Source organism: Ahaetulla prasina, chromosome 6, assembly GCF_028640845.1.
Source record: "Ahaetulla prasina isolate Xishuangbanna chromosome 6, ASM2864084v1, whole genome shotgun sequence".
Taxonomy (NCBI): domain Eukaryota; kingdom Metazoa; phylum Chordata; class Lepidosauria; order Squamata; family Colubridae; genus Ahaetulla; species Ahaetulla prasina.
In genome coordinates, this window is record NC_080544.1 from 72,274,452 (window position 1) to 72,418,630 (window position 144,179).

General features: G+C 38.0%; 2 protein-coding genes across 18 annotated transcripts; both read right to left on the reverse strand.

The window, feature by feature from the left end:
* Positions 1–21,391: 21,391 nt before the first annotated feature.
* On the reverse strand, positions 21,392–54,893 carry LOC131200874 (retinol-binding protein 1-like). Its single transcript, XM_058188233.1, has 5 exons — positions 54,827–54,893; positions 53,937–54,082; positions 51,840–52,018; positions 29,098–29,199; positions 21,392–21,528 (listed from the first exon to the last, which is right to left on the reverse strand). Exons 1-5 carry the CDS (start codon positions 54,838–54,840, stop codon positions 21,475–21,477), a joined length of 495 nt encoding a protein of 164 aa, XP_058044216.1. The 5' UTR covers positions 54,841–54,893; the 3' UTR covers positions 21,392–21,474.
* On the reverse strand, positions 21,501–98,798 carry NMNAT3 (nicotinamide nucleotide adenylyltransferase 3). 17 transcript variants are annotated; one of them, XM_058188226.1, is made up of 7 exons: positions 98,272–98,498; positions 80,112–80,254; positions 66,385–66,568; positions 62,323–62,432; positions 56,894–56,993; positions 54,827–54,865; positions 29,151–29,199 (listed from the first exon to the last, which is right to left on the reverse strand). In XM_058188226.1, exons 2-6 carry the CDS (start codon positions 80,218–80,220, stop codon positions 54,850–54,852), a joined length of 519 nt encoding a protein of 172 aa, XP_058044209.1. In that variant the 5' UTR covers positions 80,221–80,254; positions 98,272–98,498; the 3' UTR covers positions 29,151–29,199; positions 54,827–54,849. The 17 variants fall into 17 exon arrangements, 16 of the variants coding, with proteins under 16 accessions (XP_058044213.1, XP_058044210.1, XP_058044209.1 ...); XM_058188225.1 differs by lacking the exon at positions 29,151–29,199 and adding an exon at positions 53,941–54,073; XR_009155719.1 differs by lacking the exons at positions 54,827–54,865; positions 56,894–56,993 and adding an exon at positions 21,501–21,528 and having other exon boundaries at positions 29,098–29,199; positions 98,272–98,495.
* Between the last annotated feature and the right edge of the window lie 45,381 nt (positions 98,799–144,179).

Genomic DNA, 144,179 nt, shown 5'->3' on the forward strand with positions numbered 1-144,179 from the left:
ATCTTCCTCAGATAAAGGTTAAATTATTCCACAATTGAACAGCAAGCGTGATAGTTGGAATTTGAATGGAAAGGTTCCATAGAAAGCTGTATGGGTTATTTCACCCTTCTGGTCCCTCTTTGACAAGCATAATTTAGCTAAAAGGATACGTACGCCATTAAGCGTTCTCATGCCTGACCATTGAGAATGCCATAATGTCAATTATTAATGTTTTCCATTTGTTTCAGGAACATTTGAAAGGAAGGATCTGTGAAACACTCAGAAAATTATTGACTCAAAAAAACTGATGGGGAAATATCATATAAAATGTACCATCTCTATTTTTCTGGATACATTTAATGCTAATTATGTACACTCTGTTAAAATATTGAGTGGTAATCAATTATCTAGAGAGGCAGTGAAGTGATGTGATTAAAGTACTCAAATCAAAGCAGGAACCTTGATTCTAGCAATCTACCACATCCACTGGATCATGTGGTTAGTCCATTGTCTTCAGTAAAGAGTCTCTCACCGTCAGAGGATTAATTTGGGATCATTACAACAATAATCTTTCATGTAACTCTGTACCATATGCTGACATTTTCCTAGATGTTTGAATCATAATAATAATAATAAACGAAGGGTGATGGATCAGCATATATATATTTTCATTCAGTCAAATCACATGGAATGTACAGACATAGTGCGAAGAGGTGTTGAAATCACAGTGACAGGGTTCCTCCCAAGTGACACCCATAAGTTGCACTGAATATTGCTTCTTGCCTGAAGATTCTGCTTTTGTATTACTTGCACCTATTTGTACAAATGTAGGAATGGTAAACAAATTCCAGGGTATATAGTAGTGGGATAACACCTGATTCTGCACCCTGCGCTGTGTGAGTTGGCTATATTTTGAGTGCATTTCAGTTTGGTATTAGTGTATAAACAAATGAAAGTGGAATGCAGCATCAAAGCAACTGACTTCTTTTTCAGTCTGCATTATGTATTTTTATTAATTACTATTAATGCTGACATATAGTCTAACACATTGAAATCCTTTTGCATTTGTTACAATTGTTTCTGATCTTCTAGAAACATTTGCAATAAGTATTTATGAAAATAAACTAATTTAATATAATTACAGTTCTTAATTATCATACAAAAATATGTTAGTCTCAGATTTTCAACACAATGTCCATATCTACAATGTATCTACAAACCCCTGCTTTGGTGTCCTTACCCACTTGACTTACAATAAATAGATTGCTTTATCTTTAAATGGCAAGTTGAAGAGTGGCCAAGTAAAGCATTTGCCTCCTTATATGTGTTTCCAATAATGAATGTACATGTAATGGATATTTAGTATCTGGCCATCTAGTGACAATTTTGCGACTGGGTAGTGCTTCCTCAAAATCACGATTTGTCTCCTTGTATAAAATTATTAAAAATCCTTTCAACATTAGACTATTGTCTCTCTCTCCTTTCCTCCTTCCTTTTCTGAAATAGAAATAAATAAATATATTTATTTTATTATTTATTTATTTATTTTATTTATTTTATTTTATTAAATTTTTATACCGCCCTTCTCCCGAAGGACTCAGGGCGGTGTACAGCCAAAGTAAAAACAAAGATATATACAGTTTAAAACAACAATTAAAAAGAGCAAATTTTAAAGGCCGATTATTAAAATTTAAATTAAAAAGTTAAAAAATATTAAAAACCCAATTAAAATACATCACTAATTATGCCAGTCCCGCTTTAATGAATAAATATGTTTTGAGCTCACGACGAAAGGTCCGAAGATCGGGCACTTGACGCAGACCGGGGGGAAGTTCATTCCAGAGCGTCACTGCCCCCACAGAGAAGGCCCTACTCCTGGGGGCCGCCAGCCGACACTGTTTGGCGGACGGCACCCTGAGGAGACCTCTCTGTGCGAGCGCACGGGTCGGTGGGAGGCAAAAGGTAACAGCAAGCGGTCTCGTAAGTACCGGGTCCTAAGCCATGGGCGCTTTAAAGATAGTTACCAAAATCTTGAAGCGCACCCGAAGACCACAGGAAGCCAGTGCAAGCTACAGACAGCGATGTCACGTGGGAGCCACGAGCAGCTCCCGTTACTACTCGCGCAGCCGCATTCTGGACTAACTGCAGCCTCCGGGTGCACCTCAAGGGCAGCCCCATGTAGAGAGCATTGCAATAATCCAGCCTAGGCGTAACCAGGCGTGGTGACCGTGCATAAGGCATCCCGATCAAGGAAGGGACGCAACTGGCGAACCAGGCGAACCTGGTAAAAGGCCCTCCTGGCGACGGCCGCCAGGTGTTCATCAAAAGACAGCCGTCCGTCCAGGAGGACACCCAAGTTGCGAACCGCCTCCTTTGGGGCCACTAACTCGCCCCCAACAGTCAGCTGCGGATGCAGCTGACTGTACCGGGATGCCGGCATCCACAGCCACTCCGTCTTGGAGGGATTGAGCTTGAGTCTGTTTCTCCCCATCCAGACCCGTACAGCTTCCAGGCACCGGGACAGCACTTCGACCGCTTCGTTGGGGTATATATGTTGGAATGAGAAAAAAGACATGTGAAATATTGTTCTGCTGATTAGGAAGGATGGTGTTACGGTCAAATGAGGTAAATCAGTTGGAAGCACTGAGTCAGTTTATGATGCAAGCTACCCAATAAAATATATGCAATTATGTATAATCCAACACAGCTTAGATAGGCTAGTTCTTTTATCTTCCACTCAATTAGCTCTGAAGAGATTTGTTCCAGGACCTACAGCTGTGATTTAAAGAGAGGAATAGTGTGTGGATAATTGATGCAGAAACCACAGTGCTATTGATTAGGAATCGTTCTTTGGTGATGGAATCTTGCCATTCAATAAAGAACCACTGGTAGTGGTTTTTATTTTCTTAACAACAGCACCTGCAAAAAGAATAGAATAGACTTTTTTATTGGCCAAGTGTGATTGGACACACAAAGAATTTGTCTTGGTGCATATGCTCTCAGTGTACATAAAAGAAAAGATACCTTCACCAAGGTACAACACTTACAACATAGGGTACAAATTTAACACTTAATGATACAACACTTAATGATAGTCATAGGCTACAATTAAGCAATCAGGAAACAATCAATATATAAATCATAAGGATACAAGCAACAAAGTTACAGTCATACAGTCATAAGTGGAAGGATATGGGTGATGGAAACAATCAGAAGATTAATAGTAGTGCAGATTTAGTAAATAGTTTGACAGCGTTGAGGGAATTATTTGTTTAGCAGAGTGATGGCCTTTGTAAAAAAACTGTTCTTGTGTCTAGTTGTTCTGGTGTGCAGTGCTCTGTAGCATTGTTTTGAGGGTAAAAATTGAAACCAGTTTATGTCCAGGATGTGAGGGGTCTGTAAATATTTTCACAGCCCTCTTTTTGATTCGTGCCTCAATGGAAGGCAGGTTGATAGCAATTGTTTTTTCTGCAGTTCTAATTATCCTCTGCAGTCTGTGTCTGTTTTCTTGGGTTGCAGTAGCTGTTAATGGTGTGCAAAGGCACATTTTGGTCTACATTACATATGGACTTTGTCTTCTCCTGCTCTTTTTCTTTTTAAAATATTTTTAACAAATATTCCTTGTCCCTTTGCTGGCTTTCCATTTTTATTTTCCCCACATCCTGCCACTGTCCGAAATGCTATAAGAAAGTATTCATTTCTTTGCTGCTTATAGACCATGTATCTTACATCTGATGCCTTTCATTAATGACTAGAGTTAAAATCTGACATGCCTAGATATCTAATTGGAGATGGCTAATACAAATATTTTATTTGTATTGTGGATCTCAATACAATGGAGGTTTTATTCTTCAATGGTTTTGTCAAGCCCAGCTCCGGCTCAACACATGATGCTACAGGGATCCGTATCATGGGAGCAGCCCCTAATCAAAGATCCAAAGGGATGACATATTGGGGACCTGTTCGAGGGGTGCAAGGATCTGCATTTGGGAAGCATGGGAAGGGAATCCGCACACTATCAGCCAGGATAGAGGGAGATGAGGGCTGGGCGTTAAGAAGAGCTGCTTTAGTTCTGGGATTTGGCAGATGACGTGGCAGCTGTGGCTGTCAGATGAGGAGGGAGAGAGCGGCCAGGCGTCCAATCAATGGAGCAGTTCAGCCATGGGGCAGGGAATGAGCAGCGTGGGATATTTAAAAAGGGGCTGAGAGGCAGAAGCTCTCAGCGCTGACTTTGTACAGAGAGACCTCAACTTTTACTGAAAACCGGTTTGTAGCAGACCCAATAAACAAAGTCACTATCGGGAAGAAAACCAAGTTGGCTTGTTTCTTCTCACAGCATCTGACACAACTGTGGCTGAGCTAGCCGAGAGGTTTATTATCCCGTGACAATAAATACCATTCTGACTGGTGGAGATATTTTGTGTTTGAAATTGGAAAATATGAAAAAAAATGAAAAAAGATAAAGATGAGTATGGAATTGAGACAATGCTGCAACAATTGGACAAATTATTGATTGGCCCAGATGAAAAATTGATAAAAATTTATAATTAGTTATTAGAATTTGATAGAGCTGAAGATAGAGTGAAGGGAGTTATTTATTTTATTTTATTTTTTGCATTTATATCCCGCCCTTCTCCGAAGACTCAGGGCGGCTTACACTATGTTAGCAATAGTCTTCATTCTATTTGTATATTTATATACAAAGTCAACTTATTGCCCTCAACAATCTGGGTCCTCATTTTACCTACCTTATAAAGGATGGAAGGCTGAGTCAACCTTGGGCCTGGTGGGACTAGAACCTGCAGTAATTGCAGGCAGCTGCTGTTAATAACAGACTGCATTAGCAGTCTGAGCCACAGAGGCCATGACAGTGTGGGCAAAAAATGTCGGGCATAGTATTGAATTGGAGGATTGGGAGAAAGTTTGGAATAGAAATTATAAGATAACTAAATCAGCAAAGTACAAAGAGAACCAATATAAAATGTTCTATCACTGGCACTTGGCACCCTCTTGACTAGCGAAGATATACCCAAATTTAAGCCTGAATTGTTGGAAATGTGGTCAAAAACAAGGTACCTTTTATCATACATGGTGGTTATGCTCTGAAAATTATTGGAAGAAAATACATAGGTGGTTACAGGAATTAAAAGACATGAGATGAACTATACTCTGGAACTATTTCTCCTAGGGATAGTTAAAAGGAAATACAACATAAAATAATATATATCATTTTACATATAACAACTGCTGCAAGGATAGCTTTCGCACAATGTTGCAGAAATACAAACATACCTTCCGAAGACTTAATACTTAAAAAAATATTTGATTCTGCTGTAATGGACAAATTAACAATTGAACTGAAAGGACAAATAGATTCAGAATACTATGCAACATTGGAGGAGTGGTACAACTGGATTGAGAACAGAAAAAAGGAAAAGAAATAGACAAAATAGAAATAGAATTAAAATGTATAGTAAAAATGTATAGAGTGTATTTGAATTGTAATGTTATGGTGCTTAAATGGTCACAGTTATGCATAAAATGTGAGTAAAATTAGTTTATTTGTAAAAAAAATCACAATATAAATAAAAAAAGAAATTGGAAAATATGTAATTTGCCCAGTATCCTAGGTATGTATGTATGTATGTATGTATGTATGTATGTATGTATGTATGTATGTATATATCTGGGAGCACGAAGCTGAAGCCTGAAGATGACGAATGAGACTTCGTCGAAACGTCACCAAGACACTTCCAATTTTACGTGGGAGAAAATCCGAATAACCAAAGACCTACATACAAACACCCGCAAAAACCTCAGAAAACAGATATATGTATGTATGTATGTATGTATGTATGTATGTATGTATGTATGTATGTATATATATATATATATTCCAGAAAAACAAAATCCCTGGATTTATAAAAATCAGTAGTGACCTCCGTTAAATATGAAATTAATCTCTCCCTTCCAAGAATTTGCTTCATGTAAGATGGAGTATATTAAAGATTTTTGGAGTTATTTTCAAGAAAAACCTGGATGCAATACTTCTCTTTTTGAAGCAACAAAAATACATTATTTTCCTGGATACATTGTCTAAGGGATTAAAATGAATCTTGCACTTCATTGGTATGAAGGTCAAACCTACAACTGAAGCTTAATCTTGAATATTATCACAACTACTGCAATCAGTGTTTATAATGTCAAAGGGCAAAATCTGTGGAAGATAGCAAAGGATTGCTTTGAGCAATTTTGTACCTCTTTGATGTTTGTAATCAGATTAAAAAGTGCTTAAATCATTTGTAGGCTTTAACTGTTAATTTTCTTTGAATTCTACTGTTTTTTCCTTGCCCAGAGAATAAAGGTTAAATAACTACGTGGCACTTCAGACATTTCTTCAGAGGTTTATATCATTTCTTTTTCAACGACTCAATGTGCTTGTATTGATCAACTCACTTGGTTCATGCTATTAAGTATAGCAGTCAGTTCCACACAGAGTGGTGTAAAGACATGCTTTGATATTTATTAGGCAATTTTGTCCATTGCTACAGAAATGAGCACAGGACTTTGAGATCCTTCCAGTCTCTTTCTTTGTACATTCTGCTTAATCAATTACTCCCTTCTTGTGGCATCCATTGGTGATAGGGGAAAGATAATAAAAGACAGGGGCAGTTGATGAAAACAGCAGGCTCCTGCAGATGCCATGACCCTTTGATTTGTAGGAACAATAAGTTGGCCTTATATCTATGCTGCCAAACTGTGGATTGTGTTGAGTTTTAAATGAGAACTGCTCTTCAGGAATTCACAGTTCTAATTCCTAATGCCAGCATCTTCACCTTTATCATCACCATAAGAAAGTCTATATCCCCCAGTACTAAACTGAATTCTGTATTAAAGTCGACCTAAAAAAAATCTGATACCATTGAGTTGACAGCAGAAATTGTATTTTGGCTATTAAAGATATACTTAGGTATTGTGATGACTCCCCCGGATGCATCCTCTGGATAGCTCTCCAGTTGTTATTTTATTTTGGATGAAGATGAACCAGTTCTGGACACATCAGGAGGGGAGTTGGTCAATGGCTCCAAGCAGTCATTGGAGAGTGATTTGGCTGAAACACAGGTGCAGCAGGACAGCTCTGAGGCTGTTCAGATGGGGAAGGATACAGCTGCAGCCGGTCAGCGATAAGGAAGAGGAACTGCCTTCTGCACAGATCTAAGAACATGTAGGGCAGAGCAAAGGCAGGAGAAGCTAAGATCAACCAGATTACTTGTGAGAAGGTAGCCTCGCTCCTCTTCATGGGCTGCACCAGAAGCTGGGCTATTTAGCACATCAGACAGATGGAGATGATGTGTTTGTTTCCTTGCTGCGTGTTCTTGCCTTGAAGTTCATATTGTGTCTCTTCAGCTGTTACCTTTGTCTTACCTTGCCTCGCTTTTGCATGTGGATTTGCCTTTGTCTTGGAACTAGTCTTTTCCTTTGCTACTTGGGCAGGACTTGCCTTTGCCTTGAGGACTAGTGCTGACTTCATTTGAGTAGCCTGTGGAACTCATTGAGGTTGAGCTGGTGCTGTCACAGGGAATTGCTGGGGAATACCAATTCAGGCTCAGAAGCCTTCATTAAGACTTGTTTGTGTGTGCGTGCTCGTGCGAGTGGGAGAGCACATGTCCACGCACAGAAAGAGAGACAGAGAATTCAGCAATCGTTCTTATCATTTAATATTTATGTGTTCTAAGTGGTAATTCGTGCATGCACTGAAGTATGTCAGCTCAGAGAAAATGCAAAAAAACGTGTATCTATAAACCTAAGCAAAATGCTCAAATATGACCTGATTTCTGCACTGCAACTCCTAACTCCCAATCACACAAAGAATATCCTAGTAATCAGAGATACTAGAAGAGAAGTATTATGATTGCCAGAGGACAATAAATAGTCCCCTGCCCAGATACTCCTAGGGACAATCCCTTGAACATCAGACAACTTCCTTAGAGGCAGCTACTGATTGAAATTGAGGATAATTCACACTACTGTGAAATGGAGGATAATTCACTGACTGCACAAGCCTCTTTGTGAAAGTATAGTATAGATTACTAAGTATAGAAGACTATAGGTTTTATTTTTGTTTGCTTTTTCATCTGAATCTTGAATATAGCTAATGCAGTGATGAAATCTAAAAATTTTCCCTACTGGTTCTAAGGGTATGGCTTTGTGGGCATGGCTTTGTGGTCATGTGACCGGGTGAGTGTGGCCAACTCAATGTCACTCAGTCAAAGGGTACCTCACCTGGCCCCTCCCCCTCTCAGCCATTTCTTGTCACACCCAGCATCAACATATCTATAGTTGTGTAAAAATGTTGTTCATCTTATTTAAACTTTATTATCTGCATACTATAGATGTACTTTCATGGACCACTGAAAGGAGGAAATGGCTCACATGCTTTGACCAAGAGTGTGATAGGCAACAGGCTTGTAAGGGGCTGCCAGAAAGAAGGGGGGGGGCAATGTATTTTCCAAAGCACCAGAAGGCAAAACAAGAAGCAATGGATGGAAACTGAAGAAACAGAGAAGCAACCTAAAACTAAGGAGAAACTTCCTGACAGTGAGAACAATTAACCAGTGGAACTGTTTCACTAGAAAGGGCTTTCTTTTGCTCCAGAAGAAAATCAGAATAAAGAACTGGAAAAGCCTTCACAGTAAGAGGCTTTTTTGTTCTGCTGTGGAAGAAAAATAGAAGACAGAGAAATCTTCCCTGGAAGAAGCAGTGTGCTTTTGCTCTGGAGGAAGCAAAAGGCAGTTTCTTTTGAGGCAGTTTCTCAATTCAGGCAAGGTGGTTTGCAGCTTTGCAACATTTTAAGGAGGTGATAATTGCTCTTGGTTGAATGCTCAGATATCTCATTAAAGCTAGCATTCCTTTCCCTGCTTGGGGAGGAAGGGGGGGGAGGGGAGGAAAAAAGCGGCAGAAAGTGTCCCCTTTATTATTCCAGCTGAGGGCAAATGAGACTCATTTGCTGTTCCTTAGCTCAGATGAGGCGGCAATCGCTCTACTGCACAAATCAGCTGAGCTAATAAACAAGAAAATATAGGTGTTGTGGCTCCAGCCCCCCCCCCCCGGGCCTGGCCCCCTGCCAGAAAGTGACTCAGAGAGTGAGGGGGAAGGGCTGTCAGAGCTCCCTTCTGCAGGGCCAGCCTCTCTGGCTCAGCTCCAGGAGCCAGAGGCAGGCCAGGTGGAAGAGGTGATGAGGCCTCTGTCTCCTGTATTTCCCCCGCCCAGGAAACACTTCCAGACCCAGCTGTGGACAATCAGCCCTGGTTAGATCCCAGGTTTCATAGACAAGAGAGGCGGGAACAACAGAAGCAGGGGTGGGACAGGCCTAGAAAGTGCTGAGTCACGGAGCCACACCTCACAGGGTATAAAAGCAGGAGGGGCTGCTACTACTTCATGATGAACAAATCAACTGACTGGATAACACTTGAGCTGAACTATCTGACTGAGCATTTGGCCTGAATTGCTGTTTGCTCATGACTTTCTGGTTGCTCCGGTGCCGGCATCAAGGAGATAAGAAAACCTTGGCAGACGAACGCTGGTTTGCTGGCAGAGCTGATAGCTGCCGTGGACTAAATTGCCAGCTAATTGAGTTGTTTCACGTGCCTCCCAGACTGACGTGGGGGGACAAAACAATAGAAGAGGTGAGAGGAAGGGGAGGGCAGGTGGGTGGAGCCAATCAAAATTTTCCTTACCGGTTCTCTGAACCAGTCAACATTTTCCCTGCCCAGATGGCAGAACCGGTCTGAACCAGTAGCATTTCATGCCTGAGCTAATGATGGTCTTTGTTACAAACCTTCTAGCAACTTTGCTGCCCTTCTCCTGGCTGCAAACTAGAACATAATCTTTAGTTTCTAGAATAAGGGTAACATCTGGGATAATTGACAATGACATTCAACATCTAGAAAGTCAGAAAACTTCAGTCCTAAATTCTATGTCCTGACTGGGACATTAGTTGACTTTCCTTAATCAGATCAGCATATTTATAGTATTTATTCCTTCTCTCTTCTTTGTTCCTCAAAATGTCAAGAATTTATATCTCCTACTCCATAAAATAACATAACTAATAGTTATATTGTTATCCTTAATCATACTAAAAGCCACAGGGCCACTGTGATCAAACATGAAGATGGTTGGAGCTAAATATACCTTTGGGTGTGGTATATTCCATAACATAAAGACTATTATCAAGAACTAGCATATAATCAGCAAACATGAAGCTCATATAAGGCTAGGTCATCAGTTAACTTCCCCCAAGTCCTCAGATCATAAGGAGGCAATTCTTAATATACTTAACAATGTACTTTTAATGTATAGCTCATGATAGATAATAAGTAGCAGTTTGAACTGATTGTGGAAACTTAGTGGCTACCAATGCAATGATCTCAAAATAGATATTACTCTGCAATTGTAAGTTTGTTCTGCTAGCAGTATGACTATTACATTTGTACCAGTGGCAGTTTCCAAATTTCTCCAAAACTAGATATTTATTTATTTTTTATTTACACTGCAGAAGTGCAACCAGATATTGATTAGTGTGTGAGTAACTATCTTTAATGCTCCCAATCCAAATAGGGCCATAACTGGGGAACCAAATTAAAATGGGCAGAGGCTCCCCTAAGTATTTATTTATTTATTTATTGTTTAAATTTCTATACCGCCCTTCTCCCAAAGGACTCAGGGCGGTTTACAGCCAGAATAAAACAATTGATACAAAAATTAAAACCAGTTTAAAAAGAGAAAATTCAAAGTTGGCTGGACACTATAAAACCAATAAAAAGCCCATTTAAAAATCATTAGGCCAGTCCTGCGCAATGAAACAGAAGTGTTTTCAGCTCGCATCGAAAGGTCCAGAGATCAGGGAGTTGGCAGATACCTGGTGGTAGCTCGTTCCAGAGGATTGGTGCCCCTCCCCCTGGGTGTCGCCAGCCAACATTGTCTGGCCAACGGCACCCTGAGGAGACACTCCCTATGGGAGCGCACTGGTCGATGGGAGGTTGCCGGTAGCAGCAAGTACAGTTTCTACCTGCTGATGAGCAGGAGCTGATGAGCAGGAGCTGAGAGTCCAAGAGGACTCAAAGTCATGGACCATCTATTCAGAAAGAGTGCAACCTCATTAAGAGTAATTACTGAGACTAGTGTTACCAGATACCGGGTAGTCCCAATTTACAGCAACTTTGTCTTGACGGGAATAATCTCAGGCCATCTATTCTTTAAAATCTTCCCAGCACCAGTTTCCATGTTTCAGCTTAGGATGGTACTGAGAATTCTAACAAGACTAAGAGTAACTAACATAGTTACTGCATCAAGGTCCTGATGAAGGTTCATAAACATCGTCATTTTAGTCACTGCAGGATAAAAGCCTCTTCCGCGATTCCAACCAAATGAAAATATACAATACCATCAAGAGAGTAAAAGAATTGAAATGGAAATGGGCTGGTCACATAGCAAGAACAACTGATGGCAGGTGGACCAATGCAGTCATAGGATAGATCCTTAATAAAAAACATCCATGAAAGAGACCTAAAACAAAACGAAGGTTATCTACCATAAGACCAATGCTGTTTTGATTCTGTGAGTGGTCTGAGTCCTGGATGGATTTCTCTAGGAGCTTGTGTAGCTGATTCTCCATGATCTTCTCAATGACATTTCCACAAAAGAAGGTTGGTGATAGTGTGAAAACAGGAAGAAGGAGTATTATGTTGTTCACTGCCTTGAGTTACTTATAAAGTAATAAAGGCAAGACCGGGCCGGTTTAGCTCAGGCTGGTAAGGCCTGTTATTAAGAACACAAAGCCTGCAATTACTGCAGGTTCGAGCCCGGCCCAAGGTTGACTCAGCCTTCCATCCTTTATAAGGTAGGTAAAATGAGGACCCAGATTGTTGGGGGGGCAATAAGTTGACTTTGTAAAAATATACAAATAGAATGAGACTATTGCCTTATACACTGTAAGCCGCCCTGAGTCTTCGGAGAAGGGCGGGGTATAAATGTAAACAAAATAATAATAATAAAAAAAATCTACTATATCTATATCTATATGAAATATATGACTGGATTGAAAGATATCTTCTCCAAGAGAAGGTGCACCACCACTGCTTTAAAAGATTATGTGTTATACAGGAATAAAGCTCCAAGAACACTGCACTTGCTTTCTCTTAAATCAGTTTACTGGCTTGTGCTTTACTAACGTAGAGGAGTAGCTGCCAGTCTCCAGAGCAATAGCTTAATCTTATGCAGTGAGCAGCAGAAGATACTAAGATTCAGCAACAATAAAACTGTATTGATCTCAAATTTTGTAAAAAAAAATAAATCAATCGAATATTAAGTCACCCATACCAAGATACATACTGCCCAGGGTTGAGATGGCTGAACTCAACCTGGGTTGTTGGGAATGACAGCTATATAGCACAGAAGATTGGAAGAAAGGCCTGGACAAGGGAATCTGTCTGCAGATTTTTTTTATCCTTTGCCACAGGGCTCATCTCACATTCCTTCCACATCCCCTCAGCCTTTTGCTGACCTGTTAAATTGCAGAATGAAATTGACTTACCTCCATGGCAGTTAATAACTCATTTTGTTTTGGTCTCTGATCTTTCTTGAATTGCTTCCTGGTTTCATGCATCAATGCACAACCTTAGCGTGTATCCATCTGGAGACCCTATTCTTCTAGACCCAGAATAGTGATAAAGATATTTCTTTCATTAATCTACTCTTACTAGTTTAGCAGGAGTTTAAAACTATTACTTATGTCAGCTTCCTTCTGTCACCTAAAGTTCAGGAAAAGGTAAAATGAAGCTGCTTTAGCAAAACTATAACTGATGGCATAGCACCATCCCTCAAAGCAGCATTAACCATCTACACAATACAGCTATATAAACCCTAGGGGGGAGAGAAATCTAGCTCACAGTGACATGTTCATTTCTTTGAATTCTCCAAGCTCAAAAAATTCCAAATTGACAGATGCTGTCCATCTCCAGCTGACATCCATACAAGAGCGAAAATGAATAACCACCAGCAAATAAATTCTTAAACACATTTGGATGACTTGCAAGTGCTTTGTCATACCCTTCTAATTTAAGAAAGGCAGAAGATTATGATAGGAAGAAGATAGAAAATTAACTTCCTCTCCCTCCAATCCCTGCTGGTCTTCTATCTATTTAAGGCTCTTGTTTTGTAGTCAAAGGTAGTAAATGAAAATTCAGTCACATTTATTCATTCACATCACAGGCAGCATTAACATTCTTTTCAAGCCTATATGTCAAAAGCTGTCTGAAAATAAGATACATCAGTCTGTTTTGATTTTACAGACAAAACAGGTTTTTTTTTCAATCAAATCAGCTTTAAAAAAGAAAGAAAGAAGTGTGAACATTTACAAAAGTTAAACATTAAGCAGTTTCTCTAGACAGCCTGTGATGCTAATATAGAGATGACAGCTTTGGGAGTAGAGAAGGGGTAAGAATAGATGATTGTTAATCATTGGAGAATTACGCTTTAAAGGGACACGTTGTATTGCCTCAGGGTGCAATGTGTCTATCTGGCTGACAGCATGAATGGACCTGACACTTCTCTATGAAATGTTTCTTCTTCTTTTGAACCTTAAGAACATGGGCAATATTGTTTTTCTCTTAAATCTCCCTCTTCCTCTTAGAAATGAATACAGAACAAAGCTTCAAAACACTCCTCTATATTAGATGTCTCCTTGTCTATTTAACAATAATTTCCCAAAGAGATTTCAAGATTTTGTTTTACTACTGTAACCTGAAAATTCAGTGCTTTCTCAGCATTGTTACCCTTAATATCAAATATAGTTACTATCACCTATAATTTTTATTTCCTCATTGTTCAATTGTTGTTATATTTTCTGAATGCCTGGAGAGATTGTTAAATGTGGGATCCAGCTGATCTGCAGACATGAAAGAGGATACTGGTTGTTTTTTTTAATGCAGTGGTGCCTAAACACTTTTGAGAGACCATGATGACACTTGTGTTCTTATGGATCAATATTATAATCAATTGTATGTCTCAGATCCATTCCCTTATACTTTCATTAACTCCTATACACTGAAGGCTATCTTTAAGGATTGTCTTCCCACCTGCTGAAGCTCACATCTCTACACAGTGCCCATAGCAATACTTGGAATCTCCTGATTGTACCATTCTATCTCATGCCTGGAGGCTGTGACAGTCTGGATGGGGGACAAAAGGCTTCAGATGAACTCTGGCAAGGTTGAGTAGCTCTGTGTGTAAGGGTTCCAAGAACTGATCCCTTTCAAAACAGAACTCCAATGCAGATTCTCAATGGAGACATCATCTTGGCATCAACTGGTGGAACACCAACTCTGAGCTTTCCACCTAGATAAAAGCAAAAGTTTCACTTTCTCACAAATCATATTATCCAATCCAGGCACTGGCTGGTTACTTGGCAAGTCCTCCCTCCACCTCCAGCCAGCCAGCAGTTGGAATGTTTTCCTTAACTCTACTAATGAACTTTGTGCAGCATAGCCCATTCTTCCTGTCTGGCTGCTGCTTCTGCTTACCAAAATGACTGAATGTTACAGACAGTCTAGCAAAAATTGATATCAACTAAAAGATACTGTATATACCTTCAAAGTCTTGGATAGGGCTGCAGTTCACTGACAGAACATTTGCTTTTAATGCAAAGTGCCAGCTTCAATTGCTCATATTTCTATACACGGTTAAGATGGTCCAATGGTTTGACTTGAGGTATGGCAAATACTTTTATTCTATGGACAGAAAACTTCAAGTCAAGGAGGTGACTTGATTGCTTTCAATGTCAAACATTCTACTATTGGATACTGACACAACAAAACAAGTATGGTATCATCGATGTAAAAATTTCTACTAACAAGGCCAGAGTGTTCAAAAAAATATAAAGTATTTTATTGCAAAGTTTCCGTACAAAAGAATTTTCTTTTGATTATGAGAGTTAAGTTTTTCTTTTTTAAAAAAAATAACAGGCAAGCACACACAAATGAAATTTAAATGTGATCAGAATGTATGGGCAACAAATTATATTCAAAATGAATAAAGTTTCTGCTCTCTTTTTCTGGCCAAAAGCCCTTGTTTTCCAGCACAATTGTCTTTTTTCTTGTCCATTTTTATTTGTTAGTACCTAATTTATATTTCCTGGTATTATATAGTCTTTCCATAATGTCTTTTTCCTCTAGTCAAAAATTCTTCTGTAATAAAACTCAACATATTCAATACCCTATTGGTATTTTGCATATTTCTTTCCTAACCTTGTGGCTTCTAGATGGGAGATAGTATGGCTACCATAATCTCCAATCAAGCAAGTATAAACTAGCTAAAGATACTGGGAATTTTAGATAAATTCACTTGAGAGCTGATGGGAAAAGCGGGTCTAAAGTTTAAACTCGTGGTTGATGCTTATATCAACACAGCTTACATAAGTCTTAACACCAAGTAATTCTAAATTATTCATGAATGCAGGTATTTCTATATCGGTAGTCCTCAACTTACCATCACAACTGAGTCCAAAATTTCTGTTGCTAAGTGAGACATTTGTTAATTTTGACCCATTTTATGACCTTTCTTGTCCCAGTTGTTAAGTGAATCACTGTGGTTGTTAAGTTAGTAACTGGTTGTTGAGTGAATCTGGCTTCCCCCTTGACTTTGCTTGTCACAAAAAAGGACCATGTGACCCCAGGAGACTCAACTGTCATAAGTATGAGTCAGTTGCCAAGTGTCTGAATCTTGATCATGTGACCATGGGAATGCTGCAATGGCCATAAGTGTGAAAAATGGTCATAAGTCACTTTTTTCAGTGCTGTTGTAACATTGAATGGTCAATAAATGAACTGTTGTATTGTAAATCGAGTACTACCTGTAAATTTTGCTTAATTTAAATATAGAAGCTAATTAGAACAGAAAATTCTTTAGGAAAAATGTTCAAGTACAATTAACTAATTGCTAATAATTATTTGGTTCTTTCAGCTTCCATAACAGTCCAAAGGTTCAGCTGTTGCTTTTTCTTCCCCCATTTAACAGGTTGAAAATTTAGGTTGAGAAATGTTCTTTATATCTTATCTATTGCTCACAAATTTCTATTGGATGAAAATAAATTTCATAAAGGGAACATGTGGAACATGTAGCCAATTCTTGGTAATTGCTGCATAACTTTATTTTTATAACATTAAAAAGCCAGATATTACGATCTTCTAAACAGTTTATGCTCAAATATTGGATTTTAATTTTTTGAATGTCATATGTTTAAAAGTAACTTATGAAACATAAAACTTCTCACACCTAAAGCAGTTCATATATGAAAAACCAGTGCTTTTCTTTTAAACAAGTTTTTCCTCCCTTTATTTACTATAATGGTAATCTTACTGTGTCAAATGTCCCCAAGGGAAAAATATTTGGATCTAATTATAGTGGTAACACAATTCCCAACAATTTGTTTTACTTGGCTAGTTGTTAATTTAACTACTTAAGACCTTTTCACAGAAACATAGGATTGACAATTAACAGCCCGATGGGTTCACCACTACACTACACTGGCTCTGCATAATAGATAAAAGAGCTCTAATTTCTTGCAGTGTCTTGAGACTTAAGTAGCAAGTCTATTGTTAAACCCAACACAGTTATACACAGTGGATAAATCCAAATGAAGCTAAGGGTCATTATTGATGAATATTCTTGAATGAACATCTTCATATTACTGAATATAGAAAATGAAGCTGTTGATTACTTGATGCAAATAAAGGCTGTAATCTATCACATGTTGAGAAATAAATTATGGAATATACAGTAAGATACAATAGATTAGTTTCTCTCATTTGTTTCTGATCAAATATAAGAACACACAAGGGATTTTATAGAGTAATGTGTACTGTAAACTAATGTTTGGTAAATTTGATGAGTCTCAGATAAGTATGAAAATCAATATATAATCATAGTTTTAGTCAGCAGTCTCATGCTTGTTAGAACAAAGTAGTGTTGTCCACTACCAGCTTAGTAGTTAGTTTGACTAGAGGTTGCACTGCTAAAAACAGTGCAAAAGAACACAAAATATATTGGTTGGGCTGCAGAATTAGGAGTTACAAGATTTTCCTAAATAGATAGCTTTGTATTGGGGACTGGCTAGTGAAGATGAAATGCTGTCTCACATGAATAGAGAATGAATAATCTTCACAAGATTATTTTTTTATTTTATTTATTTGTCACAACAGTATATATAAGCATAAGCATGAAATAACTATACGATATATAAGCATATATATAAGCATAAGTATCTGTACAGATATGTTTGGACTTAATCAGTTGTCAGTATGTTCCTAATGTTTCTGCTTTCAGAATTTGCAGTTTTCAGTTTTTGCTGTTATATTTTTTCATATTCCAAGTCTTCCATCTGCCTATTTTTTCTCTTTTCAAAATGCAATTCCTCTTATTGTCTCTCTAGACCTGACCTGCCTTTTCTTTGTGTTTGTTCTTTCATATGCTACCCACTTACAAGCAAGTATAAGGCTCATGATTAAATTTAGTAAATCTTAATAACATTTAAATCTATTCAGGCTGCTTATTGAGGCATCTTGTATTGTTTCTTTTAGAGGCTGAGATGATGTTGGTGATCCAAAAAAGCAAACAGCAATCACAGAGTTGGAATAAAAAACATTTCAGTGCAAACAGCCAATGTTCTCAGTGACTTACTTCTTGCTTGGATTACATCAAAAATAGCTTTTAGAAAAACAAATTTTGTGAACAGAATCCTTAAAGAAAAAAAATAATAATGAATACTTAGGTATTCCATTTCTGTTAGTATCAAGGGTCAGTTTCAATGTTAGCCATGATCTATAGCCAAAATTCCTTTGGGATCTGTGATAGTACTGCAGTTAGATTCAGCTGTTCCTTAGGAATAATCTCTTTGCAACTACTGCAAAGTAAATATCAATCAGCTTGGGTCTTCATGGTCCAAGTGAACTTCACTCCTGCCGATGTTTTAGCTAAAGGCTTCTAATTAGTGCTAAATTACAAACTGTATCCAGTACATTAACACAGTGTCAATTAATTAGCATAAGATTAACATACATTTACTTTTCAATGAAATATGATTGCGGAAGAGCAAACTGTTTAGCAAAATTGAAGGCACCTGTGCTTCTTCCTTTCCCTGCCATTGAAGCTTTCTCTCCAGCTTGAGCACAACAGAGGTGCCAATAAAGCTGCAACCTTCACACTAGTGTGGGAGGTGATGTGCATTTTGGCTTAGGACCGGGGTATCTACGAGACCGCCTTCTGCCACCGATAGCCTCCCAACGACCTGTGCGCTCCCACAGAGTGGGCCTGCTTAGGGTGCCGTCGACCAAACAATGTCGGTTGGCGGCCCCCAGAGGGAGAGCCTTCTCTGTGGCAGCACCGGCTCTTTGGAACGAGTTACCTTCGGGGTTACGCCAACTCTCCGACCTCCGAACCTTCAAGCGGGAATTAAAAACTTTATTATTTAATCGTGCGGGACTAGCCTAAATGTATTTTAAATGTATTTTAATTATAGCTTTTAAATTTTAAAGGGTTTTATGTTGGCTTTGACCGTTTTAGCAATCTGGCCAATTAATATATTTGTTTTAAATGTTTTTTAAATCTGTTATTTATATTATGTGTATTTTTGTATTTTTAATATGGCTGTACGCTGCCCTGAGTCCTTCGGGAGAAGGGCGGTATAGAAATTGGATAAATAAATAAATAAATAAATAAATAAATAAATAAATAAATAAATAAATTTTGGAACTCTAAAGACGCCAACAAACTACCCCAACACTAGCCTAGGGGTATCCAACTTGGCAATTTTAAGATGTGTGGACTTCAACTTCCTGAATTTCCTAAATAGCATTCTGGGAATTGAAATCCACAGATCTTCAAGTTGCCAATGTTGGGCATTCCTGCAGCAGCCAAAGAAAATAATGTGTTTTTCCTTCAGAAGAATTGAATGGTCCCAAAGAGATGAAAAGGAGTATAGCAGCTCAGTAAGGCAAAGCACAATAGAAAAAAGATGCAAGAGTTTTACACGCTGGCAGTTAACAACAACAACAAAAAATAAATAAATCTCAGAGAGGAGACTGGGTTTAAGAAAGAAATGTTGATGCATAATAGCAATAGTATAAAGCTAAGTACTGTATATAGGTAATTGTAATAGATAAAATATGTAATGGTGTAAACTTTTTCATGTAATAGTATATTGTAATTGTTATTGTAATAGTATCAGGGGTGTCAAACTCGTGGCCCATGGGCTGGATGCCTCACACACTGGCCACACCCACACCTGGTTTAGCGAAGAGGAAAAAAGTCATGATACATCACATGACAATGCCATGACGACGCGAGTTTGACACCCCTGGTATGAAGATAGAAATAGAATAGATGAAGCCCTCACACACATCACTTTGAAATTGAAAAATAAATCATGGGAGATTCTCCCATATAACAAGAACATTGGACCATAATTCTCAACATAAAGATTTTGGGCTAATCTTCTTGTTATATGGGAGAATCTCCCATTTTTAATTTTTTGTTTATCTTCTGTGGGGAGAGAATAAAATTTGATCAGTGAAGTTACAGAGGATTCTTATTTATTTAATATTTTATTATTTATTAAACAAATTTGTATGTTCTTTTGCTGCCTTTCCATCAAGTGTATTGAGAATGCCTGTTTTAGGAAAGAGGGACTGTAACACTTGGACAGGTAAAATGGAGAAGGGGGGATGAGGAGTTTTAGTACCACTAGCGGAGTAGAAATGATGGCATGAAAGTGTCATTTTCATGAATTTCCGTTTCCAAAGTTTTAAGTCTTTGTATCTTGATCAGTACTTAACAATAACTTGAACGATTTTAATCACTGATGCATCTTACAAGCATGATTAAAAGTGTTCAGAAAACTAATTATAAAATCATGCCATATGACATCATGCCATCTGTATGCTACACTTGGATTTTTAACACAAAAAGAACAATAGCTTGATAGATAGTGTTAGTCCATTACAAACGCTCAGGTTTATTTTTAAACAAACAAATACACATAAGTACTTAGAACAAAGGCATATTTGTATCACATAGAGATGGATATTATTCTAGGATTCAGTCAAAGTAGACTTTTTACATGTTCTTATTGGACAGATCAAAGATGAAAGAGAACAGGTAGTCCTCGACTTACAACAGTTCATTTAGTGACCATTCAAAGTTACAATGGCATTGAAAAATGTGACTTACGACAATTTTTCACACTTTTGACCTTTGCAGCATCAAAATTCAGATGCTTGGCAACTGGTTCATATTTAAGACAATTGCTGTGTCCCAAAACCATGTGATCAACTTTTGCGACCTTCTGATAAAGTCAATGGGTAAGCCAAATTCACTTAACAACTGCAGTGATTCACTTAACAACTGTGGCAAGAACGGGGCGTAACTCAACAGCAGGAATTTTAGGGTCAATTGTAACCATAAGTCGAGGACTATCTGTACTATCTAATTCAAGAATATTTCTGTACAATCCCAAATTGGCAAGAATGAAGATGATTAAATAAACTATATCAATTTGCTTTAAAGGGACTGGGGAATTAAAAAAAGATGCTGCATGAAAATGCCTTTAATGAGTATATTGAGATTGTCGTGTGCAGCACAGGTGTCAAACTTGCGGCATCACATTGTTGTCACGTGACATATTATGTTTTTTCCTTCATGGAGCTGGGATGGGCGTGGCTTGCATGTGACAAATCTGACCCATGGGCCGTCAGTTTGACACCCCTTGTGTACAGTATGTTGACTTTATTCTCAATGACTATGAGTGATAATTTTCTACAGGTAGTTGTCACTTAGTGACCTTTTTGAATAGTGATTATTCAGTTACAACAGTGCTGAAAAAATTGCTTTGTGATCAATGTCCACACAATGTCTCTGTCTCTATTCTCGGTCTCATGTTCACCAATCAGCATCTGTTGTCCTGTGTAAAATCATAAGCCAGGTGGCTTATTAGCACATATGAAACTGTGGCAAAGTATTTATAAAATTGTGTAATTGAGTGAATCTATCTAAGAGAGATTATTTATGGAGAAGAAATCTAACTCTTCCAGAAAAATGAATTGTTTAATCATGGCTGTATGCCCATGATTTCAAGCTAAATCAAATCTGAATTGGTTTCACAGTTGAATTCCTTGCGGACAGTTCTAGTATGTATTTAAATTTAGTATCTATCATATCAAATGTTATAATCGACAGAACATATATGTTCAAATGCAGTAGGTTTCATCAATGTTAATGTGATTTTATATAATACATCTAATTTGAGAAAATTAGATGTAAGTTCATGTTGGCCATGCCTTCTTTTCTAAGTGTTATTGGAAAATATTTGTGCACCACAGCATCTGTAGAGTTGGCAGCAGGCTCATTCATTTTGTCCAAGCTTCTTGATCCCTGTGGTTAGGCTTATCACTGTACCTTCTTAAATACTTGCTTACACTTGACACCACAAGCTCTCATTTCCTGAAAAAGGAAGGTCATTTTTAACTGCTATTTAGTCAGATCTATTATTTCTCATGCAAAACCTTTACTGTCTAAAAAAGAAGCATTTGCAATTAAACTCAAAGATTAAAACAGAGAGAATTTCAGCTTAATCTTAAAAATTCATTGTATGACATTTCTTGAGGGGTCCTTGTTTGCTCTTTGAGCTTGGTTGTTTTCTTGCAGATGTTTCATTACCTAATCTATGGTGCTAGTAGTGACTACTAGTTCTAGTAATAACTATTAGCATTTGCTTTCTTGCAGAAGTTTCTAGCACTGATGATTACTAGTACTTGCTTTCTTGGAGAAGTTTTATTGGGCAATACAACTTCTCCAAGAGAGCAACCAAGTTCAGAGACGCACCAAACAACCCTCATTTCACCCCTGAGCTACAAATATTCTCCTTTATTGTATGACATTTCTTGTTTCAATCCAACTCACCTTTCAGGATTGCTGTGAAGATATAATGATTTTGTAAAAAGAATGATATATACTGGCTTAAATTCTTTCTTTCCCAAACATAGACATTTGATATACAAGTTTTAAGTATTTCAACTAGACACCATCTATTAAATGCCCTTGTGTACAGCAATGGATTCAATTTTGCTGGATTATATACTATTACTGGAAAAGCATTTTGTAACATAGAATCCCTTTTGAAATATCAAAAGCTTTTTTTTTGGTTGAGATTTTAGAATTCCGTATTTACATTTAACATCAGCAGTCTATAGCTGCAATGAGGCTTAAACAAAAAAGTATCCAGGGACAAAGCATCAATAATACTTTATAAACTATAGTGAAGCAGACTTGTAGGTTAAGCACCTGTGTGCATTTGCAGCAGTGAGGAGGGCAGAATATTTGACCATTTCTTGTCTTGATACTTTAAGTTACCGTGTTTCCCCAAAAATAAGACCCTGTCTTATAATTTTTTGAACCCTGAAATAAGCACTTGGCCTTATTGCCATGTGCTCAAAAGCCCAATTGGGCTATTATCAGGGGATGTCTTATTTTGGGAGAAACAGGGTAGTTGACTGTACATCAAAATAATCCTTAACAAATAATTACAAGTATCCGATTGTATTGCCAGCGTGATTATGTATAGTACTGAGTGGATTGAAATAGCAGCATCCAGCTTCAGTTATAATGTCTTGAAAGTAAATTCACTGGTAGGAGGATGTCATTCAAGAAAGAGGATTTTAGAATCCAGTCTTTGCATAATGAATGGGTATCTTGTCACACCAAGGATGTGCCTTTAAGTTGTGATGGTTATTATATGTGGGGTTTGGACTATAGGATGAAAATAGTAGACATTACACACTGTTCAGTTAGGTAGTTCTTGCAGGAAAGAGTAACAAGATGTTGGATGTTCCATTTATGTTGTAAAGCACTTGGTTTAAACCAGGATGCCACAATTGATTTGTCAGTAATGATATTTTTCCTATACACAGCGCTGAATAAGGGAGAGTTGAATAGCTTCAGTGCATTAATGAGACAGTAGAAATGTTTCAGATTTATGAATTATTGGAATACTATAGACAAGGCAGATCTGGAAAAAGTGGACATGCTGCACTTGAACCAGGTATGTACAAGGCATTTTATGGGCACATAAAATGAAAAATGGGAAAGAACAGTTTTTAAATTGATTCCAAGAAACAGTTGGCAGGATGGAAAGAGTTAATTCTGGAAAAATTATTCCCAGAAGAAGAGAATGATTTGTTGTGGTAAATGTTCAGAGGAATCACTGCAGTCAAGGTCAAATTTGAGATGAAGTGTGTCACAGGAAATCTAAAAGGGAGAGTTGATGTAGGTCCTTATATGCCAATGCTAGGATTTTCCAAGCTAAAATGAAAGATTTGAAGTCCAAGAGCATAGATACAGATCTTTTAGAAATCTTGTGGAATGGAAATAACTTTGAAGAGAAAGAAGGTTTAACTTTGCTGAAAAGAAACCAGCATGGCTTTTGTAAAGCTAAAACTAGTCTCACTAAGCTACATTTTTCTGATGGTGTCAACAAGCCTGTAAATCCAATAGATGCTGTATGTTTAGATTTTCAAAAAACAGAGCCTTTGATAATTCTGTTATCAAAGGCTCTTGGAAAAAACCCAGGCATTGGATAAGAGCACAGGTGGCCTCATGGTTCAGAAAATATATTAAAGTAGAAATAAATAGATAGCTTTCCTTTTAAATTGTCTGTTTGGAATCACCCACTGTGACCTCCTGTACCTGCTAGGAATGGAAGTTTTCCATTTGTATCCCATTTTCCATGGAATGAATACTATGGAATAAATTAACCTTGTTTGTTTAAGATGATAAAATAAAAATAAGTTTGTGAAATAACTTCATCAGATTAAATAAATTGGCTTCAAAATGGCAAATGTAGTTCTGGGTAAACAAATGCACCTTAGCACAAATAATAATAATAATAACTAGGACAGATTTCTAGGCCCCTAGCTAGAACTTGAATGACCCAAGAACACCAGGCTAAAATGTGATTCTTTTTACTTACTTTTCAAACTATATTATTCAATGATGATGATGATCACTTCAGAAGATTCAGAATTTCCTCTTATACATTAATTTAATCTGAGTTGGTGCTGATGGATTCTGGGAATTACAGTAAACCTGATAAAAAGTTAGCTCAGGGTACAATTGCTATAAAGAAAGGCAAATTCCATGCTTAGCTTTATTAGGAAGGGAACTAAAAAGAGAACTGCAAATATAATAATCTCCTTGTATAAATTCATAATGAGATTGCCTTTGGACCAATGTATATAGTTCTGGTCACAAACCTTATAAATTTTGCATCAGAGACTAGAAAAGAGAGCAATCAAAATAATTAGGGGACTGGAGCAACTTCTTTTGATGAATGACTGTGGCAACAGAGTCTTTTTAGGTAGAAATGTGAGAAGTAATGGGACGAGGAGAAGCATCGTAAAATCACGCATTGCATCACTATGTTAATATACTGTAGATATATGTTTTTCTTCCCTCTCAGAAGATTAGAACTGAAATGTAGTACAAGGACATTCAAGATAAACAGAAGCAAATCTCATTTTTTCTCATAACACAAGAATTGGGGAATTCACTGTGCCAGCAGTTATAGCAATGGAAGCTCATTAGGATGTTTTAAAAAGGAGATCAGAGATATTTATGGAGAACTAGCATATCAGTGGCTTCTAATTTTGATGACTGTTTACTACCTCTTGAATCACGGTACTGTGCCTTAAATACTTGTTGCTAGAAGCAACAGTGGGAAGGATTATTGCTGTAGAGCCAAGGTTTCTGAACTTCTGAAATGCATCCGTGACCTAGAGAGCTAGATTGGATGGGCTTATACTCTAATTCAGCAGGATGCTTTTCATGTCATTTTCTCATGTCTTTGATTTAACACAAAATATCAGACTTGAATTTCTATAGGAGAGACTTTAGACAATGGTACCAATATATTTTAAGAGATAAATTACCTGGATGCTCTGAACATAATTTTCTCAGTCAAAATTGGAGCTTTTGATATAACTTCTCAGAAAATAAAAACATTTCTGGGGTGAAGGACTTAAAGGGAATATGTGATCTGAATGGAATTTGAGCAGGAAGGAGAGGAGCACTTTGGATTTAAAAATGGGTCCGATAGAATGGAATTAGTTCAACAAAATAAAAAAAAATAGAATGCCATGTACTGTTCTCTTTTGTATCAAATGAATTCAGCTACAAAATAAATACATTTGGAATGTAAGCAGTGGTGGGATTCAAGTAATTTAACAACCGGTTCTCTGCCCTAGTGATTTCTTCCAACAACCAGTTTGCCAAATTGCTCAGAAAGTTAACAACCGGTTCTCCTGAAGTGGTGCTAACTGGCTGAATCCCACCACTGGATGGATGTAAGACACTGTGACAGGAAGAGCATTACATAAAAGACCACCTATAGAAGAGAAAAAGTCATTTAATTAAAAGAAGTTATGAATAACCATACTTGACAAGAACAGAGAAATGAGATCTAGAATGCTACAGAAATTAACCTAAGAAAAATGTGTGCATTAATTGACTTGAAAATGCTGACTTGAAACTGAGCTGTCTGGAAATAATCACGAACAAATCTCTGAAGCTTATGGCAGATCATTTAATAGACATTGCAAAAGGATTAATTAACATTTGGAAAAGTGTCTGGCATTCAAGAGGACATAAAATATTATTAGTGAAGCTTCATGGAATAATTCTTGTGTCAACTAGTTGTTTTGCACATAAAAGATTTTTCAAAAATACAAAATTGTGTAGAGCAGACATTAAAATATATTAATAAAACAACATTCACATATTTGAAAGGTAGAAAGAAAGAAAAATAAACATTTCAGAATGTTTTAAGTTTAGAGAAGTGATAATGCAAGCCTTATAGGCATAATGAAAATACAACCCAAAGCAGTTTAAGATATAGGAGAGGTTACAGATAGGACAAGTCCCAGTTATATAGGGATTCTCAAATTTATTTGGTTATGGTAAAGCATGAAAAGCCGAAATTTGGCTATTTAAAGGATGATATTCTCTATTCTGAGCTACTAGAGATTTAAGAACTGTTGTCCTTTTCTCCATCCCAACACATCATAATGACATTCACACTGGAAAATGGAATGGCTGCCCCATGGAGGCATGGCTTGCTAACATTTTGGTGCCAGATTAACGTGTTACTTGTTATTTTTGGACTTGTTATTTTTTTTAAATATGAAGTCTCTTCATATTTGAGGTTTTAGCATCTTCCTCTCTGTTGGCTTAAAGATTCAGCTACCAATCCAATTTAGATACCTAAAGGTTCACCTGTATGCTTACACTTGTATTATCCTGGCCTAATAAGGAAATGCATTTTATAGGCACCGAGTTCTGAGAGTTAATTTTGTAAGCTTTTGTGGGGAAGAGAGCTTTCAACACTATAAAGAACTACTTGAGAAAGAAATGATAAAGTTTATTAGGTGCTAGTAGCTAGATTGTCAGAGATAATGGCTGAAAAGAAAATCATGCTTTCAAAAGTGAATTGCTCACTTTCATTTCCAAAGCTATAAATAATTTTAATCTTAAGGGAAAAAAAGGAACCTTAAAAAGAACAGCTGCTCTTCCTACATTATGCACACATTGTTTATGATGTGCTGTTTAGGGTATAAAAATAACCCCAATTCAAATTTTCTTGATACCGCAAGTGGTGTTAGGAATGTTCCTATTACATGCTTTGACTGATACAGAAAGATTGATACAGCAAGGAAAAAATGATAGTTTAATAGAATGCCTTTTTCTATTTAGAAAAATGCTGTTTATGAAAGAATATAGTAAATTTTCAGACATCCATCAGTGCTTAATTATTCTGGAGATCAGGAGTATGAAGTTCAAGCAAGATATTGATTACTGCATTTAGTAAATAAAGGAAAAGGATAGGAAAGAGAAAAGAAAAAGATATACATTTTAAATAATTTCATATCTGGATTACTGGGGTGAAAAACTAAAAATGGCTCCTCTAAAAGAGTTGATGGTTGTGAGCTACTCATGGAGAGGACTTGAAATCACACAAGTGCTCTCAAGATGGCACTTTCTCACTGGCTTAAAGAAAGTTCATATTTGTTTGAATGGGGCCAGTGTCTTTATAGACACTGGATTTACATACTTCCTTTTCTAATCATTTTTGGAAATTGCTTGTTAATAGCTTTTCAGCTATTATGAAAATGCAGATTGATAAATTTCGGACAGCACTGGGGAGTTTCCTTCAATAGCAAAAGAATTGCTTCAAAAAGCAAAAGAAGTTTTAAATTTAAGGGCTTTAGATAAATATTACTTTGATGGAAAAAAATAGAATAACACTAAAAGAAGGGTTTTCCTGGCAATTGTAATGTCACCAGTTAATTCTTTCAATTTAGAAGTGCCTTGGTAGGTGCTTCTGACACAAATGTAGTAATAGTAGGTTTTTAAATTTTGGAATAAACAGGAAAATGGTGATTGCAACATTGAATTTAGAAAGTTACAAACAGAATAGGGATTCAGATGGATTTGAAATAAGATTCAAATCCAAAATGTGATTTTGGATCTGTGGCAAAAATGCTATGGTTTGAATCTTTTTTATTTTTTATTTAAAGAACCATATTAGGGTGGAACTTTAAAGGTTAGACCCCTAGGTAAAGGAATCCCTGTGGATTTTACTTTGCTAATCATTGCCGACTATGTGGGATGGTACTCATCTCCATTTCAAAACCATTGAGCCAGTGATGTTCAAAGACATTTCCATGGTCATTTGGCCAGCATAATGTTATAGAGCAAAGTTACCTTCCCACCTTAATCTTTCTTATTTATCTACTTATGTGTTCATACCAATGGTGGATTTCTACCGGTTCACCCTGGTTCAGGCAAACTGGTAGTGGTGGCAGCAGGAGGCTCTACCCCCCCCCCCCGATATCATCATGGGTGCTCTGCGCATGTGCAGAAATGCTACGCGCATGTGAAGCGAGCACATGCTCGCGTACACTTCTGGTTACAAGCCGGTAGTGAAGGTAAGTAGAACCCACAAAAGTTCATACTTTTGAACTGCTAGGTTGGCAGGATCTGGGGCGAGGACGGGAGCTCACCCCATTGCATGCATTCAGGTCTTGAATCTGGGTGCCAGTCAACAAGCCCAGGGTCTTAACAACTGACCCTTTTAGAAACTAGAAAGAGAACCAGAAAAAACTAAAGATTACAATTAAAGAAGAATCCTTACATTTGACTTACTAATACGGAATGGAGCAAAATACTTTAATATTTGATGTACTGAAGGGTATTTTTGAACAATGAACCCAGAAATTAATTTTAAAAGACACTCAAAGAGATTCATTAGAGATAGACCAAGTTTGACAGATGTTATGGAACAAGTTTTACTGGATAAAACAAAAACTGATCTGAAAGTGGATATAAAAATGATAGGTTACAAGAATGATATGGAAAAAGTTGCTATATTATAATACAAAACAAAATCAGGATATTAATACTAATTAAAAGGGATATAGAAGTACCAGATCAAAAGAGTGACCTGAATAACTTTCCTATATTGGATTTACAAAAGAGATTTCTAAAAGGTTCAAAGACTTTTGAGAGAAGAGGAAAGAAAAAATGAAATCAAGTTCTAAGACATTATTTGAAGTTTTTATTTACATTGTTTTTAATTTCTTGATTGTTTTTTCAAATTGTTATTTCAACATTGTTAAAAATAAAAGGAAATAGTATAAAGGCTTATTTGATCAAGGTTAAATTCGATGTTAAATATATCAGGACTGACTAACAATGAGGCTTTAAGCATTTGTTTATAGATAAAAGATGACATATCAGAAGAAGATATTTGTCATTTGTTGTGTTTGAAGGGAATTGATAAATTACTAAAATTACTTATTTATGCTTGTTATGATGAAAAAGGAAGTAATTCCTTTAATTTTTTTCTTTACTATATTTTTATTTTCTTTCTTTTCTATTTTTTCTATTTTTTCTTTCTTAGTTTTTAGCTTTAATGGTAATGTTTAGTAACGTTATAAAAAACAATAATAACATCCTTACTAAGTGCATTTCATTTCCTTCAATCCATTGGTTCCAACCACGGTCCTCTTTTTCTCCTTTCTGCACACATAGAAGTTTATCTCCATCCCACGTCACACAAGTCTAATAAAAAAAAACATCCAATTCACCAACCAACAAAAATAAACAGTAATATATACTATTTTCACCCTTTCTTAAATACCTTTAAGAAATAAAATTCAATATTTAATTTTAGGAGTTAGAGTATCTTTAATAAAGATTATAATAAAAATGAAAAACATTTTCCCAACAGGATTATTATTCTAGGATATATAAACTCCTTTTAATCCCATAAAAAATAAAAATAAATAGTTTAAAAGTCTTTTAAATTCTATGCCAGAGGTTCAACTCAAACGTTTCTTAAGGCCAAAAAGGCAATATATGATAACTTTATTACAATTTTTTTGTATGAGGAAAAACATTAAAAAGTCAGGGTCTCTCTCTCTCTTTCCTTCTCCCTCCCTCCTCTCCTCTATCTCCATTTCCTCCCTCTCTCTCTCTAAGCAGGGGGCATAATAAATCTAATTTGTTCTGCATCTTTGTCTAATTAAAGTTAATTAAGGACCAATTAATAAGGAAAACCATTCAGTTTTGATCATTCAAATTAGATATTATTGAGTATAACTTTTAATACTTTTTTTATATACATGGAACACCTCCGTTACTTAAAAATGATTAAAAAAAATAAGACTTGGTAAATTGTTATTTTCTGGATAAAATCTTTAGCTTATTTGACAGAGTGAATGAGAAACAGGCAGGCAATGGGAGATGGTTTCTTGAGTATCTGAAATATAATTTAGTCTAAGTAGTTAAAAATCATTTAAATTAAATTAAAATTAAAATACTTGATAATATGTCATTTCAGCTCCATTAAAATTACAAATTGATAATAACTTTGGGGAATATTCAGAACCTGTACTTATGTGTTTTCAGGCTCATACAACTGCAGTAATCCAAGATTATTTCAAAATGTTGACAAGTATGTGGTGTTGTCATACTATACATTCCACCTTTTTATACTACATTTGTATTTCAAATTGTCACAACTACAGAAGTCACGGATTTTGCATAATAATTTCATGAAACATGTTCACATATGTGCACTACAAGTTATACAAATATCTCTGGCAAAAGACTTTCTTAAAAACAACAACACATTTTAGAAAATATTTCTCTGCATCCTCTAAAATAAATCTAAATTAAGGTTACACAATGCAGGTATCCTTGACCATGGAAACTAGATAAAAAAATGCTTGAGTGTCAAGAATTTGATATACATTATTCTGAAATTTTTGAAATAGTATCATGGAATATATGTGAAAAAACAAACGGCATGTTACATTCATAAACTAATTTTACATTTTAGTTTATGCTACTACAGGTAGTCTTTGACGTACGACCACAATTGAGTCGAAAATTTATGTTGCTGAGTGAGAAATTTGTTAAGTGAGTTTTGTCCATTTTACAACTTTTCTTGTCACATTTGTTAACCAAATCACCACAGTTATGAAATTAATCACAAGTTGTTAAGTAAATCTAATTTCCCTATTGACTTTGCTTGTCACAAGGTCGCAAAAAGGGACTCACATGACCTTGGGACACTGCAACCATCATAAATGTGATTCAGTTGTCAAGCATCCGAATATAAATCACGTGACCATGAGGATGCTGCAACCGTTCTAAGTGTGAAAAATGGTTTTTCACTTTTTTCAGTGCAGTTGTAATTTCTAATGGTCACTAGATGAACTATTGTAAGTCAAGGACTAACTGTATATGAAGAAGCTATTTCATTTTAGCATATACTGTATGTCCTAGATGAAGTGAACATGGCATGGGACATGAAAGGTGACTGCTTAGTTTAGAAAGTTTGAAGAGGTGACATTTGCACATTTACTAGTAATCTTCAGTGTTTTAAAACTCTGAAGTAGTATTCTCTATAGTAAACATAAAAGAGTCAGAACAATCAACAGCATATTTGTTTTCATCTAGATTACCTAAATTATTATTTCCATATCAGGTGATAATAGAATTTGCACATAAATGATCTTATAGTGAATTATTCTATCAGTCCATTTTAACTATTATTAGATAAAGTAATTATGATGAAAAAAGAGTTTTCCTTCAGTGGAGAGTTCCCTTATATGTTAGGATGGATTACTTTATGAAATTACCAAAATAATCCATATGATAATCTGAGGGCCATAAAAGTATATCTTGATGCATTTTTAAAAGAGGAATAAAAGGAACCCAATTTGCAATTTTGTTGCAGACCAATGCCAATTAAATACATCAATCTCTGTTTTCAAAGATTGTTTTTCACACATTCAATTGACAGTCATCAACTAGCAAATTATTTCATGAAAATGAGGAATATTTTAGCTAAGTATTTATATTTTAAAGACAGTAGTGGTGTTCTCTTTCCATGTTGATATCTTAACTACAAGCCAAATTAATCTTTTATAATGTTATTCTGGAGCTATTAAGAATTAAAGAGATGGAAAAGTGTTATATCTTCTTTTATTAGGCTGATGAGGAAATTAGTTTAAATGTATGATGTTTAAATTAAATTTGGTTTTAATCTTTTTGCAAAAGTGCATTTGAAAACAATGATCCCAAAAGTGGAAAAAATAATTTATTTTTATTTTCAAGTTGCTATATGTAAAATAAAAATAAAATAACATTACATCAACAGTCCCTAACTCCATTTGAGTTGATTAATTTAGTCTAGGTACTAGAATATTATCTGATCACTCCCCCCTTTTTTTGACTGATGCTATTTCTGAAAATGAGTTTAACTCCTTGTGTACATGTAATAATATATCTTTTAGAAAGTCACATAGCACAGATTTAGAACAGTAAATCCATGGTAGAAAGCCCTTTTATTTTACATAAAGGAAATTAGAGGGAGAGGGAGGGATATGTATGTATGTATGTATGTATGTATGTATGTATGTATGTATATACAGTGGTGGGATTCAGCCAGTTTGCACCACTTCGGGAGAACCGGTTGTTAACTTTCTGAGCAGTTTGGTAAATAGGTTGTTTATATATATAGAGAGAGAGAGTTTGGTAAATAGGTTGTTTATATATAGAAGTGGTGGGATTCAGCCAGTTTGCACCACTTCGGGAGAACCGGTTGTTAACTTTCTGAGCAGTTTGGTAAATAGGTTGTTTATATATATATAGAGAGAAATAGTTTGGTAAATAGGTTGTTTATATATATATATATATATATATATATATAGAGAGAGAGAGAGAGAGAGAGAGAGAGAGAGAGAAATTGATTTAAACAATGTCTGTTTAATGTATGGATTTCTGAGAAATGTGTATGCTAGACATTATCTACAAAGCTAACTGAAGCTATTTTCATTGAAATTAGTAGGGATTACAAAAATGAAATTTAGACAAAGTAAGACATAAGTTGTACCTGCCCAATGCTTCAAAACAAACACATACAGTAACAGCCCTTGTGTCAGTGGATCAGTCAAAAAGAAGACTTTCCACCAGCAGAGGGAACCCTCATCCAGTGTTTGCAAACTGAATAGAGCACCACCAGCTGACCTTAAAAACTACAATAATTTTGATGGTTCCGTTTCATTAGTTGTTCCTGTTTAACAATTTAATATGACTTTGGAAAAACAGAAATTCTAACCTATGATACATTTTATTTCTGTCAATACTATGTTGTTTTTATTCTGTTAATACCATGTTGTTTATGTTGTTTTTGGGTAGTCCCAATATAATATAACACCATTCTAAATACCGTGGGATCAATGCCACCAAGTTCCAACAGTGGACAATTTCTGTTCACTTCATTGAGGGTACAAAACTCCAGCCTAAGATATGCTTCCAAAATAAAAGAATATTATTTTAATTATTCAATAATTTTGTTTCAAACATAAAATCAGATGATGTCTTCAATTTGTAGTCTCTCTGTATAGGATCCCACATATTTCCCACATTTTTTTTTAAATCTGTGAAGAAAAGGTACACAATGTGTTTTGACAATTCATAAATAATTCATTTATAATATTCAACCCTCAGTCCTAAGCATTTTTGTTCAACCAGCAGTTGTTTGAAGGTGAGATTTTCCTACTAAAGATTCCATGCTGTCTTCTCCTTAAGCCTTAAATTGTCACTGCTGAATTATCTCCTTTAGAAAAGAGCTCTCATAGAATTGGCATAGGGTTAGGGTAAAAAAAAAAATTAAGCTGAATGGAGTTTGATTGCTTTTTTTATTCTGGCTTGTCACTTATTTCCAATGTTCCTATAAATCACAAAAATGTTAGCTTCTATTTTGTCCAAGTGACTAGTCAACCTAGATTCTTCTTGCATTGGCATATGTTCATAGAGAACAAAGGACAAACGATATTTTATACATACCCAACTATTACATACATACATACATACATACATACATATATATATAGTTATAAATGTCTGAGAGAGATGACTTTTCTCCATACAGTTTTTCATAGCAAACTTTTTTTGTTTACATACTTCCATATGTTCAGGGACTGTGTTTAGTATGATATTCTGGTAAATACAAATTTTCATTGCACGAGACTACATATACAAGAGTTCAGAAAAGTACACCTCGAGTAATCATTATCATTGATAACTTTACCATATGTAGATTAATAAAAATAGTTATGTGCTTGTGTTTGTAGTGCTTTGCTAATATCATAAATTCAGTGTATCGTGGTTACACTCCTAATCATACATTCTTTTTTGGTATCCATGGGGTTGTTTCACAATATAGTTTTAGAATTGAAATATAGACCAATTCTCCGCAAGTTTGTGGAGCAGTTTATGTCACATCCTCTGATTGTACCTTTGTATTACTTTCTGCACATTCTATGGTATTGTTATTTGCTTTTTCCCCATTTATAGTCCTGCCTTCATAGGAATGTGAGAAATCAAGTGTTCTCCTGGCCCTTAATTCTTTCCAAACCCATTCCTTAAAATGCATGTAAAGCAATCATAGCTGTGTCGGCCCATTTTAAAATAAATGTAATTCTATTACTGGCAAACAATAAGCTGAGCAAATGACACAACAGAAAGTAAAAGTGTTGTAGTTACAGTATCTAAACTCTTCCTTAGACATGAAAGCAGTAAACAGCGGTGGGTATCACATACTGTAATAACAGGTTTGTCCAGAATTGAAAATGTGAGCATGTGCACGACATCGAAAAAATGGCGATTATATAGGACATGATAGTGCCAGGGCCCGAACCGGTCCAAACCGGCAGCAGCCCACCTCTGGCATCTAAATTAAGAAAAGGGGAAATATTAGGAAATAAAAGCAAATATGCAAAAACCTCTGCTGTAGAACTCCAAAGGTTCAATCATTTTGGTTGAGCTTATTAATGGTGTTGTTCAGCTACAAAGTTTGTATTTTCAAGGTAATCTGGCTAAAACACTGAGCTTGTTGAACAAAAAGATTGGCAGTTTGGTGGTTCGAATCCCTAGTACAGGTCTCCTGCATGAGCAGAGGGTTGGACTAGATGACCTCCAAGGTACCTTCCAACTCTGTTACTATTAAGTAACTCCACTCACAGCTGTGTACAATGTAAATATAAAAAGTAAAATACATGCTTTGTACATTGTAATTTAAGTATGAAAAAGGAAGCCATTTGAAATCAAGCCATTTTCAATGTCCCAAATATATTGAAAAAGTAATGTAATATTTTGATTTAAGCATATTAAGTAATTCATAAACTTTGGCATTTATGATTAAGCACAGTTAAACAAAAGTTACTTCCTTTATTTTACAATGAACATTTCAAGAAACTATAATCAGAAACAAGTCTTTTGGGATATATTCTAAGAGAGTAAAACTAATACTTAAAGAACTTCATTATTTTTGGTTAACTAGAATTTTGTTGTTGCTTAGAAACTCCTAGCCAGAAGATGTACATTTTCTTTATTTAGCTTCATAACTTCTAGAATTAATGTTGCTTCCATTTCCAATTGGGCATGAAACATTCTAAATCTGCCTTGCTGTCTTTCATCTCTTAAAATAAACATTGCTTTTAAAAATTATGATTGTAAGTATTTCCCACAGCACCCAGCATTGAGAATAGAGAGTAAAAACTGTCTACGAGGGAAAAAATATAGGCAAGGATAGCTAAATACACAGCATGTTCATAGAATTCCCTAGAAAATGACACGTAGTTTACCCTGGAGATAGTACCTGCCTTGAAAACTGCCAAACTTGAATCATTTCTGAACCTGAAGTGTATAGGTTCTCCTTTTGTTAGAGCATGTTACTTTAGGGAAACATACTCCAGGAGTATGGGAAACATACTCCAGGAGTGAAATATATATACACTAGACTTACTGTAATCAGGATGCTCAATAGATTCTTTGATAGGAAACTGTTCTCAAAATTCTTCTGCTTACTTTATAATTTCTGATGATGCTACCAATTGGTATCACTTGACCCAGATATGTTCCAACTGCCAACATCTATTAGCATGGTTTATGCTGGCTTCGGAAATATATGGAAAGCCAAAGATTCTGTTACTCCTTTTGATATTATCATTTTTCTAGTCATTTAATAAATCATAAAACATACAAGCCAAGTGAAATTATTGAAAATCAACAGCAATAGTGGAATGTGTTACCCTGCATCTTTCACACATATCTGTTCACCAATCTCCCCCACAAGCTGGGAACTATGATATACTGAAATCATCTTTAGCTGTTGCCAGATGAAGTGATTATTGAGATCAGTACCCCTTTTTGCTTTAATATATAAAAAAGAAAGCTCGAAGGAACATAACGTGACAAGAAAGAAAACACACACGCACAGATTATATTGTCAAAAAATTATATTGCATACAATGCAGTCTAATTTTTAAACAGATCATTAAACCTGTCTTAACTGCACAAAATATTATTTAAGCCATTGTTTGAATAGAGTTAGCTCATAAATAGATAAAAATCTTGTGTAGATTTATTTCATCACTGAAATGTGACCTTCTTTGTTATCTCCAAACTTGAAGATCTGTTGTTCTTTTTATATGGTGATGAACATTTTTTGTAATAATGTGATTTTTAAAAAAATCTCTTGGTTTTACCTATTTGTTGTGCACTGCCTAGATTCTCCTTTGGTGAGCTAAATATATTTAATTAATAAATTAAATAAGTAAATAAATTTTGGTAAATAATTCAAAACATATTCTCCTCATAACTTGCCTATAGAAAAAGCAGCAATTCTATTGCTCTTACTGTAATTATTAATATACCTTAGTTATTCTCTTTCATGTAAAGTAGAATGAAAACTTGGGAAGCAAGTTGAGAAGCAAGATAAGAGGTAAAAAGGTCATAGTCATCATAACAATCAGGGACCAATTCTAGGTCTGTTATACCAGAGCAGAAACACATCTAGGTGAAAAGTAATTTTATTTTATTGTATGGATAAATTACAGATTCTTGCAAATTTGAAAGTAGAAACTTCCCACTGTCGCTTTTAACTGCTTAATCCATTAGGATAGGTCCTTCCTAATTTCTTTCTTGGACCATTAAACTACTTGGTCCTCCTGCCTTTTTTCTCCGATTGTCTTCTTGGCAGCACCTCTTTCTTTCATTTTTCAAGGTTTTCATTCCATTATAGCCACCTGAACCAAGCCATGTTGGAAACAATATGTAGCATCCAGTTTTTGTCTCAGGGCATGTACGGCACAACTTTGGGACTGAGGGGCATTAACTTCTGTTGTCATGATCACTTCCTGATTGCTTTTGAATTAACCACTGCCATTACTTTCTGCAGAGAAGATGGATCTACTTGACTAGTCCACCCTTAGGAGTCTAACAAATCTACTCAGATTCCAGAGAGCACTCAGAGAGCTTCTTGAAGCTATGTTGATAGGTCTCCTGAGGTCTTAGGGGCCTAGGCGGGGGCAATAGAGGGACAATGAGGGACTACATTTCATAGTTAGAGTATATATGAATGTTCTTGGTTGCTATTTTTATGCCATTTCTGCTCTTTTTAAATTTTGTTCATTTTTGCTGTTTTTACTCTGTTGGTCACCCAGAGTCATGTGTATGGGACATGAAGCAAATAAAACAATGTCTAAAGCGCTGCTGACATAAAAGGAAAAGCAAATTCAACTGGACACAGATGAGAGATCATATCATATCAATCATATTTGGGTCTTAAGTGTGATAATTAGAATGGTAAGAGGCTGGATAATTGGAAGTGTCATGGCAAGACTGGCTGGAAAAATAGCAGGCTCCAATCAGCTCCATGAAAATCCAGCTGACGAACTGGTTGTGGGTGGGTGGGTGGGGTCTTCAGACCGGAACCGTCCTGTAGAGATGGTGAGGCATTTTGGAAGACCAAGGGGAACAGGCAAGTTCCTTGGAAGATCGGAGGAAGCTCTTCAGATTGGCAGCAGGGGTTGGCGGCCATTGTAAAATGGCTGCTCTGAAGCTGGGGCAACCGAACTAAGTTTTTGTGCAGGAGTAAATGTTTGAACAGAGTGCTGGTACCGGGTGAGTGATTGGCCAACTCACAGTAAAAGAAAATTTTGAATTGGATTAAAAGGTGTCCTGGAGCTGAAATGAGTGGCTAATTGGCACTTGGGAAATTCTATGGAGGAAGAAGAGGAGCCTAAAATACTAAAGCCCAAGAAAGTTTTTGTATCTATAATTGGATTTGGAGAAACTAATAAAAGAACCCGAGGAAAAGTATTTTTTTTATGTAGATTTAAATATTTTTGACAGCTTTGACATTTAGTATTGAATGTCAATACACAATATTGAAAATTCAATACACAATATTGAAAATATTGTGGATTTAAGAGATATCTGCTGGCTGAAAGAGAGTACTGCAATATTTACTGGAAGAAAGAAGGAAAAGTACAGCTGTGACCTTGACCACTAAAAGATAATTTGGAAACTGAGAGAACTTTTAAGGAGTATCTGTCTTTCTACATTGCTTGGTCTTGAATCTCTATGGCTGTGAAAGATACAAATATTTAATTTGGAGTGGACTGGATAAATATTTAAATTGGACATTATTTCAAAACAAAAAGAGACTATATGGATTTTAAATTTTAAAAGTTTTGACACTTTCTTAAATTGGCAATATGGAGTCTTGATGTGTGAGGAATTAATTGAGATGTTTAAAAATATGTGTGAATGACTAAAGGGTAATAGAAATTTTGCTGGAACACATAGAACAAGAAATAGGGGAGAAAGTGGCAGACGAGAGCATAAATGAGGAGCAAGAAAATACTATTGAAGGAAAAGGAACACAAAAAGCAATTAGATGATTTCACTGGTATTTACTGTGACAAAAAAGAAGTGGATGGAGAGAAGATTCCCCCAAAAAAGAATCAATCAAAGGGTAAAGAGGGAAATAGTGGAAAGAGATTAGGAGAAAACATGGGGAAAACTATTCGAATAATATATCTAAAAGTGAGAAAAAGGAGTCAAAAGAAAATATATAATAAATATAAAAACAAAAAAAGAAAGAAAAAGAAGTTAAGAGATTGGGAAAAATGGAAGAAATGGAATTTTGGAGAGACCAAGTGAAAATGGTTAAAGAAGGGAAGATCAGTGGAAAGGAGGAAGGGAAATTAGGTAAATATTAGTAGATTTAAGGGAACTATATTAATATTATTAATTGTAGATGGTCAATTAAGTTAAAGAGTTGTAATGTAAGATTTGAATATGATGATGTATATTGTTTATAGTAAAACAGAATAGGACAGAAATGTGAAACGGTAATTTGGTTTAATTTTGAAGACAATTTTAATTAAGACACAAAGTTGAAATGTTAAAAAGTAGGATGTGGTTTTTAAGAAATATATTCTGTAATGGAGAAATAAGATAATTAATTGATGTTATTGTAAGAGATTAGGAATTAAGGGTGGATAGTGATACTTTTTATGTGTTATGTATTAAGAGAAAATAAAATAAGATGAAGTATTGAAAAAGAAATTATGGCTGAAATTGGAACTTGAAAAAAAAAAAAAGAACAATATGGTAGAAGTTAAAATAACAAGATTTGGTGAAAAATGATTAATTCATGATATAGAATTATATGAGAGATGAATATGGAAAAAACGAGAAGATTGGAATAGATTTAAAAGCTTAATATATATAAAATATATAAGATGTGATCCTGTCAATACTCTGTTCATAAAATATGTATGATGAATTTTTTAAAAAAATAAACTTGTTTTTTTAAAAAAAGAACGGTAAAAGGCCAATTTTTCTTACTTTTATCATTTTCTCAGATGGCCATCCAGCGGTTGTTAAACCCTATTAGGGAAAGATGGGCAAGAAAGCTATTGTGGAGAATGTAATAGACAACTTGGACATGAGCAAATCCTTGGACATGAGGGGATAACCGTAACTTTATCCTAAAATATTATATGAAATGTGTTTGATCCTAAAATGCAGAGAAAGTCCACAGAGTACTTTGGAACATAGTCTTTGACTGTGATGAACCAATAATGCAGTAGAAATACAATCCAAGTGTTAGAAATAGTAAGAAAATGGATTGGAAAGAATCAGGTAAAGCTTAATTCCAGGAAGATAGAATGGATGTGAATTTGTAAGCCATTTAATCCCAAAGAAATACCATCTTAGTTTTGGACAGGATTGTGCTCCTTCACATATAACTTGCTTGTAAATTGGCTGTCCTCTTGGACTCACAGTTGCTAATTGATGTGCAGATGGTGACTGTGCCAAGAAAGCCCTTTCACAGGTCCATCTTGTGCATCTTTATGATCTCTCCTAGAAGGCAAAGTTTCATTCATTCATTCATTCATTCATCCATCCATCCATCCATCCATCCATCCATCCATCCATCCATCCATCCATCCATCCATCACAATCATCTATACCTTGGCCATGTCCCTTTTGAACTATGCAATGCATTGTAATGAATTTTCCCTTGAAAAATAATTAAAAGCTATAGCTGTTTTTAAAGGCAGCAACTTGAGTAACTACTGATACATATTGATGTGACCACATAACACCACTTAGAAAGCTGCACTGGTTACTAGCTAGCCTCAGGTACAGTTCCAGCTGTTAGTTGCCACATTTAAAGTATTTTGTGGTCCAAGGCCTGGATATTTATTTATTTATTTATTTATTTATTTTTCAAATTTTTATACTGCCCTTCTCCGAAGTCTCAGGGCGGTGTACAGCATAGATAAAACACACATACAAAAAATTAAAACACAATATGTAATTAAAAATCTGATTCCATTTGCAGGAAACCCTTCTTTCAACAATTCTTCCCATTCAGAAATATCAAGGAGGGTAAGTTTTCTTCATATTCCCTTGTTCATCTGCAGTGAATGTATAATAGTATGTGGAATGACTTTGGAAGATAGGCAACAAGGCTGAGCCAAGGGACTGGTCAGATAAAAGGCAGGTTTAAACTGCAGCAGGAATGTGGGGGTGGGAGCAATTTCAGAAGAAACCCTCCCTGGTTTCTTGGGATGTAAAGAGAATGGGAGGTAGGTAAAAATACTTTCAGACTTGCAAGATTCTATTAATGTTGCCATACAATAAAGTAGAATAGCATCCCTCCAGATATTGGAATGTTTCTCTTGCTCCTGGCTTTAGTAATTATGTAAAAATATGACTGTTCCGAGGGCCTCAGTGGTTGGAATATTATAGCAATAAAATTTACTGTAGACTTATATACCGATTCACAGTGCTTTACAGCCTTATCTAAGCGGTTTTACAACCAGCATATTGCCCACAACCATTTGGGTCCCCATTTTACAGACCTTGGAAGGATGGAAGGCTGAGTCAAATTCAAGCCTTGACAGGATTGAATTCCTGACTTTGGACAGAGTTTGCCTGCAATGCTGCATTCTAATCACTGTGGCAATATGATTATTCCCTTTTGTGAGAAAGTAACCAATTGGGTTACTGTTTGTTTTTATTCCCAGTTTAGGTCTGTTAATAGATTGGATTGCTGTTATATTTAGATCATAATCTTATTATGTACGTTACAAAATTGTAAATAGTGTCTCTGAGAGTTGGCTTTCATTGGAAAGACTTAAGGCTTGTTTAAGGCTTGTGAAATAAATAAAAATAAATTTAATATGGATTAAACCTGATTATATGCATACTCCTAGAATACAATAGAGTACGATAAAAAGATACTGTCTTTCTTCTGTGCTTGGAACCCAAATGAATATAGGACATCAGAAATGGAAAACTTGAAGTTTGTATTTCCATTCAGTTTATAGATCATTGAGCAGAAAAAGCTGCAGGATCTCTCAAGAATACCAAAGTTCTATTTAAAGAACTATCTTTTCTCCCATTTCAGCTTCATGTTCTCCCAGGTGTAAGGGATATTTCAGAATCCTGAGGTAATTAAGGTAATGCTTTTAATGTGTTGTTGCTGTGAGAAGCAGGCTGAGAGCCAGTGATTTTCAGGCTAGACTGGGCAGTTATGCAAACATTCAATAGCCACTCAACTTCAAGGCCTTTAAACAGTACACAAAGAGTCTTTTAATCTGTGGGAAGAAAATACTATGGATTTCAATAAGCATTTACACTCTTACAGAGGCAGTGGGAAAATAACTGTTCTGTATAGCTTCAACTAGTTTGCAATAAAGATTCTTATCCAGCTAAGTTGAGTCTTGAAGACTTCTGCAGAATATTAGCTTAGGCAAAAGAATTTAGCCAGGCAATTTAGTAAATTGAATCAAGGTTGGAGAAATTTGACAAGTGATGCTACTGGGGTTCAGGATAAAAATGATGAAGTTATATTATTTACATTTTTTCCATGATGTAAATAGTAAAAGTTGTACTGGAGTGATTATTGCAAATAAAATAATGTTCAGTTTGCAGATGATTGGTGGAATAATGAAAAGCTTGAGCAATAGGATATGCCAAGAACAAATGAAAATGTTTGAAAGTCAGTTTTTTTAAATCCATGCAAAAGATGGATGAAATAAGTAACACATTGCAATCCAAGGACCCAGCAAGTGCATGGGGACCGATGGTATCTGGCAGCAACTGTAGCCTGCCAGTCCCTTAGTCAGCACCCTCTGGTGTTGCACAGAATGGAAGGTACAAAGCAGAAGGCAGGTGATCCCAAAGCACGGAATGAAAGGCAGGCAATCCCAACGTACCACGCATGCTGCAGGCAAGTTGAGGCGCAAAGATTAGTCTCCCATAGCCACCTGCCACTCTGGCCCACTGTGCTCTGGTTTCTCCCAGCCCGTGTGGTGCATCTTGATCATCTGCCCCCCCCCCCTTCTGCCTCTGTCTGCTGCCAGTGTTGCAATGCAAAGACAAATTTCCTGTGGCCACCTGCCACTTTTGTCCTCTACCACTTGGCCTTCCCGTAGTCCATATAGTGCTGTTGTGACTTGTCCTCCCTTCTCTCCTCAGCCGGGCCCCTCCCGTCCCCAACCGGGCCTGTTATCAGACTCCGAGTCTGATAATGAAGATGAATGGCCTGTCATGCCTCCAGCCCCAGCCCCACGCCCAGAGAGGATTCCAGGAGTGGGAGGACAAGCCCGATAAACCTCACTCATACAGTGTGTGTTCCTTTGGCTCAGCCGTCAGAGCAGGAAGGCAGCCAGGTGCTGGAATTACTCAGCCCTACTCCCTCTGACCCCTCCCTTTCCCAGAAGCTGCCAGCAGATCCAGTGCAATATTTTTATATTTTTATATTAGTGCAATATAAAAAATGCAAATAATTTTTCTGCGGACCACCAAAATTTTCTTGCAGACCACCAGTGGTCCATGGACCACCTGTTGGTGACCGCTGCCTTAGACTGTATCCGGACTTTTGTTTCTATATTTCCATTTGAAATAATATATTTTAAAAAAAAACTATAAAAGGAACAAGTTCTCTACTGAGTTCAGATGATCCAGAAATTGTAGAGGTTCTTTTCATCTGCTCCCACACTAACACTTGAAGCATTTTCTTCCTAGCTTTCTTCCAAACGTACACCCCTGGGAATGTAGAGTTTTAAAAAGACTTATGTTTAGAAGAATTGTGCCTATTCTTAAAGTGCGATTAGCACATTTCCTTGCGCTTTCCCCACTTCTTTACAAGAAACACATTTTTATTGAGTTTTATCTAAATGCCAAATCATTACAAGTTATAAGCATAGTACTAATGCATCTTTGTATATTATCTACAACCCACATTTGGTACTTGTAAAGAATACAGAGTCCAGTTGTTTCCAGCTATTGTGGAACATAATTCAATTTCATGCCAAGTCATCCTGATTCAACTGCAATGGATTGTATGTAATAAGGTCTATAATTTCTATCATGAGGATGCTAAGGATGTTAGCTAGACAAGTTAATGAGACCTGTAATCAGAAGAGGCACAGCTGGGTATGGTAAAGGTAAGGAAACACAGACTCATACACACTTACAGAGGTTAAAGCCTTAATTCTTTTTGTATTTCTGGTGATTTGCATTTACTGATTAATTACAGAGTTATTTAAAAAAATCTTTGAAATATGAAAGTCTGAATAATGGAACTTTAGAACTTCATACAGTAACTTGATGAAAAGCAGAAAGCTTCATACGTTTTTTAAATTTTTCCAGCAGATACAAAGATAATCCATAACAACCAGATTGCCACGTGATCTTAACACTGTGCTCTGCAGCTTTAAATAATTGACTATCCCATTTGAGTATACATATCAAGTAGAAGCTCTTCAGAGATGTTTCTTTGAGAACTTCTAAAAGTTTGGGAAGGACAAACATAATGATCCCTTCATTAGCAATATTTTAGTAAAACTTCTCTCAATACCTTTAAGCTGATAAATGAAATCTGTCTTTGTTGTTTTAATGTAGAGTTGGAACTCTCCAGATGTTGATTAAAATTCCAAGCAACTTAAACAGCATGATCAATAAAAAAGATGTTCTAGTAACATCTGCACAGCCAGTTTCACTTCCTTAATTCAGAGGAGCTTTTAGATTTTATCGTATTAATATAAACACATAACTGCAGCGTTCTATTAAATTTAATATAATTTATATCTGAGAATATATGACATATCCATTAAAATAACCAGGATTTTTTTGCAATTTGAAAAATATTTTTCTCTTTTAAAGATGTGTATTTGACTGCATATTTACCACTATTATGTGTTGGTACAGAAGAAATAAAATCCATGAGTCTTTCCCATTTCAAACTAGAGAGATGAACAAAGGACTTATGTTAGCAGTTCTTGTTGTCCAAAGAGAAAACAAATACATTTAATAGGCAATTACAAACAGAATGTAGTCACTAAGTGTTGCAGTTTCCAACTTGTGACATAAATTGGTGTATTTCTGTGTATATTTTACCCATAGACAGGACACCAATGAGCAGTACAACATAATTCAAATATCGAATATCATTTTAAGCAGAAAACATATTTTTGTACATTTTGCTTTTAATACCAATTATACCCTTTTATTTTATTTACTAAGAAAAGCAGTATAATTAATGAATCCTGCAAATCATCTATCTTCAGCCAATTGCCCTCTATATATACCAGACTATAATATCCAGAATTTCCAACAGGTAAATTCTGGAGATCACGGTCTCAGAATATCTTGAGGACAGCAATTTGAGAAAACTATTCTAAATCCTCTTTAAATGCTGTTTCTGTTAAAGATAATACAGCTTCATTAGGGTTCCTGCTATTAAGCAAACTGTCACTGGCTTACATATGCTTGAGACTATCAGCTCCAGGCAAATTAGAATTTACAATAAATGCAAATTACACTAGTTATGATATTGCTTTCACTGTAGATTTATTAAATGATGGCAATTAGTAAAAAACAAAACAAAGCTGTTAAGTCAGATTTTTGTATATCCTCCATGTATTGTGCCAGAGCCCAGAAGTTTAGGCATATTGACATAAGGTCAAGAAAATTGATCTTTGCAGCTTACAGAGGTAGTTGCCAAAGTAATTGTTTTATCAGTAAACAATGTATCTGCCCTTATGGTATATATGAAAAACCCTTTGGAACATTTATAAAGCATTCCATGCTTATATTGATATTCTATTTATTGACCAAGTATCTAAAATGATCTGCAGGACCACTAAAATATTTCACTTCTGACTAAAATGCAACTAAATGAAAAAAAAATCTTCATCAATAACCACTTGCCTTTAATAAGTTTCCCTTTGTACTGACTAAACATGCTTTGGTACTTTGCTTCCTTCCTTTCACTCTTATTTAGCAACTTTGCCCAAATTAGCATATAATAAAATGTTTTATTGGTCCAATATTTTTGCAGAAACATTTGTGGAGGCACATACTTGTGCTAGAATGTGTTCTACAATATGCCATCTATCAAAAGGTTCCTTGATAGATTAACTCTTGAACAACAGTTGCAGAGTCATGATAGTTCTTGGAATCATTTGCCACAGCACTTTTTCCCACACATATCAGACCTTCTAGAAACTATGTGCCTAAACAATCTTTGGAATCATGAGTTGGTTCAGCTCAATCACATTAAAACTTATTTGCCAATTAGAGGTGTTTGCCAGAGAAACTTCACAGCTGCTCTAGAGCCGCTATGAGTGTGAGATTTCCCACTATCATTGCAAAGAGAACTTTTTCTTCGGAGGAATGATAACAGGACTGAATCTCTAACTAGGATAGTTAAGTGTTAGAGTTGGCTTAGTGTAAAGAACCAGGAGACAGCTTGAAATAAACCATTATGCAAATAAAACATTCCTTAACACCTGGGAAGGGGGAGAGTATTAAAAGAAGAGCCAGCAGATGTTTCCTACCTGATGTGTTATAGAAGAAAGGACAGGAGAATCACAATCAGATTTGCAAGATTCTATTATTAGAGCTGATCTCATTAAAGTATCTTTAATGATCTTCCCACGGAATCATTTCTTAATCTGGTCTACTTTGAAGAGTTTATACTCAGTATTAGACAAACCAGGTTAAGTATGACTTAGCCAACAACCATGGTTAAAAGATAAGGGAGTAGCACAATATGAAAATGGAGGTAGAATATGTATGTTTCCAAGTATACTCCTATGAAGAGCTTACTGATACAGGATGTAGCAGCAGTTCCTGTCATGGTAGTGGTGGAAACCCAGAACTCTGTAATGGTTTTGGAATTGTACAGAAGAAATACAGTGTGGTACAAAATTGCTTGAAGGTGATGGTAGATCTTGGCATTGCTATCTGGCTGTCTGCAGGGCCCAAAGTTCAGAACAGAGAAAAGATGCCCAGCTATCACTACAGCTGTTCTTGAACTAAAGAAGACAGGATCAACTTTTCTGCTAAAGTCAAAGAAGATAAGCAAAGAAAACCTTCTAGTAAATCTCCTATCCCACCCTATCAGAAACAAATATTTGTATGAGCTGCACTGAGTACATTCCTCTCCCTACTATCAATCTTCAGTGTCTTCTAGAGTAATTCAACCATTTGTTGTACTAAAATAATATACAAGATTTCTAACACTTCAGCAAAGGCAAGATGATGCTAGGACAATCCTACACATTGTTAATCAAGAAGTGTCCCATAGGACTGCCTCCTAATTGGTTTTCCACAATGGATGCTTGCTCATCCAGTCCAAATAAGTATGAGCATTTCATCTGCAGCACTTTTGGAGTTCCACAGTTACTGGCAACAATGTTGTCCCAAAGAAAACCTTGATACAGCTGCATCATAAGAGCCCTATATTTGGTGTGGAAGAGATAGAGGAATTATTCTTCATTTCTAGAATAAAAATTAGATTCTCTGAGGCAGGTATAATATCAGCAAAAAAATATTTATTCTGAATATGTCACTGCTAACTGGGATGAATTTGAGTCTCCATTATTGAGTCTGCATCTTGTAACATTAAAAAGCAAAAATTCAAGAATGTCCTACTGAGATACCAATTTGAATGCCTATAAAAAGTTCCTTATTAAGTTACAAATTTTCTTTTCTGTAAATGAAAGTAAGAATAGCACAGAAGCTATTGTACTGGACCATGCAGCTGACTAGTCTAAAAAATTATTCAGCCTGACATCCTAAGAGTAGAAAATGAAACTTAAATCAAGTAGACCTATAATAATCAAATCTGATTGGAAACTTGAGGGAATTTGCTTCCCTAATTTGATAAGGGGAAAAAGAGGATTGATGCCTATGCAACAGGCCATCAAATTGTTAAATAAATTCAGTTTATTTGGAAAGTCAATTTAATACAGAGATTTGATCCAATAATAATTGAACTGGCTATATGAAACAAATATCTCTAATATAAAATTAAAAAGTCATTTCTGTTGAAGAGCTTAACATAAATATCTAGCCATCAATGACTGACTGCCTCTAAATATGAAAATTCGTTTCAGTGTTAATTTTTCTAGCAATTGATGGACAGTATTTGCTTCAATACAAGATTATCAGTGTTTTGATTCTTCTTTTGTCTTCAATTTTCACCCCAAAATCAACGGAAGTTCTTATAATCTAAAAAAACCAACAATCTTTGCACTTACCTGACTTATCTCCAATAATATAACTAGAAACTATTTCCAGTCTTTATGTTAACATAACCTAGTAAGTTTTATTTATTTATTAAATTTATCTGCTGCACATCTCATAACAAAATTAGTCTGGATGGCTTACAGCATTAAAACCTCAAAGTTCTAACAAATAAATATGTTTAAAACAATACAAATAACAATTCCAATCAAGATAAAATTATAGTTAAAAGAAGAGGAGGGAAAGAACAGGATCCACAGTTAATTCAACAGCCACTTCCAGTATGATGTTCCTATTAGGGTCCCAAACCAAGGGTGAAATTCAGCAGATTCTGGGGAATTGGTAGAAGAAATTTTGAGTAGTTCGGAGAACCGGCAAATACCACTTCTGGCTGGCCTCAGAGTGGGGTGGGAATGGAGATTTTGCAATATCCTTCCCCTGCCACGCCCACCAAGCCACACCCACAGAACCAAAAAATTGAATTCCACCACTGCACCAAACCATCTAGTGGAGCCATGTCCGCTCCTGCGGAAAAACAGAAGGAAGGGAGCCAATCTCACCTCAGGAAGTAAGATGTTCCAAAGGGTAGTAGCCATGGCAGAGAAGGTTTTTCATTTGGACTCTGAAGTCAGGTTCCTTGACCGAGAGAGCCCACAGCATGCCTCCTTTGCTGCCATGGGCGGAGCGGGTCAGTTGTTCATTTATTACATATATAACAATTAATTTGATGTTATATAGAATCACAGTGGCACAGTGGTTAGAATGCAGTACTGCAGGTTACTTCTGCTGACTGCCAGCTGCCTGCAATTTGGCAGTTCGAATCTCACAAGGTTCAAGGTTGACTTGGCTTTCCATCCTTCCGAGGTCGGTAAAATTGTTGGGGGCAATATGCTGACTCTCTAAACTGCTTAGAGAGGACTGTAAAGCACTGTGAAGCGGTATATAAGTCTAAGTGCTAGCGCTATATGAGTAAATGAGTCCTGTATTCAGTAATAGAGTAAATAAAACTCAATGAGTTGCAATTCTGAAATAATATGTCTTTCCTCTATAGGCAGTTAAAAACCAGGAAAAGGACTAGATATTACTTCTCGGCCTTTTAGCTAAGATTAAGTGTAATTTGTGTGCAGGACTAGATTATAATCTGAACTGCAACAAGATTGGAGGAACTGACATTGAAACAATTACTTTATATTTTCTTGTGTTATGGCACAATTTTTTCTACATCCCTCAATCAAGGCATATAGGCCCAAAGCAGATTTAAAGATTCTAGAAACTGACAGCACAGTCAATTTTTACCTCTAAAACTTTATAGAAAATACCAGTGATGTATTCACAAGAGGCAGATTCTAGGATGCAGTCATCACTCATGTTTACAGCAATATATTTGCTATATATTTAGCAAAAGTACAAAAAGTGAGAAAGTATATTGTTTCATTATATTTACTGATTTGCTTTATTATTTGATTTTGTGCTGTGTTCTATTCTGGAAAATGTTTACAATGTATATCTGAAAATGGAGTGAAAAGCAGCCAGATATTTTTGAATAAACACGGCAGATTTGGTTGTTCCAGTATTGCCCAATAGTTGCAAATTACATAAAAATAAAGGAAAATACAAAACATATATAATGCATTGTACACGTTACTGTCAGCAGCATATATGCTTATTGAATTTTCCAAACTTAGGACAAAAGGGCATTTTTTTAACCTTGTAGAATACAATTTTAAACTTGAATTTTTTTTTTTTGAGTCAGCAAGGAACCAATGGAGGAGCTAAGCTGCAGTCTCTGATAAGAATCGATACTCAGAAAGATAGGGGTACAGAAAGCTCATTTAATAGTGAAGAAAATAATTAAAAGACAAATGCATGATATAAAATTGTTATGCCAGGCTATGTAGTTCGTGGAAGAGTTTCAAATCAACCATTTCAGTAAATGGCATTTTACTTTGCTCTTTATTCTTTGCATAAATTGCTTTTCAGTATTCTAATAGTTCAGGCATTTTTAAAATGTAGAATGCTTACTGTGCAGCCTTGAGAAGGATAAAGTGCCAGATTATAGTGCTTAGTTGGTGTGAGCGCAGGCAGGGATCAATTTTTAAGCACACTGTCATTTAATTTATTTAGAATACTTAATGATTTACCCGGTGCGTATATTAGTAACAATAAACAAATTGCATTTTTGTTTATGCATATTTAAAATCCATCTCCTGCACATTATAGCCAGGAAGAAAACGTTTCTTACCAAGTTTTCAAGAATCTTATTGTCTTCCCATGGCTATGTATCATCTCTATCTATGTCAGGTACTTAAGGGCAGCAGTCAATGTTTCAGGGACAGGGGAGAGCCGTGATGAAGAGAATGGTAAAACAAAAAGCAAGGTCACCTTGTGCCTCTTGGCTGCTTTTTTACCTAAGGTTATTGTGGGGGGGGGGACGTTTTGCACAAGTTTTGTTTGGTGTAATTGGAAATCATTGCAACAATTTTTGGCAATCATGTTTTAGAAAAGAATATTGGACCACACACTCTTTCATTTCATTTGTAACGGTGCATTTCCTCTAGTGATTCCAAAGTAACTCATTTGTGACAAACCTGCCATAATAGAAAGATGTAAAAAGTACAAATGAAAATTAAGTGGCAACCAAGTATAACAGTTGAACCAAAGAAAAAAAGTGGATTAATCAGTTACAATTTGTCAGGCCGACCAGTATAATACAGTGGTTAATAATTGATTAGAATTATGGAAGCCTGTTTCAGAGTCTCCATCAACCATGGAAGTCCTCTGAATGTCTTCTGGACACTTGCTTTCTTTTAATCCAAATTACCTCATAGAATTCTTATTGTGGACAGGAAATTAAGATAGATAATTTGCTCTGGGATCTCAGAGAATAGGGGAGATGCTTGCAATTTATTAGTCCAATAAATCAGAAAATTTGGAAGATACATTTCTTAGAATGGTGGATCTTATTAGCGACAACTCCTTTTTTTATGGAAACAGCCATACAAATTATGGAGAGATTCTTCAGGAAGACATTGTATCTTCTCTTCTCTTCATACATTTAGATTGAATTTTTTTAAGTTAGTTAGAAAGACAATATTAGCATACTATCTATTTAAAACCAATAACCTGTCACTCATTTCATTTCCACATTACATTCTGTTTTGATAGCCCGGTGTATGGAAGGTGAAATTGCTTAGTGTCAAAACAAAATTCACATATATCTTTTCACCTTCTGTAATAATCTTATTTTCTTAACTATAGAATAAAACAGTGCTCACTCAGAATGTTTTCTTTTCCATTTATAAATCTTTTTCCCATCTAAATAACTTTTTGCAGTTGGAAATCCCTGATTCGTGGTTTTCTGAGACTCAGAGCAGCATATTTTTGACTTTGATTTAGCTTGTGCTGCTAATTAATATGATTTCTTACGAAAGTCATAATACTGCTTGTCTGTCAAAAGGAAGAAGATCTAAATGTTCACGTCTAGTAAGCATATTGTTTCTGATATAAGTATATTTTCAAGAAAAATTGCATTCATTCTTGGTTTATTTAGAGTGATTAGTGAAAGATAAAAGGAAAAGTAATAAATACCTGTTGCTGTCAACTCAATTTATGGCAAGTAGAAGTTAATCCCATTCAAATGAATAAATATACCGTAGGAGTGAAGGACTGTTTTGTATAATTACCAAAATATACTTAGAAACTATTTTTGTAAATTTATGAACATATTTGAGAAATCAAGTCTATTTTTTATAATGCAGTTCATTGTATATGGATATAATCTTCATGCCATCAAGATTTCCAGGCAGAAATATATTTATAGGATAGTCAGATACCAGATACCTAAGTATTGCTTTATATAAATTATCAAAATGTGCCTAAAAACCACTTTTGTAAATTTTATCAATTTAAATGAGAAATCAAGTTTTTTTTTACAATGCTGTTCAGTATTACATGGAAATATCCTTAATGCCATCAAGATTTCAACACAGAAATCTACGTATTTGTAGATTTCTAGCCTTAATGAAAAAGTATACTTTGTACTTATTTACCTGAAAATAAGGTGCACTGCATTTAATATGGCTTACTGTTAAATGTTATATATATAACAACGGTAAATTTCAGCTGTTTTGAAAATACATTTTGGATTGAATTTTTTGGCTAACATTTGCTGAACACTAAAGCAGGGTTATCAGAAAAGTCTTGCTACAAAACCAGTGACAATAGTGAAGCAGGATTTTTAAGCTCATAATTTAGTACCATAGGAGCAATATTCTAAATCTTACCATACATTTGCGACCATCCACCCCTGTTAAATCCTCTTCAAATTCTGTCCCTATTTCAAAATCCATGATGTAGTTTTTAAAACTGCTTAGGGTTTTAATGATCATATGGTTTCCATCCTGAATAATCTCTTTGTCAGGTTTGAGCCTACTGGCTATTTTTCTCACTGCAATATTTACATCTGGAAGAAAAAAAGAGAGGCTGGAATATTTTATAAAATTAATGATCCAAAATTTGGGGAAACACTGAAAACTGTGCTGCTGTTTAAATCTAAAATTCAATATAGGTTAATATTCATGCTTCCTTTTAAAATAAGATTACGCGATGTGGGCTAAAAAAAATCTAGTCAATTTCTAGATGAAGTTAATGAAAACTGGCTCTTCGCTGACTAAGATTTTTCTGTCCCCAATCTGGTTTCTTATTCTTGTGTGTAAATTTATGATTTAAATTAGTGGGGGGGATCTTCTTAGCTTTAAACCTGCCCTTCCAGTCCATTAAACTTTGTACTTTATGCCATATATAGAATAAATAAAATTCTAGAATAAAATTCTGATAGTTCATCTGGATAAATCTAAAATACTGCAATTTGTATTATTATCTACTTTATAGATTTTATTTCTTTCAAAATTGCTTCAGTTCCTATTTAGTCAGAAGAGCACTATTAATAAAGAAACTAGCTGCTAAGAATATTTTCATGCAAATTTCATATCTAGTGAAATCGTATAATTCATCCTGAGGCTCAAATAAATGGAATGAGTAAAAAAAAATCTTACCTAGAGCTTTCAAATACTCCTCAAAATTCTCATTACTGAGCATTTTCCAATAACCATTGAAATCTGCAGGCATACTGCTGTTTGTTTTCTAGTTAAAAGTCAAAGCTTTTTTTCTAGTATTTTAATTCTGCACCATCCAGCTCAGTCCCTTTCTTAGAAACAAATTTAAACTCTTAGTTTCCTTTATCTGTTCGTCTAGCAGTACAGCTAAGCTAGTTCCTTTAAGCTGATTAGCATTGAAGTGTTATTTTTAAGTTCTTCCACAAAGCTGAACATTTTTGCTTGCGGGGTAGTTAGATTTCAATGGAATATGTCACTCCCCTTCTGCAGGACAGCTGTAAGGTCACTGATGATTTGGATAGAGATTTTAACAATGGTAGATTTTTGCTTTCAAATGACTAAACAAAAAAGATGGCTGTTACTGATAATGAGTCTACCCACTGTTTGAAAAAGGCATTTTATTTTAATAAGGATGATGCAGTCTTTAAAAACTGGTTTTCAATTGAAAAAAGATGTTACACCACTAAACAGGAATTGTATATTCTTTTATGAATAACCAAATTTGTTGAATAAACCATGCTTAATGAAGTAATTCCTTAGTGATATAAGATGGCAGATATTAACTAGCTAGTTAATAGATGGCTGAAAATGTGCCAGGCATTACTCATTCAACCTTGTATTATTGGACTAACACCCAGCATCTCTAGCAGAAGTTAGCATTTTATTAATCAGAACACGTTTTCAGCTAAGAGAATGTGAAGTCTTTTCAGGCTGAGGAATAAGCAGTACTTCACAGAAACCCATTAACTCCTGTGCAAGTAAGCAAGTGAAGAAAAAATACATGTTGTACTGCATTATTCAACAATATGCTGTTGCTTGAAGGGAATCACATTAGACTGTAAAGTCTTCTCATCACTTAGAAATACAGCAGGGAAATTTTAACAATCCTATTGTAGAACAAATACTTTTCAATGTAATATGAATTCAAGATTAAATTAACTGAATTAGTTAATTTGGAATATTTGTTAAGCCTCTAAATAAAGAGATCTTTGAAAAATCTTATAATCTGAGTTCTACTGAATTATACCAAACTAAACCATGTGTTGTTAATTTCATGTATTCATTCCAAAGTCTTCAAGACTGAGCTCAGTTATTAAATAGTGTATTGAATTTCTGATTCCTTTTATTTAAATCTTGAATTATTATGTTTTAATACTCACATCCACACCATGAGTTGATATGACTTCTTAAATGAAATGCTTGTAAGACAACCTTGAGAGATAATAGTACAATCAAATTGTGTAACATGTTCAGAATAACATGTACCCATTAGCTTCAAAGATGTAGCGTCTGAATCCAGGCCTGAATAGCCAAAGTCCTGTATTGTAGCTATAGGGTACCTAAAAGTTGCCTGGAAAAGGCAATCTTCCTTTATCAGATGTTCATTCATTTTCTTACTTTTTCTGTTTACCCTCAAAAAAAAAAAAGAATATTATTTGAGAATGGCAAAGACTAGCTATTTAAGAAAGTGTACTGAAATTAGTTTCTGGGGGAAAGGAAAGTTTTATCAGAAACAACTAGATACAATTTTTTTTTTTTAAATTGTATAGAAACCAACATTTCTTTAAGCCTGAATTATATTCTGCCATCAGAAGACTGTGGAAGTATAGCGAAATAAGTATCTTTCAGAATTTTGACTGATATTGTCTCCTCCTAATAAGGGGGTTGAAAATGTTTCTGTAAATGGTTTCCTATTGCCAAGTAGCAGGTCAAATGAGAAAGAACAGGAAAAAAGCAATAAAAAGTATGTTTGCTGTTTGAAAAGAAATGCCAGTTCCTGCTTACTTAAGACAATGTTTGTCCTGCTACCAGTCAGAATCAAAGAGAGGACAAATTTCTCCATAGCTTGCTGATTCCACCATTGAAAGGGAATATGCCATTGACGAAATCCAATTTTTTTTACCACTGGTTCTGTGGGTGTGGCTTGGTGGGCGTGACAGGAGAAGAATACTGCAAAATCTCCATTCCCACCCCAATCGGGGGCCAGCCAGAGGTGGCATTTGCCAGTTCTCCAAACTACTCAAAATTTCCACTACCGGTTCTCCAGCACCTGTCAGAACTTGCTGGATTTCACCCCTGGAATGTGCTCTTCAGCTAATCAACTTCTTTGATTGGCTCTGAGGAGCCCCATTTTCACAGTTGAAGCATATACTCACGTTTCAGTCAACATTTTGCTTGATTAGCTTCCTGAAGGCCTATAAAATGAAGCAGCATGTTACATTTTTCTCTTAGACTGTATTAAAAAATAAGCATGAATGTCTTCTGACTTTTGTATTCATGGTTAAAATACTTACATATTTGAAAATGAACTAATTTTCTTTGAATTCATTTGAAGGACTAGTGAAATGCCCATAGATAATACAAAGTAATTAACCAAAAACTATGTAGCTTTTTTCTTTAATGTTTAGAAAATGTGAATGATGCAGTGGCATAAATGTAATCAGGTAAGCCTTACAAATCCAGTGTTGACAAGCAGAATTGTTTCTTCTACTGTAACATGACAGTGGCTGACAATTTAATACTAAAATAGATGCATTAAGAACATTATGGGACTTGGTATAATGAAAGGTTTAAAGAAATAATTCAAGACGTATAAAAAATTCACACTGAAATGTTAACTAAAAACATTGAAACAGAACAAAACAAAGTAAAAGTACTTTTCATACTAACAAATTCTTAAACAACTTTACCGCATTTCAATTAGGTCAAGGCTTCATTAAAAATATGATGTTTCCAATGTGTACACATGACTGACTCCAATACTTTCAAGTTTTAGTACCATGAAATCAGATGAAATTAAAATGGCTTTATTTATTGACTTTAATACAGGAACAGCATCTGTCATGAATCTTGATTTTTATGTAGAATGGGTAAATCCAGTTTTAAATGCAATCTCTAGAAATGTTCACATTGTTGTATGCAAATTTTGCATTTAGTGGATTTCTTCCAAATGATTATCTCCAACAGGTCTCTCACACACATACATGCACACACATACACACACACACTTCTGTCCACAGAAAATAAACCAATTATTGGGAGCCAAAACTGATGGCAGAAAAAGACCTAGTGGTCCATTGAATCTGCCCTTTGAATGTTTTGTTTGTTTGTTTGTCTGGGTTCACTTTCTTTTTAATATTTTAACTGTTTGTTTTTTATTCTATTTTTAAAATTTTTGTCAGATGATAAACATGTATTATCCCAAGCATGTTTAAACTTAGTAACTGATGACTCTCTGCTGGAAGAGAGTGGTTCCAAGCTTCCACTGCTCTTTCTGTGAAATAATACTTTCTAACATTAGTTCTGAACTTTTCTCCTGTGAGTTTGAGGTTTGATTTAAGTTTGATTTTCACTTACTACAGGTAGTCCTCAACTTACAACAGTTTGTTTAGTGACTGTTCGAAGTTATAATAGCACTGAAAAATGTGACTTAAGAGCATTTTTCACTCATGATCATTGCAGTATCCCCATGGTCATGTGATCAAAATTCAGATGCTTGGCAACTCAGTTGCTGTGTCCTGGGGTTAGATAATAAACTTTTGTAAACTTCTGACAAGCAATGTTTACGTGGAAGTCAAATTCATTTGATAACCATATTACTAACTTAACAACTGCAGTGATTCACTTAACAATTGTGGTAAGAAAGGTTGTAAAATGGGGCAAAACTCATTTAACAACTGTCTTGCTTATCAACAGAAATTTTGGTCACAATTTAAGTAGTAAGTTGAAGACTAGAAAACATAAGTTTCCTAGAAACTTATTCACCCCCTTAATATATTTAAAGGATTCAATCATATTCCTTCTTTCTCTTCTGTCTTCCAGGCTGTACATATTCTGTTCATCCAATCTCTCCTGATATGTTTTGTCCTTCAGACTTTGTAGCTTTTTTGTTGCTCATCTCTGGTCTCACTAAATCTTATCAAAAGATAAGTAAGCAGCATGAACACTTTAAAGGGCTACACCAAATTTTCTTTTATTTATTTCGTCCAGTCTTTTCCATATATATATTGTGTTGCTTAATGTAAGAAATAACAGAGTCTGGCAACAAGTATTTCACACTTTGTCCTTTGCGCAAGGCACACCTTATGCTCGTAGCACTGATTTCATTTAGAACCCACTCTTTTACTAAATGGATGTTATGTTGGTAGTTATTTAAAAACTCTAAGTTAGTGATGTCCTGGGAAGGATCATGGCCAGCACGACTAACACAGACCAATCCAAACCTTTTCACTATTTCTACAATATGTTCTGTTTTCCAGAGGTTAGGTGTTTGAAATGTCTTCAAAACATCAGCTCCGCAGAGAAGTTTTAGCTCTGGAACAACTGCAAGAACGATGAGAGTATATTGTGAGAAATATTATTTTTATTGTCTGTTTTCTTTGTTGACATGCAGGTTTTGCTTAAGAATAAATATTAAAACTCAGCCTACCATTCTTTCTACTCTCCAAAAAGCAGATGGCTACAAAGACTATCTTAATTTTGCCTATTTCAAGTTTCGAGTGAGAATTTTATACCTCCAAACGTCTTTTCCTCACATAAAATGTGCATTCTCAATGGATCTTCATATTATGGTCAAATAATATACATGAAGAACAATCTAATGACATTTCCCATTTTATTTATTGGACACCATTTTACATATATACAGAATTACTTAGTAGCTGAATAGCTATTTTAATTAGTAGAGGTAATTTAATTAGAGGGTATTCACTAATGAAGGAGGTGCCCTATCATTACATTGACACGCTCCCTTCTCCAAGTAGGCCTTAGATGCATATCAGTAGGTCATTTCACAAACAATCAAGGACATAAAGTTAGGAAAAGGTACTAAAGTGCATTGCTTTTCCTACATCCAATTTTCTACATATTCATCCCAAGTTAAGGTTTAGGAGCAGCAACCAAATCTTAGTTGTATTGCACCTTGTATTCTAAAGTTTGTATTTTTTTAAATAGTAGACAAAAAGCTTAAAGTACCCTTTTCATGAATTCTTTACAGTCAATACCATAACTTATTCTGCTCACTCTATCTTACATCTCAGGTACTTTAATTTAATGTTTATATGCTCTTCCTTTCACTTTCTAATATTTTCTCAACTTCCTTAACCCTAATTTAGTACTAATTAGAAAGGTGTTTTTTCTGAGGTTGCTTTCTGCCTCCCTTTTCTAATGGTTCTTTAGTACCCTGATGGCTCCCATATTTGAACTGAGCTATCCAAACGTCTACACAAGTTTCTATCCCTTCTCATAAAATGTTGGTGTCTTTATTCCTCACAGCTACATTAATGTGCTTTCCCTTTATCCTTCAGTTGGGAGGAAAATATGCTGATATAAAACATACTGCTCTCACAGAAGTACCTTGACCATGCCTTAGCAATATGGCAGTGCTGCTGCTTTCACAGTTTATTGTGTGTGGGGAGAAGATGGTTCAAGGCAGTAAGGAGGAGGGTTCAAGGTGGCTCCCTGCTGTTCCATCCCCACCTACCTGGAATTATTTATTTTTAGGAAAACCAACTGACCGACAGGCAAAGGCTGGCCTCTGGGCTCTTCCTTTCCCTTCTTTCTCTGTTCTTGTTGTATTGTAACAGCCAATCAGCTATTTATCTTTTATTTTATTTTTGACAGATCAGTTTTTCATTTCTGCCTGCCTGCCATTGGTATACTGGAATTCCCCTTTCTTTTATTGCCATTGGAATATTGATCTTTCAGTCTCCCAGAAACCTGAGAGCTTGTTATTTCTGTGATAAAAATAGTCTATTTTTTGAAAACTGCTGTACTAAAGAGCCCCACTAAACCACTGCTTTTTCATCCCAGCATTAGTGTTGAACTTTGGTGTCGCTAGCTTGCCTTGACTTCCCCGAGCCTGGCTTTCTTAAATTTGTTTTCCAAAACTGTCCTGATCTGTTTCCCAGTTGTTCAGAACTGTCTGAATACATATTTTCAGGGTCACTGATACCCAAAGAAATGATAAGCTATTCTTCTTTACCAACACTATCCAGACCTGTCTCTGGATGATACATAATATCTACAACATTAACAGTCAGATAATTCACCATGCACTCTACACACTTTTCACAAAACAATTTATCAGTGTTTTCTAATTATTAAATTGCCCAGGAGCAAAAATTATTCACTTTCTGTGAAATATCATCAGTATGGTGGTATTTGGGTTCATCATCATCCAAGGAAGGGATCATTCTTATGGAAAAATTCTTCTTTCAGAATGCAATTCTTTCCTGCAACCCTTTTCTTTAGCACCAGTGCACCTATCACCTGAGAATGGACTCACATCCTATACAATCTTGTCTACATACATTTGTTTTTTCCAGCTTAGCTACCAAGGTTTCATGGGGACTAACTTCTTACTTGACAGCCAAGAGCAAACAGCACTGAATACAAACCCAGCTTATACGTAATAAAGGCAGGTAGTATTATATTTCACACTTTTTGCTTAACACAGTTCAGTAAATTGTAAAACAGCCGCTTCAGTACTGGCTTTGTATTTTTCAACAAGTTAGCATATGCTTTGTTTTATTCTTTAGAAATTGTCATGTATGTTTGTTGTTTTGCTACTCTTTTATAATTTGGAATTTGCAGTCCTAGCTTCTTCACACAGATATTAATTCATTTTGATTTCCACTTCTGGAGGCAATGGCAATACTCACCCTCTTCCTGTTTGCCCTCCTTACTAAAGTAATGAAAAGTTCTGGTTTTCCTTTCCTTCTCCAATTTATTTTTGTTTTGTTATAAGAATATAAGCAGGGCCTTGCTGGATCAGACCCCTGGCTCATCTAATTCTACATTCAGATTTCAAAGTGGCCAAAGAAGTCCACTAGTTCCCCAGCAGATGGCATTCAGAGGCCATTAGACTGCAATCTAGGCTAATAGACATTGATCCCCTTGACTTTCATGAACTGATCTAACCCTTTTTTGAGGCCACCAAGCTTGTAGATAGCACTAGATATCTTGGTAGTGAATTTCAAAATTTAATTACATATTGTTTCACAAGAGTATTTCATTCTGTCTGTCCCAATTATTCCAGGATCCAATTTCATTGGTTTTATTTTGGAAAGAATAGCTTTTCCTTATTTACCTTATTTGCATTATGTATAATTTTGTAGGCCTTAATCAAGTTCCCTCTCATTTTCTCAAATGTTGCAATCTTTCCTCATAGGGAAGCTGTTTCTTCATCATCTTAGCTGCCCTCCTCTGAACTTTCTGTAGCTCTACTATACCATTTTTGAGGTGTAGCAACTAGAGCTGTACCCAGTATGCCAAATGTATATGCAATACTGGTTTATATAAGGGCATTATGATATTGACATCTTTCTTTTTTTTCCACAGTGGATGCCCAAAGCTGTTAAACTTAGAAAAATATTTGATGAGGGGCTATTAAAGTAGTTAACTTTTTATTTTACAGCTATATCTGCTATACCGTTTTATCTGAAGAATGGGATAAAGGTGCTTTATATAAAATGAATATTGAATTAAGCTCCTGTTTTCTGGAAAGTTATTGCTTGAAAATTTTTGTCTTGAAATAGGTCATTGGTTCACCTAAGCCATAATGCATCATGGCTGCTCTAGAAACCTTTTCCAATATTTGTTGGCTACAACCTTTTATATGGAAATGCCAGATTCTAATCCTTCTGAATTATAAACTTAATTGCATGCTGGATGTTTTTACATAACAATATGATTAGAATGACTCCTTGGAAATTGCATTCTATATTAGCCTAAGGTACCCCCAGCTATGGATTTTTAATTTCAATCACAATGAATTCATTGGAATTAAACATATTAGCTGGGTTTGGTTTATATTTTGAAAATGAACGGACTTCAAATGTACTAATATTATCTCTTTTTTAAAAAAGAAGGAAAAATCTAAAACCAGCAATGGGAGATGAGGAGGCATCAAAGGCATAAATCAGGATATGTACTGAAGTCTGTATGGCAGATTTTTCCTGAGTAAACAAAACAAAGAACTTTGAGAGGTGACATTAAATGAAGTAATGGAGAAAAGATGTATTTCCTGACAGTCACAGAATAAAACCTATGAGAAAAATAGGTACCATTTAAAAAAAAATATATCAAATATTGATATGTAGCCAAAACTGAACAGCTAAATGGCTTTTCAAAGAAGGCTGACAAAAGAATAAACTTCAATAGGAAGAAAAGTGAGCATATAATATCCTTTACTTTTGAGAGCTACTGTTAAATAACGATCTTGCACTTTCACAACAGATAATAGCTTTTGCTGAAGTCAAGTGCCTATAATAATACTCCAGCTCTTGAGCCTTTGTTTTTGTACACTTCTGACTGGCGTTATCAGAATCAATACTGATAGTGCAAACGTTATTATAGCACCCCCAAGACCTTTCCAGAAGGTTAGCCAGGTTAGACAATGGAGATATTACCAACAGCACAAAAGAAAGATAGATTTAACACCCAAAAAAATCTTATTAGAAGGTGGAGCTTTTAGACAACCAAGGAAACAATGTGTAAATTATTTGGCTGAATTGAAATTAAAATAGGTATTCCATCCTAAAGAAATAACTGTGCATATAATGCTAAATTAGTGACCCTAAACAGAAATGCAAAGAACTACAATAGTAAGTTGAAGAAAAAGAGACATAAAACAATAAGAATCCTTAAAAATGCCTGAGAAGGTTTTGTCTTTTTGAAGGCAAACTGCAAATAACTGAAATCTTCTCAAGCTATGTTAAACTAAGAATGTAGAAATATTTTCTCAATAGGCTTAGAAATTAACTTGATTGACTGTGTCATATCAAGAAAGGGAATTTTTACAACACCCCAAGTCCAACTTTTCCAGTTTGCAAAATGCATTGTTAGGTAGAGCTGTGCATAATCCAATCAGTGCTGAAAGATTCCACTGATATTTTTAAAACTGGTCGTGACATGTTTGATACCTATCAATTACTTTACCTGTACATACAATCTCCATCCTTTAAAGCAGACAGTCTAAATGTGAGCTACTGAATTGGTAAAAGCATAGACAAATCATTTAGACATTTTAAACAGTTGGGCTTCTCCTACATTTTGAGGTTCGGCTTTTTTATTGTCTTTTATTTAATACTATAGAACAGCATCATTCTCTATTACTGAATAGGTTTACTGAATAAGTTTCAGATACTGAAAGATGGATTGTTTTCCTTAGCCAGATGAATTCAGACCTTCAAAAATTTTTTCAGAAGGAATCAGGTTATTCTCAGAACCTTAATATAAGCTAAGAACACTATCTTTTTTCAAGAAAAATTAAAGAATACCTGAAGTTACACTTTATACTTTGTTCAAAAACTCTCAAAAGATCCATTCTCTGTCTTCGAAGACATTCTAGGACAGACATTGTGTGACTTGAACATTAGCTTTTATTTGTCACTATCTGGATTTTATTATTCTTCGACAGATCTCTTACATTGTATTTTCTGTCTCTAGTGCAAAATATAACTCGGTTATTACAATATTTGTTTAGCCTTCAAATTCTGATGCAGTTATAACTTCTAATTATCGTGCTTAATCTTCAAGGACTATTCAGATTCTTTATCTCCTTTCATTTGTTTTTTATTGTGAATCATGAAGTAGAAGAAAAAGGTGACTGTACATTCTATGACCTACAACAGAATTATATTAAACAAACCTGTAACTGATGATCTGATTGATGGGTCAGCTGCTTCTTGTTTGGGCCAAGTATTTTCTCTACACAGTTTTCTGATATTGTGTGATTTAAGTAGCTCTTTGTAATGATGCCTGCACAAAATAAAGGTGTCGGTATAAGGTAATTCTCTCAGGGATACATTTTGTGATTATTTTTTATTGCCACTTTCTAAAATTCAATCGGCTTGTTGCCAACTTCAGGTCAGAGTTTAATGACAGGGTTGGAGAATTCGCCAGATTAATTTTGCATATTGCAAGATGTGTGCGAACAGTACTTCACACTCTTGTTCAATTGGAATATATACTGACCATTTGTTATTTATACAATCTCTTAGGAATAGGTGATAGATGACATAAAATAGCATTTTGTTGGATCACTTCTTAACAAAATAAATGAAATAATTTTCATATATTACTTAAAAAGCTGCAATGAAATCACTTAAAACAATTAAATAATTGTTAACAAATGCTTATAATTTAAGCCAAGTGCCAAATATCTGTCAGCTCATGTTAAACTTTGTGGGGAATGCTGACACTGTACCCAAAAAGTGTGAGAGAGTTTCCCAAATTCTAAGAGTTGCCTTAAATTTATTTTATTTTATTTATTTATTTATCATATTTGTATACCGCCCTATCTCCCTAGGGACTCAGGGCGGTTCACAGGCGAATAAAAAGGTACATATAGATACAGAGTAAAATAACAGTTAAAAAGCTTATTCTACATGGCCCAATTTTTTAAAAAACAATATAAATAATAAAACCCATTAAAACCAATTTAAAATTTAAAATCTAATCCAGTCCTGCACAGATGAATAGATGTGTTTTAAGCTCGCGACAGAAGGTTCGGAGGTCCGGAAGTTGACGAAGTCCTGGGGGGAGTTCGTTCCAGAGGGTGGGAGCCCCCACAGAGAAGGCCCTTCCCCTGGATGTCGCCAGACGGCACTGGCTAGCTGACGGCACCCTGAGGAGTCCCTCTCTGTGAGAGCGCACGGGTCGGTGAGAGGTATTCGGTCGCAGCAGGCGGTCCCGTAAATAGCCCGGCCCTATGCCATGGAGCGCTTTAAAGGTGGTTACCAAGACCTTGAAGCGCACCCGGAAGGCCACAGGCAGCCAGTGCAGTCTGCGCAGGAGAGGTGTCACATGGGAGCCACGAGGGGCTCCCTCTATCACCCGCGCAGCCACATTCTGAACTAACTGAAGCCTCCGGATGCCCCTCAAGGGGAGCCCCATGTAGAGAGCATTGCAGTAATCCAGACGAGACGTCACGAGGGCGTGAGTGACCGTGCATAGGGCATCCCGGTCTAGAAAGGGGCGCAACTTCCCAAAATGCAATGACTAAAAAATGATATTTCTATTCCCATTTATTCTGGGAAGAATGAGGATCTGGAGAACAATAGGAAAACTATTTGTCCCTCTAATGCTTTCAATATTTTGTAACATTACTGTGTTTTAATTTATTTAATTTCTAACCCAATTTTCTACCCTAATGATTAATCACAATTTTTTTTTACAAAAAATAGAGTATTATAAGAAGCATGTTAAAATTAACAGTACCTTAGGTACTAAAATATGTTAATAATTAAAAACCTGCAAAAAGAGATGCTGCTGTTTCTTACTTTTTAAAAACATGTAGAGAATGGAAAACAAATATATGAGGGACTATATTGCAGTCTGGGAGCAAAAACTTCCATTGAAGACTTTCCAATTGATTTTCCTTAAAATGGAAATAACAAATTACTTGTTAATGGAAGTCCTTTGAGTGATTATCTGTGAATATACAAAGATGGATGATGCAGCTGAACAGAACCATTCATAATATTCTAGAGTTTACAAAATTCTTGGTAGGAGCCTCTGCTCTCCCATTCTTACCATAAATGACTAATTGCAACTGACATAAAACATCTTTAATTTCTTCTGAGCCTGGTTCAGAATAATCAAGGAGGAAGACTGAAGTCCCACAAACCCGAGTGAGGACAGATTCTCAAATAACCACTCTTGTTCCAATCATGGTCTTGGTGACTAGCTAGCTTATTACCTGGAAAGAGTGTCTAGTAGTCTTAAGGTGGCAAAGAAAGGCCTGGTTTTCCAAGATTGCATTTCATTGAGAATAGAATCCAGCCAATGATCAGTCCAATCCTCCTTCTTTGCCCTATTTTCCCCTCAACAACCATGCTGTGGGGTGAACTGGGATGAGTGTGTATGATTGGCCCAAGATCATCCAGTCAGTTTTTAATTCCATGAAGATAGGCTGCAGATGTTATTGTTATAGACACAGAATGAGTGCAACATTAAGGAATTTGAAATTTTATAATCCACAATACTAAACATTTGCTAGACAAGGTTTAGACTTAGAACATGAAAGTAAAATTTCATCAATATGTAAAAGATTGAATAGTAGGAATTTCAATCAGAAATATTAAATTCAATATTAAATTCCCTTTGAATATTACTCCCACAATTGATATAAGATGTTTTATCATGATATATTATTACTCTTTTGTTTTTGTTCCTCTGTTCACATTTAATACATATGGCAAAACATGTTTTGAATACTTTGTATAGCCCTATTACTTAGTATTAATCTAATTAATCTGATATCATGAATGGATGACAAATCTAGTTATCACCTGTTCAGAGAAAATACAATGCAACTTGAGATTTTAAGAATGTAAACCTTTCTCTCTGGAATAATGGCTAATTAATTTGGGAAAATATGCTTTGATATCTTGAATAACTTCATATTTAAAATGTAAATTTATGCACAATTTAATCTTATTTAAAAATCACTTTTGTTATTACATGGGACTGTGCTGCAAATTGAGTTCTATATGCATTATTTACTATATTCTCTTAGTGTATTTTGTAGTGTTTAATTTACTTTTTTGATATTGATTTTAAGTTTGTTAATCAGCGATTTTATTGTTCTGTTGAGATATTTTTTGGACAGAAATATGGTTATGAAATGACTAATATTACTCTAAGTTGTAAATGGTATACTAGAATACTTGTATTTAATCTTTACACACTGCCCAGAATCACTTGTGTTAGACTGGCAACCATATCAATCATACCAGCAAGTTAAATGGTACATTTGATGTGCTGGTTAAGTGCAATTTTCTAGATATCCAACCATACTATATTGCTTACATTGTTTTTTCCCTTGTCCTATGATATTTTCTACATTTCTTTAAATGTGCCAAAATTGCAGATATCTATTTATCTGAAAAATGAACCAAATGAGTCCCTGAAATAGAAGGTGCTGTAAGGCCCTTCAGTTCAGGAACTTAGTAATTGCTGTCTACACAAGAACTATATAGCATACTAAGGGCTAAACGAAAAGGATGTTAGATTTGCAAGTCCAGCAGTGGAGGAACTAATAGGAATGGAACAGATGGAAATCAAGCAGGTCAGAACTTTTCAAAGGCCTTGGCCATGTTTTAAGCAACTTTCCTTGTGCTGACAGCAGTATGACAGACGGCACTGGATTTTCTGCATGAAAATCAAGTCATTTTTTCCCAAGCAAACATATGTTATGGTATTAGGAAAAAAATAACAAGGACTGCAAGCCAAGTAAAGAGAAAAATCCTTTTTATCAGAGTATAAGTTATATATAATTGACATACATAGTTTCTTATAGAAATTTAAAATGAAAAATTCTGAGAATATACAGAATCTTGCATTTTCAGTAATCAAATGAATTCCAGAACAATGTTCTATTTTGGGACCTAGATATGATAGCAACACAGTACTATACCTAGGTTTTTTTTTATGTCAAGAGAAATGTCCTTATAATAGCCCTGAAAAGAATTAAGAATTTTAAAAAAAGGAAAAGTAAATGTCTGAGAGGAGGGGGAGGAGGGCAGGAATTGTTAAAAGTTATTAGTCTACCTTATTTTTATCTTCCATATATGAAAGGACTCTAATTACAACTGGTTTTTTCTAAGCAAAATAAAGTTTGCTATCTTCCTTGCTTGTGGATTAAATATTTTACTAAAATATTTGATTAAATTCTACTATCAGTGGCAGCAACTATCAATAATATTACCTTAGTACTATGAGAGTCTCAGTCCACTGACTTTGCTCACTCTCCCAAGGATCCACCCTGATCCAGTCAGATGTTTCAACTGCAAGCCGAACCATTGCGACTCGATGCTTTGCTGCTACCAATCCTTGCTTCCCATAGTTGTCACTAACTGGTGAAATTATACCTTCTATCACATGGTACTTTCCTAGATAGAGAAAAAAAATATATAAACAATCCAATGTTTATGCCTTTTCTTGCAATAGTGATAAATGATGAACTGAGAAATTCTTCACTGTGTGAACAATAAAAATTATTGTTCCCTTTTTCTTGCAATTAAATTACTGAAAGTTCTGTTACTGAAGCATTACTGGTAAGTTATTTATTTAAAATATTTATAGCCACACATCTTATACTGAATTCTGGGTAGCTCCCAAGCAACAGTTATAACAGCATCATTGTAGTATATATTGCAATATGTCATTGGTCCACAGACAGATGGACAGATAGATGTATGTATGTGTGTGTGTATATATTTATATATGACAGACAGATGTGTGTGTATGTGTGTATGTGTGTATGTGTATTATACATACATACATATACATATATATACATATATATATATATATATATATATATATATATGTATGTATGTATGTATGTATGTATGTATGTATGTATGTATGTATATGTATATATGTAGGTCTTTGGTTATTCGGGTTTTCTCCCGCGTAAAATTGGAAGTGTCTTGGCGACGTTCAACGAAGTCTCATTCGTTATCTTTAGGCTAGGTGTTTACAGCTTCGTGCTTCTGGGAGCAATGTGTGAACAATGTGTAAACTCGTGACGTCTCGCCTGGATTACTGCAATGCTCTCTACATGGGGCTCCCCTTGAAGGGCATCCGGAGGCTGCAGTTAGTCCAGAATGCGGCTGCGCGGGTGATAGATGGAGCCCCCCGTGGCTCCCGTATAACACCCATCCTGCGCAGGCTGCACTGGCTACCTGTGGCTTTCCGGGTGCGCTTCAAGGTTCTGGTGACCACCTTTAAAGCGCTCCATGGCATTGGGCCGGGTTACTTACGGGACCGCCTACTGCTACCGAATATCTCTCACCGACCCGTGCGCTCTCACAGAGAGGGTCTCCTCAGGGTGCCGTCAGCGTGGCAATGTCGTCTGGCGACACCCAGGGGAAGGGCCTTCTCTGTGGGGCCCCCACCCTCTGGAATGAACTACCCCCCGGACTTCGTCAGCTGGACCTCGGACCTTCCGCTGGGCTTAAAACATATTTATTTAACTGTGCAGGACTGAGCTAGATTTTAAATTATCGGTTTTAAATTGGGTTTTATTCTATATTTTTAATTCTAAATTAACGGGCTTTTTAGAATAAGTTTTTTAATTGTTTTTTATATTGTATTTATGTGTTTTTAAATGCCTGTACACCGCCCTGAGTCCTTCGGGAGATAGGGCGGTATATAAATTTGATTAAATAAATAAATAAATAAATAAATAAACACCTAGCCTGAAGATGACGAATGAGACTTCGTTGAAATGTCGCCAAGACACTTCCAATTTTACGCGGGAGAAAACCCGAATAACCAAAGACCTACATACAAACACCCGCAAAAACCTCAGAAAACACACACACACACACACACACACACACACACACATATATATATATATGTAGATCTTTGGTTATTCGGGTTTTTTCCTGTGTAAAATTGGAAGGGTCTTGGCGACGTTGATGAAGTCTCATTCGTCATCTTCAGCTTCAGCCGTGCTTCCCAGAAGCACGAAGCTGAAGCCTGAAGATGACGAATGAGACTTCAAACGCCGCCAAGACACTTCCAATTTTACGAGGAGAAAACCCGAATAACCAAAGATCTACATACAAACACCAAAAACCTCAGAAAACACACACACACACACACACACACACACATATATATATAGATCTTTGGTTATTGGGTTTTCCTGTAAAATTGGAAGTGTCTTGGCGACGTTTGATGAAGTCTCATTCGTCATCTTCAGGCTTCAGCCGTGCTTCCCAGAAGCACGAAGCTGAAGCCTGAAGATGACGAATGAGACTTCGTCGAAACGTCGCCAAGACACTTCCAATTTTACGCAGGAGAAAACCCGAATAACCAAAGATCTACATACAAACACCCGCGAAAACCTCAGAAAACAAATATATATATTAATATATATATTAGACAGATGTGTGTGTGTATGTGACAAATAGGAAAAATCTGGCACCTTAATAAACTTTAACCACAGTCCACCACAAAAACACTCTTATCCAACAAGTGTTTAGGGGAAAAGCCAGGTCTTAAGTGATCCTTGGAAAGCTAGTATGCTAGGGACCTGCCAAACTTCAGGAAGAAGGTGTTCCATTGGGCATGGGCTGCCATTGAAAAGGTATGATCCTCACATCCCCAAATAAGGCAATATTTAAGGGAAGGGACTAGGACCATGATGGTGAACCTATGGCACGCGTGCCGGAAGTGGCATGCAGAGCCATTTTTCCAGGCACGCAGAGCCGTCGCCCATTGCTCTTCCGGGTTTCAGTTCGCCGGCCAGCTACTTTTTATACACACGGGTGCATTGGAAACTGGAAGAGTAGCCACCCATTGCGCATGCACGCTCCAGGAAGCCGATCTACCTGTTTCCAGTGTGCGCATGCGCATTGGCCACTTGGTCTCCTGATTTCTGGTGTGCATATGTGCGTGAAGACCAGCAGTGGCAAGAGCAATGGGCCCGCATGCCAAAAGACACGGAGTGGGGAGGCCAGATCTGTCGGCCAGAACAGGCGGGTTGGGTTTTCCCTCCCTCCCCACCTGAGCAGGCTTCTTGCATGGCTCCAGGCGGTCTGGAGCATCTGGCCGGTTTGGGTGCCCAGAAGAGCTGGCCAGCCCCTGCGCAGCCTTCCCTGCCACTTCTGCGAAGCTCAATCGCTTCCTGGCCAGTGCGCTGTCCCTAGTGTTCTTCCTGGGCAGCCCCGCCGCCGAAGAGCAGCAGCAATTCCAGCTGCAGGGGGAAGAGCAACAGTGACTGGCCAGCTTGGGCACATGGGGCAGCATTTGCTGGGTGGGCAGCTGGCTGCCCCACCCGTTGCTCCTTCCCTTAGCCATGTTTGACTTCAACGAGTTTGAGCAGCAGCTAAATGAAAAGAAACAGGGTAAGCAAGCATGGTTGGGGGCAAGCAAGTTGGCCAGGTTCAACACCAGAGGGAGAAAAGAACTACGCAATGGCAGCAGCTGTCCCCCTCCCCTCCCCTGGCGAGGCAACATGGTTCTTGGCACGAGGCAGCCGGTTTGCTCAAGTACCCCAACTTGCTAAGCGAGGGAAAAGCAGCAATCTCAGCTTAAAAGGAAAAAAAACCCTCAGAACGCAAGGCCTTTGCTGCCCTGCCTGGACTCCTCCCTGCTGGAGCCTTGGCGGCTTCGTGACTCCCCTGCCAGTCCACCATCCGCAGGCTTCCCCAGGTAATTGCCAGCTGGGCTTTCTGTGGGCCACAGCCGGGCAGGGCCCAACACTGCTTTTCTTTTGCCTGGTGGTTCATGCCGAGAACCGCGTCGCCATGGCTGACTGCAAGTCTTTTGTCGAGCTTGGCACATGTAGCCGGGAATGGAAGGTAACCACGTACCAGCCATTCCCTGGCGAGACAAAGCAGCGGCTCTAGGCCCCGTCCCCTTGGCCTCCGAATGTGCAGCCTCTGCCATCCTGCTTGGGTTCCTCCCCACTGGGAGCCACCAGCCAAGCAGATGCGGCTGATGGGACTTTGGCGGACCAGCAGCCAGTAAGGAGGGGGGCTGGGCTGCCTGCGCAGGTGAACCCATGGCTGCCGTCAAAGCAGGGCTGAGAAACCTTCTTGGCACGCTCCGCCAACTGCGCGGGTCCCCTAGCTCTGACCCTTGCTGCCTCCTCCTGCTGCAGCCAGAGAGTCCAACTTGGCTTGGCTAGTGGCACAGCGGCAGGCATGGCGGGAGTCAGGTGGAAGTCTTGCACTGCCAGCGGGTGCACCCATTACCCACCCTGCACCATGCCTGCCACTGCACGGTAGGCTGAGTCAACGCCAAAGGGAAGATGCAGCTGGCGGGGCTTTGGCGGACTAAAGCCTCAAAGACAAAGTGGCAGGCATGGCAGGGTGCTGCTTCACCTGCGGTTGAGGCCGTTGCCCGACCTCTGGCATGCCCGCCACTGTGCTGCTGACTGAGCCAACACTGAAGAGCAAGTGCGGCTGGCAGGGCTTTGGGCTCAAAGGTGCGGTTGGCAGGGCTTTGGGCAGGGCTTTGGGCTTTGGCCCCACCATGCCTGCCACTTTGGTCTTTAGTCCCCTAAAGTCCCGCCAGCTGCACCTGCTCTTTGGCGTTGGCTCAACCGGCGGCGCAGCGGTGGGCATGGTGGAGGTCGGGTAACGGGCCAAACCGCAGGCAGAGCAGAACCCCCGCCTGATGCCCACCACGCTTGCTGCTGCGCCCCCCCCAAGTTGAGTCAGGCTCTCCAGCTGCCGCTGGGGGAGGCAGCGGTGGCCAGAGCCAGGGGACCCATGCGTCCAGTGGGGTGTGCCAAGAGGGTTTCTTGGCCCCGCTTTGACGGTTGCCACAGGGTCATCTGCGCAGGCAGCCCAGCCTCCCTGTCTCACCAGCTGCTGGTCTTCCAAAGCTCCTCCAGCTGCACCTGCTTGGCCAGTGGCTCCCAGACAGGAGGAGCTAAGGGAGGGCGGTGGAGGTTGCACGTTCGGAGGCCAAGGTGGTGGGGCCGAGAGCCACTGCTTTGTCTCACCAGGGAATGGGCTGGTACGCGGTTGCCTTCCATCCCAGTGACGCATGCCGAGCTCACCAAAAGACTTGCAGTCAGCCAGGTGAGCATGGCGATGTGGTTCTCGGCACGAGGCAGCTGGGTAGCTCAAGTGCCCCGGACCCACCAGGCGAGAGAAAAGCAGTGGCAGGCCCTGCTCATCTGTGGCCCACAGAAAGCCCAGTTGGCAAGTGGCTGGGGAAGCTTGCAGGCGGTAGACAGGCATGGGAGTCACAAAGCCACCAAACCAACTCAGACTGAGAGGCCACTGGTCTTTGGTCACCTGGCTCCTTTTGTAGTCCACACATGTATTGAAAATGACAGATGAATAAAATTTCCAAAGTGAAACAATCTCAGCTTAAAAGGAAAAAAATAGTTATCTCAGCTGAGAGTAAAAAAAAAAATGCTGCACCGTGCGCTGGTCAGTTGGGCAGGGGGGCAAGGAAGCCCCGGCCTGCCCGTCCTTGCCACCGCCACCCCCTCTCCCCCGGCGGCTGTTGTTCTGCTGCTTCCGGGCATGGAGCAGGCCATTTGTGCTGGCAAAGGTTGGTGCAGGAGGCTTTCCAGACCCAAAACAGGGCGCGGGGGTGCGCATGAACAGGGGGGTTGGGGCACATGCATGGGCTGGGAGTGGTAATGTGCACATGCACAGTGGGTGCACATTGCATTATGGGTGCTGGCACACATGTGTGCTATTGCGCATCTGCGCGCACTTCTGGCACCCAAGGGAAAAAAGGTTCGCCATCACTGGATTAGGAGCATACTGACCCTATCTAATCTGTTAGGACAGGAAGATATCCTTAGGGAGAGGGTCCTGAACTTTACTTAAAAGAAGAGCAGATGCTCATAAAACATTCTGCAAATGCAAACATTTTTCATCTATAATAATAACAACAGAGTTGGAAGGGACCTTGGAGGCCTTCTAGTCCAACCCCCTGCCCAGGCAGGAAACCCTACATCATCTCAGACAGATGGTTATCCAACATTTTCTTAAAAATTTCCAGCGTTGGAGCATTCACAACTTCCGCAGGCAAGTCGTTCCACTTATTAATTGTTCTAACTGTCAGGAAATTTCTCCTTAGTTCTAAGTTGCTTCTTTCCTTGATCAGTTTCCACCCATTGCTTCTTGTTCTACCCTCAGGTGCTTTGGAGAACAGCCCAACTCCCACTATAGTTATTCTAATCCTATAATGTATATAGTTATACATTAGTTATACTAATCCTATAATGTATATAGAATTAGAATAACTGAAGATTGGGTTAATGATTAATTCAAATATGTACCAGAAATATAAGAACAGCTTCAACATAACCTAGCTAATGTATGCTTTTATCTGATAGCTATTTGCTTCTTGGAATAATCCATTCTAGTTACAATCTTGTACTTATAAAGTAACAGTGCCATGTGTTTTAAAATGTTTTCTGCAAATCTTCATAATAGTGTTAGCCAGTGAAAAAAGTAATTATCACAGATTTTAGACCATGTGTGAATAGCTACAGGGGACTAATTTAATTAATATCATGTGCTGCCATCTCTCTATATGAATGACAATGTTAATTAAAAGGTAAAGTCAAGAATCTCCAAGAATGTTCTGAAATATAATTAATTAATGTCTACTTCAAGGCAGATGATAAAGTTCATAATTCAGATGAATAAAAGTCACTGTGATGTTTAATAACACTTTTTTCTTATAAATTATAAGAATAAATTTTCTTATAAATTATAAGCAAGAAAAACGAAAGTCTTTGAAATACTATTCCTATTTCCCCAAATTGAGCTGAAGTTACATTTTAAGTTTAATAAATCTAAGGCATAAAATAAATATTAGATTTAAGCCCACTTTTCTTCCATGACTTAAAACAGCAGTTTCTCCTACCAACGTTTCTACAATGTGATATTGTAGAGATGTGAGAGTGATTTCCCCAAACTTCTTATAGAGTTATTTGTAGAATACCATACATTTATAGAAATAGACAATCCCTCTTTTGATCATTAAACTATCCGCAGCTTTTGAGATGTTCACATATCAACTTGGATATGTCAAAGTTCACATATCAACTTTGCTCCTGCTCTTTTGCTTTTTGTTCCACTTGTCACATTTAACACACATGGCAAAACATGTTTGGATTGCTTTGCATAGTCCTATTACTTAACATTAGTCTATCCAACTTGGTACAATGAATAGATGAGAAATCTACCACCACCCATTAAGAAAAGTATTTTTCAGAGAAAATACTATGCAACTTGAGGCAAAACCTATTACTGAACTTATTTATTTATATATTTATATACCATCTTCCCATCAAGTCACTGAAGTTATACTTTGTTTTAAAATAAAGTAATCTTCATTTAATGACCCACTCATTCAGTGATCATTGGGTCACTGAACAAGTAATAGTTATGACTGAATCTTGTACATGCACATACAAATTCAATGGTAAACTGGCAAGAAGTTGGAAGTCACACGAGGTCCTTGCTTAATGACCCAGTCGGTGTTCACTTAATAATGGCAAGTGTGATTGTCATGTCATTAACCAGCTCAGTTACATGATTTTTGAACTTACGAATGTGTTGCTTAACAACCAAGTTCTTGGTCCCAATTACCATTGTTAGTTGAGGACTACCTGTACTGAAATTTTAGAACATATTTTTCTCAACTTAATTAAAATTCTATTCAGGAATGCATGGTACCAGCTCAATAACCTGTTCTTCTATTCTGGTACCTTCCATTTGGACACAGATATCCTAAATTAACAATAAAAGGGGGGGGGGAAAGGCTATCCAGTAGTTTTCTCAAAGGGCTGATATTTCTTGTGTATTGATAGCGTGTGCTTCCTGACCTGTTTAATTTCTGGCTGCATTGGCAGCTATAGAGGAACATAGTAAAGAGAAAAGTGAAAACATTGTTAAATAAACTACTGTGGTTCAAGGGTCAAACCAAATAAAGTAATGGGACAAAAGTTGCAATAGTAATAGGAGATGATTAAGCAGCTAGTACAAATATTTTATTTTATTTATTTATTTATTTATTTATTTATTTATTTATTTATTTATTTATTTATTTATTTATTTATAAATATAACCGGGAGCTTTGCATAAAAGACCAAGAAGGATTTACAACATGAAGGAATGGGCAATACAAATTTCATTTCAAGAGTCTCACTGAGTTTGGTCAAAGATAATACTTAAGAAAGTGAGTCCCAGTCTGCAGCATAAATGTATATTTGATTTATTTGCCACTCATCTTGCGAAGCAATTTGAGGAAGCTAAGCAATAAAAAAAATCCACTGTATAATAACAAAAAACAAAATGATAAAAGCACATGAAAACAGAAACAGAGGAAACAATGGCATTTAAGGGTAAACCCATCAGAACAAAATTACATAGCTCATCAGTTCAACACCCTCCAAATCCCCATGGCATTTCTCCTGGTGAAATAGTGCTTCAAAAAGCATGTGCTACAACAGAGAAGATACGCTTTCTGAGTCCTACTAGATGACACTCTTCAAGCAACAGGGCCAGCAAGAGGCAGTTCTAATGGTATTGTTAGAAACAATTGGAGTGATGTAATCTCTAGCTCATTTTTGAATGGTTTTACTGACAACCAGAATTTGAATTGCACCTCAAAAACTATTGTGAACCAATGCTGCTAATGTAACAAAAGTGTAAAATGGATGTATTGAGGAATGCCCATAATTTCTCACTATTGCATTTTATACAAGCCATACGGGTCTGGATGGGGAGGAACAGGCTCAAACTTAATCCCTCCAAGACGGAGTGGCTGTGGATGCCGGCACCCCGGTACAGTCAGCTGCAGATGCGGCTGTCTGTTGGGGGCAAGTTGTTGGCCCCGATGGAGAGGGTGCGCAACTTGGGCATGCTCCTGGATGGGCGGTTGTCTTTTGAAGAACATTTGACGACCGTCTCCAGGAGAGCTTTCTATCAGGTTCGCCTGATCCGCCAGTTGCATCCCTTACTGGACCGGGATGCCCCATGCATGGTCACTCATGCTCTCGTTACCTCTCGCTTGGACTACTGCAATGCTCTCTACATGGGGCTCCCCTTGAAGAGCACTCGGAGACTCCAGCTAGTCCAGAATGCGGCTGCGCAGGTTATTGAGGGAGCAGTTCGGAGCTCCCACGTAACACCTATCCTGCGCAGACTGCACTGGCTACCTGTTGTCTTCCGGGTGCGCTTCAAGGTATTGGTTACCACCTTTAAAGCGCTCCATGGCTTAGGACCGGGATACTTACGGGACCGTCTACTGCCGTCTTCTACCTCCCAGCGACCGGTGCGTTCCCACAGAGAGGGACTCCTTAGGGTGCCGTCAGCCAAACAATGTCGGCTGGCGGCCCCCAGGGGGAGGGCCTTCTCTGTGGGGGCTCCTACCCTGTGGAACGAGCTTCCCCCTGGACTTCGACAATTACCTGACCTTAGGACCTTTCGCTGCGAACTTAAAACCTATTTATTTCGCATGGCTGGATTGGCTTGATTGTTAAAATTTTAATTTAATTTAATGGGTTTTAAATTTCTGTAATTTTATAGGGTGTAATTTGTATTTTAAATTTCTTTGGCCAATTGAATAAGTTTTTTAAGGGTTGTTCTTAATATTGTATGTGTTTGTGTTTGTATTTTATTTGGTTGTTCACCGCCCTGAGTCCTTCGGGAGAAGGGCGGTATACAAATTAAAATATTATTATTATTATTATTATTATTATTATTATTATTATTATTATTATTATTATTATTATTATTATTATTATTATTATTATTATTATACTAGTTGCAAGTTCTGGATGTTCTTCAAAGGCAGTACTATGTATAGCACATAACAATAACCTACTCATAAACATGAGTGTCTGTTTGCAGTACAGAAAGGGGTGAAATTGGTGTACTACCCTGTTTCCCGCAAAATAAGATATTCCCTGCTAATAAACCCAATCAGGCTTTTGAGCGCATGGCAATAAGGCCAAGCGCTTATTTCAGGATTCAAAAAAATATAAGACAGGGTCTTATTTTCGGGAAAACATGGTATACATTGGTGTACTATATAAAGTTTTCAAAAGGCCTTGAACAGCTGTTGAAAATCCAGGATTTTTCAAGTATATATGCCAGTTCTATCTGAAGTAGTGTTAACTCATTCAGAACTAAAGATGGAAAATGATTTATTTTTATGTATTTTTATTTATTTTATTTGTCACAACAGTATATGTAAGCATAAGCATGAAAATAACTATATAATATATAAGCATATATATATGCATAAGTATGTAATAACTATATTAATTGGATATAATGAAAGGGAACAAAAGGACAGGAACGGTAGGCATGCTTGTGCTCTTATGCACGCCCCTTACAGACCTCTTAGGAATGGGATTGGATCCAGAAGACCTAAAACTTAAAGATGCTCAGTTTGCTAGGGTTGATCTGAGCTCAATTATTCTCTATACACATATCACAGTCTTCAGACACTGAGAGAGGACCTTCACAACATTACTTAGTCAGCTAAAGACAGATAAGTATAGCTGGACATCATTAGCACACATATTTCTCTTAAAATGAGAAGGTTGGAGATAAAGTGAAAATATTCCAGAAGTTGGGGTCTAGTGATGGTTTTTTGAGGAAGGGATACATAATAAAACAAAGAAGCATACTTTTGGAGCTTTAGAAGCAATTTCTAGAGAGGACCTTCCATTATTAAACAGATTTGTTTTGTTTTTTTAAAAAGCTAAACCAACTATAAACACAATATAAAGGGTATTAAATTTATGTTTACAGAAGCCTCTGCATTTCAGAAGTTTGAAAATGATATTGATGCAAGTCTAAAGAGATTGATGCTAAAATGAAGCTGTAATCTTTTCTTTAGATTACATGATAATATCTTACCATGCAGTATTTAATTTTCCCAAGTTTCTGGAAAATTATTATTACAGAATAAATATTCTGTAATGGAAAATAAAAAATAAACTCCTGCCAGCAATTGTTGTGACATTAATAAATTCTAAGCACCTGTGAGCAGACAGTTTCTTCTCATAGCTGTTGGTTTAAATAGAATGTAATAGTATTCTCAACAACAGAATCGTTGAGAAAATGAGGAAGAGAATAGTAGCACATAGACTATTTCATTCCTGTAACCTAAAATCTTAAAAGATGTTCCGCATCTGTTTGAGGATTAAAGGGCAATTTCTCATATGGTTGTTATCAGAACTACATCTTGCTGCTAAAAAGCCTTTTTATGTCTATCTACTGACAACATGTGGCATCCTTTTGATTACAATACAAACATGTAACAAAAAGAAAGAACAAAAAGGTAAGAATCTAAATGTTTCTTGGAATTCCATCGGTAGCATTATTTTCTATTATCATCAAATGTTGGTGATTTTAGTATTCTAAATAAGGTCTGCAATATTGTGTCCGTATGTCCGTGTCTATGTGTCTGTCTCAGTTCAGTGGATTTTACATTGCCAATCACTACCACAAATATTAATAGAGCTCATAAAGACATATGGTATTTCAGGATATGTCAAGCAGTAGCTAAATCCATTTCTGTATCTCTATATTACACATTGTAAGATTATTCTTAATCAACTGAATTATTAAAGTAGTGATGTAGTAATGAATTACATAGATGCATAGCTTTGAAATTTAAAAAAAATCTTCAGGGTAAACAAGATTCTGATAAATGTTACACTGCAAATGTTGTCTCTAAAACTGAATTTAATTTGAACTGTATAATATTAAAGAAAAACTAACAGCAAATAGTCAAGAGTAACTACTCTTGATAATATTTTATTTTGAAGTATTATATGTGTGGCATATTTGTGTAATCTTTTATTCCTTCCATAAGATTGAGGATATTGAAGGAAAAGGTTTAATTTTTAAACAGAATATTGCCAGCTCCAACACTTTCAGCTTCAACATGTCTTAGAAGAGCTACATCCATACATTTAGCATCCATCTCAGTTGGTGAGCAACCCTTTAGTTCTGTATTTTCTCCCCAAATTCATTCTACATTCTTCCCATGATTTCACTCTACAGGGAATGATTACATTAAAGGTAAAATATATAGATCACTTTTGACATCTTTAAATCATAGCAAGTGGTGCAAGATAATAATGTACAGAGGAACACATGAGTGGAGAGTGTTAGCAGTAAGAGATTGCCAAAAGATATTTAGTACCATCAGCCAGGACTAAAAGTCATTCATAGAACAATAAATTGAATCACATTAAAAAAAATCCTAAGCAAGCATGATAAGGCATGGAAAATATATAAGGTTGCATATTAATAATAAAAATCAGTAGGATGTATTATTCACTAATATACAGACCTATCCATTATATATAAGAAATTATTTCATAAAACAGAACGTGCCTGAGTTTTTGTTCCTTAACTGAAATTAGAGATAATGAAGGAAATACTGTGTTAAATGGTGATGAAACAAATCCTTCTTTCTATCCCCTAAAAGTAAATAAAATTCAAAGGAAATTTTAAGAATATACCTGAACTTTACCACTACAAGCCCTTGTTTTTGCAGGATAAAAGATCTAATAAACCTCAAGATAAGCTCATTTCCACCCTGTTCTGTTTACACATGGGAATTAGATAGAATGAAACCTCTGTAAAAACCTTGCTTTGAATAAAATAATATTTTAATTATCTAGGCAAGAAGATACCCAGGGTATCATTTTATCCTAACAATTTCTAAGATCCTTACTCAATTATTCTTTCCAGGACAACAAAGCCATTTTTCAGCTAATATATATATTTAATATTAACAAAAAAAAAAAGATATTTAAACATGATTTAGATACCAAACTTTTCTTGTAACACTATAAAAAGAGACCAGTATTGGCAAAAGTGAAAATAGAAAGCTCTTCATTAAACACTGAAAGGATCTCATTATATATAGCTGCATGTTCTATTCTAAGAAAAATTACCAGATGCCATCAGTAAGAGTCAACAAAAGAATGAAAAAATAATTTTAAAAAAGGAATGCATTGGGGGGAAAAATAGCCTTCCTTTTAAATCTTATCTAGCATTGTGAGAATTATCTACCATTTCCAAAATTAACAGAGATACCAATATGTTCACTATATGTATCATCATTGAAAACTTTACCATTTATCTGAAAGCTTCTGGTTAACCTTGAAATCTAAGCGTGTGAGTGACTTTATGTAGCAGTATACCATTAAAACAACATTTCTAGATTGCCCATCATTGACTGCTATTGCCTGTAAACTATTTCCTGATGCTTTCCAAGCATTCATGTCTTACAGTCCATTTATTAGTGATATTGAGACTGAATGAACCTGCTCATCCATATCTTAGATCATTGCTAGTGCTTGAGTGAACATGACCCAGTCAACTACCTGGATCATTAGCTACTTGGATCATTACAGCCGAACACAGAAGCAGCTAAAACATGGTTTTTCCTCTTCTGTAATTTCTATTTTGAAGAAACAGTTCAAAGTCATAATGAATACATAGAGGTTTTTTCCCCCCTGATTTCTCTTCCTAGTTAAAATTGCAGACGATATCACTTCTTTAGCTTAAGTGATAAAATTAGCATACAGATGTGACATTGCAGTTTAAGTGTTTCATGACACCTTGAAAAGAGAAAGAGAGAGAATCTGGGATAGGAGTTAAGACCCCCTTCATCACAAATTAGTCTGCAATTATTCTATTGAACCATTGGCGAAACTTAATTATACTGATGGGGAACAATTTTATATTTCCTTATCATCAGTTTTATTTCAAGAAGGAGTAAATGTGTAAACTTTCAGTTTAGATGCTGTGAAGTAGTTGGTCTAAGTCTTGAACTTTTAATTAACAGAAATTAAAATGTGTTGAAACAATGTGGAATGTTGCTCCATTTTTGGAGATACAAATGATTCCTTATTGCAACACAGCTCACTCAGTTTTTGGAGACATTAAATAAACTAACCTGTTTGATGAAGGTGATCTCTTGCTAGTTCAAATAATCGCATGTGCATATTTGTTATGGGATTAAAGGAGCCACAGGCAAGAAGAATGAGGGGTGTCAGATGTTTCATTGAGCCAAGTAATGTTCAGTAGCACACCATTTATCTGAAAGGGGAAAATAACAATTGTAACAATTCATCCAGCTTTCTCAATTATTTCCAAAAATAATAAGTAATCACCTCACTTCCAGAGAAAGAAGATTCCATAAGGCTGGCACCATGGCAGAAGAGACCCCCCCCCCCCGCTCCTGGGACCTGCCAAGTGTAATTTCCTAACAGACAAGATCCAGTTATCAGCACCTTGATATCAAAATTATTCAGAACAATTTTAACAGGTTCAGAGAAGGACAACAAGGATGGACAAGTGAAACAACCAGGCATGTTTGGGATTAAGAAGAAAATCTAGATGTGTTAGATGTGTTAATAGCCATTCTTCAAACACCTAGAAAGATGTCACACAGAAGAAAGCCAAGATCTCTTCTTTGTTTTTCTATAGTGCAGGATAGATAATTATGAAGTTAAGTTATAGGAAGGCAGATTTCAATTAAACATTAGGGGGGAAAATTAACATCAGATTCAATAATGGTACAAATGACCCAGACAGGCAAAGACACCTTTCCTATATATTTTTTTAATTTGTGCACTGAGCAGGCAGTTGGATCTGATGTACTTGGCCAATTATATGATTCTGCATAGTTGCACATTGGTACGTCACACAAAATCAGGTAAGTATTCCAGGAACTGTTCCATTCTCCCATAGTTTTCAATCTGCATTTCATTTTTTTTCAGCATGCCATGTCTATCAAATTCAATTAATTCTCCTTGACCTTTTTTGTTCCATTCCTTTAGGCATTTTAATTCAAAAGCTATTTTGCACTTCCATAAACTTTTGTGATTTTTTTAAAAAACAAACAAACCTGCTGTTAAATTCTTTTTTAGTAGCTGGTGATGCTTTGACTATAGAAATAACATATTCTGAACATTGGAAATAGTAGGAACATTGGAAATAGACTGATACAACCCACTCAGGTTATGTCAGACTATATACACAAAAGACGTCCATATAAAATTATGTCAATCTATAAGATTGAATAATAGAATAACAAAGAAAAAAGCCAGGGTGGGGAGAGACATTTTTTAGCTCTCAGAGAAATCTAGTTACTTCTTCTGTAACTAGCTTTCCAAAGGTTAAAATATAATTTCTTTGTTTAAAGGCAAGGCTGGATTATTTATTTTACTTCGGAGAATGTTTCCTTAACTGTGCTAAAGAATGAAAAAGAAAAGTGTATCATTTTTTCTTATCTCAAGTCCAGAATTTCAAATTGTTTCCGATGTTCAACAATATTCTCTGTGTTAGTATGGCCTCTGATCCTTCTCAAACAGAAAAAAAAAAAGGAAATGTCTGTAGAATCCTCAGATGAACAAATTATTGGGTGTTTTTCATCTGTCTTCATATTCAAAAAACAGTTTGCTGCTACATGGCTTAAAGGTTGTAATGACAAGCTGCTTATTCTGATATTGGCAATTCTTTATAAGTAATTATTCTTCCAACTTCCATCATAAAAATTCTATTAAATTTGGGATCTTTAAATATAAACCAACCTACAGAAAATCTATTGTATTTTAAATAAAGACACTGAAGTAGAACATTAGATCAAAGAAAGAATCACAGCTGTAAGTATTATTGCTTTAAAGAAATACTTTAGAAATATAGCCTTTTCTTTGATAGTAACAGAGCACTGATAATGTGTGTACAATGACGAAGAAGGCAAAAGAAAGCCTATGGCTAAAAATACTCATTTCTATTCAGTAAGTATGTCAAATTAAGCATCCACATGGCTCCAGAAATCCTACACTGCAATACCACAAGCTGAGCATACTGTTCACAAATTTCCCAGCGATATTGCTGCTATTCATTTTGCATGATCTTGCATGCTTAAGTATTTAATTTTGGCTAATACTGTGGGCCAAAACAGTTGTGGAAGGCATTACATTTCTATCTAAAGAAAAGTTAGGAAGAATCTATACAATATTTACATGAGTATGTGAAGAAAGCTAGATAAACCATCTTTATTTCATACTCTTTTAACCTCTGTTTTCATGGCTACCCAGTATTGGTTATAAATAATTACTAAAATTTATAGAGTACAGTAATGAAAGCTGAAAAACTAAGTAAATTGCTTCCTTACTCAGCTCTATTTAGTGAAAATGCATAAGTGAATGTTTGTATTTTAAGGTTCATAAAATAACACAGTAAAGATTATGAATTATGTAATTAAACATTAAAACAGGTAATATACATAACCTAGTATCCAATACGAAAGAGTCAGAATACTGCAGAAAGGGAGAGAAATAATCACAGCTAGTTTTAAGTAGTGTCTGATTTATGCGTTACATTCTTCATACTGCATTAAGTGATCTTTATATCCCCTGAAAAGAACTGCAAGCCTACTGATTTGTCCTTGTTTTTCCTTTTATGTCCTCCTTTTGTACTGGTCCTCAGTGATTCTGATTATTTTAACCAGAAAGAAAAGACTTCTTGCTTAAGCAGAAGTTATTGCTAGGAAATTGGAGTGGATAAAAAGAGGAGGGTAGATATAGCTCCTTAACAGGTAATACCCACAACATACCTTTTCTGTCTGATCTAATGGGATGGAGTGGGCAGATGTAATTGGGGAGAGGTGATCCCTGAAATAACCTGGCCCCATGCCATCCAGGTCAAAACCAGCACTTTGAACTGGACCCTTCTGCAACAATTAACATTATCACAGGTTACAATCATCTATCCCCTGAATTTGAAAAACTGCTCAGAGAGAAATTGTACAAAAGTTGTAATCTCACGAGAGCCTCACCTCAAAACCTGTTCAGGGTTTCTTATCTTAATACAGGTATATGTAAATATTACATATCTGGGACAGTTATTTTCCATGGATTGACTTAGAAACAGCTACACAACTTAATCATGTGAGCTGCACTTGGTAGAGGAACTGTTGATTCTGCCCCCAGAAGAATGAATGGAATAGAACAGGGTTATTATTTAGCAATTCCAGTTGTGTAGATGGCCACAGGAATAATTACTTACAGTATGGCTTCCTCAGTGAATGAATGTACTGTGCTATAATGAATAGATAACTAGGAAGAAAGACCAGTAGTATATCAAATACCACAACCCTCTTCCTCAAAAGTTGTAAAGAATTATACATAAGGGATCACTAAAATTTGGAATGATAATTAAATACATTTATTTGTTTGAAGGTACTTAAAATCTGGACTCTTCTGCATATCTAGTCTTCATTTTATTTGAATTTAAATGCAAATGACATGAAATCTGTTTTGTCTTTTCTCAGCTTACTATTTTTAGATTGCAACCCCAAAATTCCAATACAGTCTCTGGTTATATCATCTCATAGCTAAACTATTCTTACATACAATTAGGGAGTTAAATTGTAGATTGCCAAACCCAGGAATTAACTATTTTATAAATGATACATCAATGTTTTGGCCCAATTTTAGTCAATACTTAGAGAATACCTAATTTTATTTATTTTGATCATTCAGGGGTGGAAATCCATCCTTGGTTTTAGGCCCATTCACACAAGAAGACATTTTCACTGTAGTGCTAACTTTTTATTTAAATTTAAAGCACCTTCCTAACATATAAATCCCTCTAGAAGTTAGCTTTTTCTTTGAAGACTTCAACATCATGTTATTCCTGCACAAACAAGGAAAACTTAAGGTTTTTCGAGTTATATTCCTTAACAAATAAGTCAGTAGTAATTGCCATTTTATGCAACGTATTTTTGCTCTTCATGAAACTTTCTATATTCTAAAACTGGTTTACTGCTGTTGAATCAACTTGTATTAGATAAACCTGGGTAAAACAATACATTGACAGAGGGTTTTTTAAACAATTTTTTTGTATAGTTATGTAAAGTTAATACCAGGAAACCTTGAAATGGATTTCCCCCAAAGATCACGCATAGATACTTGCCCAGACTTTAGGTGGTCACCAGGCAGTAATAAGCTAGAAGTTTTGGTCAGGAACCTTCATTAAGAAATAGTCAATAATTTCTATTCTTTTTCCCCCATTCTATATGCAAAACAAGTTAAGTTTCACAGAACTGTTACTCAATGAGTCTTACATAGTCTAAGCAATGCAATCATACCAGCTAATTATGTTTTATTCCTGTTAAATCTGCTCATCTATCCCAGAAAAATATGTAAAACATCAATAATTCCTAATCATAGTCTATGTATTAAGGGACACTTCCCCATAACACATAAACAGTAAAATTGGAGTCTTTTATCTTCATCTTTCATCTTCTACAGTATCACAATTGCATGAAAGAATATCCAGAAAAAGGGAAATTCTTAAAAGCAGGGACGGCATAAACAAGGAAGAAGAAAAATACTCATGTAGCAAGATAATTTCTCTGTGTGGTAAAATCAGGCTTAGAGTCATGTAAACACCAAGAAGCTCCAACCAAGCCTAATCGAAACACTTGAATGCAGGCATATCTGCCTTATAGGTGAAAACATATAAAAGAACAGAGTGTTAAGCTGTGAAGAAGGTTGTTACTGGACATTGCTGGATCTGCTTTTGCACAGCATGGCCTATGTGTAGGTGATGGAATCTTCAGTTGAAGAACCAGCAGGACAATGCACAGCCATTGGTGAGATCTGCTGAAAGATTAGCTGGAAGAAAGTAAGGCTGCTTTTAGAGAACATTACTAAGAATAGCGCAACAAAGATTCTGGAATTTAGAAAGGAGTTATATTTGTCTTCTTCCCAGTCTCCCCAGTCAAGATACAAGTCATCCCAGAAGTGAAAGTATAATGCTCTGTGATTAAATGCTCTGTAAAGCACATATGTGCTAGTCATTCCCGACTCCAGGGAGCAGTGCTCATTTCCGTTTCAAAGCCAAAGAGCCAGCACTGTCCGAAGATGTCTCTGTGGTCATAAACTACTATGACTAAATGGCAAAGGAGCACAGAATGCTGTTACCTTCCCACCAAAGGTGGTCCCTATTTTTTCTACTTGCATTTTTTACGTGCTTTCAAACTGCTAGGTTGGCGGAAGCTGGGACAAGTACTGGGAGCTCACCCCATTATGTGGCACTAGGGATGCGAACTGCTGAACTGCTGACCTTTTGATTGACAAGCTTAGTGTTTTAGCCACTAAGCCACTGCATCCCTGCTCTCTGATTAAGAGACTTTAAAAAGACTCCATTTGGAATTTTCTGTGTAGAATTCCATATGTATAATTTGTTAAATCAACTTCACTTTATCTATGATTATGCATAAATTATATACCTAAAATGCCACAACAGTAAACATTATAATTTAGAGAAAAGCAATGTATATAAATCTGCAGTTTGTGTCCCTTTTGTTAAACCTCTTACAAATACATAGTTTTGATCAATATGGAAATTATAATTCAGCTGTAATATTTTAAACATTCACACAACATGTGTTGATGTCCAAGATTGTTTTTCCAAACTTGTTACAAAATTTAACCATTCACCTTTTTAAAATCAAATATATCCCCTATTAACATTAATAGATCAAAAACATACGGATGGTTAAATCAAAATCTTTTCACAGTGGACCTTAAGAGTTTTAAAAGTTTTCTATGTTAAACTGCAAATTGTGTTTTTTATCATTTCTATCGTGGGAGTTGGCAAATGGGCACATATAAGTAAATACTGCTAAAATTATTTAGCATGTAAGATTATATGTTAAAAGCTCTGATAATTATTTTTCAGTTGCAGACAGACCAATGGCATTTTTATATTTTTAATAAAAAGCAGCAGTTTTAATCAGCAAATGGCAGTAGGTCATCCATGGGGATAACTCATAACACTCAACCTACACTCTATTTTTCTATCATTAATATTAAAGGTCTGAGAGGTTAATTGAGAAAGGAATTATCTGTAGAACAGCCTAAGATTGCTTTCAGTTTAGCATTGTATGATTATCTGACGTTAGTTCAAACTTAACACTTTAAAGATATATTTAAAACAAATATTCCAAACTCAAATTTTCATCTCTATATTTAATTGTAAAACAACTTTAATCTTAACTTGGGGGGAGGAATAGCAAATTTTAAAAAAAGTAGTTTAATTCAAAGCCAATGCAGAAGGTTTAGCCAGGATGAGCTAAACGTTCAGAGGCTTTTTGGCTATTTGATCAAAGAAGCTGCCAGATCTGCTATCACACACTTCAGCCCTGTTTCTTATGATGGCATCCTGCCATAAAAGGAAGAGGGGGAGTAGGGGAAGATGGGAAGACAGGAATCAGAGGTACCCAGAAAAATAGGAGCTGCGGTGACACAGTGGTTAGAATGCATACTGCAGGCTACTTCTGCTGCCTGCCTGCAATTTGGCAGTTTGAATCTCACCAGGCTCAAGGTAGATTCAATCTTCCGAGGTCAGTAAAATGAGGAACCAGATTGTTGAGAGAAATATGCTGATTCTGTAAACTGCTTAGAGAGGACTGTAAAGACTGTGAAGCAGTATGTAAGTCTAAATACTATTGCTATTGCTACCAACCCAAGATAAGAGACAATGGTTGAAAGATCCAAGGACACAGAATGGAATACTGTCTTGGCTATCAAAGAGGTGCCAAACTTTAGAACTGTTACCAAAATATAGTGAATACATTAACAAAATGACCAAGTAGGGGAGGGCCTGGGAAAAGGGAAAACAACTGGGTTTATGCAGGAATATTCAGATCTAGCTTTGCTTACACTTTAACCACGTGGCTTTAAAAAAGTATACCTTTTGCTAAAAATGGGAGTTGGGTTCCTTCATTCCTAACACCCAAGCTGGGAGAGGTCTGATGTAAGTCCAGGTTGCATCTTGCTTTTATATTTTTCCCATATTCACCAAAGATTTGAAAAATTATGTTGCAAGAATGGAGTAGTAGAGATAGCAAGCTTTCTTACTTTAGCATGGCATCTTATCTGGCTATGGAAATAATGCAACTCAGCTATTTCTGCCACAATGAACACACTGGGGTCTGCTTTGAGTACTCTTTTAAGAATCCTATTCTTAAATAGGATTAAGTAATCCTATTACTCCTCTCATTATTTTTACATGTACTTTTTACTATTCCTCTGAAAATAATAATAGGCACATGAATATCTTTGCCCTATTTAACTGCTTTTGTGTTTATGTCAACTGTTAACAAACTAAATACCAATCAGAATGTAATTAAACGTTTCATTTTAATTTTAAAAACACACCAGATGCAATATTGATTTGGTATGCATTATTACATTACCTCAGAGGCTTAATCAAGCAAATTAAGCTCCTAGGTACTCTTAGAAAATATTAAGATATAACTAAAGTGATATTTTCCACTTTATCATGTTAACTAATTTTGACATAGGCGTAGTATTACACTATAAGAATACGTACTGAGACTTCCGCTGGCAACGCAGGCTTCGCGGACGTTCCTTTGGGATCGTCTGCCCTGGGTTTCGTCAAACCGTCCCTGACAGCGTAAATGGGCTGTCAAACGGTTTGCAATTCTCTCCCCCGGTTGAAGGGGGAGGGAAGAGGGGTCAGGTTTTGGGTAGAGCTCCCCGGGATCCCCTGGAATTTAACCAGGGATCAAGGCGAGCTCCCTTTAGCCTGACGAAACTCCGTGCCCAGGGTGCTTCTGTTTATACAGAACGAGAAGCCGCGACCATCTCTGTGTCAAGATTTATTCCTAAAAGAGAATTCAACACAGACAGAACAGAGCAGGAGGACTAGCAAGAATTTGCAAGTAATAAATCTTAACTTCAGTTCTTAAATAGCTTTCCTTTGAATTTACTTTCAACTTGAGTGGATCTAAAATGGCGTTTGCAATATACAAAGGAAAGCGAAACTATAAAGAAGAAGAGCATAACAAGCTATTTTTTTAAAATGGAATGAACAAGAACTGTTAATGATTTTTTTCTCCTTTTACCTTTTTCTTTATCATAATGTTTAAGAAGAAAAGTTTATTGATTTCTTTTAGATTTTACAGTTTATGAATGGCTCTTAAGCAAACAGAACTAACTATTAAAATCTTGCAAACTTCTTCATTTCAAATATGGAATTTTTTTTTTTTTTTAATAGAGAATTTGCAAGTAATAAATCTTAACTTCAGTTCTTAAATAGCTTTCCTTTGAACTAACTTTCAACCTGAGTGGATCTAAAATGGCGTTTGCAATATACAAAGGAAAGCGAAATTATAAAGAAGAAGAGCATAACAAGCTAACAAGAATTGTTAATGATTTTTTTCTCCTTTTACCTTTTTCTTTATTACAATGTTTAAGAAGAAAAGTTTATTGGAATTTTTTTTCCCCTCTCTTTTTGGTAGATTTTACAGTTTAGGAATGATTCTTAAGCAAACAGAGCTAATTATTAAAATCTTGCAAACTTCTTCATTTCAAATATGGAATTTTTTTTTAATTATTATTATTACTTTTTCTTTTTTTTAATAGGAACTTTTGGAGGCTTATCTTTTCTTAATAAGTTTTTAAACAAGAGATTTTTACACCAATATATTAAAGATTGGAAAGTCTTTATTGCTAGATGTTAAGTTGATTGATGAGCAGATGGTGGAAAAGGTATAAGAAAATGTGTAAGGAAATGTGTAAGATAGAAGACAAGGGGAAGGAGAATGCTTAAGATGTGATTTTGATGGTATTTTTTTTTTTAACATATATATATAGGGTTTAATTTTTATAACTGACATATTTTAGGTATATCACTATTTGATATATGTGAGGTATAAAGGAATGGGAAGATGGAATATTGTTTAACCCTTGGAGGATAGAAAAATTTATGGATGTAATGTTGGTATCTGGTTAAATAGAATTTGTTATAATTGATATATTTTGGCTATAAGTTATAATTTTAATAATGTTATCTGACAGATGTATGAAATATTAATATTAGCAATGTTATTTGATTTATGTAAGTGATATTAAAGATATGAGAAGATAGAATATTGTTTACTTTTGGAGATTGGATAAAAATTCAAGAACTTAAGCTGGAAATATGAATTATATTTGGGATACTGTTTAAGGAAGAAAGGTATATTATAGAAGAATTTCTGATGAATACTGGAAGATGGAATATCGTTTTGGTCTTGATCGATGAAGATTGGAGATATATTTGGTCTTAATTGATGAATATATTTTATTGATGAACTGGAAATACTAACTTAATTGGAAGATTCTGAAGATTTTAGGAGTGGAATGGACTGATATATAATGGACTGGAAGAAGAATGTACTTTTCTGTTTTTGGAAGGGGAGTTAAGGTCTTAGAGAGAGGAGTGACTATGGATTTGACTTATGTTGTATTTTAATTTATGATTGTTAATTTTATACCCTGTACTTTGTTCTGGGAAGTCTCGGGGGGCGGGAGGGGGAAGGGGGGAGAGGGGGGGAGATGAAGGATCAATGTAAAGGAATGATTGAAGATATGTAATTAAGAAATAGAAATAATTTGAAATGAAAGCGGGCTGCTCAGCTGCCATTTCAGAAGGGAATGAAGAGGAGAGGAGGAGTGAAGGAAGAAAGTAGGTAGGAAGAGAGAGGTAGAAAAGGGGAAAGGAGAGGAAGAAGAAAGGGAAAGAGAGGGTTAGAAAGGGTGGAAGAGAAGAGTAGGGAAAGAGGAGAGGACGTAGAAAAGTGAAGGAGAGGAAGGATGAAGAAAGTAGAAGAAAGTAGAGAAGGGAGGAGGAAAGGTTTGTTAAGGAAGGAAGTGGTAGCTGGGCAGGTCCGAATAAGTAACAAATGAAAATTTAATGACTAATGTTGAATAAGAGACTGTATATTGAATAGGTTGTTGGAAAATGAAAATAAAACTTTAAAAAAAGAATACGTACTATATAGATGGATACTTTAAAACCTTGTTGGCAGATCCTTTCATTTAAGGATTTTTCTGTAAAAAGACAACTGACAACCCATCTTTCTAGGTGGGCATTTCTTAACCCATTTAGTTAGAATTTGTCCAGATTAGTCCTGGGAAAAACAGAATGGAAAATACCTTAGACCTTTTTATCCCAAGCTCAGTAATACAGACCATAGCAAAATTTGGCTAATTTTAAAGAAAAAAAAAAGAGAGAGATAATTGTTCAACCAGTCTTCCATGTGGGTGAGGTTTAATGAGAAATATTCTTGTGAAACATGGCAGTACATTCTTAGATAAAAGGAATTTATTATCTCCTACTTTGTCACAGAACCTACCTAGGAAGCAAGCATATAATTAATAGCAAGGATGGACACATCTAGATAAACTCAGTGAATCTTAATTTTCAGGAGCTAGGCATAAGAGATCAATACTCAGAGAAAGCAAATAATTACATTCAAAAATGTATAAAAATTTGAACATGATTTCTAAGATTTTCAAAACCTCTGGAGAAAGACCCCACATTTATAAATAACTGTTTGCAACTTATTTTTGTTTACAACTTTTGCAACTTATTTCATATAAAATCTTTTAATGTTCTGTGCCCTAACTGCAAATTCTTCTTTTTCTGTTATAATTATTTATAATTTCTTCTTCACAGTGAGCATAAATTAGCTAGGGCTGAACCATGAATTCCAACAGTAATCCAACACCTGCAGAGAAAAGAAATTATTGAATGCAACATATTAATTGTAAGCCGTCTACAGCAGCAGGAGAGATTAAATCTAAATTTTGTTTTATAATACTATTCAGTTGCAAACAACATGTTACACATCAACGCAGTACAGCCCCTGTGATGATTTATATGAGTATGTGTTAGACAAAGTTAATATGAATTTTAAATAAAAAGGAGCTGGAAGGCCTTAACCTCTTCTTCACTCACAGTTTTTATCTTCCAAATTATCTGCTGTAGTTTTTCTCTACTTTGCAATATTCCAGAAACAGAAATCTAGAATAAATAATGGGATGCAGTAATTAAATATTATAGGAGGAAGATAACTGATTCAGAAAATCTCAGTTCGTTTTCCCATAAGGATGGGCTATACCAAGCTATTTTTCACCACTATAATGAAATGTAATCCCATTCTGGGACTAGGTCAAGGAAGATCCCAATATCTCATTATAGCAAGATAGAACTATGAAATAAAACAAGGAGACGTTAGTCTGGGAATATACTTTTTACTAGAAAAGGGAGACTAAAAACTGGAAGCAGTCTATATTTTAGACAGGCAGTGGTGAAATCCAATTTTTTTTTACTACCGGTAGGTGTGGCAGGGGAAAGATACTGCAAAATCTCCATTCCAACCCCAGTCCAGGGGAAGGATATTGCAAAATCCCCATTCCCTCCCCACTCCTGGGAAAAGGATATTGCAAAATCTCCATTCCCACCCCACTCTGGGACCAGCCAGAGGTGGTATTTGCTGGTTCTCCGAACTACTCCAAATTTCTGCTATTAGTTCTCCAGAACGTGTCAGAACCTGCTGGATTTCACCCCTGAATTTAGGCCAGTTGTTTCAACCTTAGCAATTTTAAGTTGTATGCAGTTCAACTCCCCGAATTTCCCAGCTAGCATGGAATTCTGGGAGCTGAATCTAGGGTTAACATTTCTAAGTCTGAGAAACACTGCTTTAAACTGATTTTAATTATTGAAAATCTTAAGTGGTTTATAAAGAACAAACATGCTGCCAGAGACTGAACTACCTTGCAGTTTTGGTAATTCCTGTGTATGTTAGTTACATTGCAGTTTAAAGCCTAATATGGGGGAATAGGAAAAATATTTCCACTTCTGAGTTTAACGGGACTGCTGGATACTAGAAGTCAATATTTTGTCCATCCCTACTATAACAGAATTTCTACCCAACAGATGGAAAAATCCATCTGATGAGTATTCTGTCCAAGAGAAATCTGATCCATAAATCACAGGAGACAAAAGCCAGAAGCATCAGATGGGACCTGTACAAAGTGATTGCACTTGAAAGGGGCTGACTCAGAGGCTACCGGCATTAACACAAGAGACACACTAGTTAGGGCATGTTGGACAGAATTGTATCTCAAAGCCAGCAATCTGAAAGTTAAAAAAAAAGTTAAAAAAAGTTAAAAAAAGGGCCTCTGGTGGCTCAGGCTGGTAAGACAGTCTGTTATTAACAGCAGCTGATTGCAATTACTGCAGGTTCAAGTCCCACCAGGCCCAAGGTTGACTCAGCCTTCCATCCTTTATAAGGTAGGTAAAATGAGGACCCAGATTGTTGGGGGCAATAAAAGTTGACTTTGTATATAATATACAAATAGATGAAGACTATTGCTTGACATAGTGTAAGCCGCCCTGAGTCTTCGGAGAAGGGCGGGATATAAATGCAAAAAAACCCAACAACAACACTTTAGCCCTAGATGGAGAGATGTACAGGTGATGTCCTGACAGCGACTATTCAGTTATGATGGTGACGAGAAAGGGACAGATATACAACCTTTGCAGCATCTCTCTCTCTCTCTCTCTCTCACTGTCACATGTTCACCATTATAGTCAGTTTAGTTCATGTTCTGTGTTTGACATGTTTTCCCCTCCTCCCTTGCAGAGGGTAAGGATTATCTAAGCAAGCTGTCTCTTCCTGAGCTGCTTTTGGCAGGGTAGCACATTCCTAAAAAGTTCTATCCACAAATTAAAAAGTTCAGCCCTGTGACCTTAAGTAGTTGATTAGAACCCTAGGGCTGGCTCATTCTGCTGCCTGACACTGACAAGACTCTAATCAATTTCATTCCAAAGGCTTTTGCTTGCCTCCTAAGAAGCTTTCAGGAAGCACTCTAGGCAAACAGTGGGCATTACCATATGCCTTTCACTGCACATTCCGTCTTGTGTACCCACTTATTCTCTTGCAATCCTTTCTTCTTCAATGAATGTAAATACAAACATCAATTCTTTTCTTGTTAATTATCCCAGCACCAGGGTGAGCATTCCAAAGGAGTGAGGAAAAAGGGCTGCAAGATTTACCCCTTTACCTGGATTCCTCATGAGTAAAGTTCTGGAAATGTTCCCTGCCATTTGGATTCACGTGGCTGTTTGGCGTATCTTTCTAGTGCTGTAAAGCAAGGGTGTCAAACTCGCGACAACACATTGTCATCACGTGATGTATCACAACTTTTTTCTTCTTCGCTAAAACGGGGGTGGGGGTTGCCAGCACATGATGCATCCGGCCTGTGGGCCGCGAGTTTGACACACCTGCTGTAAAGCAAAGGAAAGCTAAAACAAAATTACTGTATAAGCACATTTGTGGTTACATGATTTTTCACTTAGTGACCACTTTTCTGATTGAATTATGATGCTCCCTAAACAAGGACCACCTGTAGATGGTAAGAAACTCTGAAATGATCCAAGTGCAGAAACATGACAAAGGAATCTTCCTGGGCCTACAAGAGATCAATATACATTCCTAACAATACAAAACACCTATGCAGAGGATACAGGAGAAAGCCACATCAAAAATTGCTCAGAACCAAGACAATTTTCACCAATACATAAAACTAGCTACAAATTCATCTGCTCTCCAAACACACGCAAAGAGGAAATAATGTTTTGATTAGACAAACGTATAAAAATAAGTCATTTTGCAGCTGTGTGTTATTAAGTATGTTGAAAAACATTCTGGTACTATTTAGTATTTATTTTGGGGACTAACTGTATATTGTAAAGATTCTACCAAATTATGGGAAATGTCTTTGCAAATCAGTGGTACTATAGTATGTTTTAAGACATACTATATATGTCTTATATACATACTATATATGCTCATATACAGTATATCTCAATGAGAAATAAGTCAGTTTGGCCTATTAAGCTAGAAATCAGGAGATGAGTTCTAGTCCTGCCTTAGATATGAAGGACTGCTGGGTGGCTTTGGACCTGTCATTCTCTGGTTAACCCACCTCACGGAGTTATTGCCATGGGGCAAATAGGAGGAAGGAGTATTAGATATGTTCACTGAAACGAATCAAGGAGAGAAGCAACCTAGAACTAAGGAGAAATTTCCTGACAGTTAGAACAATTAATCATTGGAACAACTTGCTTCCAGAAGTTATGAAAGCTCCAACACTGGAAGTTTTTAAGAAGATATTGGTTAACCATTTGTCTGAAGTGGTGTAGGGGTTCCTGCCTAGGCAGGGGGTTGGATTAGAAGACCTTCAAGGTCCCTTCCAACTCTGTTATCCTGTTATTCATCGGGATAATGCCCTGTACACCTCTACTCTGCACTTCCCAAATTTTGCTCAATACCATCTATTATATCCTTTCATCAAAAATTCCCATGCTGGAGCAATTAAGAAACTAACCCACCATTTAGTTCTTACATTTACACTTTACCTTCTCTTTAGTATGGAACAGAAATAGAATGATTCCAATCATCAAGGCCAGATGCATCGGTTAAACAAATCACATTGTCGCAGCAATTTTAACATTTTTGAGTCATACTATCTAAACTTACAGTCTTGCCATTTTTGTAATAATCTGTTTCCTGTTGTTTAATTTTTATTCATTCATTAAGTAGCTCAATACATAGCATGTACTCCTCTACGTCTCTCTACAACTGTAAAGCAGGTTGGCCTGAGAAAGAATAAGTGGCTCAAAATCACCCAATATAAAGGAGATTATTGCAAATCTGTCTGAATGTCAGCAAAAACAGAACAGGTATTGGGTGAGAGGCCAACTAAAGAAAGGTTAAATTTGAAAATAGATCAGATTTGGCTGGATCAGTAGGGTAAAACATTCCAGAAAAAAAAATCCCTCAATATATTTCTACAGAAGAAGCAGTGGACAGTGCCTCAGAATGTTTCCTGTTTCCCAGTGCATACAAAATAATAGACACAAAGCATTATTTTATACAGCTCTTCATACAGAAGAAAATACAACTTCCTCCTAGAGACACTGCAAGTAAGGGATTTCCAAAGGGATTGGAAAAAAATCTAGAATTCATGCCCTCTCCTCTACTTTGCTGTTCTTTCCAACTCAATGGAACGTTGGAAATAAATCATGAAAATGTTCCAAAGTCTGTATATACTACCAACTATCTGTCCATCATAACACAACAGAAAAGAATGAGAGTAAATTTGATGAAGAAGCAAACTAATGAAGTTGAACAATATAAATATTGTTTATTTGTATTGGCCAGCTAGAAATTGCATTAAAAATAACAACAACATTATTATTGGGGTCGGTTCTCTCGCCTCTCCTGTTCAACATCTATATGAAGCCGCTGGGTGAGGTTATCCGTGGTTTCGGGGTGGATTATCATCTGTACGCTGATGATACTCAGCTGTACATTTCCACCCCGAACCACCCCAACGAAGCTGTCGAGGTGATGGACCGGTGTCTTGAGGCTGTGCGGGTCTGGATGGAAAGGAATAGGCTCCAACTCAACCCTACCAAGACAGAGTGGCTGTGGGTTCCGGTGTCCCGGTACAGTCAGTTTACGCCTTTGCTGACTGTGGGGGGTGAAGTTCTGACCCCCAGGGGAAGGGTGTGCAACTTGGGCGTTCTCCTGGACAATTGGCTGTCTTTAGAAGAACATTTGACGGCCGTCGCCAGGGGAGCATTTTATCAGATGCGCCAGTTGCGCCCCTTTCTTGACCGGGACTCCTTACGCACGGTCACTCACGCCCTCGTTACCTCTCGCCTGGACTATTGCAATGCTCTCTACATGGTGCTCCCCTTGAAGAGCACCAGGAGGCTCCAGCTAGTCCAGAATGCGGCTGCGCGGGTAATTGTGAGAGCATCACGGTGCTCCCATATAACACCTATCCTGCACAGCCTGCACTGGCTGCCGGTAGCCTTCCGGGTGCAATTCAAGGTGTTAGTGCTCACCTTTAAAGCGCTCCATGGCTTAGGACCGGGCTATTTACGAGACCGCCTTCTGCCGATAGCCTCCCAACGACCTGTGCGCTCCCACAGAGCGGGCCTGCTCCGGGTGCCATCAGCCAAACAGTGCCGGCTGGTGACCCCCAGGGGGAGAGCCTTCTCTGTGGCAGCACCGACCCTATGGAGTGAGTTACCTCCAGGGTTACGCCAACTTCCCGACCTCCGTACCTTCAAGCGGGAACTGAAGACTCTGCTATTCAATCGGGCGGGACTTGCCTAAATATTATTTTAATTTAATATTTTAGTTTAACTTAATTTTAATTGAATTTTAAATTGTATTAATCTATTTATAATTTTATATTTTAGGGTTTTATATCGGTCTTTTGACCATTTTAGTTTTTAATTGGCCGGTTAAACATTTCATTTTAAATGTATTTTAAATTTATTGTGTACCTATGTGTTTTAATAAGGCTGTACACTGCCCTGAGTCCTTCGGGAGAAGGGCGGTCTAGAAATCTAATAAATAAATAAACAAAACCCCCGGAAAAATTACCCTAATACATCTCGATGGAAGAGAACGCTGAGTAGCTGCTTGGAATGTCTCAATTACCAATATTCCATTCTTCAGTTTTCCTCTCTTCTTCTTCACCTCATATGGAGGCCGAATCACTGCAATTAAGGGCACTGCAATTTTTTTTAAAAAAAATAACCTCTAAAAGTTGCGCATTCTGTGCATTTTTCCTTCTTTTTAAATATCAGCAATCTAATTCAAGCAAGGAAATCACCATTTTTCTTAGTACTGTTAAATAAATGAATCGGAAATTCTTGGTGATCTACTCCACAAAGCTATCTATTATGTTTGCTCAAGAGATGCCATACCTTCAGACACTTCTACTACTTTTCCATCACCTCCAAAAGAAAGCAGTTGAAACTAGTGCTGCAAACAAAAAGGCTTTTTAAAAATATCTCTGGTACAAGAAACATAACATGGCAAGCAGACAAGATTGCCATTATATGAAATTAATTAGATAAAAGCCCCTGGTATGTTTTCTAAACTATTCAGATAGTTTAGAATTAATGCATATTATAATCACTTACTTTGCAAGTTAAAATGATAGTGATTTTTCAGCATGTACAAGAATAATACTATGCAGAATACAAGACTTATGATCAATGGATCTGTTTTTAGCTAAGAAGGGTAGTAATTCTGATAGTCAGTATTTAGTACTGCAGAAGCAATATTTTTCTTATCACCAATAATCATAATTCTCAGTGATGAAGTAATATTTTACATTCCTTAGGCACTTTTGGCAAACCAGTTTATCAGGCAGAATAGATGACAGTCACTAGCAGAACTGTCCTAATATTCTACATAAGTGGATCTACTTCTATGTCAGATTAAATTAAGTGAAAAATCCAACTTCTTCATGGGTGACTAATAGATATATTTGTATTCTGTCAGATATGAGCGGGAGCATTTACATGTATATAGAGAGAAGCATTTTTAGTAACGATTGTGTTTTAAAGTACTAAATACTTTTCAATTTCCATTCTTAAAAAAAAGCTTTATATGATGCAGATCATTCAGATCATTTTTACGAATTTAAATATTTGTTCCCACTTTCCAAGCAGTGATGTGGCTAACATTTTTCAGCCTACATTTTTATCGTCTACATAGAAATACTCTTTTTTTCAGCCTTTCTAGAACCACTGGGTTAAATTTTAAGAACTAAGGATGTTTTCTTTCCTACAGTATCAAATTACATCTGCAAACTATTTTAGTCTGCGCAAACATAAATTCTAGAGCTCAAGGTCCTATAAAAAGTTCACTGGCTTAAAAATGGAAAGAGCTAGCAGGTATTTTTAAAAACTCATATTAGTATAAAACATTTATATTTCATTCATTCCTGTTTTTATTTTAGTGAAAACCCTAAACATAACATATGCTACACAGAAGGGATGACATTAATTCAACAGATAGTATTTCAATGACTTATAAATGTAAACATGCGGAAAACAATCTAGACGCTTGGCTAACATCACAGATGGCATTGAGATATTAAACAAATGCAACAATAACAATCTCCCCTTTGCTTTGTATTTTGTACTAAAGGTTGGTATTAACAACCTGCAGTAAGGTCTGGTGTGCACAGATATCTATATCTATATATAATTTAAAAAACAGTTAAGAATAAACAGCAAATGTGTTATCAGCATAAATCGACTGGGTTCCAAATGTAATTGAAACCACCACTCTTATCCAATCTGGTCCTTTGCAGAAGTCATTAATCCAGATGAGAAAAGCCATTTGTTAATTACAAAGAGTTCACCTGCTTTTTATGGCCATTGACATACCGGGCCCTTAAAAGCCGTTAGCCCCATTGCCTTAATGAAAGCGTTTTTTCTTCATATTGCCTCTCACTCCCGAGGACATCCCCGTGTCAACAATCGCTCATTTTAAATGTTCTCTTTTTAGCCTAAAGTGAAAGCCTGCCGCGTTCTCAGGCTGCCTATGACCTAGAGGTAGAGCCTTAAAAGGTCAAGTGGAAATCCAAGGCCGAGAGCTTCGAGAAGGTTTGTCGCTGACGCTGAACGGTTTAATTTCACTTTTGAAGAACAGCCCTTCCTCATTCCGGTCTTGCCTCCCCTTCCTTAGCGCAGGGAAAACGCGGTCGCACACCCGCTTTCCGAAGCCTCCTTTGCGACCAGCCTCCCGCCCCCTTCGGCTCCTTACCAGCCTGCATCGCCCAAGCGGGGCATAAGATTTGAATCTCCTTGCCCTCCCTTACCAGCCAGAGTCAATATCGCTAATCTCCGCCGAGTCCTTTCACCTTCCCGAACTTGATCACAGTTCTGCCCCTCGAAGGGAGGTGCTGTTCCCAGACGGGCACGGCGGAGTGGAGTTTGAACGTTAACAAACGTAAATTTAATTGAGTTTTACGCATGGTTACCTTAACATATATTCTCGCTTCTGCTTTTCTGTGTTCAGCGCTAGTGCAAAAATAGTTCCTAAATTCTGTAGTATTCGCTGGTTGCGCTGCACTCTTTACTTTTTTTTTCTTTCCTAAGAAGAGAAATACAACGGAGCAATTGTTAGGGGACAAATTTTGACTCCTAATATTGTATTGGGAGATCCATGATTTGGGAATACAGTATGGTCAAAGTCCTGGATGAAACCAACCCATACCTTTGTGTCCCTAAATTTCTCTTCATCTCACTCGCAGTCCAAGAATGATAGAGCCTTCATTGTCTATGGCTGTACCATTGTTAAACCAGCATTTCCCTTTGCCTTTTACTATGATACCACCCAAGGGAAATGCTAAAACATTATCTGTTATCCACCGATTAGTTTGGAAGGAAAGCAGATTATTTCAGTGATCTGAAAGAGAAGCTAGAGTGATAGGGTACAGTTCAGATGGTAAATGTTATGCCTGTGTTTCTTAGGGTTTTTTTTTTTTTTTTAAATTTACATTTATATCCCGCCCTTCTCCGAAGACTCAGGGCGGCTTACAGTGTGTAAGGTTTACACATAATTTTCTGGTAACTGCCAGGATGCCTAAGGAACACTTCAACTCAGCAACTCTGATTTGCTGCCCTTTGAGTTTCCACAAACTGGATATGAATAGAGCCATAGAGTTGGAAGGGATCTAGTGCAATCTCCTGCTTGGATCACGTACTTCTGACATGTTTCTATTTAGTTTGTTTGGAGATGTTATGTCATTGCAAAACATCTAACCTCACTGGGTGACAGTTCATACAATCAGGAAGTTCCTCTAATATCTAACCTGAATTTATTTCTTTATAAATCCAATGGTCCTGGTTCTGCTCTCTGGAGCAATAGAGACTAAGTCCACTTCCTCTTCTGGCTCAAATATATTTTCACATTGCTATATTATCTCCCTTCAGTCAATTCTTCTGAAAGCTAAACATACTCAGATTGTTTAGCTGTTCCTCAAAAACCTTAGTTTCAAAGGCTTTATATTTGGTAGTCCTCTTCTGAATTTACCTTTGACTTCCTTCAATATATTGATCCAATTCGCTATTGCTCCTTTTAAACTGGGGTACTCAAGACCTGCATGCCCCAAATGGGGCATGAACAGCAGAGTGGAGTGAACTAATTATTATGATTGGAATCTGTGTTCCTGTTGATGAAGGCAAAGTAATATTTGACTTTTTAATGGCTACATCAGAGTGCTGGTTCATGTTTAACTTTCGCACATACTATTTCCTAGTCAGGTTTCTCCCTCCCTGTTCTTTTGCCTTTCATTTTTCCTACCATTGCATTTCTCCTTGTTAAATTCTATCCCATTCATTTCAGCTCATTGCTCAAGGTTATGTAGATATCCTTTAACTTAATAGCATTAGATCTTCAGTCAGTTTAGCGTCATCTGCCATTTGTAAATAACTTCTCAACCCTCTCATCCAAATTATTGATAAAAATATTGAACAATGCGAAGCCTGTGAGAAGCCCTGTAGCAATATCCCTGATACTCCAAGCTGAATGAATATCTTTAAGACCATTCAGCCAACTATGAATCAAACTAACAGTTATACCCCAGCTTACATTTTTCCATTTTATTAATGTGAATTTGGACATACAGAATATAAAATAAAACAGTTGAAAGAGATCTGTTTGAGCAGGAGACCTTATACCATTCCAGATAAATGGCTGCCCAAAAAAATGAGTTCCAGGAGTAGCAGTACAGCAAAAAGGATCTAGACTGTCCTTGAAATATTGTGTCTACAATAGTTTGGACACAATATTTTAGGAAGGACATGGGTTAATTATAGTGTGGCCAAATGAGAACAACCAAAATGATAAAGGTTTACGTTATCATGAGCAATGGACTTAAATTAAAAAGAAGAGGATTTCAATTCTACATAAAGAAGAATGTTCTAACAATAAATGTTCAAATGGAACAGGTTGCCTCAGGAACTGGTGGACTCACCTTTCTGAAAATATTTAAATAGAGGCTGAATGGATATCTCTTGGGGATGCTAAAATATTAGATTTCTACTCTGAGTTGAACACTAAAGTTTTTGTTTATTTATGGAATGTACTTTTATGTTGCTGCAATCCAAAAAGATTTTTGGCAGCTTTCTCTTAACAGATACATATTAAAATATCCATGGCAGGAATAAAGCCACTACAAACAGAATAAAAATAAAAACCATACAATCTAAATTATAAATAACCTAAATAGAAATAAAGATGGCAATATTCACATTAGGGTGAAGCTCTCCTAAGCAATTACATTTTAAAAATTTCTAAATGGCCAAAAGGAGGGGACCACTCTGATCTCTTTAATGCTTCCTTGCCTCAGCCCATGAAATCTCCTGAAAATATGACATTTACAGCTGTTTCTCCCTGATAGATTTAAACAGTCAGGCCATGGAATGATATGTGGAACCTTCACCCCACCACTGAAACCCTCGCACTAGCCCCAGAGGAAGTGAGAGTGTGTCCCAGTCTGTCTTTCACTACAGATAAGGTCCTCAAACCACCCTACCTCGCTTTCTATAAAAGGAAAGAAAAGGTAAACCAACTAGATGACACCTTTTCAATATTAACATTCTCTGGATATTACCAGTTATTCTGTGATATATTCTCATCTTTCTAACTTGTTATTTAACAGTAGCAATGTTAATTAAAAAAATTTTGCTTTTGCTTTTTGCTATCCTTGACAGGGCTGTTGATAGGCAGAAAGACAAAATGGAAGAAATGCTCTTGAAATCCAAGACCATAGAAATCAATTAAAGTTTAGCTATTAACTTCATGGGCTCCTTGCCTTTGTTGAAAACCATATATTTTCGTCCCTCTGTGAACAGCAGGAGACATAACATCAATTTTAATTTTGTTAATCCACAATTAAAAAGCACAAAGGGGGGGTTTAATGACATTTTAGAAAAAAATAGCTTCCCAGTTGGCATCTAAATATTCTGTTTTCTTTTAATAAGTTCATTACTATTTAGCTGCCACTTAATTTCAGGGTTTTACTACTTTTTGAAGGGAAGTGTCTGAATACTTTATTACAGTCCGCTACATTTCTGTTGTTAATGTGATTAATCACAGACAGTACTTAAAATCATTATGGTTTGTGAAAACATACAAACAGAAATTTTCAGAAAAGAAATGAAGAGATCATATACAAGAGTCTCTAAATCAACAATAAACCCTACATTAACTCACTTAGCACCACCTCTGTTACAATTAAGTTGCTTTAAAAACTAATTCAAACTTTCAAAGCTCTCTGAAACAAAATGTGAATTAATACAATGCAAATGTTGTGGTAAATAAGTGTTGACCTTTTATAAAATCTTTAAACCTAAACCTTATTTTAAACAGAAATAAAGGCACACTGAAATTGTTCATGTACAGATAATATTGGTTTGAAAACAAGCTAGATCAATGTAATTTCACTACTTTTTCAGTCTGGATAAATGTACGGTGATCTTTTTCTAAATGATGGCTTTTTTCTGATAATGTATGCTGATTTGTTTATGTTTGTAGGACAAATGATATTGTTGGAGGATTGTCTGTTTTAATTTGTTCTAAACAAAGAAAGAAACAACAAGATTTCAGATTTGTTTTCCCAATGCAGAAACTTATGCTTACTCTTTAAAACCCTTTCCAGACTCAGATAATGTTAACAAGTCTTCAATTTATTAAATATTAATTTAAATAGAAGCATTTATCATATGCAACCAATATAATACAATGAAAAGTAAGATAGTAAATAATAATAAAAGACTGAGAATGGGATTTATGAGGGAAAGAAAAAAGCAATATTTACAAAGCCAAATAAATGCTTTTCCAATGACTCATTTGTAATAAGGCTTTTTAAAAATGTTTGGAAAATAAAGTATATGAATGATATTTTATTGCTACAGGAAATTTTATTTATATCAACTTCAGATTTTTATTAGCATTTTATATGTTATAGACAGTAAAATACACCATTATTGGAATATAGAATCAGGATTCTAATGCAAATATTATTTTTCTATTGATTTTGGAGATTAGAGTATATTTCATTGGCTTTCTTTTTTAAAAGGGATAGCACTATCTCTATGTCATTTATGCTAATCACATTTTTAAAGCATGGTTTTGTAGGATGACCCAGAGTATGCCTCCCTGCTGGATATCACAGGACAGGACAGGTAGGTTACAACTGGGACATGGCAGTATCTACCATTTTATGAAGGTGTAATACATCTAGTCTCGGTTTCTTTTAATCAGGTGCTTTCTTCTTCTAAGAAATGTTCAGCAGTCACAACTTGGTGGCACTTTCTTTTGTTTTTTAATAAAATCTAGATTCACACATATTGTCATTATACTGTGGCTGGTTTCATAGGGTAAGTTCATTGTGTTAAGCCACAGTGTGTGGAACAAAACATGATGGCTTGGCCTAGCTTGCACCTAAAGCAAGCTGTAAGTGACAGGGTTCACCTAAAGAGCTAAGCCAAAGCAAATCTCACATGTCAATATGTTTGTTTTTGCCAATAGGCATCTGAGTGGAGGCAAAGAGACATGAAATGACAAGAGACATGAAATGATAAGTACATTAATGGAGGAAAAGCCAAAGAAGCAAGGAATATCAAGTTTAAGACCAGGTTTTTTTTAATCCTAGCCATTCTATTGTATCAGTCAATTCACCCAATAGTCATAGCAAAATGATGTGCAGCAGTGATTGCACTGACAAGGAAATCTATGGTTGCATTAATTCTGGAAGCACAGCTACTATAAAGTATTAATAGCAGGATATATATTGTGTATTATATCAGAGACGATGATGATGATGATTACATGTCATGAAATTTTTGTCAACTATTAATAATTTTTTCCATGATGATCTGTTCCTAACCTGATCTTTCAGCTCTTCCAATGAGCAATGCACTCATTGCTACTATAACTGAGTGAATCTAGTTGCTGCTGGTTGTCCTTTTCTTTCTTTCCATTTTCACAGTAGTAGGGTCTTCCCTAGAGAACTAGTTTTTTGCATAATGTATCTGAAACAGGATAATTCTGTTCTGTTCTGTTCGATTCTATTCTAAAATTTGAGCCTGGTCATTTGTGCCTCAAGTGGTAACTCTGGGTTGATTTGTTCAATTTGTTAGTTGTCTTGACTGACCATTTGGAGTAACACCAAACTTCACAAGGATCAATACTCTTCCTATCTTCATTCTTCCAAATCCAATTTTCATTTCCATAGAGACTCACAGGGAATACGTCTGACTATCATGATTCCAATCTTGGCATCGACACAATATGTTATCTGAATATCTTTTTCAAGGCTTTATTGGTTGCTTTATGTAGGACAAAGAAAAAACTGTGAACCTCTGGTTGGTGTATATTATTATTATTATTATTATTATTATTATTATTATTATTATTATTATTATTATTATTATTATTATTATTATTAACAACACAAAATGACAATATACACATCAAACGAGAAAACTATGCTGGATTTCATATCACAGATCACTAGTCGAACATTTCCCAAGCGTTTAGGACTGCGCGATGTATCGGTGAATTATGAGAGCAGATCCCAGTAAGGTGGCCTTCTGCAGCTGACCAATGGTGATCTTGTCAGTGCCAATCATTTTTAAGTGCTTGCCTAGGTCTTTAGGCACAGCTCCCAGTGTGCCGAGTACCACTGGAACCACCTGCACTGATTTATGCCAGAGTCTCTGCAATTCAATTCTCAAATCTTGATATCTGGTGACTTTTTCAAGTTGTTTCTTATCGATTCTGCTGTCACCAGGTATAGCAATGTCGACTATCCACACTTTTTTCTTTTCCACAATCGTAATATCCGGGGTATTGTATAAGTCTAAACAATAAATAAATAAATAAATACAATTGTGTTCCAAAACTTTATCAGTCTGTATTCGGAAATCCCACAGTAGTGCTCATTTTCAATCACTTTTTCAGGCTTATAATCCCACCAGTTCTTTGCTACAGGCAGATGGTAGTTGTGACACAAGTTCCAGTGGACCATCTGAGCAACTGTGTTGTGACGTTGTTTGTAGTCGGTCTGAGCTATTGTCTTACAACAGCTCAGTATGTGATCAATGGATTCATCCGCTTCTTTGCAGAGTCTGCATTTGGGATCATCAGCAGATTTTTCTATTCTGGCTTTGATTACATTTGTTCTAATGGCTTGTTCTTGGGCTGTAAGAATCAGGCCCTCTGTTTCTTTCTTCAATGTTCCGTTGGTCAGCTATAACCAGGTCTTTTCCTTATCTACTTTTCCTTGGATCTTTTCAAGTAACTGTCCATGTAATGCTTTGTTACACCAGCTGTCAGCTCGAGCTTGCATCGCTGTTTTCCTATATTGATACTTGGTTTGCCATACTTTTAGCAGCTTCCTCTTGTTGACCTCCATCAAAGCTGGTTCAACACTGTCTTTCACATAATCTGCCAGAGCATGTTTTTCTTCTTTGACTGTCTGCTTCACTTGCAAAAATCCTCTGCCGCCTACCTTTCTGGGCAAATATAGCCTGTCAATGTCACTATGCGGGTGCAGCGCATAGTGTATGGTCATCAGTTTTCTTGTTTTTGTATCCAGACTGTCTAGCTCTGCTTGTGTCCAGTTTACAATTCCAGCAGTAAATCTGATAACGGGTATTGCCCAGCTGTTTATAGCCTTGATGGTGTTACCGCCATTCAGTTTACTTTTAAGAAGTTTCCTGACCCTTTGCATGTATTCTTTGCTGACCACATTTTTCACTTGCCCATGCTTGATATTGTCCAGCTGCAGTATGCCCAAGTATTTGTAGGCTTCGGGTTGGTTACACTTGATGGTTTGTCCATTGGGCATTTCAATTCCATCACTTTCTACGATCTTCCCTTTCTTCAGTGCCACTGTGGCGCATTTGTCCAGGCCAAACTCCATGCTGATGTCAGTGCTGAAAATTCGAACTGTATTGGTCAGTGACTGGATTTCAATTTCTGATTTTCCGTATAGCTTCAGGTCATTCATGTACAGCAGGTGAGACAACAACCCATGCAATGATTCATGGTGAAACACAACCGAACGAAGCCTATACCGGCTCAGTCGTTGCCCGGGTTAACAAGGACTGCGTCGGGTGTTGGGGAACCTGGGCATCCGTCAACAAGTGGGCTACAGGCCATGGGTCCCATAGCTGAGCAATCAGGGCATGGGCCTGTAGAGCTACTGGAAGCAGAACAACCTCAGAAGCGGCAGAGATACTTCATGTCAGAGAACCGCAATAATAATAATAATAATAATAATAATAATAATAATAATAATAATAATAATAATAATAATAATAATAATAAATCGCATAATTTGTCAGATGTTTAGACTGGATTTGGCATTTGTATCCACCTACTGAGTCACTCTCAAGGATTTGAAATAAGGAGATGTTGTTTTATGGTATTAAAGATATTTTTGCAGAATGTAAGCTGTTCCAGGTAAAGCTTAATTGCCTTTTGCAATTAACTGGTGATGATTTTGTCAATGCTGATAGTGTTCAAGTGGTGCTCCAGATATTTTAGGATTGCACCGAAAACACCTACTAGTATTATTTTTGCTTTCTTTTGTCACAGTCATTCTACTTCTATATGCAGGACTTTGTGTTTTGCAATTTTATCCAGTTCTTGCTCTACTCTACTGCTACTCCCAGATACTGCCACATCCATTATATCAACATTTTTGTCTTTCTTATTAACAGTTGTTAAGTCAGGGGAGTTATATGGCAGGTGTTTGTCTGTTTGAATCCTAAAGTGCCAAAGTATTTAGTTTCTTCGTTTTCTATTACTTTATATCTATTTTGTAGTCCCACAAGTTCTTGTTTGCAGGCAAATGATTTTTCTTGCAGATAGTCCAGTGCAGAATTATTGTTACATTGTCAAGCCTTTCTTTGTAGACAGTCTGTGCAGCCTTTTTGCAGCAGCTAACTGTATGACTCACTGACTTCACATTCTTTGCAGAGGAGTCATTTGCAACTGCTGTTTTGTCAGTCCTAGCTTTGTATGCATTTGTTTTTAAACCTTGGTCTCTGCAGCCGGAATTAGCCCTTCTGTCTCTTTCTTCAATCTTCCTGCTCTGAGCCATTGCTAGCTTTATTATTTTTATTTTTATAACTTTTTATAACTGCAGGTTCTATGCATAATGCTTCCATCTCCTATTATCTACAGACTGGTGGTGCTGAGAAAAAACAACAACACCTGTCCTAAAATCACCTAGCCAGATTTCATGCCTAAAGGAGAACTACAAATCACAATGTCCCGGTTTCTAATCTGATATTTTACCAGCTACACCAAGCTAGCTCTGATTTCCACAGTACTGTGTTAGGATTTCAAGCAGTTAATTTTCACATCACCCCCACACTTTTCTTACAGTGATTTACAAATGTAAAATAGGGAAACACTCCAAAAACAGGACAAAACTACAGTTGCTGAATTCTATAAGTCCTAGCACATGCATTGCTTGCACTAAACTTGTTTTTTCATCAAATTCACTGATGATGTAAACTGCCTTTGGAAGTAAAAACATGTACACTGATATTTTACTATATCACATTTAAACTAAAGTATATATATATTCAAATACATGTTCCTTTCTTAATTTAACAATGCTGAAAATCTTTCTAATGTTTGTCTAATGGACTTCCTTTTTTCTTTCTACTCTTATCCACAGAATGAAATTAATCAGTTTGTCATAAATTTGCTAGAGGAAATATTTTTTCCAATTTAAAAAAAAGCAAACTTGGACAGGTACCCACAATTTAATTTGGATTCTTTTTTTTTATTAAAAAGTTTTACAAATTTTTTTTAACAAATACATGCCCTCCTCCTCCCTCCACCCCCACCCTCTCCCCTCCCCCTCTTCACCCCTCCTCCACCACCCCCGGACTTCCCAGAGCAAAATACAGGGTATAACATCTAACAATCATACGCTAAATTACGCTAACTATTCATAAACTCCAATCCTTCCCATAGAACCATAACTCCCTTTTCCCATGCGCAAAAGAAAAATATATGCAGATACAATTATTACTTTCTATTCATTCGTAAGCTATTTGATACTTTTTAATCTGATATTTATTTTGAACCTAATCAATCCACCTTCCCCATTCCAATATATATCTTTCTTGTGAATGATCTTTCAAGTACGCTGAAATTTTTGCCATTTCCGCTAAGTTCGCTACTTTTAATGTCCATTCTTCAATAGTAGGCAAATGTTCCTTCTTCCAATATTGCTCCACCAATAGTCTAGCTGCTGATATTAAATTTAAAATTAATTTAATCTCTATTGACGTACAGTCTGTAATTATACCCAAAAGAAACAGTTGCGGGGTAAACTTTATCTTCTTTTTCAAATATTTTGCATAATCCACCAAATCCTTATCCAAAATGCTTTGATTTTTTTACAAGTCCACCATATATGATAATAAGTAGCATCATCACAATCACATCTCCAACATTTAGCTTGCAAATTGGGATACATACACGCCAATTTTTTTGGATCTAAGTACCATCTATAAAACATTTTATAAAAATTTTCTCTTAAATTTTGTGCTCGTGTAAATTTAACATTTGTAACCTAATTTTTTCCCCAAGTTTCCATCATTATAGGTTGCTGAATATTTTGTGCTCATTATATCATACAGTCCTTAACTAATTCCCTTTCAGAATCTATTTCTATCAGTGCATTATATAACTTTTTGATATGTGATTGACTTTGATCTCTAATTTGTTTTACCAAGTTCTCCTCATTTTGCATAATACCAATTTTCTGGTCTTTTCTCCATCTAGCTTGCAGTTGTCCATACTGAAACCAGGTATAATTTATCCTTTCTTCATTCATTACCTTTAAAGGTTTCAATTGTAATTTACCCTCTTCCATAAAAAGAAGTTCTTTATAAATAACCACCTCCTGTTTTTGTTCTATATTTATATTCTCTATCATATGTCTAGGAATTGCCCATATAGGTATTTTGTAATTTAATTTAATAATAATAATAATAATAATAATAATAATAATAATAATAATAATAATAATAATAATAATAATAATAATAATAATAATAATAATATTTTAATTTGTATACCGCCCTTCTCCCGAAGGACTCAGGGCGGTGAACAGGCAGATAAAATATACATACATACAATAATTAAAAACATCCCTTAAAAAACTAATTTAAATGCCCAATATATTAAAAAACGTACTTCCCCATAAAATCACAGAATTTTAAAAACCCATCCAATAAAAATAAGAATCAGGCTAGTCCAGCCATACGGAATAAATAAGTTTTAAGTTCGCGGCGAAAGGTCCTAAGGTCAGGTAATTGTCGAAGTCCGAGGGAAAGTTCGTTCCACAGGGTGGGAGCCCCCACAGAGAAGGCCCTCCTGGGGCCGCCAGTCGACACTGTTTGGCTGACGGCACCCTGAGGAGTCCCTCTGTGGGAACGTACCGGACGATGGGAGATAGAAGCCGGCAGTAGACGGTCCCGTAGATAGCCCGGTCCTAAGCCATGGAGCGCTTTAAAGGTGGTAACCAATACCTTGAAGCGCACCCGAAAACAACAGGTAGCCAGTGCAGTCTGCGAGGATAGGTGTTATATGGGAGCCCGAGACGCCCTCAATAACCCGCAGCCGCTGCTCTGAACTAGCTGAAGTCTCCGGTGCTCTTCAAGGGAGCCCCATGTAGAGAGCATTGCAGTAGTCCAGGCGAGAGGTAACGAGCATGAGTGACTGTGCATAAGGCATCCCGTCCAGGAAGGGACGAACTGGCGGATCAGGCGAACCTGGTAAAATGCTCTCCTGGAGACGGTCGCCAAATGGTCTTCAAAGGACAACCGACCATCCAGGAGCACGCCCAAGTTATGCACCTTCTCCATCGGGGCCAATGATTCACCCCCGACAGACAGCCGCATCTGCAGCTGACTGTACCGAGGTGCCGGCATCCACAGCCACTCCGTCTTGGAGGGATTAAGTTTGAGCCTGTTCCTCCCCATCCAGACCCGTACGGCCTCCAGACACCGGGACAGCACTTCGACAGCTTCACTGGGGTGGCCCGGGGTGGAAAAGTACAGCTGGGTATCATCAGCGTACAGTTGGTATCTCACCCCAAAGCCACTGATGATCTCACCCAGCGGCTTCATATAGATGTTGAACAGGAGGGGTGAGAGAATCGACCCCTGCGGCACCCCACACATGAGGCACCTTGGAGTCGATCTCTGCCCCCGTCAACACTGCTCATGCGTCCGATCAGAGAGGTAGGAGGAGAACCACCGATAAACGGTGCCTCCCACTCCCAATCCCTCCAACCGGCGCAGCAGGATACCATGGTCGATGGTATCAAAAGCCGCTGAGAGATCTAATAGGACCAGGGCAGAGGAATAACCCCTATCCCTGGCCCTCCAGAGATCATCCACCAGTGCGACCAAAGCTGTCTCCGTACTGTATCCGGGCCGGAAGCCGGACTGGAACGGGTCTAGATAGACAGCTTCATCCAGGTACTGGGGTAGCTGACATGCCACCACACTCTCAACAACCTTCGCCGTGAAGCGCAGATTGAGACTGGCCGGTAGTTCCCTAAAACAGCTGGGTCCAGGAAGGCTTCTTGAGGAGGGGTCTCACCACTGCCTCTTTCAAGGCCGCGGAAAGACCCCTCCCGCAAAGAAGCATTTGTAATCCCTGAGCCAGCCTCGTCACCTCCTGAGTAGCCAGTACTAACCAGGAGGGACACGGATCCAGTAAACATGTGGTGGCGTTCAGCCTACCCAGCAACCTGTCCATGTCCTCGGAGTCACAGGATCAAAGTCATCCCAAACCACCTCAACAAGGCGGGCCTCAGAACCCTCGCCTGGATCTACCCAATTTTGATCCAATCCGTCCCGAAGCTGAGCGATTTTGTCGATAGATAACCGTTAAACTCCTCGGCACGCCTTGTAGGGGTCCTCCGCCCCTCCTGTTGAAGGAGAGCGGGTCACCAAACAGGGCGGCTGGGCGGTTATCTGCCGACGCAATGAGGGAGGAACGAGGAACGCCGCAACCCTCATTGCCACTAGGTAGGTCCTACTATAGGACCTAACTAGTGTCCGGTCAGCCTCAGAGCGGCTGGATCTCCAGGCACTCTCTAGGCGTCTTCTCCGGCGCTTCATCTCCCTCAGCTCCTCGGAGAACCAAGGAGCTGGTTGAGACCGACGCCGGGTCAGAGGCCGCAAAGGCACGACACGGTCCAAAGCTCCAGCCGCGGCCCGTTCCCAGGCCGCAACTAGCTCTTCAGTCGAGTCGTGGGCCAGGTGCTCGGGGAACGGCCCAAGCTCCGTCAGGAACCTCTCCGGGTCCATCAGGCGCCTGGGACGGAACCAGCGCATTGGTTCCGTCTCCCTGCGGTGGTGGGTAGCGGTCAGAAAGAAATTTATATTGATACCTTTTCCAAACCCGCAGCAGAGCACTTCTAAGTATATGACTTTTAAAAATCTTGTCCACTTTCTTATCATATAATAAATAAGCATGCCATCCATATAACAAATCGTGACCTTCTATATTCAATATTCTTTCTTCTGTTAGATTAAACCAATCACTGATTAACGACAAAACAGCTGCCTCATAATATAATCTTAAATTAGGCATTTTAAGACCCCCTCTTTCACATGTATCCTATATTATTTTCAATTTTATTCTTGATCTTTTACCCATCCAAATAAACTTGTTAATCCCTTTCTGCCATTCATGTAGATTCGCATCTTTTTTAAGTATAGGTATCATTTGGAACAAAAAAAACCTAGGCAAAACATTCATTTTTATTACTGCTATTCTTCCCAGCAAAGATAGTTGTAACTTTTTCCAATTCCCCATTTCCTTCTGTACTTTTTGCCATAACATATCATAATTGTTTTTATATAATTTCACATTTGAAGCTGTAATATATACTCCTAAATATTTAACCTTTTTCACTATTTCAAATCCCGTTATTCTTTCTAGTTCTTTTTTTTTGATGTATAGTCATATTTTTGGTTACTATCTTTGTCTTTTGCTGATTTACTTTAAATCCAGATACCTTCCCATATTGCTTAATTATATCCATCAGGTATATGACCGACTACATTGGTTGAGCTAAGGTAACAACCAAGTCATCTGCAAATGGTCTTAATCTATAATCTTGATGTCTAATTTTAATTCCCTTTATTTTATTAGATCCACGTATTTTATTCAATAAAATTTCTAGAGTTAAAATAAACAATAATGGGGACAAAGGACATCCCTGCCTTGTCCCTTTTTCAATTCTAAAAGCTTCCATTAAACTACCATTAATTATTATTTGTTTTGTTTGTCTCTGATATATTGCTCTAATTGCTTGTATAAAATGTTCCCCAAACTGCATCTTTTCTATTATTTTAAATAAAAATTGCCAATTCAATCGATCAAATGCCTTCTCAGCATCCAGAAAAAAGAGCGCTGCAGGGACTTGGTTCTTGGCACCTTGAAGCTTTTGGAGCATCAGCTGAACATCTTCCTCCATCCGCCTGTTCGGCCTAGCCCCCCCCCAGCTTCTGTTTTAGTGATATCTTGAGTTATTGCTTGAGATTGTTGCATCTTTACTTCTTGTTCTTTACGTTTAATAGCTGCTCGGGTCAATCTTTGCTTCTTTGCATCTTCTCTTTTCCCCTGTGATTCTGATGCTTGAGAAGTATCCAAAGATTGCAATAAACCTTCTTCAACAACTACAGCCCCAGCTTGGGCTTGTGCCTGCTCTCCTTCCTTCTCTTTTTTTCTTGCCGTTTCAACTTCCCTCTTCCTCCTAGTTCCTGGCAATGGTGGACTTCCAGCCTTTAATACGTTAGCATAAATGTCTCTTGCCTTCCAAACTGTATTAAGACGATATCTTTGTCCTGCATACTGCAGTATTATTCCAGCTGGAATATCCCATCTGAACTGTATCTGTCGATTTCTGAGTTCATCCACCAGAAAAGCAAACTCTTTCCTATTTCTCAACATTTTGGGAGGAATTTCTTTCAACACTAATATCTCTTGACCTTTTATTTGAATTTTGTTTTTATAAGATACTTGTAAAATTTCATTCCTAATCCTTCTAGTTGTAAAGTAAATCATAACATCTCTTGGCAACTGTCTCTGTCTAGCAATCTAGGAATTAACGCGATAGATTTTATCGAATTAAAATGCATGGTTGCTCTCTGGTTGATCTCCTAGCACCTGTGCAAAAACCTCTGCAAAAATTTCTTTTAAATTTTCTTGATTATCTTCTTTCAATCGTCTCACTCTCAGGGCAAATTCCATCAGTTTATATTGTAACAAAGCTACTTCTTCATCCAACCTCTCAACCTTAACCTGAACCTCCTCCATTTTATTTCCCAAATTCAAATTGGATTGATTAATTTCTTCCACCCTTTCATCCAGTTGGATCATATTTGTTGCCAAGTCTTGAAATGCTAACACAATATCATCTCTTATGTCCTTATTTCTTGCCTCCAGAACATCTTTGATTTCCGATCTCTCTTCTGCAATTTCCTTAAATGTCTCCTCAATAACAGAAGTTTGCAACTGTAGAGCCTCCTTAAGTGAATCCTTCAAAAATTTTAAAGATTCTTGTAAAGCTTCAAAATTCACTGCTTTTGGATCAGGCATATGAACTGGGGAACCACCAGCACGCTTAGAAACAACAGGCTTTATTTGTTTAGATGCCATCTTACTTCAAATTTAAACTTTGCCACAATAAAACCAATAAATCCAATTTGCTTTAAATCTTTTAAGAAGCACAGTTCTATAGTCCTTTTTCCAATAAACCTCTTCACTTAACTATAAAGTCCAGCAGCCACAAGCAGCATTAAAGACGCCAGCGCCAACAGCATTAACAAGCACTTCCTTCACTTTCGCTTTCACGCCCTGTTAAAACAAAGGCACTATTTCCTTTAGTCTTCTTAGATTATTTCAGCAGGATATAATATAACTAGGGAATTAGGGTTTGTTACTTGCAATTGCTAGAACTCCTGTCTTTGCTCCCTCTGCTTCAAAATCAAATTAAAGTCCAATATTGATTGCAGAGGTGGTCACAGTGTTTTGCTCTGCTTTAAAAGCAGAGACGTCCTGGATCTGGAGTTCTTCGGGATTTCCAGGGAGCTCTCACCCTTTGAGCCCCAGAATTGTTCCAGGGGCTTTTTGGGGAGCTCTACCTCCACCCGATTGCTCACCTCTCCCTCTTCTCCCGAGGGAGAGGTTTCTGAGCCGTCAAACAGCTGATTTTCGCTGTCTGAGCAGCTCTATGCGATCACGGGGCTGGTGGTCTGAAAAGACCGTCTTCAATACCCAATGGTGCCACTGGAAGTTCAATTTAATTTGGATTCTTAAGAGCAACTGCAACTGTAAGTTCTTGCTTCATTGCAAGTAGTACCATTTTAATATTGTGTACAAAGTCCCAAAAAAGATGTTGGATTGCTTGTGATTTTATTTTCTTAATTCTCCACCCTGCTTATCACAGACATAGCTATTTATGACAAACTTATTCTCCAACTCATTTAGTTGATTACTTTCTTTATTTTATACATAGCCCTAGGCCCAGCTCCAGAAAAATGCATGACTTCCATTTGGAATCTCCCATGTCACATCCAAGAGATATGGCCACACAAAAATATTTATTTCTTTGTAATGGTTTTTCTTTATAAAAGTACTGACTAGATGGAAACCAGTTCCCTTTAAAAAGTAATATCAGCTATAACAAAATTTTAGTAATTATTGGAATTTTATTTCTTTGTAGTGGTTATTTTAATTTAGTGTAATAAAATGTAACTAGTTTTATTACACCAATTAGTCCATTTATAAAATACAAATTTTTAGGTATCGTTCATAATGCAGTAACCATAAAGTACAATTGAAATCACAACTCATCAAATTCAAATTATAGATGAACATTTTACACTTTTATTGCTATAAATGTGTAAAACAAAATCCCTCATTAGAACAAGTCCATTGGTCTGCTTGAAAATGGCTCACCAAAGCAGACATGTCTTTAAGGAATGCTGCATTAAGCTTTATCTCTCAGTAATTTGATTCATCACCATGCCAGCATTTTATATTTTTAATCATAAAAATAAAGAGAAGAAGAAAAGATTCGTCAGGAGTTCTGCAATCAGAATGCTTTGAATTTGCGTTCAAAGAAAAGGATTGGAAACTTGGTTAAAATCTAAAAATGTATACACTCCAAAATCTATGCACCTGTTATTCTGTCAGTTTTTGTGTCAAAGACCCAATAACTAAGAAAGGTATTTCCTGGTAGTAAATAGTTAGCTACTAAAATACCCTCCCCATCAGAGGTGATATTCAGCAGGTTCTGACAGTTTTGGAGAACTGGTAGTGGAAATTTTGAGTAGTTTGGAGAACTGGTAAATGCCACCTCTGACTGGCCCCACCCCCATCTATTCTCTGCCTCCCGAGTCCCAGCTGATTGGGAGGAAATGGGGATTTTGCAGTAACCTTGCCCTGGAGTGGGGAGGGAATGGATATTTTACAGCATCCTTCTCATGCCATGCCCACCAAGCCATGCCACACCTGCCATGCCATGCCCATAGAACCGGTAGTAAAAAAAAAAAGTCAAGATTAATCCCATTTTGAAATCATGATCAAAATTTGGGAATAGCTGGTATGATTTTTTTTCCTATTTAAGTCATTGTTACACCTTTAAAGTTTAATTATTAATTACAATTGAGGATAGTTACTGTGCTTATTGGAAGTATACTGGTTGTTTATGACATAAAATTTAAGACAGTTGATGGAGGTTTGCAAAACAGGGAATATAATAAAAGAGAGACAGAGTGGTTTCTGGTTTAGAGTATGGAATATCTCTGCTTCAGAACAGAAGAAAACTACAAATTACAAGCAGGACTGCCAATTACACAGTCTCTCTGAAGAATGCCAAAGATCAGCAGCCTTGCCAAAAGCTCAGCATTTACTGTGATCCTGCTCAGAAGTTTTCTTGAACTTCTGTGAGGCTTATGAATACAGAAATACTTCAGAACTTTAACTATATTTTCTACAAACTCTCAGCCAATCAATTGAATTAGGCAAAAAAAAAATCTCTTTTCTCTCCTATCCTGACTAATTTATACCTCTAGCATAAAGAAATACATTATCCCAAAACAGAAAATTTTATCTTTTTTAGGGAGGATTAAAGATTATTGGAGATATACTGTATATTGTAGCAGTAATAAGATTTCCTTAATTCAGGTTAAGTGCAAATGTAGAAACAAAAGATTAGCAATGATAATTCCATCAAGATTATTTTATCATACATTTCTTCAAACTGGATTATTTCCCTGGGTTATTCAAACTGGTATCTTCAAATATGTTTGTATAGACTGATTTGGTTTACATAATTTACTAGACCCTGAGGATCATTAAGCGTTGTGACTTTTCACAGAAATAATGATTTCCTGAGTGCTGGATAATGTTATTGGGAGGCCAGCACTTGTCTTTGAAGTGGCTAATCTAAGAGTAGCTGCTGAAATCTATTTAGTAGGATTGGGCTCCATGCTCCAATGCTATCCTAATTGATTCCAATTAGCAACACAACCTGTTCCAAAGGCTTTTACCATTGCAACATTAGTATGCTAAAATGGGTACTCTGTATTTTAGATGGTGGAATGTGCAGGCATAACAATTCTGGATAATTAATGATTGAGCAGTGCTAATGAAATTGCATGTTAATGTGAATATAATATACAAACAGTTCCTCATTTTAACTTCAATAATTTAAAATAAACACCCGTCCTTGAAATCTAGCCTGTGTCCCTTCTATAGCTTTCCAAAACAACTGTTTAAGTCAGGCACATTTCTAGGCTTAAGCATCGAGACTTATGCCAACAATTAACAATTTGAGACTTATTGGTACAGTGGTTTCAGTGAATGGGTTATATTTTCATCCCTTTTATTTCTTTAGTTTTGGCTTGCATATTACCAGTTGTAGGAATACAGCAATTGTGGTTGATAAACCGTTGTTACGTCTCAGAATTGCATATAATTCAAATGTTATTGCAGAGATAATAAACATTGGTTAAAGGAAAGATGGTTTAATATGGTGTGCAAACTTGGAAAGTGCTGGCTATAAAATGTTTTCAACTCCTAAAACAGCTTGATGGATGATATGATAAAGCAGTCATCAGAGTAACCTTGCCCCATTGTTTTGCATCACTTAATAAAGAGAATCTACTAGAGATTGGCAAATGACTGAACAGATCATCACATTTCCTCTCTACCTTTTGACATTTCGCATTTAGACCCAGACCCTGTCATATGCCAGACGGAAACTCCAGCACAATTTCAAGCTGGGATTGCAGCAAATGAGATGTTCACTGCCTTCCTCTGGAGAACTTGGAATGCCTGATTATTTCTTTCATTCAGGTGGTTACTTATTGCCAGTCACTGAATGGCTTGTCTGGATGTAGCTAATTCAAAAGCTGACAATAGCAACTAACTGATGTTCAACCTAATTATTTCTTTAGAAATCACTGGTGAAATGAAGCCTTAAAGAGAAACCTTCTCTATAAAAGGACAAGAGAATTCTCTTTGTATTATCATTGGTTCAAGATTTAATGCTTCAGTTAATACTAAGTAATTTTGCACTACAGTCATGTGTAAATGTACTCAAAACATCAGTGGTAGGGCCTCTGGTGGCTCAACAGACTAATGCAGTCTGTTATTAACACAGCTGCTTGCAATTACTGCAAGTTCAAGTCCCACCAGGCCCAAGATTGACTCAGCCTTCCATCCTTTATAAGGTAGATAAAATGAGGACCCAGATTGTTGGGGGCAATAAAAATTGACTTTGTATATAATATACAAATGGATGAAGACTATTGCTTAACACAATGTAAGCCGCCCTGAGTCTTTGGAGAAGGGCGGGATATAAATTTAAAAAAAAAACCTGATATGAATAAATAGGCTTTTGTTCATAACTTTTATTATTAGGGTTGTCAGACAAATTGGATCCAGTTTTGTGTATGGAGAATGAGAATAAAACATGGGAGTAAACTCTGCTAAAACATTGCATTGTTTAACAAAATCTTTTTAAATTAAAGAACAACTCTACAAAATTACCAATACCGTATTTTTAGACCCATAAATTGTAATACACTGTTAACCATCATCTCAGTGCAGTAGTTAAAAGTGAAGAAACAGTTCTGCTCTGGGAGTATAATAAACTCTTGAAATTTATTCTCAGAGCCAGCAATTATCAATAAGCTAGATCAATGTGATCAATATTGACATCTGATCCTATTATTTTTGATAATTTCTTTACACTTTTCTTTACCAAGTGACTTTCTTATGTGCTTGCTACTACAACATGTGATGAGAGTTTCCAATCTATATAGCTTTATCTGAATGAAATTTTATACACACACCCCCACTGTTCTTTTCAATGTGCTTGGGAATCTTACAGAAGTCTTTGAACAGTACATTTTTCATCCAGCAAAACATCTGCCTGATTAGAAGTTTTATTTCAATGCATATAACCCCTGTAGATAATCTTTAAGTAGTTTCCTTTACATAAGTATATTGAAATTCTCAACCCAATTAAAGAAGCAATATCATTCCCAGAAATTTAAAACTAAATAGTAGTTGCTTCTCTGAGGAATTAGAAGGTCTGCAGATAATATTTTAAGAGTTGCCATGAAATATTAAAAATGAATCTGATCAGGTATTAAAAGTATAATATCTGAAATAAATTGCCACTCTAGTACAGGGGTTTTCATTGAGGGCTGCATCAGGGCAGAGGTTGACATCGGGGGCGGGGGGGCAGGATAGGCATGTGTTGTGATTCCTCAGATGAGTCAGAGGAGATGGAGAGGTGCCTGGGTTACCATTGAAGCCGGTGGAAGGCTCTGAGAAGCAGGAGGTCTCAGAGCCAGATGAGAGCAGGGCAGAGAGACAGCTGTTTTTAGGGCCTGAACTGAGTGAGGGGGAGGAACAGCTCGGCTCTATCCCAGGTGTACGTATGCGCAAGTGCGGAGAGGAGAGTAACGCAGGACTGAGGGCCAGTTATCCAGGAAAAAGAGGAAATGTTAACAAGCCCTTTCTTGGCTGGATATAAGGAGGAGGGGTGTGGGAGGCGTAGTTGTCAGAGACATCTGTTCATGTTCCAGAAGAGTTATCTCCGGCATAGTCCTTGTCTCTGATTTCCTTGCCACTAACCAGGTTGGTCAGGATTCTTTGTATTGGGATTGAAGTGCTGATTGAGACTCCCTGCGGGGAACTCAGAGACTGCTACGGCTTGTGAATCACCTAAGGATGTATGTGACCTGAAGCTTTCCTGCCTTTCTAAATAAAAAGGGGTTTATCCTCATGAGTAGGCTGTTGAGTGGGGCTCATGAAGGCTGGGTCAGAACAGCATGGACGACTGGGTGGTTGTGGCTAACTGGGTGGGCATGGCCAGCTTGACGCCACTCCCCAAACTGCTGGTATGTTTCCTCTTCTCATTGAGCCACGCTGGCCCAATTTTTCCTCTTCTCATTGGATAAACTGGGCCGAAGCAAGACGGGCTAGCCCCTTACGTTTTCCAGGACAGGCCCGTGGGCTGGATCTGACCATATTGGGGGCCGCATCTGGCCCACGGGCCTTGAGTTTGACACTCCTGCTCTAATAACTACATCAAAACAGTCATGCAATTTCCTTGGCAACACTATATGGTGGTTTGCATTTGCCTCCTTAAAAAAAAGAAAAAGCAACACCTTAGTCTAGACTTCACTTCAGGGACTCCCTGGACCAGACAAACCACGCTTACATTCTGAACTCAAACAGACAGCACAGAAAAATTTTAACGGGGACACAGGATTAATTGCTACCAAAAATAGAAGTGAGATACACCTACATTGCACACATACTGTCATTAGCTAAAATGTATTAAGATATATGTTGACCTACATCAACCTTTTGTGAGTATTTATCTGGATTGCCAGCAGATGTAGATGAGCTGGTGTAGCACAGTTATAGTAAAAGTACAGTAAAATAAGTGCCATTATTGCTACCAAATATGAACACATGAACCTGAACAAACATTAGATGGCAGGAATGAAATAATATAAAACTCCATCTTTTTTATATATTCTGTCAACCATGTGGATTCATAAAATAGATGGTCAATCCATAAAATAGATGGTAGCGCTAATATACATCTTAATTATTTGTGTTCAAAATGTCAAATTTTTACTATTTTCTTTTCAATATAATATTTGTTATTTTTCCAGTCTTCCATTTAATCTACTTTGTCTTGTTTTCTTCAGTTTTCTTTTCTGCAAGAGAAAAATAATCTGCAAATAGTTAAAAAATACAATGTACTGCATTCAGTCTGCATAATTAAGGGCTTTATATTTAGTTCCTGCATCACCAAGGGATACAAAAGATCAGAAAACTGATAATGCAACCTGCCCCAGTGTGAAAACATAGCAGATCAGAAGCTGTGATCCTAGAAAAATAAATGAAGTTCCTGTTGAATAAATATTAGGAGTTGTTAATCAATAGGCAGGAATGGTATTTTTCAAAAAGTGGAACAGGATGTGAAAAAACCCTGCTAATGAGAATATGCGAGGCCACGAAAGCAAGATTCACCAGAATTATGTAATAAGACAGTCTGAAAACTTATGTGCACTGATTTCTAGACCAGTGATTTCCAACTGCTAGATCAACCACCATGCAATTTGAAGCAAGCTGTCTAAGGTTTTTCTTTTTTCTGTAAAAGAAGGCTGTAGACTTACTCATATCATCTTCTGGATGAAATGTATGCAAGGAGGAATAGGGATTCCCTTTGCATGCAGAGGGTTGGGGTTTATTTGACTAAGAACAGGATCAAGAACTTCCCATTGGTGCAAAATGACTAGGAACCAATGAATTACTAGGCACAAAATAAAGGACCTGCTTTATAGATAATGATACTGCAGGCTTTTAAAACCGTATTTTTCAAGCTTGGCAATTTTAAGATGTATGAACTTTAATGCCAGCATGAATTCCACATATTTTAAAGTTATCATGAGTGATGCAGTGGTTAGAATGCAGTATGCAGGCTAACTCTGCTCACAAGCCAAGAGTTCAATCTTGACCTGCTTGAGGCTGGCTCAGCCTTTCATCCTTCCAAGGTCGGTAAACTGAAGACCCAGATTGTTGAGGACAATATGTTGATTCTGTAAACTGCTTAGAGAGTGCTGTAAAGCACTGAAGCGGTATATAAGTCTAAGTGCTATTACTATTGCTATTATCAAGTTTGAAAAAAAAAGATTTCTCCAAAAGAATAAACAGATATTTTGATCTCACCTTTTGCTTGATGAAATTAAAAAATAAAAATGGTGATTGGCAGATGGCTTGGGCAAATTGCTAGTGTCACAGGTTTAGCCATCTTTCATGGCTTGTTAAATCTAGATTTGGTTGTGCCATTTAGGTTGGATCCTCACAAGCAGGATATGGTTTTCTCAGCCAAAATGGTCAAATATGCTCATTGTTTTGCTTGTTGCTTTGCCTATACAAGGTCACCATGAACTTGCTCAGATAAAGCAGGAGAAATTTTCCCACCAAAATGGGAGTGAATTTGCACAGGGAGAGGAAGACCACTTTCAAAACTTATTCTGGTCTTTGCTTCCTGCTTAACCTGCTGTCAGGCAACAGAAACAATTTTATTTATTTATTTTTATTAATTTACTGTCTAAGATAAAATCAACAACTTTTATAATACATGAAAGAGTTAAGGAAAACATCACATATATGAATTACATAAAAGCCAGAGACTATCAAAGTTGTGAAGAATATATCAGACAGTTTCTATGGAATAAAGCTACAGATGTAAATGTTTTTAATACAGTGGTCACTTAAAAGAAAAGCTCCTCATGGTGGAAAATATTATTGGGTTTATAAGTTTTAATTGCTGGTGTACATAAAGTAGATACTTTAATAAAACATGGAGTACAGATTCAGTAACTAAAATTCCTAACAAACAGGAAACAGCAGGTAAAGCTAAGCAAGATCACATCAAATACCTGTACAATTAGCACAGGGGCCCCCCAAGGCTGTGTGCTCTCCCTACTCCTCTCTCTGTATACCAATGACTGCATCTCCAACGATCCATCTGTTAAGCTACTGAAGTTCGCAGATGACACAACAGTGATTGGTCTCATTCGAGACAATGACGAATCCGCATATAGATGAGAGGTTGAACGACTAGCCTTGTGGTGCAACCAAAACAATCTGGAACTGAACACACTCAAAACCGTAGAAATGTTGGTAGACTTTAGGAGAAACCCTTCCATGCTTCCACCTCTCACAATACTAGACAACACAGTATCAACAGTAGAAACCTTTAAATTTCTAGGTTCTATCATATCGCAAGATCTAAAATGGACAGCTAACATCAAAAACATCATCAAAAAAGGACAACAAAGAATGTTCTTTCTGCGCCAACTCAGTAAGCTCAAACTGCCCAAGGAGCTGCTGATTCAGTTCTACAGAGGAATTATTGAGTCTGTCATTTGCACCTCTATAACTGTCTGGTTCGGTTCTGCAACCCAACAAGAAAGACACAGACTTCAGAGGATAATTAGAACTGCAGAAAAAATAATTGCTACCAATCTGCCTTCCATTGAGGACCTGTATACTGCACGAATCAAGAAGAGGGCCGTAAAAATATTTACAGATCCTTCACATCCTGGACATAAACTGTTTCAACTCCTACCTTCAAAATGACGCTATAGAGCACTGTACACCGGAACAACTAGACACAAGAACAGTTTTTCCCCGAAGGCCATCACTCTGCTAAACAAATAATTCCTTCAACACTGTCAAACTATTTACTAAATCTGCACTACTATTAATCTTCTCATCATTCCCATCACCAATCTCCTTCCACTTATGACTGTATGACTGTAACTTTGTTGCTGGCAGTCCTTATGATTTATATTGCTATATTGACCATCAATTGTGTTATAAATGTTCTACCTTGATGAACGTATCTTTTCTTTTATGCACACTGAGAGCATATGCACCAAGACAAATCCCTTGTGTGTCCAATCACACCTGGCCAATAAAAAATTCTATTCTATTCTATTCTAACAAACATAATGTTCATATAGGATATTAAAATATCTTCCAGTTTTTGCCCTGATTGGTAAGTGCCTCATTCTGGGCCACGAAAAAACCCCTCTCATGTGGACTATGCATAATCTTTAAAAAACACGTAGGGAGAATCAGAAGGCAAAGCAGAAGGAAGATATTGGACCTGACTGAATGAATATCTAAATTCCAGATCCTCTGTGCTCTGCTAAGATTTTATCAAGGTCTAAAGTACATATGTAAAGCTGGCATTGACAGAGCACAATATATCAAAAGTTGATCCATTTGTCTCTTCAACGTGGATACAGATATATTTTTCAGGGTCAGATGAGCCATGGAGGTCCCCTTGAGGGTTCGCCTGGCCCAAGTCTTTAACTGACAGTCCCAAAGAGTACATTTCTAGTACAGCTAATTGTAATTGCATTAAGGCTTCAAAGGATGAGTGAGAAATGTGTACTATTGCTTGGAGAAACTTATAGTAGCTGGTATAGAGAGATCTTTTTATATTAACACACTTGGCTAACACATGGCAGTATATCCAAAGGTTTGATCTTGAATAGATTTAAGGCAACTGGGAACATATTTTATAATTGTTAGAGACGCTATTACAGCCCTTAGAGCCAATTTCCTGGCTTGATTATCCCAACAAGATAGAAGATTGGAAGTAAATGCCTACATATTTAAACGATTTCACAGAGCAAGTTCTTGCTTTTCCTGTACAAAGTACTTTATTTTATTTTAATTAAGAATTGTGCTCTCACTCTGAGTTACTTGTTATTTCCCAAACAGAAGAACACCACTTTTAAGATTTCCCTGTGTAAGAGAAAGCTGTCTTTCTGCAGCATGAAATAAGCTTTTATTCTGCATTGTTCCAATGTTGTGAAATGCATTTCCCCAGATATTGTACTTGGTCTCCACTGGCAGCCTTTAGGATATCTGTAAATATGCACTCGTTTTCCTAGGATTTAAAAGCTAAAATGATTAGTATTAATTTTAACCTGCTTTTTACTATTTTTCATTCAGCTTTTGTTTTTCAGGTTTTGTTAGCTGCCTTCATTATTCAACAAAATAATATTTACAGGTCACCAGCCAATGAATCAAATACACATATATTAAAAAAAATTGATAATTCTTTCTGGAAAACTCTGGAGACCACATCCAGCCTTGGACCCGTAGCTTATTTATTTTTATTTTAAAGTATTGGCTACAAAGCTGGTATGCAGATACCATCAAAGCATTGTTCAAGGTATACAATCTCTGCAATATTTTTTTCCTTTCCACATATTAGCTGATTAATGTTAGAAAGCATAATGGATCCTAAGGGAAGCAAAGAAAAAAAGTTCATATTTTACTTTTAATATGGAACAAAACAAATATGTTAGATGCATATTTTTCTCTGCATTATACATTGCACCTGTCTCTTATAAGCAAAGCTTTGGGCTATCTGGTTGCAGCTCTACAGCTGTAATGTTTTATATTCTAGGAGCTGCAATATAAGATATCTCAAGCAAGTTACAGAAAATTGTCTTAGAAACAGCAGGAAGATTAAAAGAATGACATCCCCTTTTGTTCTTGTTATGTATTAACAGTTGTGCCTTTAAATATTTGAGCGGGAAATCAGCACGTTGCTGATTGGACGAAGCCTCCAGCAGAACTGTATAAAAGGAGAGGTTTTTCCCCCAGCCTGTTGCTGGGTTCACCCTATATTAAAGAGCTGTTGTCACTACCCTGGTCTCCAGCCTCGTTACTTCCCGAACTTAACAGTGGCGACGAAGGTGGGATCTCGAGGCTAAGGAGAACCAGAACCGAGCTGAAGCACGCTAGTTCCGAACCCAGCAAACTCAGGGCAGAAACGCGGAAATGGCAAACACGCCACCCGCACCGTACAACCCGGGCAAGGAGAAATGGGGAACATATATGACCCGTTTCGAAAGCTTTCTAGAAGCCAACGAACTACAGGGGATCCCTGATAACCGCAAACGGGCTTACTTCCTAAGCCATTGCGGGCCCGAGGTAATCGAGATTGCGGAAGCCCTGGCAGAGCCAACGCCGATACAATCGGTATCGTGGCCGACTCTGCAGACTTTGCTGAAGAACCATTTCGCACCGACGCCGTCCAAATACGTGCAGCGGTTCGAATTCGGAGAACGTAGACAGATGGAGGCGAGTCCATCGGTGACTACATGGCGCGTTGAGAAGAGCGTCCAAGGACTGTGGATACCGAGACTTAGGCGAAGTGCTACTCGAGCAACTCATCCGAGGGTCAAGGACATCCGCCTCTGGCGGCGACTGCTAGCCAGGAGCAACCTGACACTAGCCACCGCTCTGGGCGAGGCCAGAGCACACGAAATGTCTACTAAAGCAGCAGAGACTCTGCAAAGCCTCTTCAATCCAAGGCGGCGCAAAGCCAACGCCAGTACACCAGGAGGAGATTCAGTCCGAATCCGAAGGTGAGGCGAGGATGAGGAAGAGCTCCGCCGGACCGAGAAGCGGGACCCTGAGGACCGTGCCGAGTGCGGAAGCCGCGGAGGGCAGCATCAGCGCCAACGCTGCAGGTTTAAAGACGCAACCTGCCGGCGGTGTGGGAAGAAAGGACACTTAGCTCAGGTTTGCAGAGCGCCCAACCTTCCGCCGAAAATTCAAATCGGCCAATCAAAGCGGAACCGGAAAGGCGGCCCGCGATTGGTTCAAACAAGAAAGGCGCGAAGTCTAACCAAACGACTGTCATTATAGGCGCGCCTCAACCAAAGTGGAAAGAAGATTTTACAAAGCCCAAGATCGAGGGAGTACGGTGCAGGCTTGAAGTAGACACGGATCAGCGATCACCATCATGTCCTGGGACACCCTGGCGAAGTCACTGCCGTCCGTCGCGGCGCCATTTGCAAGCACAGCGGCTACGAGTGCACGACTACCAGGGAATCGCATCCCTGTTCGAGGACCACCTCCGTCCGAGTCGAGTCGGCCCTCACAAAAGACCCTGCCCATCACGATCGTCGAAGGAACTCTGCCCAGTCTGTTGGGACTAGACTGGTTTCGTGCCCTGGGCATGGGAGTGACTGGCATCTACAGAAGTGACTGCAATTTGAAAGACATTCTCTTTAACGAGTTCAAGATGTCTTCAAGGACTGCCTGGGCAAGTACAAGGGGACCCCTATTTCCTTCAACTTAGACCCCAGGTAGCCCCCATTAGGCTTAAGGCGAGGAGAGTCCTTTGCCCTAAAACCAAAATTGATAAGGAGCTGGACAAGCTCATAAATCAGGGGTTTTGGTGCCAGTCGATCACGCAAAGTGGGAGACGCCAATCGTCACCCCATCAAATCGGACGGGTCAATTAGAATTTGCGCTGACTACAAGGCGACGCTTAACAAAGCCTTACAGAAAAGCGCTGCCCGGTTCCGTGGTGCAACATTTATTGCACTCCTTGGGGCAAGGGCAAGTCTTTGCAAAGTTAGACTTGGCCCAAGCCTACCAACAACTGCCAGTAGACGCCCGCACAGCCAAGCCCAAACGATTGTGACGCACAGGGGGGCATTCAAGTGCACCCGATTGCAATTTGGGGTTAGTGTGGCACCAGGGCTGTTCCAAAACCTGATGGAACGACTACTGCAAGGGCTCCCAGGGGTAGTGCCCTACTTCGATGATGTCCTAATTTCAGGGAAAACATGGAGGAATTGGGGAGCGGTTAAGAAAGGTCTTGAGCATTTTCCGGACAGCGGATTAAAAGTCAAGACAAATAAATGTCAGATAGGGGTCGAATCGGTCGATTTCTTGGGCTACCGGATAGACAAGAAAGGAATTCACCCTACTGAGAGCAAGGTTAAGGCAATTAGGAAGGCTCCAGCGCCCAAAAACAAAGCAGAGCTGCAGGCATTCCTGGGATTGGTTAATTTTTACGCGGTCTTTCTAAAGAACAAAGCAACTGCTATGGAACCGCTGCATAGGCTCTTAGGGAACAATACTGTTTGGTCTGTGGGAAAGTCAGAAAATAGGGCTTTTGAAGCAGTCAAGAACCTGCTCTCAAGTGATAGCCTGCTCATCCAATATCACGACTCACTACCCCTAGTGCTGGTTTGCGATGCGTCACCTTATGGGGTGGGGGCTGTACTCAGCCATAGACTTCCAAACGGCACAGAAGCCCCTATAGCGTTCTACTCTAGAACGATGTCCTCCCCAGAGAGGAACTACAGCCAATTAGACAAAGAAGCATTAGCCATTGTATCAGGGGTCAAAAAATTCCATGAGTATGTCTTTGGGCGGAATTTTGAAATTGTGACTGACCACAGACCGTTATTGGGACTACTGGCTGGCGACCGGCCAACACCTGTGGCACTGTCGCCACGTTTGACTCGATGGACTATATTTTTAGCCGCTTACTCATACAAGCTGCAGCATCGACCGGGAAAAGAAGTGGGGCATGCAGACGCTTTGAGCCGATGCCCACTGCCGGGGGCGACCGAAGATCCCACTCCGGGGACACCCATCCTCCTTATTGACTCGTTGACTCTGGCCCAGTCACATCAAAGGAAGTGGCTCGGCATCATACCGACATTGTGTTAAGGACTGTACTCGGTTGGGTACAGAGAGGGTGGCCGCTGCGGGCGAACGGTTCAAAGAATTTGTTAAGAAACGTGATGAGCTCTCGGCTCAAGGGGTGCCTGTTATGGGGTGATCGTGTAATAATTCCTGTTAAGTTAAGGGGCAAGGTATTGGACCTCCTCCACGAAGGTCACCCAGGCATCGTAAGGATGAAGGGGTTAGCTAGAAGCTATGTATGGTGGCCACTCATGGACGCAGAGATTGCTGAGAGGGTAGGGAAATGCCAAGCTTGCCAAGAGTCCAGACCGCTACCCCAACAGCCCCAGTCAGAGAATGGGAAAAGCCCCAAGGGCCTTGGTCAAGAATCCACATTGACTTTGCTGGCCCCTTTCACGGCCAAACATTCCTAGTGGTGGTGGACGCATTTTCCAAATGGTTAGAGATCATACTTATGAAGTCCACCACAGCCGAAACAGTAATCGCAACCCTGCGCCACCTATTCGCAACTCACGGGTTGCCGGGCACTCTGGTGTCCGACAATGGGGCCCAATTCACGGCAGCCCAGTTTGAAGAGTACCTGGCAGAGGAAGGCATCCGACATGCCCTCTCTGCACCTTTCCACCCTGCGTCGAATGGCCTTGCAGAGCGTTCCGTCCGGAGCGCTAAGGAGGCATTGTCCAGGCTCAAGCCAGGTGACTGGCAAACAAAAATAGACTTTTTCCTAGCCGTCCAGCATAGAACCCCAAGCACAGCCACTGGGAAAAGCCCAGCCGAATTGCTAATGGGACGAAAACTCCGGTGCCCACTTGACCGTTTGAACCCCCATTACACACCCGAGGGTTACAAGGGGGAGCTAGAAAAAACAAGGGAAATGAGCATAGGCGACCGGTGTGGGCCGAAACTATGGGGACGGCCCTAGTTGGCTCGCAGGACAAGTAACAAGAGTAACAGGGCCAAAATCGTATGTGGTAGAGCTACCAGACAACCGAATGTGGCGGCGCCACATAGATCAGTTAAGGAAACGAATAACTGACCAAACCAACCAACAGAGACAGGTAATGACCAATACCACTTTGAATCCACAGCTGACAATGACCCGGGGGAGGCGCAAGACTTAGCTGAGGTCCCAGAGTTCCAGCGACGCCATCAGGTCCCCGAGGGAAACAGCAAGGAAAATCCCAAAATTAATCCAAGGCCGGATGGCCAAGAAAAGAGTCGGCCAATAATCCAGAGCCCGATGGCCCAGAGAAAGAGCTGGGAGGAGAAAACAGCCCTCCGACCAGCTCAAACACCACCCAGAACTGAACCGCGCAGGTCAGAAAGAACTAGGAGACGCCCAGGTTATTTGCGTGACTACGTCGAAAAATAACATGTAAATAAATATGTAAATAAGACCAAGTGTTTTCTGGGAGGGGAGGAGTGTTATGTATTAACAGTTGTGCCTTTAAATATTTGAGCGGGAAATCAGCACGTTGCTGATTGGACGAAGCCTCCAGCAGAACTGTATAAAAGGAGAGGTTTTTCCCCCAGCCTGTTGCTGGGTTCACCATATATTAAAGAGCTGTTGTCACTACCCTGGTCTCCAGCCTCGTTACTTCCCGAACTTAACAGTTCTCTTTTTGAAAAAGCCTTTGCTGCAAGTCTCACTGTAGAATTTGAGTGGAAATAAAGATTCTAAGGAATCCATTCTAGCTATAAAAAGATTTGTAATGAAAACATTGCCAATTGTGTCTTTATCTATGGAATTCAAAGCACTAAAAATAAAATTTAAGCAAGGAAAGGTACAGCAAACAGATTGTTGGGAAAGGGCTGGGTGCTTTTATGCTCTTTTATTGCAACGTTTATGGCCTTGCAAGCAATGATATAGGTAATCAAATCTCATGCTTCGGAGCATATATTCAAGAATCAGTTTCTTCCCCCAATGCAAAATTTGGCACTCCACAATGAACTGGAATGTACGTTAAGTAATTGCTTCCATTGGAATTATGTGTTAGAGGCCACAAATGAAGACTGTATGAAGCATAGCTACATCTCTTTTAATAACCTTGAAATCAGGACTTTCACTTTCACTCTTACAAAAAAATGGATTAAACATGAGTAAAATGTTTGCTGAAAACACCCCAATCATTGAAAATCATAGCACAGATATGTCATCCACTATCAGAATTACAGCACTTCAGCTTTGTCAGGGGAAGGATTGTAAAAGTATGTATGTTTGGACTTTACCTGCCTAAGCCAATCCTTCATATCTGCTACTATTTAAGGTGGTAGTTTGTCTTATATATGACATCCACTTCTGTCAGACATGAATTTACATGAGAAGGTTCAGTATACAAAGGTTATTCATATATAAGGCACCAAGTAAATAATTCTGATAAAGGTATAGGTGACATAGAAGAGTAGCCTAAAGTTTTAGAAGATTAATGTGCAGGAGATCCTGACCACAGTTAGTTTTTATCTGATACTATCCCTACTTTTTGACAGGTTATTATTTACTCTTTTTCTGTAAAAGTTAATAGGATAATTCATTCCTATGGGAAAGAGAAAAGCGGCTATGATTGGAGAGAGTTTGCATCGGGTGAAATCCAGCAGGTTCTGAGAGGTTCTGGAGAAGCAGCAGTGGAAATTTTGAGCAGAACTGGTAGCAGAAATTTTGAGTAGTTCAGAGAACCAGCAAATACCACCTCTGGCTGGCCCCAGAGTGGTGTGGGAATGGGGATTTTGCAGTATCCTTCCCCTCGAGTGGGGTGGGAATGGAGATTTTGCAGTATCCTTTCCCTGGAGTGGGAAGGATATTGCAAAACACCCACCAAACCACGCCCACAGAACTGGTAGTAAAAAAATTTCATCACTTCACCACAGCATACAGGCTGAATAACAGTTCACATGCTGTGGTAAGTTATGATATGTTAGTCATGATTAATAAAATAAATGACAACTGGAAGAATTTGCACATTGTGCTAAAAAAGAAAACTGCGCCTTGCAAACTACAATACCTAACTTTGTTAGCTCATAAGCTAAAAGCAAAATAAACCCCATTATGATTTAGTGGACTGTGGGAACTCCTCTACTGAATTTTAGGAAAGAAAGTAAATGAACCTGGCATTATGTTAGCCAGATAGTACAAGTAGAAAAGCCTGGCTCTGTTCAATAGTTATCTTCCTTAAAAAGTTCTTGTCGGCTTCAAAATGGATTGTGCCTGTCACAGCCATTTGCTCTGTTTCTCAGCTTGACACACTTTGTGGGTAGGAAGGAGCTTGGGAATGTCAGACCAGAGATCAACAACTTACTATCTTATGGGAACCAAGGTTACCCTACCAGGTGCTGGTCAGAAACTGGAAAAGGGTACCAAGGAGACGCAAGAACACCTAATTGGACAACATCTGTGACAAAGGGGGAGGGAACTGTCTAATCTTTAATTTTACTAAAAGCACGGGAAATAGCCAAAGCTGGTGGTTTTTTTTTTCAACTGTGCTGAAATGATGTACTCAATAAAGCAGTTCTATGAAAAAGTCAAAAGTCTCAGAGTTGCTGAATTTGTTGGGTTCATTACTCGGAACTTTGACACTCCTATAGTTTGGCCTAGTTCATACATCATACTAAACCAAGTTGTGCTGTATGTCAGGGGTGAAATCCAGCAGGTTCTGACAGGTTTTGGAGAACTGGTAGCAGAAATTTTGAGCAGTTTGGAGAACCAGTAGCGGAAATTTTGAGTAGTTCAGAGAACTGCCAAATACCACCTCTGGCTGGCTCCAGAGTGGGGTGGGAATGGAGATTTTACAGTATCCTTCCCCTGCCATGCCCACCAAGCCATGCCCACCAAGCCACCCCACCCCCCACCAAGCCACACCCACAGAACCAGTAGTAAAAAAAATGGATTTCATCACTGGTGTACTGTATCTGTTATTTGGCTCTATGCGTTCTGAAAATATAGTCAAAATTTATTTTGATTTGATGTCACCACATAACTCTGGGCAGTTCACAATTCGTCAAAACAATATCAAAACAATGTAACATAGAAAACAATAAAATTAGACTTGGGCAAATAAAACAATGCTGATACCAGCAAATTTCAAAATGTCCTATCTACAACTGACATCCAACAAAATGGGCATTCAGTTTTTTATGGCTCTTTGAAGCATGAACAGGATGGGAGTCATCCAGATCTTAGGAGGGACCTCAATTCAGAGGTTTAAACCATTGTTCATGAATTGGAGAATTGCCCAAATCCATTCAGCCATAAATTATTCCAAAACCACAGCACAATCCTCCTTCCCCAACACCCTATAAGTTGTGAGAGCCAAGCTGGTATCTCACAAAACTAATGGGACTCATCATCTCTATGCAGATTTCATACAGAAAGTTAGGAGCTTGGTTTTTCTTGGCCAGGCCATTCTCTAGTAATAATTGTATGTTGAGTGGTAATCAGTATTTCTGTTAATTTTAGTACTGGAGATATATGACCAGAATTTTTTCTTACATCAGGGTACCTGGGAAGGGGTAGAACTCTTAGCATTAGGAGCCAAGCATAACCAAGTGGCTTTTAGACCCAAGGTTTGTTTATTGTTTCAGATATTGGCCAGCTCAGATACATATAATGATTTCTATTCTCCTTTGTGGATGACTGAAACTCCTTTGTGCTTCTCTGTTTTGATTGGGAAAAAATATGCTATAAGAAATGAGAGGGAGATTGGAGTGGTGATTAAGGTACCAGACTGGGAGATTGTGAATTCTATTCTTCCTTTAGGAACAGAAGCTGTTTCGGTTATTCAGTTACTCTCTCAAGATTATTTCTGTAAAAAAAATAAGAAAGGATTAGTATGTATACCACCCTGAATTGAGCAAAATTAAATTAGCATATAAAGCTAATGAATAAATAATATCCCAAGAATTATGGATAATGTAAAGACAATTTATGGTGGACATCAAGGTATAACAGGTTAAAAATTGGTAAATTCTAGTTCTGCTTTAGGCATGAAATGAAAACTAGCTGGACCAGTCACTATCTTTCAACCCAGCTGCTGTCAGAGGTAATTGTGGGGAAAATAGGAAGAGATAGGAGTATCAGATAAATTTGCTGCTTTGAGTTATTTATAAAAATAATAAAAACAGGTACAATAGATTAAAAATTTTTTAAATGCCATTTAGATGTTAATAACCACTTCATATGTTTCATGTGCAACATCTCCAAATATAAACTGTGATTTGTACATTTTTGGTGTTTGGTAATAAAAGAGATAATGGCATTTTTTTTTTAAAAAAAAACTGGCATTCTATTGAACATATTGCTTCTGTTCTCTGCTTCTCCAGGGTACCTCTCTACCCTGGAGGTAGGGTACATAAATTTCCTACAACGTATCAAATTACTGTTTGAGGGAGCATAATGCATAAACTCACTTCCTGAACATTTATGCTGGTAAATCATGTGCATTGATATATCATTGTTTGCATCTACCAGTTTTAAGTTCCTATTTTCCAAGGCAGCTTGGATTCAATATAACATACTACCTTGTATGTTGTATAGAAAGATGTCTTTGATTCATTGCATGAACATGCTGATGCACAGACAAAGGTGAATTAATTCCAGACAAAAATACCTTGATGCTCTACAATTAATGACATCTTTGAGTAGCAGGACATAGTAGGGATGTGTATTAACTGCAAAATTTGTTCCTGAACAGAAATACTACCAGACAATATATAAAAGGCAGATAATGACAACCAGGTTTAAACTTTTAAATAACTCTTCTATTTTTATCATTACATGGTAGGTTATAATGTGTTTTCTTCAGAAAAAGGACATTTTATTGCATGCTGAAAAGAAATAAGGAAAAGTGCTTTGTCTGGGATGCAAATATTATATTAATAAGAGTCCTCTGGCAAACAACTTAAATTGCTCATTAGAATTTAAAATTTAATATATTTTAAGAGGTAATATATCTTTGATAACATAAAATTGTTTCTTACTATACTTGTTAAACTGTAATGGAATGTTACAGTGATGAGAAAATTGGCAACAATAATGAGTCCAAAAACAGTTACAATAATCAGAAAATGCCATTTATTACATGGGATATGTAATGTATCTTTAAGGGTTTTGGAGGGAAAATAAGAGCGGGAAATAGCACGTTGCTAATTGGCTGAAGCCTCCAGCCGAACTGTATATAAGGAGGGGTTTTACCGTTGTTTGCTGCTGGGTTCACCATATAGTAAAGAGCTGTTGTTACTCATCTGGTCTCCTGCCTCGTTATTGCCCGAATTTAACACTGGCGATGAAGGTGGGATCTCGAGGCAAAAGAGCACCAGGAACGAACCTAGCAAAATAGGGGCGGTTAGCAACGATGTCCAGCTATACACCGCCAGCGCCATTCGACCCAGCCAAAGAAAAATGGGGGTCATACATGGCTCGCTTCGAGTGTTTCCTCGAAGCCAACGAGCTCCAAGGAGTCTCGGACAACAGGAAACGGCGTACTTCCTGAGTCACTGCGGTCCCGAGGTTTTCGACACCGCGGAATCGCTTTCTGAGCCAACGCCGGTACAGGCGGTACCGTGCCAAACTCTGCAGACTGTTTTGAAAGCCCACTATGCACCAACGCCTTCCAAGTTCGTTCAACGGTTCGAATTAAGGCAGTGCATGCAGCAAGAGGGCGAGTCCATCAGTGTGTACATGGCAGCACTGAGGAAAGCCGCGAACCATTGTGAGTACCGAGACTTGGAAGACGCGTTGCTCGACCAACTAATTTGCGGGGTCAGGGACATCCGTTTGCGACGGCGGCTGCTGTCCAGAAGCAACCTAACGCTCGCAATCGCCCTGGACGAGGCAAGGGCTCACGAGATGTCGACCCAAGCGGCAGAAACACTACAAAAGCCGGTCGCGCCAGGGGCGGCAGCGAAAACAACCCCGGTCCACAACGAGGAAGTCCAGGCCGAGTCGGAAGAGGAGGAAGAGGAAGAAGTCTTCCACACCGGGAGGCCGGAGAGGAAGACCGGGGTGAATGCGCGAGTTGCGGGGGCCAACACCAACGGCAACATTGCAAATTTAAGGATGCCACGTGTCGGCGATGTGAAAAAAAAGGGCACATCGCGAAAGCCTGCCGAGCGCCCCAACCTTCCCGCCAAAAATTCAAACCGACCAATCAAAGCGCGGGAACCGCGAAACGGCCCGGGATTGGTCAAGGGAAAAAAGGCGCGAAGTTGAATCAGACCGCCATGAGAGTGGGCCAGGCATCAACACGCCTAGAAAAAAAAATCTTTGTTAAAACACTCATCGAAGAAGTGCCGTGCCGAATGGAAGTGGACACTGGATCTTCAATTACGATCATGTCCTGGAGCAACTTAGAAAAAAACTTGCCGGCTATCGCGAAACGCAAACTGCGGCCACAGAAGTTAAGAGTGCAGGACTATCAAGGGAACAGGATCCCTGTCCGAGGGGCGACGACCGTCCACGTCAAGTATGGACAGTTCGAAAAAACTCTGCCCATCACCATCGTCGATGGGACTCTGCCGAGTTTGTTGGGACTAGACTGGTTCCGGGCATTGGGCATGGGAGTGACCGGAGTCTTCCGAAATGAAGTCGACCTCAAGGACGAACTCATGAAGGAGTTCGAGGACGTTTTCAAAGACTGCCTGGGCAAGTACAAGGGGACCCCTATCTCCTTCAACCTAGACCCTCAGGTTGCCCCTATCCGTTTAAAGGCTAGGAGGGTTCCCTTCGCCCTGAAGCCCAAGATTGACCGGGAACTGGACAAACTAGTAAGCCAGGGGATACTAGTGCCAGTCGATCATGCGAAGTGGGAGACGCTGATAGTCACCCCAGTGAAACCAGATGGGTCAGTCAGGATTTGCGCCGATTACAAGGCGACGCTAAACAAAGCTTTGCAAAAAAGCGCTTACCCCGTCCCAGTGGTGCAACACTTGCTACACTCGTTAGGGCAGGGGCAGGTATTTGCTAAACTAGATTTGGCCCAAGCCTATCAGCAGCTACCCGTAGATAGCAGCACGGCCGAAGCTCAAACAATCGTAACGCACAGGGGTGCTTTCAAATGCACCAGGTTACAATTTGGGGTCAGTGTGGCACCAGGGTTATTTCAAAATTTAATGGAGCGGCTTCTGCAGGGGCTCCCCGGGGTGGTACCGTACTTTGATGACGTACTGGTATCCGCCGACAATATGGAAGAACTTGGGGTGCGACTGAGAAAAGTTTTAAGTATTTTCCGGTCCGCCGGTTTAAAAGTCAAATTAAACAAGTGCCAGATCGGGGTAGGATCCGTAGAATTCCTGGGCTACCGGATAGACAGGGAGGGGATCCACCCCACTGAGAGCAAGGTTAGGGCAATCAGAAAGGCCCCAGCACCCCAAAACAAAACAGAGTTGCAGGCGTTTTTGGGTCTGGTAAATTTTTACGCGGTTTTTTTAAAAAATAAGGCTACCATAGCCGAGCCGCTACACAAATTACTAGGAAAAAATGCTGCATGGTCTTGGGGAAAGGCGGAAGCTAGAGCATTCGAAGCAATAAAAAACCTCCTGACTAGCGATAGCCTATTGATACAATACAATAGCACACTACCATTGGTGCTAGTTTGCGATGCTTCCCCCTATGGGGTGGGGGCTGTGCTCAGCCACAGGCTGCCAAATGGCACAGAAGCCCCTATAGCGTTTTACTCCCGAACAATGTCCTCAGCTGAAAGGAACTATAGTCAGTTGGATAGGGAAGCCTTGGCCATAGTCTCCGGGGTAAAGAAGTTCCATGAATATGTTTTTGGTCGCGACTTCGAAATCGTCACAGACCATAGACCCTTGCTAGGGTTGCTGGCGGGCGACCGCCCAACGCCCGTGGCACTTTCGCCCAGATTGACCCGATGGACTATCTTTCTGCTGCATATTCTTACAAACTGCTACATCGGCCAGGAAAGGAGTTAGGGCATGCAGACGCCTTGAGCAGATGCCCTTTACCAGCGACTATCGAAGACCCCACTCCGGGCACACCCGTCTTGTTAATTGACTCTTTGGACTCTGGTCCAGTCACTTCCAAGGAGGTGGCTCGGGCTTCGTACAAGGACATTACACTAAGGACTGTAATGGGTTGGGTGCAAAGAGGATGGCCCGCTGCGCCGGGTGAGCGTTTTAGGGAATATGTAAAAAAGCGCGGGGAATTGTCGGTGCAAGGGGGGTGTTTGCTCTGGGGGGATAGAGTGGTGGTCCCAGAAAAATTGCAGAAAAAAGTTCTGGAACTTTTGCACGAAGGCCATCCTGGAATCGTGAGAATGAAGGGTTTAGCCAGGAGCTATGTTTGGTGGCCCTTGATGGACATGGAGATTAGCGATAGGGTTGGGAAATGCCAAGCATGCCAGGAATCCAGACCACTACCACCAACGGCCCCAATCCGAGAGTGGGAAAAACCCCAGGGCCCATGGTCCCGAATCCATATCGATTTTGCCGGCCCCTTCCACGGCCAAACATCCCTAATAGTGGTAGACGCATTTTCCAAATGGCTGGAAATCATTCTAATGAAATCCATGACCGCCGAGGCTGTCATTTCAGTACTGAGACACCTTTTTGTAACACACGGGTTACCAGACACCCTAGTTTCAGACAACGGTCCGCAGTTCACTGCAACCCTATTTGAGGGGTACTTGGCGGAAGAGGGCATCCGGCATGTCCTCTCGGCGCCTTTCCACCCTGCGACGAACGGCCTTGCAGAGCGTTTCGTCCGGAGTGCAAAAGAGGCATTGTCCAGACTCAGGCCAGGCGATTGGCAATTAAAAATTGACACCTTCTTAGCGGTACAACACAGAACCCCTTGTGTAGCGACTGGCCGCAGCCCAGCCGAGCTACTGATGGGGAGAAAGCTTAGATGCCCGTTAGACCGTTTAAACCCGAACTACACACCAGACGGGTACAAAACAACACCGGGCAAAACAAGAGAATTGACAGTAGGGAGTTCCGTATGGGCACACAATTATGGTGAAGGCCCAAACTGGCAAAAGGGAACAATACTAGAAACAACCGGGCCCAAATCATATCTCGTAGAAATAGAGGATGGCCGGGTTTGGAAACGCCACATAGACCAGTTAAGAAAAAGAATAGCCACAAGTCTAGAAACAGACGAAACAGGCCCTGACTATCCAATGATTGAATCCACAGCTAACTCAAACCCGAGTAAACCGCAGGACTTATCTGAGTTCCAGCGACACCAACCGGTCCCTCCGAAGGAAAGCAGGAACGACTCTGCAAGTAATCCAAGGCCGGATGGCCTGGAGGAGGAGCTGAGAGGAACGAACAGTCCCTCCGGCCAGCTCGACTCACTCCCAGATAATGAACTGCGCAGGTCCGAAAGAGTTAGGAGACGCCCTGCGTACTTACGTGACTACGTAGAAAAATAATTATTCATTTTATGTAAATAGGGGTAAAAAGTTTTCTGGGAGGGGAGGAGTGTAATGTATCTTTAAGGGTTTTGGAGGGAAAATAAGAGCGGGAAATAGCATGTTGCTAATTGGCTGAAGCCTCCAGCCGAACTGTATATAAGGAGGGGTTTTACCGTTGTTGGCTGCTGGGTTCACCATATAGTAAAGAGCTGTTGTTACTCATCTGGTCTCCTGCCTCGTTATTGCCCGAATCTAACAGGATATTTACTTATTTATTTATTTAAAAGACTCATTCAGAAGCCCACCTTAGTACTATAATCTTAAACTCTCATGACAACATAAACATTATAAAAAAATAGAAAAAAAATGTCCAATGCTCCAATCTACTCCATTCATATTCAAATATACTGGGCTCCAACCTTATCTTAGCCTGATACTTAGGAAGAGCCAGTCCTTCTGGGATCATGGGAACTTGCCAAATTTTAGGGGACAGCATGTTCCACAGGGCAGAGGTTGCCAAAGAGAAAATACACTTCCTAGGCCTTGTGATATAATAATATTTAAGGAAATGGACCTGCAACATATCCACCCGATCAACCTTGGTGGAATGGCAGATACCTTCCAAGAGAGATCCCAAAGGTGCTTTTTCAAAAGGCAACTGGAATTTCTTTGGTTTTGCTAGAAGACGTTTCACTTGTCATCCAAGAAGCTTCTTCTGTTCTGAATTGAGAAACAAAAAGTTTTCTAGCCAAGAAAGAAAGAAAGAAAGAAAGAAAGAAAGAAAGAAAGAAAGAAAGAAAGAAAGAAAGAAAGAAAGAAAGAAAATTCAGTTGCCTTTTGAAAAAGCACCTTTGGTACAATCATGATCTGAATGACTGAGAATCTCCATAGACACTTCCAAGAGAGGTGGTTTCACAGTTAACCTTGCCCCATATATCATTCAGGACCTTAAAGGTGATGACCAAGGTGATACTGGGAAAGAAATTATAGACCAGTGGAGTTCACACAATAGCACTGTAATATGGAGCACAATAGCATTGTAATATGTAACATGTAATGGTGAGAATTGTGCATTCCACTGCCTTCTGGACCAATCATAATTTCCAGATGATCTTCAGGAGCAGCCACATGTAGAGAATGGATGCTCATGAATATTTATTTCTTTAGTCTGAAATGTTACAGCCAGAAATGTATTATACCTTGTCCTGTTTGTAAGACCTAGGATTTAGTCAGAGAATTTATTCTGAATGCAACTTTATACCAAAGGTGTGTCTCTCTCTGTGTGTGTCTCTGTGTGTAAATCCAGTAATAGTAAGTGATGCAATAAATCTTGTTGAAGTTGCCAGGTTAATAGAAAGAGTCCAACCTGTAACAAGAAGGGTTCAGACACTGATTTGCCATCAAGGCTTTCATGTCTGGCTGATTCAGGAAGTTCTATTATAGTGAATGTCAACATCTGAGATAGTGAGAATTTCTCATAACATAATAACAAAGCAAGGTCTGGATATGGATGACAAATGAAAATTAGTTTGTGAACTTTTACAGTGTTATCTGTAAACTTTCAGAATTCATATACCTGCCAGGACAAATTTCCTAAAACATAATGGAAATGGTTAGAAGTCCCTACCCAAAAGAAGGATGTTTTTTAGTTATGCTACTATAGTTTATTCTGCGCTTGATTCTTTTCTACAGTGATGATGCAGGTCTGTTATATCTTTTCTGATTGATTCTCTTATTGAAGAAGAATTTGAATCTATTGAGCCAAAACCCTGTGAAAGAGTATTTGGTGGTTGAAGAAAATTATAATCTCTGCTGGAACAATCTATTCTGAGTCTGTTGTTCACTGGAAGCTAATCCTTGAGCTACTTAGCAGATATCAGCCAGAGCATAGACTGAGAAAAGAATTTGAACTTCTCTTTAGGCCTTAAACCATATCTCAGGAAGGAAGCATATTGGAAGTTGTTTGAAGATAGTTATTGCGATGCCTTCAGGTGCACTAGAAAATGTTCCCATGCTAACATGGCAATAAAACAGGCATTTTTCCTGTAAGTGAAACTGGAGCTGGGGAGCGCATTTGCAGGAAAATAGCCTACACTAGAACTTAGTAAATGTATATTGTAGCTTGAGATCAGGTAACTCCAGTTCTTGTACATACTTTGAGTATTACTGATTATAGCTAAAGAATCATGAAATTCATGATTTAATGGTGAAAATAGCTAGAGGTTAGCTAGCAGTGAATAAGCTGATTTCTGTGGTGAATACAGTATCTATTTTCAAATATGGTTGTCTGAGTACATTAATGCAATGTTTTCCACCAAATAGACAGTAGATCTGATCAAAATAAATATTGATCCTTTTCCAAGATATAGTAGTTTTAACAGTTTTTTCAGACCATATTGATAGCTTATTGATGACAGCTTTAATGAAGACACTTCAGACTAGGAGGAATATAGGAAATATTGGAATATTAATGTTACTAAATTAAAGAAATAAATGTATTACATGGCATAGTTTCTAGCAACAGTCTCTAATTAGATAAAAAGCTAATTAACTTCTTAAAAGATTTATTTATTTATACACATATTATTATTTAGTATGACCCGCACTTCCAAACCAGTAGGGAAAGTAAAGTAGATTTCACCCCTGTATACAGGGTCTGTTGGGGTATTGCCACCCCATCCAAGAGCAAAGGTAGCAATTGTCCCCGAGCCAATAAACCCCAAACCCAGAGCCACTTGGTCTTGCAAGGGTTTAGTTCAACCCATTGCTCCCTATCCAGCCCCTAACAGCCTCTGGGCACTGCGAGAGGAAGGACACGGCATCACTTAACTCACCACGGGCAAAGACATACAACTGAGTATTATCAGCATATTGGTGATACTGCAGTCCATGATGATGGATGATCTCACCCAGCAGCTTTATATAAATGTTAAACAGGAGTGGAGAGAGTACCGAGCCCTGAGGAACCTCGCAAAGCAGTGGGTGAGGGATGGATCTCTCCACTCCTATCAACACTGACTGAGAGTGGCTGCAGAGGAAGGAAGTGCACTAGGATAGCACAAGGCCTCCCATTCCTATCCCCCGAAGCCGCCCCAGGAGAATACCATGGGCAATGGTATTAAAAGCCTGCTGAGAGGTCAAGTAGAGTAAGGATAAATGGACTACACCCAAAAAATCATCCAAAAGTGTGACCAATGCCATTTCTGTCATAAATTCAGGTCTGAATCCCAATTGGTAGGGGTCAAGATAATCCGTTTCATCCAGAAACCTCTGGAGCTACTGCACAACCACCTTCTCAAAACCTGCCCCAAAAAGGAAAGATTGGGGATGGGTCAGAAATTATTCAACAGTGTAGAGTCCAGCGCTGGCTTCTTAAGAAGAGGGTGGACCACAGCCTCCTTAAAGTGCTGGGGCATTGCCCCCTCCTGTAGGGAAGCATTAATCATTGCCAGAGTTCACCTGCCTGTTGCCTCCTGAGAAGCTTTCACAAGCCAGAAGGGACATGTGTCTAAAACACAGGTGCTTGCACACATACGCCCTAGGATCCTGTCCACTTCCTTGGGAGCAACAAGGGTCAAACTGTTCCCAGATAACAGGGCGAGAACCTGCTGTAGGGGCTTCCACCGGAACAGGAACCATGCCGGCATCTAATTGGGAACTAAGTTGAGTGATTTTGCCTTCCAGAAAACCACAAATTCCTCAGTGGGTCCCTTCAGGTGGACCTCAATCACCTCCTTCCCCAGGAGGAGGAGGCTCACCTTAAAGAGGGTCACTGGGTGATTATCTACAGACACAATTAATGTGGAAAAATATTTACATTTTGCCACACGAATCACCATGAGTAGCAGCTGTTATCCGCGTTCGACTGAGTTCATCCCCTGTCTTCTGCCAGCAGCACTCTAGATGTCTCCTCATGTGTTTCATCCCTCTCAGATCCTCTGTATACCACGGGGCACAGAGAGGTCTACAGGTGAGGAGAGGTTGCATGAGTACAATCCTATCCAGAGCCTTAGTCACCTTCCCATTCCAAACAGTGACTAACAGCACAGCTGGACTGCACAGTAGATCTGCAGTTATAACCCCCAGCTCCTTCTGGAACCCACCTGAGTCCATTAGTCGATGGGAGCGGACCAATAGGTCCTGCCTCCCTGTGGGGAGGGGTAACTTGAAAAACTCATTTCCACCAGACTGTGATCTGACCATGACAAAGGGACCAAGGACAGGTCCACCAGTTCCAGGTCACATAAGCATTGCTACGACAAGAACACCAAATTGGGTGTGTGACCACTATTACTAGTCAGACGTTGGATGACCTGGGACTGGCCCATGGAAGTCATGGTTTCCATGAAATCTCAGGCTACCTCCGCCCCCACCCCCAGGGATGGGAGGTTGAAATCCCCCAGAAGTAAAAAGCCTGGGGAATTCCACCGCCAGCCCCACAACGAGGTCCAGGACCCCTGGTAGGGAAGCTGCCACACAGCAGGGAGGCTGGTACAGCAGCAGCAATCCCACCCGATCCCTTGAGCCCAACCTAAGAAAAAGGGTCTCACAGCCGGGCACTTGTGGAGCTGTGCCTCTGGAGGCTACTAGAGATTTCCTGATAATAACAGCCACACTCCCTCCCTGGCCCAAAGGTCTAAAGTGGTGTCATGCTTAATAACCCACTGGGCACATTTTTATGAATATGCTGCCAATCTGAAAATGCATCACAATTAGATTTTAAGATTAAGCTAACATGTCAGGATAAAAAGTGGAAAGAGGGGCAAATAGCACAGAATATCAGCAAATAGCCCAAGCCTGTAAAGATAAAGTGAGGAAAGCTAAGGCTCACAATGAACAAAGGCTTGCAACAAAAGTAAAAAATAACAAAAAAAGCTTCTTCCAACATGTTAAAAACAAGAAAAAAGTCAAGGAAACAATTGGTCAATTGCTGGGAGAAAGTGGCAAGAAGGTGACAAGCAACAGGGAGAAAGCAGAACTACTTAACTCATTTTTTGCATCTTTCTTTACACAAAAGGAAAAAACCAGTCCAACCTATCAAAAACAGCACCACAAAAAACAGATTAGGAACACAAGTTAAAATAGGGAATAAAATGGTAAGTGAACACCTGTCTACCCTAGATAAATTCAAATTACCAGGACCGGATGGATTACACCCCAAGGTTCTGAAGAAACTGACAGATGATCTCTCAGAACCACTGAACTATATCTTTCAAAGATCCTGGAGCACCAGGGAACTGCCAGAGGACTGGAAAAGAGCTGATGTAGTTCCCATCTTCAAAAAAGAAAAAAAAAATAGATCCAGGAAACTACAGACCTATCAGCCTGACTTCAATACCAGGGAAGATTCTGGAAAAGATAATCAAGCTATTCTATTCTATTCTATTCTATTCTATTCTATTCTATTCTATTCTATTCTATTCTATTCTATTCTATTCTATTCTATTCTGAAATGTGAAAAGAGAAAACAGGATAGCTGTAGTCTGTAGTTATTGTTTTATGTAACAAATTATATATAACAAAAATATAAATTCAGTTCTGAGTCTAATAAAGATTTAAGACGTGATTATATAAACAACCACCTGTAAGGTCCTTCATTCTCAGTGAAAAGACACTCCATTTCAGCGCCCACAACTGGTGGTCCATGGACCACTGATAGTCTGTGAGAAAATTTTGATGGTCTGCAGAAAAGTTATTTGCATTTTTTTATATTGCACTAAATCAGGGGTCCTCAAATTACGGCCCCTGGGCTGGATACATGCAATGAATGCTTCTGTTGCTGCAGAGAGTCTCTTCCTTTGGGGTCTTTTTGTTTGGGTCATGGGGGGGGAGAAATTCCGACTTGGGGTCTGCTTCAGCCTTCTGGTAGGGGTTTTTGCAAAGCTGGAGGGAAGTGCCATTGGTGGCAAAGAACTAGAGGGCCTTGTTCCAGTGGAACAGCATCATGGCCTGGAACTGGCTGACCATCTCAGCCCGTTGAGCCTCCAGGCGCTAGTACCTAGTACGACTCCAAAGTGCCTCCTGTGTGGGGTGCCACAGGGGTCGATTCTCTCACCCCTCTTGTTCAACATCTATATGAAACCGCTGGGTGAGATCATCAGTGGTTTTGGGGTGAGATACCAGCTGTACGCTGATGACACTCAGCTGTACTTTTCCACCCCAGGCCACCCCAATGAAGCTATCGAAGTACTGTCCCGGTGTCTGGAAGCCGTACGGGTCTGGATGGGGAGGAATAGGCTCAAGCTTAATCCCT

What these genes read in the sequence shown, in the direction of transcription:
- NMNAT3 (XM_058188218.1), bottom strand. Translation starts at nt 80,220, where the DNA reads ATGAAACATCTGACACCCCTCATTCTTCTTGCCTGTGGCTCCTTTAAT. An exon ending in AGATCACCTTCATCAAACAG is followed by an intron (nt 66,569 to 80,111) that starts GTTAGTTTATTT and finishes TTCTCTATCTAG; the next exon opens with GAAAGTACCATGTGATAGAA. An exon ending in GAGACTCTCATAGTACTAAG is followed by an intron (nt 62,433 to 66,384) that starts GTAATATTATTG and finishes TATTTTGTGCAG; the next exon opens with GCATCATTACAAAGAGCTAC.
- LOC131200874 (XM_058188233.1), bottom strand. An exon ending in TGGATGGTCGCAAATGTATG is followed by an intron (nt 29,200 to 51,839) that starts GTAAGATTTAGA and finishes TTTTTTTATTAG; the next exon opens with ACTTGTGTGACGTGGGATGG. An exon ending in AAGGAAATGAAATGCACTTA is followed by an intron (nt 21,529 to 29,097) that starts GTAAGGATGTTA and finishes TTCCTTTTTCAG; the next exon opens with GAAATGAGAGCTTGTGGTGT.